General features: G+C 39.9%; 7 protein-coding genes and 2 long non-coding RNA genes across 19 annotated transcripts in view; 2 read left to right on the plus strand and 7 right to left on the minus strand.

Annotated features, from left to right (window-relative positions):
• Positions 1-8,970: 8,970 nt before the first annotated feature.
• Positions 8,971-12,674, minus strand: hoxb2a (homeobox B2a). Of its 3 annotated transcripts, XR_004342306.1 has the most exons (3): positions 11,835-12,674; positions 9,533-10,478; positions 8,971-9,222 (listed from the first exon to the last, which is right to left on the minus strand). XR_004342306.1 is itself a non-coding variant. In XM_032586568.1 (2 exons), the coding sequence occupies exons 1-2, from the start codon at positions 12,310-12,312 to the stop codon at positions 9,673-9,675; spliced, it is 1,284 nt and encodes a 427-aa protein (XP_032442459.1). In that variant the 5' UTR covers positions 12,313-12,674; the 3' UTR covers positions 8,971-9,672. The 3 variants fall into 3 exon arrangements, 2 of the variants coding, with proteins under 2 accessions (XP_032442459.1, XP_032442460.1); XM_032586568.1 differs by having other exon boundaries at positions 8,971-10,478; XM_032586569.1 differs by having other exon boundaries at positions 8,971-10,475; positions 11,835-12,673.
• A 2,945-nt stretch (positions 12,675-15,619) lies between these two features.
• hoxb3a (homeobox B3a) lies at positions 15,620-65,385 on the minus strand. Of its 7 annotated transcripts, none has more exons than XM_032586978.1 (5): positions 64,865-65,385; positions 48,313-48,401; positions 47,283-47,651; positions 21,780-22,477; positions 15,620-18,862 (listed from the first exon to the last, which is right to left on the minus strand). In XM_032586978.1, the coding sequence occupies exons 4-5, from the start codon at positions 22,354-22,356 to the stop codon at positions 18,006-18,008; spliced, it is 1,434 nt and encodes a 477-aa protein (XP_032442869.1). In that variant the 5' UTR covers positions 22,357-22,477; positions 47,283-47,651; positions 48,313-48,401; positions 64,865-65,385; the 3' UTR covers positions 15,620-18,005. The 7 variants fall into 7 exon arrangements, with proteins under 7 accessions (XP_032442869.1, XP_032442870.1, XP_032442868.1 ...); XM_032586979.1 differs by lacking the exon at positions 64,865-65,385 and adding an exon at positions 57,510-59,511; XM_032586977.1 differs by lacking the exon at positions 64,865-65,385 and having other exon boundaries at positions 48,313-48,933.
• Positions 49,048-55,800, minus strand: hoxb4a (homeobox B4a). Its single transcript, XM_032586988.1, has 2 exons — positions 52,336-55,800; positions 49,048-50,963 (listed from the first exon to the last, which is right to left on the minus strand). The coding sequence occupies exons 1-2, from the start codon at positions 52,793-52,795 to the stop codon at positions 50,662-50,664; spliced, it is 762 nt and encodes a 253-aa protein (XP_032442879.1). The 5' UTR covers positions 52,796-55,800; the 3' UTR covers positions 49,048-50,661.
• Positions 65,386-67,094: 1,709 nt separating the features above from the next.
• LOC116735237 (homeobox protein Hox-B5a-like) lies at positions 67,095-84,923 on the minus strand. 2 transcript variants are annotated; one of them, XM_032586986.1, is made up of 3 exons: positions 83,894-84,923; positions 68,669-69,307; positions 67,095-67,459 (listed from the first exon to the last, which is right to left on the minus strand). In XM_032586986.1, the coding sequence occupies exons 2-3, from the start codon at positions 69,246-69,248 to the stop codon at positions 67,212-67,214; spliced, it is 828 nt and encodes a 275-aa protein (XP_032442877.1). In that variant the 5' UTR covers positions 69,249-69,307; positions 83,894-84,923; the 3' UTR covers positions 67,095-67,211. The 2 variants fall into 2 exon arrangements, with proteins under 2 accessions (XP_032442877.1, XP_032442875.1); XM_032586984.1 differs by lacking the exon at positions 83,894-84,923 and having other exon boundaries at positions 68,669-69,558.
• Positions 73,513-76,511, minus strand: LOC116735238 (homeobox protein Hox-B6a-like). Its single transcript, XM_032586987.1, has 2 exons — positions 75,449-76,511; positions 73,513-74,148 (listed from the first exon to the last, which is right to left on the minus strand). Exons 1-2 carry the CDS (start codon positions 75,987-75,989, stop codon positions 73,868-73,870), a joined length of 822 nt encoding a protein of 273 aa, XP_032442878.1. The 5' UTR covers positions 75,990-76,511; the 3' UTR covers positions 73,513-73,867.
• Positions 84,924-107,527: 22,604 nt separating the features above from the next.
• On the minus strand, positions 107,528-114,490 carry LOC116734827 (homeobox protein Hox-B8a). 2 transcript variants are annotated; one of them, XM_032586342.1, is made up of 2 exons: positions 112,413-114,490; positions 107,528-109,496 (listed from the first exon to the last, which is right to left on the minus strand). In XM_032586342.1, exons 1-2 carry the CDS (start codon positions 112,843-112,845, stop codon positions 109,102-109,104), a joined length of 828 nt encoding a protein of 275 aa, XP_032442233.1. In that variant the 5' UTR covers positions 112,846-114,490; the 3' UTR covers positions 107,528-109,101. The 2 variants fall into 2 exon arrangements, with proteins under 2 accessions (XP_032442233.1, XP_032442235.1); XM_032586344.1 differs by having other exon boundaries at positions 107,528-109,493; positions 112,413-114,488.
• A 14,814-nt stretch (positions 114,491-129,304) lies between these two features.
• Positions 129,305-144,179, plus strand: part of LOC116735895 (uncharacterized) — a 15,044-nt gene continuing 169 nt past the window's right edge. The window contains exons 1-4 of the long non-coding RNA XR_004342454.1: positions 129,305-129,315; positions 138,942-139,535; positions 139,849-140,092; positions 143,899-144,003. This is a non-coding gene — a long non-coding RNA (uncharacterized LOC116735895). The remainder of the gene's footprint in view (positions 129,316-138,941; positions 139,536-139,848; positions 140,093-143,898; positions 144,004-144,179) is intronic.
• On the minus strand, positions 129,384-138,927 carry hoxb9a (homeobox B9a). The gene is made up of 2 exons (XM_032588055.1): positions 138,229-138,927; positions 129,384-132,446 (listed from the first exon to the last, which is right to left on the minus strand). Exons 1-2 carry the CDS (start codon positions 138,821-138,823, stop codon positions 132,211-132,213), a joined length of 831 nt encoding a protein of 276 aa, XP_032443946.1. The 5' UTR covers positions 138,824-138,927; the 3' UTR covers positions 129,384-132,210.
• LOC116735897 (uncharacterized) lies at positions 141,860-142,804 on the plus strand. Its single transcript, XR_004342455.1, has 2 exons — positions 141,860-142,637; positions 142,732-142,804. It is a non-coding gene; the product is annotated as an uncharacterized LOC116735897 (long non-coding RNA).

Here is a 144,179-nt window from a genome sequence, read left to right on the forward strand (position 1 = left end):
AATTGTTAAGTAGAAAGAAAAACAATAAAAAATGGTAATATAATATTATTATTATTGTTTTATAAATTAAAAACTTAAAAGTACAGAGTGCGAAAGTATTCAGTCCCTTGAGTCAACACTTTGTGGAACAACCTTTTACTGCATTAACAGCTGCTAGTCTTTAGGGTTCGTCTCTACCAGCTTTGTGCATCTAGTGACTGAGTTTTTATTTCCATTCTTCTTAGTAAAGCAGCTGAAACTGAGTCAGATTAGATAGAGAGATTGTGAACAGCAGTTTTAAGATTTTGCCACCGATTCTGGATTGGGTGTAGGTCTGGACTTTGACTGGGCCATTCTAACACATGACTGGGGTTTGTTTTAAACCATTCTATTGTAGCCTGGTTTATGTTTAGGGTGTTTGTCCTGATGGAAGCTGAAGCTCCGCCCCGATCTCCAGTCTTTTTCAGATTTCTATGACCCTGCTGAAGAGAATCACCCCAGAGCATGATGCTGCCACCTCCATGTTTAACAGTGGGAATGGTATGTTCAGAGTGATAAACACATAATGTTTTGCATTCTGAACAAAAAGTTTAATTTTGCTAAAGGTTGTCTTGTTCTAAGCAATTCTATGGATCTCTGAAGCTCCTCCAGCTACCATGAACCTCTTGGTTGGTTTAATGATTGACGTTCTTCTTGCCTGATCTGTCAGTTTTGTTTGACATCCACTTGTTGGTGGTAAATGGCTATATCATGATGTCTCCATTGAGATTGAACATAGCTCTGTGGGATGTGCAGCGCCTGGGTTGTTGTTTTCTAATATATCTTTGTCTTAAACTTCTTTACGACCTTATCAAAATATGAAATAATTAAGTTTAAAGAATACATCTGTAAGGCATTGTAAAGAAACTTTCTTTCACCTTGTATTGTCAAAATATGAATGTCAAAACCTTTCAAAAGAAAGTACAGCCTGTTGTTACTTCTGGGTTGAGTTGGTGGGATTCTTTTTTTTCAAAACTATTCTGGAAAACTTCCATTTGATGCAAGATGCTGCAGCAAAGTTCTTACCCAACTCAGATTGACAGTATTGCAACACAGTTCATGCCGTGTGCTTCATGCTTCATTTACCTCTGTAAATAATGAAAATAGAGGTTTTCCATGGGGCCAGTCCTAGGTGTGTCTTAAAGATGACACACACTACAGATGTTTTTGTAAGATTGTCTTAGATGACCTAGTTACATACATGTCAGAATTTATGAAAGTTGATGGTAAAAGGGTGAGAATTAATATAAATCTGTTCACTCTGAACAAATTAATTTTAAAAAAGGCCAAAAGTATATATTTGAGACCAAAAAGCTTAGAGAACATGTAACTGTATTTCCTTTTTTCTTTTCCTTTAACAATGATAAAAAGATAAAGAAACACAATCAACAAAAGCCTCTCTACTCTAGCGTGGTTTTATTTGATGGTTTTCATTTGTGTTCTTGATTGCAGGTTGTTACTTGCCAAACCTTTGCCATTATCTGACTAGGTTAAACGTGCAGCCCAAGTGGAATGTACTTATGTTCCAGTATTGATAATAAATGTATGGCTTGCAGTCCAATAAAATATGACTTACTTCCACACAAACCTGAGCCTTGCATGCTGCCAGTTTCAGTCAAAGGCTGATGTCAGACCATCAGAAGAAAAATGTAAAATCATAGTCAGAAAAAGGTTCAAAGATTCCGTTTGGATTTAGTCAAACACATTTGAAGTTGTTTCTGCCTTTCATTCTCAGTACCTATTTGGTTCATGAGAAATTATCAGCAGAGCTTTTAAAAATCATTGTAGGCTACCCTCTGCACTGCTAGTCTAACACAGTGATTGTATTCTTTCTTCTGAATGGTGGCAACACATCACTGAAATAAACTAGTCCTTTCCTAGTTCTGAGTTACTTTAAAATTACTTAATAAGCCTGATAAATCAAACAACTGATTTATGGTTATAAAAATGTTGCATGTATGGATAAAATCCCTGTTTTAACCACAATACTAATATGCATAAACAACTAACTTGATTATCATATTTACTCTTGAAATGTGGTTTCTCTTCCAACCAGTAGAGGTCGCATACTTTTCAAATGTAGGAGAGGGTTTACCATTACAGGACCCAGAGACGGTGGGAGTTGACCTGTCTGCTCAAAATACCAACTGGTGAGGTGTAGTATAATTTTATTGCATGTGACCCGTATTTATTAATGTAAAATCAGTTTCTTTTTTTACATGAATAAATGTATTATCATGTATTCCAGATCCTCCAAAGCAGGGATGTCCAAGTGAATAATGTTGTGTGGCACACAGTTATAGAATGGAGCAAACTCAGATTAGTGCAGACTAGCAACTTTTTTAAGATGTAGGGTGGCATTTTCACAAACAAATAACATCATTGTTAAATTCAAAAATGTTAGGTACTAAAATAAATCATTAATAAATAATTAGGTAATTTATCCTATTTTTGGTGTTTTTCTAAAACATACATGGTGCATTGGAAATGCTTCCCTCTTTTTGAGCTGTTCCTGTCAAACACATGGCATATGCATGTTGACCCCTGGTTGACTGCTGTTTGCACTATGACCCCTGTCTGATCCTCAGCATCCTCTATATAAACCTGATCCCTCTCACACATTAGGAATCTGCAGCGGCTTTGAAAGACAGGTGGGCAGCATATAAAGGACAGTTCATCTGATAGTTCTTCAGGGTGAAAACAATCCTGTTAATATTGAAACAACTGATGGCCAGTGAGTTAGCTGCTTACAAATTAGATACAGCAAAAACATATCAGGTGAACCCCCAGAGTTAATGTGTGCTGGTTATAATGTTTTTTGAGTAAGTTCATGTTGGATTAGGACAACAACAATATTAATAATGTATGAATATGTGTATGACGGTGGAAATTCAGTGTATGGGAAAGTGTCTAATTTGATCTGTTTTTTACTAAAAATTTGGGCACCAGACAAGAAATATGTCAGTGCAGCTGGATTGGTACTGAGATTAGATTGCAGTCAGGTGGACGCTGTTTAGTCGTTAGCTGACATCAGGCAACTTCTGAAGGAAATGGGTTGCACTCAGAGAAAAGGAGGTGGAATACTTTTACACACCACACTTTTCAGTTTTTTATTTGTAAAAAAATGTTTTGAATCATGTATAATAATTTTCTTTTTACTTAATAATTGTAAACTATGTTGTGTTGGTCTTTCACATTAACCTCCAAAGAAATATATTTATGTTTGTGTTCGTTATGTGACAAAATATGGAAAAGTTCAAGGGGTATGAATACTTTTGAAAGTTACTCTGTAAGTACAAAGTCGGAGCATAATAAGATTGCTACATTTCTGACAATGGAAGGAAAAGAAAAGGAAGAGCAGTGACTGAGTTAGAAGGCAAAAGAGAGGAAGAGGCAGAGAACATGCCAGTTTCCACCACTCCAACATCTGCAGGCAATGCTTTGTGAACCACAACAGAATACTAATGGAGTTCCTCTTATCCTGCTCTTCATTCCTGAACACAATTGGGGAATTTTTCTCAGCATGGAGACCAACACTATAGAAAGACTGTACTGTAATTCCTCTATATGTTCCTATTGCTACTTAAAAGTATTGATAGGAAAACAGAAAAAAACACTATTAAAATTGTTTCGTTTTCTTTGTGCTCTGCTTTCTGTATCACAACATCAAATTACAGTAAAGTCATAAATGTGAATCCTGTCCACCATTACAATTTACAATACTTGTCATTAAAAGTTTAACAGCAGTTTACATCAAACGGTCCCTCCAGTATACACCGCTTTATAGATAAAATGACTAAATGGACTATCTTATCCAAACTCAATCAAACAGGAACAAGTCATTCTGTGACACTGACACGCTCATTGACAGTTAGAGATGAACTCAGTATTCTGAGAAAGAAACTGGGTTTTTCAGGTAATCCAAGGTGCTTTGCTGTTGGTACGAATTGTTTTGTAAATGTTGAAAATGATTCAAGAAATGCACCAAAGCAGTTTCCATCGCTCCGACATCAGGATCTAGTTTCCCACCCACAACAGGATGCTAAAGGAGTTCCCTAACAGAGGTGTAGTGCAATAGGTTCACTTGAAGTAATTACTAACAGCAAACTTTAACTACACAACCCTAACATTCTTGCAATCATTTCCTATGTTGAACATTTCCACATTTTGAATACAACTCCCCGAGATAGTATTTACTGAAGATGTGTCCAGTAATTTTTAAACACAAATGATATCAATAGCTAAGTTCAATTTCTCGGTTGAGTCTGCATTTAAAAAGTCATATTAAAAAAAGAAGCACACTTAGTTTCTTCTTACATGGAGAATGTAGTTTTCATATATAAATGATCTGGTCCTCACTAAGCTCCACCAGTAACTTCAAATTAATCTTAATTTGTACAGAACCACACAGCACAGATTACATCATGACATGTTACATAAAACATAATATGATTAATATAAATAATTGATTGATGTTTGTATTCTTTACATTTAAAATTACAAGAAATGAGGATTGAAGGGTAGCAACTGACAGTTGAACAAAATTCAGATAAATGAATCTTTTTGGCTGAAGATTAACAATGTCTTTAACTCAAAGCATAATATATTCATATTTTTAAAGGCACATTTTTCAGAAACGGTGCCATAGCTTTTTTTCACCGCAATTTGGATACACTTCCTTATTGGTAATTGAAGTGCATCACTGTGACTTGCAGCCTGAAATGTGTGTCAGAAGCCAGAGGGCGTAGCATCAGTGAAGCACACCAGTTTGTGTCTAAGGATAGAGTTTCCTCTTGACACCCAGGAAGATAAAATCCACTGCTCACGTATTTCACCACTGCTGCTAAGTGGGTGATCTATCATGCCTGAGTTACTGTATGCAATCTCACACACGCATGCACACGCCCACACACACACAGATACAACACACATACACTGGTAGAAATCAAAACAATGATGGTGATGCAAAAGATAAAGAAACAATCCACATATTATGGCATGGCAGCAAGCCGACAGGTGGTGACAGCGAGGAGAGAGAGATTATTGGATAATGCACACACACCCCCACACGCCTAGACACGCACACACACACACACACACACAATATCAAAACACAGACATAGACACAATCAGAAGGTGATATATGTCTTCTGGCACAGAGATGTTCTCCAATGTAATCTTTTTGTCTACAAGGTGCACCAGGATGACTGCTTACAAGAGTGAAAGGAAGGTTTACTGTTGTTTGCTCTCAAATGCTTATCCTGCTCTTGTTGAGCTGATCACATTAAACTTTAACTGCAGTGATTTGATCCTTTCCTCATAGTGACATACTGTAGCAGGTGAGTGAAACAGTCGCTCAAATCGTGATGCAAGCATGAAACTTGGTACATGTATTCTACACAGATTATATTTTAAAGCACACCACTGGCCACGCCAGAATTCAAGAAGACAATCTTTTTTCATATGACTAAGCACTACTGTCAGATAAGTGGAAGAAAAATACATAAATATTCTACAGTCCAGTTTTTATTTATTTATTTTTGCACTAACATGATAACTGAAGGTAATTTTGTCCTTACCAGTTGCATATTATACTTTAACTAACATGGCATCCAAGATCAATTTGAAAACAAATGTTGTGTTATCTCAGCTATTAATAGAGCCAGACAAATGACTTTTTAATCTAATCAAACAGAGAATTAGATCAGCTTGTCACATTAACCCATCAGTACCAAATGTGACTGGACAAAGTTAAGGAAGAACATATTGTAGGAAATGGCCTAATTCATACCATTTATGTCCATGAGTACAAATACCATTAGTAAAAACCTCCGAGAATCAAAGACCTTGATTTACATCAAAGACTCTGATTTACAGCCACATTTGGTCAGCTGTTTGCAGTACTTGGCTATGGGAAAGTTGGCTCTTCAGAAGACATGCCATTCCTCAACAACCTTATTCCATCGCCAGTCAGCAGAACTCTCTGCGGCCCAGTCAGCCTCTGGGTTGACTGGGCCCACACACAACCAGCCTGGAAGGCAGCAAGTCTAGCATACTGGAGCAGACCTGAGACTGTAGTGTTCTGGCAAACATGTTAATGCCTGGCTTCATCCACATTGGTAGCAGTGATGTAGTATGACAAACCTCTCCAGTATCCCCAGTTCACCATCTTCCAGTGTAAGAATGTGCTGGCTCAGCTTGGAGAAGACATGGGAGGCCTCTGGGCAGACATCCCATGTCTGCCAGGCAGCTTTTTCTCTTGTTGTGTAAGGTTGAAACAGTGCTAAAGCATGTAAAGGCATGAAAGAATAACAGTCCTCTAGCTTCCTCCTGAATGCCCCATATAATGACACAGGCCATACACAGTGATCCAGAGCAGGCTTTAACTTTGACCAAATCCAGAACTGCTCTAGCATCAAACTCTGAAGGGCTGGAAAGCCACTCAGTGTTCCCTGGTTTTGTGCTGACATCACTTGATTGCAAGATCTCATCACTGCCCCAGTCCAGTACCAGCAGATATGAAAATGGCTCCATTGGATTCTCTGACCCAAATAACACAAGTGCACACCAAACAATATTTTACATATGTTCAGTAGTTGCTCAGGCATGAACAACTACAACTAGATATGAAATTTACAGACAAACCTGGTTAGTAAGAAACTGTTTTTTTCTTAAAACGATTTTGTTACTTTTTAAAAATGACGTTAAAAGCTTGTAATCGATCAGGTTTTTGTTGGTATTGTAATATATGGTTTAAAATTTTCCAAAAGTAAAATAGAAATAACCTGCTGAACATGTCAGATATTGTTTTCCCATTTTCGACTGTAAAATTACCTGCATCTAAAAATAAATCCTCTGAGAGTTTTGGATTTTCATCACCTAAATAAAGGGATGATATTTAATGGTCTTTGATAGACTGTCAAACAGGAGAATCAATTGATGTTCTATTTCTGAATCCAATATTTTCTCTCTCACTAAACTGCCCACCTGGTTTCAGCCCTAAGTTCCTGATTAGGTACAAAAAAAAAAAACACTATTTGATTGGGCTTTAAAAAATCACCTGAAAGCCTTGTAAATTTTGTTAGAACAGGCATTTCATATCTTATAACAGATACCCATGTTCAAACAGTCATCGGTCGTCAAACTACAAAAAGTATTCAACAGAAAGGATCAAAAGCATCATAGATCTCTTCGTCACACACAAGCAGCATCAGTATTGATGCAACATCTTTGGCCAAATGTTATAGTTTGTGATGAGAAAATATGTGGGGCTACAAGAGTTATTAAACAAAAGATAAAATAATAAAGTTTTACAGAGCTATGTTATCCAAAAGGCTAACTCTAGAATGACTTGTCTTGCTGACAGGTTCCATTCCTACAGCTTGAGAGACTCATAAGAATATTATTTTTATTTATATTCCTCTTTATAGCATGCATTTATATCACTAATTTAATGCTGTATCCTTTCCATTTTTTGTATCTTCATTATAGTTTCCAAATTCATCAGTCTAGGCAAGTATGTTATCTATATTCATATAAGTACTTTTTTCTGAATGCTATTCTGATCTGCATTTTTTCAGAAATACAATAAAAAACAATTTGCTCTGGAATATTTGATGACATGTTTTGCATCATGAAGCAGCTTACTCTCCACTCTCCATGGGAACTATTTCATGAAAGCACAGTTGCAAAAACCGAGAAACACTTGTAATCTGCTGTTACCGAAAACATTAGAATTGATCTTTGCAGCTTATTGAATTCATTATTGATTTCATGACGATTCACTAAACGTAACTCAGATCTTTGATGCATTTATGAGAAATGCAGTTAGTTTACTAAGATTTTTCTAAAGTTAATGAAGATGCAATGTTTAAGGAAATTTGTCCTACATTATCAGTGCTTATGCAATATAATGGCTTATTATTTACCTATCTGTCTTTAATGCTGTATTATTACTATTATTATTATTATTATTATTATTATTATTATTATTATTATTATTATTATTATTTGTAATAGTAGTAGTGTTATTATCATGTGAAACAGCATTCATGCATTTGGCCTAGAGACAAAAACACAAGCACACTGTGCCTGTCAGTGGGGCCAGTTATCCTGTAATGGCTGCCACTGCTCATTGTTCACAGTCTTCTTTGTTTTCAGCGCCATTTTGACTGTGCGGGAGGAGCAGCAGCTAGTTAACATCATTTCCACACACATACATGGCAGAAAGCTATAGCCATGCTAACCCTTGTTTAGCTTCCTATTCACCACCAGCAGAATACGACACCCAGCAAAGCGGCAGTTTATTAGGCCTAAGATGAAAATAACAGGCAACAGAGGAGCTTTGCTGTGTTTAATCTCTGTGGGTCTGTCAGCTGTTTGTTGGAGTCCATCTGCACACTGATAGTTTCTGCTGGTAGAGAGCTGCTGTGTTGATTATTTTTTTTTTTTTTGGTGGTGGTGGGCGGGGGTTTACCGTGACAGACCATTATTTGATAAAGAAAACTGGAAAGATAAAACTAACGAAACATCCCATTTTCCAGAAATGTTTTGCGATAAAATTACACAATGTCAAGAATTTCATAAGACTAAATGTGTAGTATTTTCAGTGAAAGGAAGGCATCAATTAATTTGTTTGCAAATTTACTATTATAAATGTGCGGTTAAAATTATTTATTTAATGATTAAAATATGACTTAAAAAAACTGGAACTGTTTTTGGATGAATTAAATTTTCCACGTATTTTGTTTTTAATGCCTTAATTATTTGATGTTTGAACTCAAAGTATAAATATATAACATGTAAAACACATAAAATGGTTGCTGAAAAAAATAAAATGAATAATGCTCCTGCAAACATGTAATTAATATAAATTTAGAAACATTTAAAGGTCGATCACAAACACTCGTAGCAAATCCCCGGATATTGAACAAAATCATGAAGCACTTTGTGTACGTTGTTTATATTTTTATTCTTTATTATTATCCCACTATGAAAATATTTGTACAATAAATAATTTAGATTTTCACTATTAAAGAATCTTAATAAATAAACTAACGTCTACATGTCGGCTCCACAGCAGGGCTTCTCGCTCAGAGTGACAACTCTTGTCAATTTAGAGATATTTTCTCCAAAGCAGTCCTGCCGTCCGCATCAAGTCTCTGTGACCAGTTCCTGAGTTTTTTTATCCACGCAGCAGAACCCCTGGCAGACAAGAAAAAAAAAACATCTCATTGATTAGAAGAAGCTCAACTTACAAAAAATAAAAACAATCTAAAAAAAATCCTAAGTTAAATAACACCTGATATTTCACGTCTTAAGGGGAGAAAAAAAATCTAGCCGAAAAAAAAAACAACGCGCAAACAATTTTGCAACTACAAAAAAAGAAGAAAAGATTTAAAAAAAAAAAAGAAATTTGCTGACTGTGTCTCTTAAACCACAATGCCATACGGAAATAATAGCGTAAATGAATTTTAGCTGAAGCAAGAGCAACATTTTCATTCATTAACCTTACAGGAATTTTGCCGAGACGCTTCTAGAACGACAGTCCTGTTGGATGTTTTTCTGCTGATTGTTCATCCACAAAGGTCGCTTCTACCCTGGTGTGTCTGGTGTCTTTATGATATTCCTCTTGTTGAACCGTTGCCACTACCTTCAGAAGTTGAGGTATTGTAAATCTATGGTGCACAGTGTGCTTGTGAACAAGTCGAAGTCCTCCTCGGAAAAATCCACCGGACTATCCAGGGAGCTTTGCAGGCTGGGAGACAAGCAGGCGTCCTCGGTGAAAAGAGTCAGGTCGGATAGCGCGGTGGATGATGATGAGGAGGACGCGTGAGATTCAGATGGAGCGACGGATGAATCCCGGTGGTCAAAAAAAGACGGCTCGGCTCCTGGTGCAGTCCCAGGCCCGCTGTGGGGCCTCAGACCGGTGCTGTCAGTTGAGTTCGTCGGGGATCGCAGAGCCGCAGCAGAGTCCGTTGAGCCAGATGTCCCTGGCTGCTGCTGACTCACACGGCCTGTGTCCTCCTGCGTGGGTTGTGCATTGTTTCCGTTGTCAGTGGTGCTATAGGCGCCGGGAATAGCAGTCAAAAGCGCACCGCTCCCCTGTTCGCTCTCTGTTGTGCTTTCCTCCGACGCTTCCAGCGGCTGACTCGAGTAAGGGGACGAGGCATCGGCCCCTTCCAGCGGCTCAAATCCGCTGGAACACGGACTTCCTCCGCCTCCATCCCGATGGTGTGTGGTCTGCCGCTTGTGTTTCATCCTACGATTCTGAAACCAAACTTTGACCTGTCGCTCTGTAAGATCTAAAAGAGCGGCGATTTCCACTCTCCTCGGCCGACATAAGTACTTGTTAAAGTGGAATTCCTTTTCCAGCTCCAAAAGCTGCGTGTTGGTGTAGGCGGTGCGCAGACGACGGGACCCAGCTCCACCGACATCCAGGCCAACCTGGCTGGAGTCTGCTAGGAACAAAAGAAAAAATAAAATTACATATATATATATATATATATATATATATATATATATATATATTACATATATATATATATATATATATATATATATATATATATATATATATATATATATATATATATATATATATATATATATATATATATATATATATATATATATATATATATATATATGTGTGTGTGTGGGTGTGTGTGTGTGCGTGTGTGTGTGTGTGTGTGTGTGTGCCTGTTTTGTAACTGACTAGAAATGCAGTCCTGCTATATTCATTTGCACAGCATGAGGCAGCACATTTTATTATATTTCATTGCAATAAATTATCTTCTCAATTGATTGCAATGAAATATGAAATACAAAAATGCCTTGACACGTAGTTACTTTTTCAGTGACATGACAAAGGATCGAGGAAAAAAGATAGAAGGAAAGAAAAAGAAGAAAGGAAAACGGAAACACCAGCATGCAATGTTTTCATGTCCTCGTCATATAAATGTACTAAAGAAGGATCTTCAACTCTGAGACAAGAACGAACGGAAATGCTGCGATGTAGATTAGAAGTGAGCGCGACTGTTCCGAAGCCTGGACAACTAGTGCTTTTAGTGAGATCAGGAAAAAGCTCAGACTGGAAGTGGAATGAAGAGAGGAAAACGAGAAGTTCATATTTAAATTAATTGGCTTATTATTTTTTCATATTCAGGGATGCAAACAGACAAACAAACAGAAGTACATGAAATGCGATGATTGTCATTGACAGAAATAGGAATGATTGCCGAGGTGTTCCAGTGTGGCCGCAGCAGTGAGTGTTCCCCAACCCCCCGCTCACCACTCTGTCATTCCCCCGCCTTATTATTTTTCTAACGCCATCCAATATGGCGCCCATTTTAATTCTGGCTTGAATTCTATCACTCCACACTGATCCGAAAGGCAGTATTTATAAAAGAAAAATAATGCAGTCAGCAGCTTTCATATGTGGTGTCATGTAAAGGGAACACATTTCTCGTCTCCAGAGTATCAGACCGCAGTGAGTTGAATCACTGCAGCTGCCTCGCACATTGCAAGAAGTATTTAGACCATGTGGATGAAGCTCTAATATGCAAAGCATTGCAGCATAATGCAGTCGTCTGGATATGGCTTCCCTTTTCATGCACCTTATAGAATTGAGGAACGCGCACGCGCGCTAACATGCACATGCACTGATCGCAAAAAAAAAGAGACAATGGCAGCCATGCACTGGGTAAAAACTGGTCAGTGATATTCGGAAATGAATGTGAGCGCGTGCAAACAGAAAATTTCAGCTCATGATCCACATTTCTGCACCACGGGTCCATGCGCCAGAGCATACCGACCTGTGGGTGACTCGATGCCCGCCGAAGCGTACCCAGAGGCGTTTGGTGAAGGGTAGGATGATGTCGGTGAGATGATGGATCCACCCCCGCTGGAGCTGATTCCTGGCTTGGGGCATTTCTTGGATGACTTCTTCTCTTTCATCCAGGGAAACTCGTGAGCCAGCGGACCAGCCGGGGTAGCCGGTGCAGGGGCCTGGCCAGGCGGGCATGGCTGCTGTACGGCGCGGTGATGGGTCTGGTGGTCATTTGTAGCAGAGCTTCTCCGGCTTTGCGGACTCCCAGAAGCTGGTTTCGGCTGGGTGGCTGTGCAAGGGCTAAAGCTGGGGATGGTGTGCTCGAAGGGAGGCGGAATTACTGTCGACTCCTTGATTGATGAAGTTTGAAATGACTCCAGGACGGCGGGGAAGGACGTCAAGCACTCTGCTAGGGACGGCTGGCTGTTTATAAACCCGATCTCCCTCTCAAATTCAAAATTCATAGCTTCCTCAGACCAGTGCCCTCCCTAAACGACGAGAGCCCAGAATAATCCCTTTCCCGAAATAAAATAATAATAATAATAAAACCCTCATAGGCCTATACGCACGCGTACACATGCACATCACAAAACATGGCTGATTAAGAAAATAAATAATACTTGGTCTAAAAAAAAACGCAGCTCCATAGGCTTCTGACCGTAGTGGCGTAAATGCGGTGGCTATATCATAATTGTGTATATTGGTTATAATAGTAGCGTATGGGGACCTGGGTAGGCTAAACTGAACAACTATGGGACGAAATTGCAGCCAATTCCTGGTCATGTGACCCAAATCAGCCAATCGGTGGTTCGGGCCTGGCGGCTGTGATGTCTGTGTGAAGCATTATTATTATTATTTTTCACGAAACGCTGAGGCAAAGCGAGCCTATCTGCCATTGTTCTGTCCTAACGGGGGTAAAAAAGCAAAGAGGCCGCTTGCCATGTGCGCTGTGTGGGCGGCAGCTCGGCAGATCTTGGCCGGTGGAACCGACTAACAATAGAACTGTGGACATGCGAGCTCCTGGTGATGTAATGGCAATTAACAGTAGGTTAACGTAGGTAGTCCATTTACAATATGATTTCTCAGTGAAAACAAAAACAAAAACAAACAAAAAAGAAAACCAGAGAAAACAACTTCGCTCATTAATCTTAGGAAGTGTGACAAAGACTGAAAACGGACAGTTTAGGCAGCAGAAATCTGAACAGGGTTTTAGATGCTGCAGCAGCGGAGAGGAGAGGGCATGAAGGATCTGCTCACAGATATGATGCTGGATCAGCTAACGCTTCAGAGCAGACAGTTACAGATTTGAAAAGATGCAGAGATGCAGATTGAGGAACAAGTTCCTGTGTAAGTGTCCGATTTATCCCATTTAACACAAATATCTGCGCGTCCATTATAAATAGACGGAGAATCTGCATGTGTGTGTGTGTGTGTGTGTGGGGGTGTGTAGCCGCAGTGAAGATTGATTGTGGGAAAACTGAAATGCAATCTAAATATTGTCTCAAACTAAAATAGCATCTTTTCACAGGCTCCAAAGTCCCTCTTGCGCTTCACCCTCGTTCCTTTCTCTCCCCCGTGTTCGTGTGTGTCTGCTCTAAATGTTCGGGGTGTTCACGCACGGAGAGCGAGTTCAGAGCGAGGTCGCTCCAGTAGCGCGAGAATAAAGAGCAGGTCTCTGTTCCTCCCTCTTATAAAACATAATAAGAGACCCTCAGCTATTAATATTATACTAACTGTAAGTGAGATCGCGCTGAGTTGCCCTCGGACTCGACGGGACGTACATGTAGATATTTATAAAGATTAACTGGAGAGCTGAGCAGAGGATATTTCGGGGAGGGTCAGAAGAGCCCCGGGTGGAGAAAAAAGTGGTGATCAATCTTTCTCTCCTTGAGAGAGGCTGACAGCAGTCTCTCTCCTCCTAAATGAGGAGAAAACTTCCAGCCCAACTGTCTCTGCCTCTGCGCTTCAGGGCCACAGTGTGATTTGGTTTCATGCATTTATTGTTACTAATATTATTTCATCAGCAGCCCGGACAAACGGCACAGAGACCGTTCAGACAAATCACCATTTAGCCGTTTAACTTTCCTTACTTTTTCTCATGTCTTCTCTTTGCCCCCCCCCCCCCCCCCCCCCCCTTTCTCCTAAAAAAAGCGGAGATGCAGCAATGTGTGTGGGAGTGAGGGGCTTTGAGTGGAGCAGAAAGGACAGGCAGTGAGTGGGCAGAACAGGCGGGCAGCAGGGACACACAGAAAGCTGACTCATTTAGAGCTCTGGCTAAGCTGCTAAACACTTCATGCGCACTTCCTTTAGTTACTTCGTCTTTTAACAACAATTAAAAATGTCTAAAGCTCATTTATTTAGGAGACCACTGGAGCTGCAGAGTGGATTTCTGTCCCCAATGACACAGACGGAAAGGGCGCATGGCACCACTGAGGAAAGGCATTTGTAAACTTAGTATTTATTTATTTATTTATTTTTGACGATAGATTTTTTTCCAGGATGATTACAAACATTTTGATTTTAATTCTTCTAGAACTACAAATAATAATAATAATAATAATAATAATAATAATAATAATAATAATAATAATAATAATAATAATAAGTCCTTATTTATTTATATAATTTAATGGCTACAAGCATTAGGGTGGTAGTGCTGTTTTCGAATAACCATTCGAACTATACCAAAAACAAACCTTACATAATCCCGTGACAGCAGGTTTTATTGTTGGGGTTTTTCCTCCTTTAAATCGATAATGAAATCAAACTGGTGATCACACTTTAGTGTTTTGACAAATTGCCCAGTTCAGCATGCTGAAGCTGAGTTTAGAAAATTGCATTTTTAATGTGTGAGTAGCAGACCGGACTCCTTGTTCGCCGCTTTAAGCGCCTTGCCGCTCCAGCCCCGCTGTTCCCAGCAGTGTGTGTGCTGAGGAGAGACTCGGCTCTCCATCTGGTTTTACGAGGCAATAAATTAGAGCCAATCTCTGCTTATTGGTGTTTTTATTGTCTGTTAGTCCAGAGGAGATGTAAAGGGAAGCATAGTCATTATTTATGGGATTTTGATTTACATCCTAAGTTTTTATGCCGGTCTCAGGCTTCTGAACACGTGACAAAGAAAAAAACATGACCAAAGAGGTTGGAGTGAGAAATCACGTGGCCTGAAAGAGGAGTGGGCCTCAAGGCTTTTCTTGTGTGGGTGAGAGAGACAGAAGAGGGGATATAAACAATTCACATGGCCTCAAGTTAGCTGTAGGATGCCTGTCTGAGTTAGCCTGCAAGACCAAGGAACAGCCTCCACTCACTTTCTATAGAATAACAGAGCAGGGAGCAGGAAGGTTGTCAACCACAGATATAATAACAGAAGTCCCATTAAACTGCTGTTTTGCATTGATAAGTCTCTATCGAGGTTTACTTAATACACTTTAAAGAAGTAAATCTGAACTTTTATTTTACTAACTCCTTTGTCCTGCTCCGCAGAGCTCTGAAAAATATGCTAAAAAACGTTTGCAGAAGATTTTACTCGTTTTACGCATATTTTCACTTTGAGGCATATATGGGAATTTCTCAATATATTTCTCAATATGACAGGTACATTTGCAGCTCAGTAAAAAGTGCTTGCATGTTGCCATAGCAGTTGGGGGTTGGCAGTTTCTTAAGAACACACCCCTTGTTTGAACATCATTGGTGCTGATTTGTTAGTGATTATACATCTGCTTAATGAATCAATAGTTTCTTTTTGTTTAACCTAGCTTAAAAAATAATGACCGCTCTGTGTAACATAAAATTTTATTAAAGAATTGTTTGACAGACAACTTTATCAACAGTGAAAAAAAAAAATAGAAACTACAAAGGACAGAAAAATGTTTCCTCCAAAAGGAATTTTTTTGTCTTTCCTGCTAATAGGTTGTTTCTATTTTCAGACTATGGGTGGATATCCAAACCCAACACTCGTCTTTCCCTGTACAAGCCAAGACATTTATGTACAAGGATAATAACATAAAAAGGGTAATAATAACAAAAAACTACCTATTTTCTTCTAAAATACAAGAACTGAAATTGTAACTTCAGTACATGGACAAGAGGAAACACAATGTTGCTTTTTATTACAGGTAAATACTAAAAAAGTACAGGATTTTCTTCCTCAATATAAATACACAAAGGATAAATAATATTATTACAAAACGAAACTCTTTTTAAACTGGCTATAACAAATAAATATTTATATGTGAATGTTCAATTGAACACACATTAGCGACAGACGCTTTGATTGGACGGCCTTCCGTCTTCAAAATAAGATTTTATCTATTTTTTTTTAACCATTAACCATCAAAATGTAAACTCTAAGTGCAACAATGATGCCCAGCTGTAAAACAGCATTTGAGTAAATCTTGAGCTTTTAAAAACAACTTGAGGGATTTATTTCCTGATTATCAGTGAGTGTGGATGGCTCAACCACTCCACAGTGCCCAGTCACTGGAGACACCGAGTTCAACAGTTGGAAGTGTCTGACATGTATTTTTTAAAATCTACTCACTGATAGATGAAAAAATAAATCCAGTTGTTTTAAAAATAAGTTTTACACATATGCTCAGAAATGTGGGACATGCATTTTTTTTTGTTCAAATATATACCCTGTTTCCATGTTAAAAGTCAAGACATGTGGGAACAAAATAAAACAAGAGGAAATGGGGTTTCACACATTGGTATCTACCAAAGTGTGTAATGGGATGGGAGTTTGTGGGTGAGGTGGGTAATGTCAATGACTTTTTTAAACATAAATAAATAGTTCTCTCCACTCTTCGTTTTTACCCTGTCTCAATGATGTGCTAAATAAGGACACTAAAATTGTAGATTCTGTGCCCTCTTGTATTTGTCTAGAGATGTCAGCAGCTGGAAAGCTGCTTCTGGACATGTGTCAGTGAAAGGAAGTTAGCTTAGTGTTGCTGTGTGTGTATGCCGACGTGACTGTCAAAAGGTAGTTTAGAACAAGAGTGTGCCTGTTCGAGCTAGTTCAGCCTTTAAGCTCTCATCTTAAACCCTGTTACAGTGATGGGACGGATGAATATGTATGCGCGCATATGTGGGTGTGTGTGCTAGGAAGGTGGGGCAGAGGGGGAAGCAGGTGAGATTGGGTTAGTAATGATTGGGTCTAGACAGACAGAGATGGGTACTGCAGGGGGAAAAGACAGTGACTGGAAAGCTGTCCAGTGGTTGTGATGTGCTTCATAAAACACCAGGCTCAAAGGAAGCTCTGTGCTGCCAGCTTGAGCCATATATTTTTCTCTGCCTCATGTTCTAAGTGATGGAGAGACAGATCAGTCCACATAGCTCAGCTCTGCTGACAACAACACGTGTTGCCTGCAGGGGAGAGAAGTCAGCATAATAAATCTAACCACCTCATTAACAGCCCATTAAAATCTCAACCATTTCATCTACCAGACAGGAGAGCTGTGTGTATATATGTTTCTTAGGGGGATATTTTGCCATTAAAGGAAAATTTGAAACCATGCTGTACCTCTTAAAGGGTCATTATAGGCTTTTTAAACCCCATGCTCACTATACTATTGTTGCAATTTGCTACAAATATCTACTAGTGCCTATCATAAATCTATGAACATGGATGTTTATTTATACACTCAACATAACTGACTGAAATATTGAAATATTTCTTGCTATGGTAGACGCTCATTCTTAAGAGGTAGGATAATATATTGAAAAAACAAATTCAATACTGAATATGAAGCCAGATGACATAATAAACACTATAGGTTTTGTTTCCCAATTTACTGCAATAAATTATGAGGTTCCAATTGTCACAGTGATGTTCAGCCAAAGCTTAGTTAAATCTCTGATTTTTTTTTTTTACTTTTAGCTTTCTGTTTCTAAAATAAAACAAACAGTTCTTTCAAAAACAATAAGGAATGTTTGTCCTTAATATAACAGATTTGATGCTGTTGTAATGAAGGTAGTGGTATTTAACACTATTTCTTGCATATTACGGCACAGGGGATTTCACAAACCACTGGATGGCACCTTTCTGTCCTGCTTCGCCCCTCCCATTGTCCCACATTTTGGTTTGTCTCTTAGTGAGTCATGTCATGTTACATTTTCTGTTATTTTCTAATTCCTACATTGTCATTTTGTTCCAAACTTGCTACAGGTGGGTGAGCTTGGGTGCTTCTTGGATTCTGCCCTGAGTTGAGGTGTGGTGTGCTGACAGCTCGGTGTAAGTTGGGTGTGTGGGTGGGTCACAGGGACCCTGAGGGCCCCCTCCACCCACATGGTGCTGGTTGGTAGTTGACATGGGCCCTGCGCCATTGTAGTCTATGGTTTGGTGGTGGGGCGGCGTAGGGCCCAGGTGGTTTAGGCCATACATGGAGGGCCCAGAGCCAGCCATGGGCTCCACATAGCTGCCACCCCCAACGTAGACTGGACTGGCCTGCATGTTTGTTGGCGTCCCATAGCCAGCATTGTTGGCCTGTACTAGGCTGTGGTGGGGATCACCATAGTCTGGATCTGGGGCACCGTATTTCTGAGGAGGGCAGCCCTTCATAGGAACATTGGAATAGGCAGTGGACATAGAATAAGACACTCCCTGGTGCAGCTTTCCAAAGGATGGTGGGGAGGGGGTCTCATAAGTAGGGCCCCCTCCTCCCCCTCCCATTGGATGCATTGAGTTCAGGAAGCTGGCAGAGGACTGCATGGTGAGAGGAGGGGAACCTGCCGGAGATGGTCCTCCAGAGCTGGAGCTCAAGCCCTTGGACTTCTGGTCCTTCTTGTACTTCATGCGTCGATTCTGGAACCAGATCTTAATCTGCCGTTCGGACAAATTGAGCAGGTTCGCCATTTCCACACGCCTGGGTCGGCACAGGTACCTGTTGAAGTGGAACTCCTTCTCCAGCTCAACCAGCTGAGCGCTGGTGTATGCTGTTCGAGCGCGCTTGGATGATGCAGACGAACCTCCGGAAGGACTCTTCTCCCCACTGCTGCCGCTCTCAGTGCCCCCTGATGCTACGGAGAGAAAAACATATTAAACTCACCGCGCTGGTCTGAGAAGTGTAAAATCACATTAAAAACAGTTCATTAACAATTTGAAAATAAAGTAGATATATGTATTTTATCAGGGGGATACGAAAAAGGAAGCAAGTTCAATGGATTATAAAATGTAATAGTCAAAAAAAATTAAGAGTGTGTAAATGTAAAGATAATAGAATAAATCCAGGCTGCATGCCAGAGGAAATTGGAAGCATCCAGAGTCTTAATAAAGCAGAGGGGGGTCTGGGCAGGCGGCCTGAATTATCCCTTCATATTAGTTGTCAACACTTCATAACAGTGGCAGTTATTAAAAGATGAAGGCGCCGGTGCTGGCCGAGAACACCTAAATTGCATCTTGGCTAGAGAAACAAACCCCCTCAGCAACAGCAGCTGCAGCAAAGGGAACTAGTACACCTAGGTGGACTCGACAAAAAACAAAAATCTAAACTCTGTTTCAGGTTACTCGTGTAACTCAAACTATTGTTTGTTGTTAGTCTCTGTGTTCCATGTTGTAAAAATTGCTTTCTGTTTGAACTGGAAGAAAATCCTTCTGATGTTATCAATTTGAAGTCCAGTGACTAACTGCTTCACACAGAACTGTAAACACATAGATCTGCTGGAGAGATTTAGTGAGGATTTGTCAGTTGCCCTCATTTATCAGTCCTGTAAACAGCGTTTTCCTAAAAAATAAAGTTTACTTACTTAAAAGAAATATTTATTAAGAACCTTTCTGCACAAGTACTTTGCAATCTAAAATCCAAGATGCTACAACAAAATATGCGTAATTGAGTTCCACAATCAAGCTCTGTTGAGTAAATGTAAAAAGTACAAAGTGGCATTTAATATTACTGGTAAATTTAACTGGACTGTTTAAACTATTCTTACTGGTGTCATTTTAAACAACTTCCTCCTTGAAAATAAGGATTTGGAATTATAATATTGCTAAAACATTAAAGCAAAAGGTAAGATAGTAATTCAAGCAGAAAGAAGCATGTCCTTCAAGTGAGTTCATGTTTTTATGAAGATTTCAGTATTTTGGCTACTTTTATTTTCTAAACCCATCATTTACTGTAGTTCCTTACTGATTTTATCATTCAAGTGGATGTTTCAGTTTGAAAGGTATACTGTGACTATAAACCTAAAGAGAATAAAAAATATACACATATAGAAATAAATACACATATAACAGAAATATCTGCTGATATGCATTTGTATGAATCCACCAAATCACCAAACGACCAACATTAAAAGACGATCAACAAGAATTAAATCATTAGGATCTCGGTTCATGCTTTGAACACTGTTGGTTCTTTACTTCCTATAAAACCTTTTCCTGCCTGTTGACTCTGAATTGACTGCATTGTTTATTAAAACCAATAAACAGAATAGACTGTCTCATGATGCGACAGTATTTTCAACATAAGTGAAATGTTTTTATTTAAGGGAATAAAAACATTTCGATTATGTCATTTAGTTTTCTCGCTGTTCATTAACAATTGAAGTTTTAAACATTTTCAGACATGTTTGCCAAAGTCACTTCATATTATTCCCATTTGGTAAGACCTTACATTTGAAATTCCAAATATATTATACTTCTGTAAAACAAAAAAATGAGTCTTACATTGCCTTCACTAATATATCTTTATTCAGTGGCCATTGTTGGAGGTGAAAAACAAAGACAAGAAAACAAGAACAAACTTAACAATAAAACTTTTCTTTTTAATTGTTCTCTCCAAGTAATCACCAAATAGATGTCTTTTATTATGTAATCTATTCTGCTGCTGACCTGGACTGCAATGTTGCATCAGACATAAAAAAAAATAACGTTTTTCTTGAGCACCATTTTACTTAGCGAACATATATTGACCCCCAGATACTGTAGTGGTATTTCTACTTTTGTAACAGAACTATGTCTACTCTAGAATTTCACACAACTGCCCACAGAAATTATATAAAAACTATTTGAAATGGTTATAGGTTGAGTAAAAATCTGTTTCTTTACATGTTTGTTTTGGTCAAATAAATTAACTTCCTCTGTGATACAAACAAAAGTCTCTAAAATGTTTAAGTCTAATAAAAATAATAAAAACTTTACTACAAGATCTGATTAACCAATGATCCCAACTTTCTGTCATTCACCATCAAAATAAATTAAATAATTACAACTATATGATATTCTTCATTTTTATAAGAAATGCATTTTTTTCATGTTGCTGTTTAAATTATCCTCAAGATCTAATAATATTTATTATTTTGGACGACTGTACATTTGGCATAAACTCTTCTTTAGTCATTTTATGAAGTGGAACATTGTTTGTGCCGGTGTCCTTTGGTTAAAAGAATGACATCAGATTACCTGGAAGGGGATGACTAAGATAAAACTGCTTTAAATGCATTTTTTAGCATTAACAACAACGTGCTTTGACTAGGGCTAACCCTAACCCTAACCCATAAATTCACACAGCACACAATTTGCTACATTATATTGGTATATGTCCCACAGTAACCTTACAGACAACACTCAACAGACAAAACCCTGCCAGACTAGTTTCATAGAGTCTGTCTGAAAGAGGTTTCCACAGAAACTGTCATGTAGAAACTCAATTTAGACAAGAAATTGTCTTAATTCTATAGAGTTTTAGCCTTGGTAAAAAGGTTGATAAGCAAGGTGTTGAAAGAGTGGAGTGGTGAGAGGGAAGATAAGAACAGGATAGAAGCCAAAAGGATTCTAATGAGTGTGGAAAGTTGGAACACAAATAAACAGACGAGTAACAGACATGAAGAAAGAGATGATAAATAGCAGAATACGGCAGACTATGTTGTTTCTGTTACATTTGTTGGATCAGGCAAAGGAAAGAAAGATAAAGACAGTGAAAAGTATAATCTGACACACCGTTGCCGGAGTTGTTGCTGGGTGAACAGTTTTTCTGCTTGGTTGTTTGTCGAGACTCCTTCATCCAGGGAAAGATCTGCTTGGTTAGCGTTGGGTTGGGCGGCAGTGAAGAGGAGCTGGATGATGTAGAAGAAGATGTGGAGGAGGCAGAGTTTGATGACTTATTAGGGCCTGATTTAGAGACTGTAGAAGACCCAGCACTGCCCCCCGGCTGCTGAGTGGTGACATTACCATTGCTGGATTTGGGGGGCAGTGGAGGGGACACCTGGGAGGCTGGGTGGTGCTCAGGCGGCAAACTGGGCCGCATGCAGCTGCCATTCAGCTCCTTGGTCTTGGCTAGCTGCTGCTGCTGGTGGCCACTATTATTGCCTAGTGACTGCAAAGAGCAGGCGGAGCGTTGGTACGAATCCACATCCAGATGGGTTGGGGACTGGAAGGGAGGTTGGTGGTGGGTCACTGGGACCGGGGCATCGTAGCCCCCAAAGCCATTGGCAGCTGCTGCTGCTCCTTGCACCTGGTAGGTAGAGTAGCCACCAAAGAGCGTTGGGGAGTTGTCGTAGTATGTTGTCTTCTGCATTTCTGAGAGAGATGGCAGCGTCTTCTTTTGCTCCGGTCCTTAATGAAAACCACTGCCGGAAGACCATTTGGTACCGGGGGTCACGTGACGGTGTCTCTCCAACGGTCCCCTGCAACCTGACCTGAAAGGTTAGCAAAGACAGAATAAAGAAATGACAGAGTTAAATCCATCTTCCTCCAATAAAAGGCAGCATGACATGAATAGAAACCACTGCTTTTCTCTCCTCATCACCTGACCCTCCCCCACCCTTTCTGAGCCCAGTTCACAGCCAGCAGATGCTCTCGAGGAGGGGGCACGAAGAGGGCAAACTGTGTGTACGCTCTCTCTGTACACACACACGCCCACACCCCCCCTACACACACACACACACACACACACACCCACACACATGCTAATGTTTACTTTGAACAGAAATTTTACTCACTGGATTCATTATAATTTCAGCTTTAACTTATTATTCACAAATTGTAATATGGTTTTCTAGCATGGGTACAGAAAAAAAAGCGTTGTTACTATTTCTATATTTCATTACTCACTTTCATATTTTATCATTTAATTATGTAATTCAGAAACATTGGCGATGCATCCAAATTTAAAAATCAAATCCAAATCCTCACTGGAATGTGTGAAAATTGCCATATTAATTGTTATTTCTGTCTACATTATTTCTATTAAAAACAACAGCACACTGAATCCAGAAGGTTTCATTGAATGTAGATCGTGTGTCCTGTATGTACATTCTGTTTTATGACTGATGAAGGCAGCAGCCCCGCCTGCCCCAGCCTGTCTGTGTTGGCCTTCCATGTGTGATTTACTGAATTCTGCTCGCGCCTCTCATTCAACTCATCGTCACTCGCCGCGTTTGTTTCTGCACAAGCGAACGTTGCAGCCCAACAACAAGCTAGACGTTTTTTTTTCGTCCATAGTTTTGTTTTTTATACCAGAGCAGGGGAATTGTGTAGAGTAAATAAAACCTTTATTATTCACAGATTATTTATTTTTTTAGGATTTTTATAATTGTATTTTATTTTCTTGTGTAGATACTGAAAATACGGAAAGGTACAAAATTTTAAAATTGCATACATGTTTATTCACGCCCGGAAATGTTTTCGTTTTTTTTTTTTTTCTTTTTTTGATAGATAGATAGATAGATAGATAGATAGATAGATAGATAGATAGATAGATAGATAGATAGATAGATAGATAGATAGATAGATAGATAGATAGATAGATAGATAGATAGATAGATAGATAGATAGATAGATAGTCTCAAATAACGTTTGAGGTGAAACAACAGCAAGATAAACTCTCTGCTCTCATGGATGAAAAGGCCGCAATATACAGAAGTTGCTCGTCAAGCTGTACAGAGCAGCTGGTATTCATTACTTCCCATGAGATGAAACGTCTTCAGGGGAAACGTTAAAGCAGAGGCACCATCTCAGTCAGAGTATTTCCGTGATATTCCTTTTTTGTCTTTAAGATTTCATGTTTTTTTAAAATGATTTAATTGTATAATAATAATAATAATAATAATAATAATAATAATAATAATAATAATAATAATAATAATAACTATTATTACACGTCTGTACTGTAACATTATTACATATATATATATATATATATATATATATATATATAGATATAGATAGATATATATATAGATAGATATATCTATATACGTATATATATATATAATCTGTACTATTTATTTATCAAAGAAAAATTCAAACCCTGAGAATTGTCGATATGAATACGCATTTGACAAACTATCTCCTCATAATTCCACATCGTGCAAAATGTCTCAAAAGTCAAACCGGAGAAAGCCTGACTAAATCTAACATCGGTAAGTTTTTGTAAACCTATCAGCGGTCGTACCTAAAACAACTACTATAATTCATGTTTTAATATTTTCTTGAAATTAGGTTCATCTTTGTTTTCTTTCTTTTCCAGCCGTCCTCCAGTTCTCAGTACGTCACACATGTCAGCCATTTATCTTTCAAGCAGACAAGCTGGAATCCTAATTATTTACTCTGAGGAATAGTCCCTGGGAGAGAGAGGCAGAGAGAGGCCGTGGCAAACAGTGTGGGAGGAATATGTTATTAAATCATAACGGTGTTTCGCCATTAAACGCGACACGTAATGCCTCTGCCCTTGGCATGTAGGACTACAGCTTAATACAATCACTAACTTTGCCAGACGTCTCACTGAATAATCGACCTACAGGCTCCTGACAGCCTCCGAAACAACTACTGAAGAAAGAGAGGGAGGCAGAGAGAGGTGGAAGTCGGCCTTGGTGTCCAGTGTCTGTGTTTTATCCCGGGATATAAAATTACAAATGGCGCCTGCCACGAAGAGCCACGCAGGGTGGGAGACAGAAAGAGAATCCATTAACTTGGACAGTCCACGAAGCTTTTTCTTTACTCCATTAACAGAGACACAGAGGGACAGAGGGAGAACAGGAACACGAAGCAACTGGCCTCATAAGAGTCATTATTGTTCAGAATTTAGATATATCCCCAAAGCATTTATGAACGACTAAAATGATATTGTTGGTAAAAAATAGAATTAAACAACATAGGCCTATTTGCATGGAGATTATCACATTAACGCTGACGGACAAAGCATGAAGTGATAACAGAAAAATGGTCGGCATTGCTTTGCATAAATATATGGGTTAGCTCCAGAAAAAAAAAGGAGGAGAAGCAGAAGCAGGGAAAAGGCAGAAGAGAGGAGGACAGAGATGGACGACCGAGTGAAGAAGGGGATTGCTAGGTCCAGCAGCTAAAAGCATTGTGAACTCTTCTTGAACCAGCATTCAAGTCATACGGCCCATAAATCACTGAGCCAGCCACCCGCCGCTCACAAAGCCAACAGCCGGGAAAGATAGCCTGAATTCAACTGCTAGATTTTCAGTTTGGGTTCACTTTGTGTGTGACGGACTGCCAGTGATGTTTCTTACCTTCCTTAGCACCGGCAGTCCCGGTCCAGTCCGGAACGGACACAGCTGCGCCGCATCATACGTCCTCACAAAGATTCCATTTGATCAGTATCAATAAGAAATAATCGAATGAACTATATATCCGGCAGCTCTGCTGTCCTCATGCCTGTCTCCTCTCCCCAACCCGCGGCTTCTCCGGTGCGGGCTGCAAACTAGCGCAGCCTCTCGCCACAACAACACAGTCTCTCCTGGAGCAGCGGCAGCGGCACAACGCGTCCGGCGGATCGGGCAGCCCGAGCGGCTGACAGGTGGGAGCGCCAACGGGCTTCGAGTCGTCAACGGGCGGTGAAGAGGATTTATAAACGCTCGCAATTTGCAGGCTAGATTCGGGTTAGCTAGCCCAGGAGCTGGTCGAGCTTACCGGGAGCCTGCTGCTGCCTGCTCGCGCCCCCCGCCCCCTCCACCGCCACCCTCCGCCCCGGCACCAGCGCTGCCTTCACCGCTTCGAGCTGATAACAATGGCCTCAAATTTCTCTCTTCTTAGCCTCTGTACAAGCAGCCAGCCAGCGAACCAGTCAGTCAGTCAGTCAGTTAGCAATATAACCTCTGAGAAACAGATTGTTACCCCATGGCATTTTGGGTGTTTATCCTCGTTCTTTATATTTTGTTCCACTCGTTTATCTCTTTGATCTTGAAGTCTCTCCTTCTTTAAACGACCTTTTCTGGGTTTTACGGCTTCGGTCTCCGGTAGGCAGCCGGGATGTCTGGTGCACACGGCTAAGAGCATGAGCCAACACAGCCTTCAAACAGAGCTATTGCTCCTGGTTCTTCATGCATTCTGATGTTTTATTTTTGTGCTAACAAAACGCGCGAATAGGCACCAACAACACTCCAGACACAGAAACAAAATAAAAGCACTTGGACTCATGGGCGCAATGACTCCCTCATCAAACGTCATTCACAAATTATGCTAATGAGCTGCATGGAAGGAATCCACGCAGTTAGATGCTGGCTCCACAGCCACACTTCCTTGCTCGGAAGTTATGGTGTCAACTTTCTTGTTGACACCATAACTTCTGATGACGTTTTACAATTTACACACGTTACAGCAGACAGTTACACAGCTGTGACTCTGGCACACGACTCGGAAATGAATCGTTTTACTTTCCCGTAGCATCTTTTAACAGCTGGTTTAAAACGAACTTTTCCCTGCCGCCACTCAGTCATGTTTCAAACTGTTTCCTGTGGGTCACCAGGATTCCCCGAGAACAATAACATAAAAATAATATGATTTCATTCATTTTTATTACTGCAGTAGGCCCTATAGAACCCTACTGTCAGAATGTCTTAGATCGCTTGGTGAGTTTAGTTTCAGTGCGCAATGACCTGGAAATATGTGGCACATGATGGTCTACTTTGTAACTTTTTAGTGTTATGATGACGAGACACAAAGTTGTACTGAAAATAAAAATAGTCCTACCGTACCATAACTTATACATTAGCAATACAAGTAGAATGAGAAAAGGAAAGTTAACACAATAATTGTGAAAAGTAAAGAAAAAAATTCTAAATGTTCTAAAATCACCAAAACATTTATGAATCCTTGGTCATTTATAAATTCCTAAACCATTTTTCACGTCACAACATCCAATTTCTATTCAGATAATCTTCCTTCAAATTCGACTCAACAAACCATCAAACTGAAATTGTTCGTTCGAAGCATATGCGACAGATAGATGTATTTTAAATATCACCCTGAAATTGTGTTTTTAGAAGATAAAAACACAATTTCTGTATGGAGGTGAAGACGTTCAAACCGAACGAAAACAATAAAGTATTTTGCAATCTTTTTTTTCCCCTCCAGCCCAGCAGCAGCTCCATCCCTCTCCCTCAACTTGCCTCCTCTCTATTTGTATTATTCAGGACGCTACCGCTGTCGTTTATAGCTGCGTAAGATTTATGAGTTCCCTCGCACCCAGCAGAGTGTGTGCGTGTTTGCTTGTGTGTAAACTGCCCGACTTTAAAACAGATAGCAGCGGCTGCTGGCTGCTTAAATGAGAGGACGGGCTCGGTGTGGGTAGAAGGTAGGAGCCTGGAATGTGTCCGTTTGCAACTTTTCTTTTAAAGCAGCATTTCCATGGACTCAAGGACCTGCTCACAACGACTGGGGGAAGAAACGAGTTATTCATTTACCAAGTCCTTAATAAGCTCCTTTTTTGTTTCAGTGTCTGAGTGGTGTGGGAAGACTCCAACATATGGAGAAATTAGCGTATCGGATTACAAGTTGACTGCATTGACTTGTAAAATCACGTCAGTATTCGCAAACGATGGCCGTGATTATTATTTTTTTTGTTTTGTTTTGTTTTCTGTCGATGGCAGACATGTGTCAACGGGTTGTGTTTAGGACTGAGTCCTGGATCTTTGCTTCCAGAACTGCGAGTCAGTTCGTTGTGGAAATCCACATTTTTCATCCGACTGCATGGGATCCCATTGATGTGGGTCACAGGAAATGACACAAAGGAAATTACTCTGACTCTTCTGGACACGAACACTCATACTTTTATTGTGACTGTCGGTCTGTTTTTATGCAGCTCTGTGCAGAGTTTCTAAACAAACATTTTGACTTCTTCGCTTGTTCTATTTTCATTTGCTTTTGGAAAGAAAAAGAAAAGAACAAGCTGCGCGTGGAGAACAAGCGTTTTACGCATCGTTACAGTGTGTTCAGCATTTATGGTAGACATATTTATAACCGTCCGTCACATGAGGAGCTGATTGTTTCCTGCTGCCTGGACCCGCGGTTCTATTAGCTGGATCATGTTTGCACTATTACAATTCGTTCACATGCTATCAGCTGTGCCCCCAAGGTACCCCTTTTAATAATAATAATAATAATAATAATAATAATAATAATAATAATAATAATAATAATTTTTAAAACCCCATCTTTTTCGAAATAACTACGTTAATAATATTTGTGGTCACCCTCAGGTCAAAGAAAAAAATATATAAATAGTCGAAAACATCTGCACTCACCGGACGATTCCTTTATTTTGATATTTCAATCGAGAAAATCACTTCCAGAAAGCTTCGAGGAACAAAAGTTGAGGAGACGGAGGAGACAGAGGATGGAGCGGTAATAGAAGAGGGAAAGGGAAAAGATGAAGTTAAAAAGTCTGTAAAATCCGATCGTCAGCCCTGACCTCATGTAGTCGATCGAATGTTTGGAACAGAAACATCGCAGACAGGTAGGCTACTGACCTTTAAATTACTCCCGGAATAAAAGCAAAGCGCGGCAGAGGGGAGGATGAAGCTTGGCTGGGAGTTATATGAGCTGCTATTGATCCTGGTAATCATTTTACACATCCTATTATATTCAAGGCGCTTCCCTCTCGCTTTAAACCGGCCTAATAGAATATAGCTGAATTTCAAATCCCAAATACAAAAAACGAAAGTACAGCCAAGTTACCTTAATTTAGTTAGAAATGAAAAGAAAGAAAGAACGAAAGAGAAGAAATGTAATGAAAACCTTAAGATTCATGGTATAAAATATATATTTTGCCCTTTTTACTTAGAGCACAAGCTGCCTGGAAAAGCAACAGTACAAATATTAAGCAACTGTTTCTTCTCTGCAGCCCATAAATAACCGCAGCTTCAGTCAAAGACAACTACGACAGAACTTAGTGTTGTATTAGCTGTTGAAGGTAAGTCCTGTATGTTTCATAAGCACTCTAAACACACACACACACACGCACACACACCCACACACGTCCACACACACACACACAAAACAAATAAAAACATCCATAACCACATGGAAGAGCTCCATACAGCTCATGTTATTATTCATTTTTTTGTTTTTGTTTCTACTCCTGTCAACTTTTACCAAACACATAAATCAAAAGCAAAAAAATCCCCCAACCTCTGTACCAGTCTACTCCAGCAACACTACCAGCTCTGCCGTCTCTGCTGCATTCAAATAGTTTCCATGCAGGCACTCACACACAGCACTGGCTGAGGTCCATCCCCATCTCAGCACCAGCAGTCGGTGTTCCCCCTCCTCTCAGCCTTTCTGGAACTACTGAGCAAGAGTGAACTAGTCTAAAGTTGCCCAGTAACTGATGCAGGGACTGACAAGCTTAGCCAGCTAGCTTGCAGGCTGAGACAATGAGGCCTCCTCCAGGGCCCCCCAGAACTGCTGAGGAGTGAAAATTTGATCTCAAGAAGAAGCTCCTGGGGAGAGTGTGTTAGATTTTCAGATAGGCTGAAGCAACATGCAGTTCCCAGGTCAAAGGAGTTAAAGGTTTAACAGGGAGATTCTGCAGGTGCAGCACAAGGTTTGTTGATTAAATGAGAGCACAGCAGGATTAGACTGCAGTGAAATTTATGGGAAATCTCAAACTAAAATGAATTAGTTTTCTGTAGTAACTGTGAGAAACCCATATTTCACCATATTTAGCCTGTAACAATGTCAGTTTAGCTGCTGGCTTTACTGATCACTGGACCCTGCTGAAGTGACAGCTTAAATACTAAACCAGTGTTTATGCATTATGGCACAGCATCAAACTATTAAAAACAAAAAAAAAAAAAACATTTTCAATCATATTAGACTCTGCTGTTTTATCTTCTGTATCTTGTGTCAGTTTCATTAGAGAGGTGGACACGTTTTCCTCCCTTAAGCAAACTATATTCCAATTACTTCAGTCCAAATGTCTCATCAAAACAAACACATATAAAACTTATCCTCAAACAATGTTTCCATGGCAAAGGCTGAATTGTTTCACTATTTAAAAGTCTAATGCTAATTCTAAACTTTTCGTTTTTTAGAAAGTGAAAACTGTTTTGACTGATAAATAAATATTTCATAATCTGCAGACTCTGCCTGTTACTGAATCTGTATTTGAATTTGAATAGCTCTTATTTTCATTTTATTCAAATTAACTGTATCCAAATCTGAATTGTGTAGAAGTGGATATGAATTGGACCTCAGACGTGTGATGTGATATTTGTCCTGGATCGGTGCTTTAGATAAAATTGAATTGAACTGAAAATTGAACCTGTTCATAGTGAAAACATGCTTGGTGTGAACTGTTTTTATATACATAAAATAAAATGAACTAAACCTACAGTCAACGACTCACAGCATTAGTGTCATGTAGCAAACATGTTACTCAACATAGAAAGTTATCATTGCCATGCTGAAGTATTTATTTAGCCACCAGCTAATTGATAAATAGCACCTTGAGTAAATCTAATGAACACATGTATTTTCAGAAAGAAAAAAAAATCAGAATAAAAACAGTGCTTACAATTTTCTTCATTTTTGTTGTTATTGTTTATTCAGTAATAGAAAGGAAAATACTTCATATGTCTTGACTAACTGAGTTGATGTAGCAAAATAGAAAAGAAAGCTGAGGCAGCCCTGTTGACATCCTCTAGCCATTCGCTTCTGTTCAATTTTTGTACGTGACGTTTTGAAAATAAAATGTTGCCATTTTAAAGTAGACCTCCGTTCCTTGAAGATTTGTGATGAAATGCAAGTGCAAAGTATTTTACTGTTGTCTGTCCGTCCTCTTCATAATGCTCACTCTGTTCTTGTGAAGCTGTTGAAAGCATGTTTTATGGACACCAACAGTTGGCCCTTTTTTGCAAATAGCACAACATAACTCTCTGTGCTGAAGTCATGGGATAGTAGCAAATAGCTCTTAAATTTCCTCATAGTCTTCGTGTGGCACAAATCAGGTAATCATCCTGACTGTGAACACAGAGGGACTATAAAGCTAACACACAAACTGGGTTTTATAAGTTTCCCAGGACGAATCTATTTTATTTCTGACACCATATTAAAAGTTGTTTTTTCTGAAGCATTTGGAGAATTGACTCATCTGACTGTAAAACATGTGCTCTGCTATCTGCTGTCCATCTGAGATAAGTGCAGATTATTCAGCAGCTGTCCTGTTTCTGTGGCTTTCTTCATATAGTTTTCACTTGACAGTTCATCTTTAAAATGTATATTCTTCCACAATCATGCTGAATTCATATTTTGTCATCTTGTATTTTTGTTACTTTTCAGACTTTTTTGGGTCATAGCATTTATGCATATCAGAAAAGGTTTATGGAAATTGAATTTTTATCAGGTGTATCTGAATCTTCTTTCACTGACTTAAATTATAACCTTTTATTACCTTACAGTTCTGCTACTGTTCTACCATGACTTTATATTTACTAAATATTTTATCTTTAAACAGATATAACATAGATCTATCAAAGTTTGCAGTTCTCAGTTTAAAAAGCAGAATAGTGCAAAAAGCTAAGTACTTACATCTCATGGCCTTGACTCTTAGTTATATATATATATATATATATATATATAACTTTTAGTTTTCAGTTAATAGAGTGACCTTCAAATGAATCATTAAGCTCATACAGCCTAAGCAGACCAAATCTGTCATTCTTAAAACTGTCATTGAATTTGTTCTGTTGAGCAGCAGAGTACTATTATATTATAAAAGTGTAAACTATGTTAATCTAATAATAAGACAGTAAATACAGCATACATCATACAGTTCAGATATCTGTGGCCAGATGAAAACAAACATCAGAATGTCAGCACAGTTCTCTACTCTTTTTTTAAACCTCTGAGAAACAGAATTGTAGATGAAGTTAAACTTTATGTAGCTACGAATGAGGAGCCATTTCTTTAGCATCTGTTTCAAAGTTAAACAGTATTCAACAATAATAATTATTATTATATAGGGATTATCAGTCGACGTCACGCTGCGTCAGCAGCCACTCTACTGCGCATGTCGCCTTGAAAATGTAGGCAAGAATACATTATTCTAATTTCCTCTAAGCTGTTTACATTTAGGTTCATAAAATCATTTAGAGCTGGCAGACAGTAGACTGACTGTCTTCGCCGCCCAACTTCCGCAAAACAGCTTTGCGGCGTCCACAGCTATCAGAGGTTTTAAGTTCAATCCGCTGCATTTTTCATTTTTAAAGGCTTAGTTCATCACCTGCCTTGATGGATGCAGCTACATCTTCATTGTAGTTCAATTGTGACCAAACTAGCAATAAATTATTTTATTTATACTTTGTATACTAAATATGAATTCTGTCTCCATCTTTCCTTCTTTTTTTAAAATAAAACTTTACATTTTAGGGAAGCCCTTTTCTGCTGCCCTTGTTGTTCACCATGTATATGTTTGTCTGATTTACAAATAAATAATCCCTCTTGTAGAAGAGTTTTTCTGGAAAGTTTACAAACTCCCTGTGTCCAAGTGTGCATAATCTGATATTACAGCACAGTTTAATGAAGGTGGACCTGATCTTTGAAGCTATCACTCACCAGGAGACATAGTAAAAAACTTCTACATTTTACAAACACTTCAAACAGCATGATTTGTGTTGTTTAAAGTGGAATGAAGTCTGTTTGTTATGCAGCCTCATCATCATCAACACCACAGTCTCACCAAATGGGCAAGCTTCGACATGCTTAACACTGCAGTGTTTTCTGCCCCCCAACCAGCTTCAGGTGGATGACATTTCAACATCAGCTCTACTTTTCAATGGCAGGATGTGCCCTGCATTCAGATTCATCTACATTGACTCCTTCTTATGTTTTCAGCCTTTTTTAAACTTGTAGAACAAAAAAACAACCTAATTTTAGAAGTTAATAAAAAGGGGGGTGGGAGGGACGTTATGTATTTACATTATGCCAAAACGATTCATCTTCTGTTTTATTGTGGCCATCAGTTGTCACGGAACTACATTTATTGTGGGTAAAAATCTTACTTTTAAATATTTTTTAAGCTAAAGTTGTCTGCTGATTTTTTATTTTTTTACTACATTTAAACTTTTAAAATGTTTTGAAAAACTGCATTTATTTGGTGGTGAGAAATGTAATGAATATCTGTGATGGACTGCTGACCTGTCAGGGTGACCCAACCTCTTGCCTGGTAACCGCTGGAGATGGTCACCAGCAGGCCTCCCCACCCCACTAGGGATAAGCGTATTGGATAATGGATGGATGATGGATGGATGGATATGTTACACATGCCAATTATTTATTCACATTTAAAAAAACACCTATTCTGGGATTTTGTTTGTATTCTTCAGATGTTTTTGTTTTATTTCTTTGTCATACATCTGACAAAACCTTTTTCCTTTTCAAATTTTCTGTTTGTTCATAGTTTAAAAGCCACTCTGCTCTTTAAAGCCTCATTCTCCAAGAAGTATTTGAGCCATTTTGTTTCATTATCTTACATCTTATTTCTGATTATCCACCCATGTGGAACCCTTCTGTGTTCCTAGTTTCCTCTGGTCACTGAGAGCTTGGCCTTAGGTAAAAACAGTCCTGAACCAAAAACTCATGCCGTCAGCATGACAGAGAGTTAATCTTTATAAGAGATGCTAATCTTTAACCACAATCTCAAAGGAAGCCTGGACATCATCAGAGGGGGAAGGGGGTTTGTCCAGGGGTCAAATTGCACTTTTTGCTCCGGGGCCAAAAAAGTGCAAAGCCAAACAATTCTGTTAAACACAGAATCGGCAGCGATAAATGTGACTGCTTGCTTATGCATGTGTTTAGGGTTGGAGAGAAGAGTTCTTATTATTTTCCAATTTTCTAATATTACTGTAAAAAAAAAATATTAATAGAATATTTGAAAGGAGATTTTGCTAACTTTGGTCATCCAGTTAAATAGTCTAACCTTATAAGGGAAGAATGAAGTGACAGAGTGAGTTCGGCAGCCTAACTGTGTCTCCTGATCCTGTTAATAACAAAAGTCTCACTGTGTTGGACACATCTAGTTGTCTCTAAAGCTTTGACATCTTTCCAGCATAATAGTTATAAAACTTGATGAATTTAGCACATGAATGAATATGTGCTAAATGACCGTTTTGGACATGTGGCTTTTTAGAAGCATTAGGCTACTGGAAATACTGTTTTGCCTTAATGTATCATTTCACTTGCAGAACAGAGCTAAGTGACCTAAACCTGGATTTTCTTGGCTTGTTACTGAAGAGCTTGGATCCTGTCCGTTTCTCCTCTTTGAAGCTTCTGAAACATAATCAGGGTTCTTGTCCCAGAATCAAACCGGTCTGCTACTCAGTTTGTTACGGCAGAAGACAGAAGCTGTATGGATCCCAGGCAGACCTGTCAACCATCACACAGCGCAACAGCGTCAGGCGTCCTTGTCTCAATTTTACCCTGATTATGTTTTGCCCATAGTTTGTCAGTGATGTATGAAAAATCAATTAAATCACAAAATTCAAGGAGTTGCTGTGGCTTTTTTAAGCTTTTAAAATCTCTATGTGACAGCGAGCAGAACCCACCATGGTCAAGCAGGTTGGTAGATCAGACGTCCAAAAGCTACTTAAGATGATGGAAGCCATAATTCCATCATCTTACGTAACTATTCTTTGTTTTTGACCAGTTTGATCAGAAATAATTACAGAGTCACAGCTAGCTATAGTGGTAAAGGGCATATGTTTTATTTGCTTTAATTGTCTAGTCCTTCTGAAAGTCAAGTAAAACTTTAAAAGAAAGCGTAATCCTTCTCTTTAAATATTTTTCGCCCTCTTTGTAGAAAAGCATGTTCTGCAGATCATATTAGTTAAATAAATCAAATAGCCTAATAAATTCATGGTGATCAGTGATTGACTAATTGTTTTCCATACTGTTTAACATTTCAACATTTACAATTTCAGACAAAAATTCTCTTCTTTTTCAAATTGCTCTCCCTGTCATAAAACACATTTGCTTCAATTACAAACATCAGCCACTTGAGATACACTCAGAATATATTGACGATTGTAAAATTCAAAAGCATCATAATTGGTTTTCTATATGATATTTGTATTTGTAGAAGATGCACAATTACTGCTTGAGGGTATTTAACTTCAACCTACTTATTTCAATAAAACAAAAATTCAACATTGAAATTTCCAGCTTTCACAGAACATTATGAACTAATCATAACCTGGCAGTGAGTTGGTTGAACAATATGAACAACCCTGAGGATTGATGGGTCTTACCACAAGTACATCAAGGGGCAAGTTGTTACTCAATAACCTTAAAGTATTTTACAAAAATCTTATTTTACATGGGTTTATATTTATCTACTAGTATTTTAATATACAATTTGTTCATTCACTGGGAATTTAGTGGAGTTTTTTTCTTGAATTTGCTGTTTGTTGGGGCCAGGAAAGGACATGACAACATGTGAGCAAGAAAAGCAGGAAAGAATGAGTGGGGGAGGCTTGTTGAGTGAGCAATCCATTCACACCATCATAAATCACAACTGGCCAAACATGCATCTTCTTTCATTGCTTTGAGCCATCAGGTCCCTATCCTTTTCATCTCAGTCACTCTCTTTCACAAGCTCCCACACATACCACAGCACCTCCCTGTCCAAAGCTTTCTGCTGCAGGTAACCTCCTTTTAAAATGAGGAAGGAAGCAAAGGGAGCACTTTGCAGCGCCCTTTTTAGACTCCCTGCATGTTAGTCTTCTCATTCTGAAGCACATGTGCTCCCCCCCCCACACACACCCCTACATACGCGCGCGAACACCCCCCCCCCCCCCCCACCCCCCCCACACACACACACATTTTTCCGTCCTGGTCTACAAGCAAGTGCAGCCCATGAATATCTCGAAGAGGGAGAAACACTATTCACGTTTACACAACAGATAATCCATGATGTGACGGGCTATGGAGCGTGGGATGAGGACACAGGACGGGAACAGAGGAAGAAAAGACCCAGCAGATCTTACCTGCTTTATGTCTGTTTGTCTCCTACCGGATCTCCTGCTGATAGCTTACCCCTCTGGAAAACAGCCGCTTTGGACACCAGTGGACAACATCCACGATGAACAATCAATCTTTTTTTTTTTTTACTTGGACCTAGCATATATTTTTTTCCAAACCGCTGGTGCGTATTTACGCAAACTTTGCTTTTTGCTCGCTGCTTATCACAATCAGACAATTAGCAGTCAAACCTGATTTCCAGCCGTACCATCGTCCGTTACAGACACTAACGCACCTCTCTCTCTCTCAAGTCTCAAGAAGTTATTTTTTGCCTGAAGTGTTTGGGAGGAGACATTAATTCGCAAGGCTTCCGATAAATTTGCACCATCGGAGCCTACCAGCGGCACACAAGCTCATGAGAACTGTTCGATATGTGGCTCTTGTACTTCCTTACCTAAGAAAAAAAAGAAAGAAAGAAAAATACAGACACATGGCGCGCGGTCTCTCCCCACCCCCACTTATCAGTCTGCTGCAGAATGCTCCACACATTCGGCTCGGTGCCTGACCAGAACAGCGACCAGTGATGAACCCTTTCATTTTCTTTAGTCCTTTTCTTTGATTACAGTATTGTCGGTCCAACGGCAAAGGTTCGGGGTGCAGAGCGACCCTAGAAGGACCCACACTAAATGACAGCGAGTGATATTGTAGCGTGACGCAAGAGGAGCCTCCGGTGATCAGTGATCAGTCTGTATTGTTTCCCAGATGAGTGACGCACAATCGCGCTATCCTTTCTGGTGCTGTTCCCCTGTCTTCTGTCCAGCTATCTGAAGAATCCACAAAACATGTTTGTTGCTCCCCTGCTAACGCAAATTACTGCCATCGATCCGATTTATGAACCGAGACACTGTGGATTCCTCAGTATGATGCGTCACTGTTTCCATCGCGAGTATTTGAAGATTTTTATTTTTCCCGTCATGTTGGATTGTTACCTCTTCGTTTTTCCCGTTGTGTGATTCGCTACTGGAGGCTCGGCTGCGTGAAGTGATCCTGACCCGAGCGGATGACTCCCAGAGCACGCGAGAGAGAAGGAAGATTCCGGATTGGTGGTGGAGGTTCTCCTCCTAGTCAGGACGGTTCACGGCAAGGCGCGCGCGCGTCCACCTGCACAAAGACCCCCGGAAAAGCTATATGGCTGCAAAGTGAGGGCGATCAGAGGAAAAGACGGTTAAGACAAGACCCCAGACGGAAAACACCATTCTCCTTTTAAGGCAGAAGTTTGTTTGAATGGGTTCAGGTTTTGTACTTCCTGTGAACATGTCTTCCAGGCGGATTGGGAGCCGAAAATTTACAGTTAAAAACGCAAATTGTATTAAATGTGTAAAAAGAGCTTTAGTTTAAATTTCATTACAATTTTCTTTTTTTACTTTTTAATTTTGTTTAAATAAAAGGTTATCTCTACGTGGGTTTGCTTTGCGCCGACGGTGTCAAGCTGCTGATAATGACAAATATTTGTAGATCAACTGAATCTTTACGACGTGCACTTGGCTTTGAATTCCCAATGACTCCCTTTGCTTGTGTTAATATCTGCCCACGCGTACTGGCAGGCCTTCTGCCATGCAGTCTGACACGCGCGCACAGCGACACACACTTACACAGAAAATCTAGAGAGGATGGCAGAAGTAGGAGAAAGCGAAAGGACAAAAGCGCTTGTGTGAAAGGAAGCGAATTCGTCCATTTCAGTTGGATGAAGTTTGGTAAAAGAAAGAAAGAAGAACAGAGAATTCAGTCCTGCATGCTCCCCTCCTCTTGGAAACATTTCCGGCTCAAATGGTTCCAGTTCGAGCTTCCCAGGCTTTCTCAGACTGGGACCGATAAAAGGGGCTTTCTGTACGGCTCTTCATTCAGCCCCGACGCTCCGGTTTTACGAGCTTTGAGTCAGTGCCGTCGCAAAGAAGATTATAAATTACCAGAGAAGCTTCACATTGATTTATTTCGGACGGGAGAGTCTTTTCCGCGCGAAGGAGAATTAGGGGAGGTAGCCGACTGGCGCGTGGAGCAAAGGACTTTATATCGGCAAAATCGTAAGATGTGATATAATAATAATAATAATAATAATAATAATAATAATAATAATAATAATAATAATAATAATAATAATAATAATAAAGGCATGCTGGACCATGATAGCTTGTGCTCCATCTTAAATATCCGTTTTTTGAAATTCAGAGGGTTGCAGATTTAGACCCGAAGTGCATTGTGATTTTATGTTTTAAGACTTTCAATAATTTCTATTAATTTAATTATTTTATATTGTTGTTGTTGATTTTACTACTCAGTTAAACTAGTTTTGTCTGCAGCAGAAGGCTTGGCAGACATTTAACACCGTTCCGATTACTTTTATGGGACTTTTGTGATTTAGATTCATTTTGTTACGCTACAGTTTAAACGCTCTACTTCATCTGACTGTGTTTTTGTTGTTTTGCGAATGAAATATTTTCTATTTTATAGGTATTTTTTTGAGTTGGCCATAATATGCAGACAGGCGCAGTCGGAAACCTTAACGTCCCACATTACTGTCAAACAATTTTTGCATAAACCCTTCGACTCGTTTAATTGTCCGAAGCAAACCTGCTTTGTTCGTCGGCAGTTATTCCAAAAACTTGACATTTGCTCTATTCTTTTGTGTAAATATTGGTTATTTACCTGGACATAATTTAAATTTTCCAAATACTTAAACGGCATCCTATGTTTAGCAAATAAACACTTTATCTGATTTAAGATAAGTTACAACGTTCATGTTTATATCAAGTATTTTCCGCCTGCTGCAAAGAAGCAGAGAAACCACCAATATGTGATATAATATGTGCAGACAGAAGGTGTGGAACAGAACAGCGCCACAGCGCATTAGAAGCACACGACTCTCCGCAAGTTGCCTGAGGAGAATTTGGACCCTGGATATTTTCTCAGAGTAATTTCTCACAGAGTGTAACATGAATACAGCGAGGCCTCTCACAACCTGCTCTCACCGATCAGCCTCTGCTGCAGAAACACAGTACCTGCAGCCCAGCGGCTTGCAATTATTCGAGGTTTTTACACCAACTCCTTGACAAACAACTACCATGTAACAATATACTATTTAGAAACTGACAGGCAATGAGGCAAGAAAACAAAGACAAAAAAAACAAAAGCCAATTGTCTTCGCTGCTCATTTACGTGCTGCAGTTTTATGAATCAATGCTCCGTTTCCACAATCCTATCCTCAAAACCAGTCCAGAAGAGCAGATATCAAAATCCACAACAAAGTTCGACTTCTCTTTTTGTTTCGCACTTTCAGTGTTTGATAGCGATTGGTCAATATTATTTTTGAGAAGATGTGTTTCTTCTAGCAAGCATAAATATTACAACAGTCATTTCACAGGGAGGGGTAAAAAAAGATTTTAATGGAATGTTATGGACCACAGTGTGGGGAATACTGCCGTAGAGTAATATGTAGGATTAAAACACCAGCGCCACCTAGTCCTACTCCGTCCACAGAAATGAGCTAAAATATTGTTTCTGACACCACAGTGAAGAGCAAGAACACGAAGCTCTGCCCTCTTTTCTGCTGCTGTCATTATTATGGGATGGGTCCATCTAATACTTCACTTTACACTGATGCTGTGGGCGAGGAGACATACGGGGATGTCTGCCTCCCAAATATCACCATCCATCCATCCATCCATCCATCCATCCATCCATCCATCCATCCATCCATCCATCCATCCATCCATCACAAACATTAACAGTTACAGTACTACTACTACTACTACTATTACTACTACTACTACTACTACTACTACTACTACTACTACTACTAATAATAATAATAATAATAATAAATAAATAAATATTCTAACCTTTCTGCCTGTGAATTTTTTTTTTCCACCATAAACCCATGTGACCTGCTGTTCAGCATCATGTGCTATTCTCTTCGCACCAGCTGTTTTTAAACCCAAACATTACACACCACGGTGCGTTATGGTGAGTAAATTATGTTTACTTCCGCCCCCACCTCACTCTGCTGGCAGGCTAAAAATGGAACCTCACACATGTCTTCAATTTCAAAGCAAAGGGGGGAAAAAAGTTCTGATTAAAGGATGAATCAGAGATACTGGACGCTGAAACGAATAATGACGACAAGCTCCACTGCAGCAAACATCCTAGGAAAAATGCATGGTGAGAAAAAAGAGGAATGAAACTATAGTAGTAGTTAGTTGGGATGGCACAAATACGAAGCAAACGCAATTTAATGAAATGAAATCACCAGTGCGTAGAAATTAAGCAAAATGTCTGAAAAATCAAAATCGCGGTAATTGTTCCGGAAAAGGCCAAAAAGCTGACATTTCATCTGAAGTTCAGGGGCCTTCCTGCGCTCGTGAAGCTGTGACGCAAAGCGCTATTATCGGTAAAGTCATCCTGGTCCAGCTTGATAGGTTTCATCAGTCTGAGCTAAATACAGAGTTTTTCTTTTGCCAACTGATCCTTTGCGTGAGGTGCGCTAAATTTCAACAAATCTTACTTTAATAGGTCACCACAGTAATTCACGAACAAGAGCTGAATAAGTAAGCCGGAGCAAGGCGGAAATAGGAAAGACCGCGAGTATTAATCAGGAGTAAGAAAAAAAGAAGAAAAAAAACTGTGTGAATAATAGCGGGGGGTGAAGGGGAATGTCAGTAACACAGGAGAAACTGTGGTGGAACAGAGGGAAGGTAAAAGAGGTGTCGGTGGAAGCAGCGGCACTTCATCCTGTCTTCTTCCGCCTCCGTCTGCTGTATCATCGGTCCATCGGCCGTCATTTTCCCTCACCTTCTTCCCTCAGCATTGAGACACATGATTTATCGAGGCTGGTGCCATAAACAACAGAACTCCTTCACAAAATCACAATGGCAGCCGCGGCCGCACGCTGACACCCTGCCTCACTATAAATCAGGAGAAGTAGCTGGCTGGGAGGAAAAAATGAGAGAGAGGAGAGAGAGAGGGAGTGGACAAACTGAAGCGGATAAAGAGATGTAGAGGCAAACAGGAGTTGATGGGAGAAAGATGGAGAAGAACATTCAAGTGCTTCTGAAGATAGAAACAGCCATCGGCTAACATCGCAGTGCTCCCACTTCCCTCCCTCATTGTACGCTGCACGGCTGTATCTCTCCAACCTATAAACAATGGCTGATGATGATGGGTGGGGGGGCGTGATGTGTAAACAACACGACAGCCACATGCACCATGAGAAAACACGGCGAAAGATGAGGATTTGGGGGCATATTTACCACGGTGTTACAACAGCCTGTGATTCACTGAGTGGGAAGCGGGCGAAGGCGGCGCGGCGTAAAGGAGGAAGAAGTGGGCTTTCCCCCCATGCAGTCCCCTTCCTTCCGCAATACTCACGGCGTCCACAGCGACCCGCAAGACACACACCCGTCCAAATTAGTTTTATTGCAGCCTCCTTCTCTCTTTTCTCCTGTTCTCTCTCTCTCTTTCTCTCTCTCTTACTCTGTTGGCGTTTCCCGGTGTCTTCTCTTCTCCCGTCTCTCTCTCTCTCTCTCTCCCTCTCTCTCTCTCTTCTTCCCTTTCTCTCCACTCTCTGCTGATACCAGGGTCTTGTATTTTTTAAAGGACAGTTGACTTTTTCCACGTCAGACACACACGCACACTTGGAGCAGAGCGACGTTCTGTCCGTTATATTCCTGACGAATCCATATCGGTTCTGCAACCCCTGCATTAATTATTTAATGAAGCACGTGACGTCTTGGCCGTGGCGGGGGTCTGGGTGGGGGTGCTTGTTGGAGGGGGGCAACCATGAGTCTCTCAGGTTCTGGGACCCACGCGGGCCCGTTTAGCTTGGAACAAAAATGAGCAGAAAACAAAAGCAGGGCGCTGATCTGACTTTTTGGTTCCTTATTTTAGGAGTCAGTTCAGTACAGAGTGAGGTAAAGCAGGACCGGGCCCATGCACGCAGCGAGTGACAAGAAATGAAAAAGGAAATTCTCAATGCTGTGTTCGTTTGTAGAGTGCAAAGAAGAGTGCAGGCATCACAATCTTCACTGTCATCTTTTTCAGCTCGTCGTCTCGCAGCCCAGCAGGAGAGTCCAGAGCTCGTCCCGTCAGATCCCACATTCACAACAACAAGCTGCTGGGCTTCTCAGCAGGAGATTGGTACTTTTTTTTCTGAAAACAAATATTTTTTTTTTACTGCTAAAATGTTCAAGAAAACGAAAAATCTTTCAGAACATAAAATCAAACAAATCAAATCAAAGTGTATGATAACTTCAGCCATCAGGACCTGACAAGAGCTGCGGGAAGAAAATAACCGTCTAAATTTCCAAAACAAAAATAACATTGCCTTTAATTATTATTAGGAAATTCGGCATGTTCATAATTTGATGTAATAGGTTGAAATAAATCACACTTCTTTGTCTGAAAGAAAATATCCCACAAGATCGAGTTTCCATTAACTAGAATAATTCCTACTAGAGGTGAATGTTTTGGGCGAGAACAGAAGACATTTGGTCGGACAGGTTTAAAACGCAGCAGTTCAGCCGAGGAGAAAGTGAAACAAAGACATATTGTCAGATTAACACAGAGAGAGGGACACCGAGGAGGCAGGGGGACCCAGAGGCCGTGCGGGGCGCCAACAATAGAACCTTAGATTCCTTCTGGCGCTGAAGCCACCGGGAGCGGAACAATAGAGCGCAAAGAAAAAATGTCGGCACTGAGAGGTTCAACATGTGAGCCGATGCTGGTTGTAGAGGAACAAACCGTTCAAGGTCAAAGCAAAGGAAAATTATAAGAAGTGAAAAACTAACAGCGTCATACGATGCTGCTTCGGTCATCCTAAGTTAGCTCTGAGTTTAGTGAGCCAAATATGAGCCGCATGAACAATGAAGGCTAACACTGATGAAGAAACAAAATATATTATTTTAGATTTAGTCTTCTGTCTTGTCTAAATATTTTAAAGAAAATTGTGGAAAATGAAAAAGAATGAAAACAGAAAGAGTGATTCTAGACTAACAGGCTCATATGATTTTTAGAGTTATATTATATTTTATATAAAGAGCCGCTATGATGTCATTTTAATGGTGGACATAAATGATCACAATCACATTGGTAAACTATCTATCTATCTATCTATCTATCTATCTATCTATCTATCTATCTATCTATCTATCTATCTATCTATCTATCTATCTATCTATCTATCTATCTATCTATCTATCTATCTATCTATCTATCTATCTATCTATCTATCTATCTATCTATCTATCTATCTATCTATCTATCATTATTAGATTTTATACATTGCGTACGACTGACATTTCCTAACGATTATACTGCCTTTCTTTCTTTCTTTCTTTCTTTCTTTCTTTCTTTCTTTCTTTCTTTCTTTCTTTCTTTCTTTCTTTCTTTCTTTCTTTCTTTCTTTCTTTCTTTCTTTCTTTCTTTCTTTCTTTCTTATTTCTTTCGGGGTTTATTATCGAGATAAATTGCTATGTAACATAGATTCTTTTTAAATTTATCCCAGGAGGAAAAACGGGAGAAGCGGTTGAATCTCATCAGGTCGGTAGTTTAACCGCTTTTAGGTCCGTGTTTTTCATGGTCCTGGTCTAAATGCTGATGTGCGGGTCAATAACTGAGGAGGAATTTTAAAATTTAGTGATTTTTAACTTTTTGAAACTTGACAGACAGCGTTCAGTATTTCACTGCAAATTTACATTTCCTGGATTACATGAAGGTCGTTTTTTTGTTGCCTTTAGTTAAGTCAGTGTTTCACATTGCTGATTAAAAAAGAGCTCTTAAATGGAATTTCTTTTGCAATATTTTTATTTTATGTTTTGAAGAATTTCTTAACAGCTGTAAATAAGGTACATCTTTATGAGGTACCCATGCTCAAACTTATTCATTATAATTAAAAAGTCATGGTGTGCTGCAAAACCTGAGTGAAGAGACGGTTTATCCTGTAACAGCAGGGCTAGAGGCCTAATGCTCCACTATTAGTCAGAAAGGCCTCAGAACAACAGAGAACAACTGAACTCACTTCCAACCGGTATGAGTTGGAAACTGTAGAGCCCGTCGTCAAATTACAATTCCACGTCCATCATCAGTATGAGTATTCTCGTGGATTGCGTGAAGAATATTATTACGAGAAAGTAATGAGGTGAAATGTAAATACTAACCCGCTAACGGGCCACGACAAAATCACAAAAATTACCTGAAAATGAGACCTAAGTGAAATGAGCTGCTGTGATTTAATTAGGGTTTATTTTTCAGGTGTTTTGGGTGGCAGGTTCCTGATTTTGCCCCATAATTCTCTAAAATACCGCATTCATGACTCTGATCTAGAAATCGCGCTGTAGTGCAATGAACACACCTGAAATAAATACACGGCTCAGGTTCTGGAAGGTAAGAGCAGGTCAGCAGGATTAAAAGGTGCTTCGTGCTGAAACACAGGAAAGTTATAAAGTTATAAAGTTATAAAGTTATAAAGTATACAGTCTTCAGTTATATACGGGGATCTGGTGAGGAATTACTTAGTTATATCAGCTGACTTTTTAAACTCCTTAATCACTTAGAAATATTGACAAATAAAGAAAGCACAACAGCGCGTTCACTTCAAAGAAACTGTGCGCGCGCATGCTGCACTTGGCAGCCATTATCTGGCTCTGGCTTTTAAATACTTAATGAATGGTACACACAGATGCACACACACACACACACCCACACCCACACACACACACACACTACACTGTTGTTGCCATATATCTCCAGTGTAGACCTCCTCCTGCAGCTCGCGTGCCTGTACTGTGACCTCCACAGCTCTCTGCTCTCTCCAGAATAATAAATTTCTCTGACACCGCGGATGCAACGAGCCAAAGTGGAAAAAAAAAAATGTGCTGGCGATTTGTCTGATAATTAGCAAACCACTACGAGACTCTCTGGGCCAAAGATCAGTGTTCGTCCCAGCCTTGAATTCATAATGCCTACCTAGACCCCCATGTATTCCCTGTAGCTGTGTTCTCATTACTCTTAGGACAATTGGTGTGCGTCCTGTGAGTTCCTGCGGTCTGCAGCTTATTTCGAAAAGCTGCTGTTGAAACATCAGTCTCATCATTTGGACCAGATCAGACAGAGCGCGCACTCCCATCACCTGGCAGCTCACGTTCTGCCTCGTTCCTTCACGTAACAGTTAACTGAGATTTCTCTTGAAGTTTTTGGAGCTGATTGACTCCATTGCATGGATCCAATCATGCAATGTTTCTCTATTATTTTGATTTAGGTAAATTAACCTAAATCAAAATACGGATGAATCCATCCATCCATCCATCCATCCATCCATCCATCCATCCATCCATCCATCCGCTATCCTTATGAGTTCGCTAGGGGAGCTGGTGCCCATGTCTCCAGCGGCCAAAGGATGAGAGGTGGACTCAGTCTGGACAGATCTGGACAGTCCATCTCAGGGCTAACCTATGCTAATAAATCAATGTTATTTAAAATAAATCTGCTGCTGGTCTGGTGCCTTGCCTTAGTTGTTAACTGGCTGGGGACTGGTGTAGTTCTGTAAAACAAAGTACAGCATAAATAAAACTTTTTAAACCTCTCTTATAAAACCATGTTTTATAAGAGACTTTAACGGAGTGGAATAAGTGACTCTCCATTAAACTATCGTCCTTTAGAGTGTAACAAGGCGTATTAGAGGGTCAGGAAGACTGTTCCTCCTGCGAATCTGTTATCCTCAGTCATCTAAGTGATCATCTGAAACTTATAGCATGCATTTACAGTGTCTCATCCATGTGAATATATTATGTCTGTCTGTCTGTCTGTCTGTCTGTCTGTCTGTCTGTCTGTCTGTCTGTCTGTCTGTCTGTCTGTCTGTCTGTCTGTCTGTCTGTCTGTCTGTCTGTCTGTCTTCTTGCGTGTGGGCGGAAAGATGCCACGGTCAGCCTGGGTTCCAGTGCTCTGAACTTTGCCTGTTATGACAAACTGGCCTGAGGGCTCCAGAGGTCTGGGAATGTCCGAGGTTGCGGATGGTCCAACAGTCTGGTGAGGTCAAGGGGGACCAGGAGAGGCGGGGGTAGGTAGGCTGTGCGTGCGGGGGAGGTAAGGTAGGAATGGGACAGGGGGGTAACCGCGGGTCAGCCACTGGCTTCAGAGCTCGTGGACCTCATCGGTCAGGAAAACGTGTCCCCTGGTTGAACCTTTACCGGCCGCTGTTACTGTCACTGCACGATCATTGATGTTTTTCTTCCCATACCTCACGTTTTCACGATCTTCTTCTGTTTTGCGTTCACCGCTGATATTTCTACAGTTCGTTTCTCTTTTCTTTGTGTAGCACAGCCTGCGAGCTCCGCAGAGAACCGTTTTGCTTTGTTTTTTCCCCTAAGATTGATTTGTGAAGAGGTCAGGCAGCAGTGAGTGTGCTGATAAACAGAAAGTCTGAAAGCTCACAGCAGTCAAATCATTTGGGAAGGCTTATAGATCCTTTGTTTTCCAGCTAAATTGGTTTTAACGTGCAGCCGTACGAGTTTCCATTAACAGAGCCGCTGCATTACTTTAATTGTCGCGCTTCCCATTTTAGCCTTTATCCAACTGAACTTAGATATATTCTCAGCAAATCGGGGACCAGTTTGCACCTTTTGGGGGAAAACACAAACTAAAAATGCACAACTATGAATTAAGATTATCAGCATCAGGGTCATGTGGGTTCAAGACAAACCCAAACAACCACACAAGGCTCAGACTGTCTCTGTGACTGATTCTGGCAGCAGTTTTAAGTGACTTGTTTCTGCATTCAACAACCTACATGAACCAAATCACGGCTCTTGGTTCAAATGAATATGAACAATTCCTAACAATGGAGTATTCATGTGAACAAACGTGAAGAAACAAATGACAGAGCTTCACATAGTATGTGGTACAAACAAACCAGAAAGACGAAACACATCAACAGGCTCATGGGTAAAACTACATAACGCACCACAGATACCGCTAGCTCTCATTGGCACACACAAAACCTCCAATCCATCTACCCCCGACTCATATATACATAAACATTGCGCTACAAATCAAAGGCCCTCCAGGGCAGAGAGGCATTCTGATTTCACCAAACGCTCACAGGACAAGTGAAACTGGAAAACGCCTCAGACTTGGAGAAGCGGGATGCCCAGAGACAGAAAAGCCTCTATGAACTCCCCCCATGTCTCTTACCTTTGTCACAACTTCCAATAAACTCAAGGCCATCTTCCGCTCGCTGTGAGGACTCCTGACTGTTTCCTTTCGGGGCTTCAGTTCTTAGCACTAAGAAACAAAACAGTTTATATCATTTTATAGGAAGACAGGCCATTTGTGGGTTGTAAAAATAGTTTGCTGATGATTGGCAAGAGGAGGTGTTGTGTGCGTGTGTGTGTGGGTGTGTGTGTGCGTGCGCACGCTTGTGTGTGTGCAGGGGAAGGAGCTGTGAAGAGGGTGGGGGTGTCAATCCTCCATGTGTCTTGCAAGACGTCTCCTTTTTTTTCCTGTGTCTATGTGCTCTTTGCCCTCCCTCACTCCTGGAGTAAGGGGTCTTGTGTAGAACTGCTGAATGACAATAGAAGAAGAAGAAGAAGCGTTTAAAGAAGAGCAAATGATTAATGATTGGTTCTTGAATAATTCTTGCATTTTTCTTGCGGAGCTGTCCCTTCTGCCTTGGCCAGTACATAATGGCGAGAGACGATCTTACAGATGGTGTGTGTGAGCATCCATTCAGAGAAATAGCAAACGGCAAAGTCCCTCATAATGGTTTAATAATAATAATAATAATAATAATAATAATAATAATAATAATAATTATTATTATTATTATTATTATTATTAGATATATAATATATCTGTTATATTTGTATATAACACCCACACACACCCACACCCACACACACACACACACACACACACACATATATATATATATATATATATATATATATATATATATATATATATATATATATATATATATATATATATACAACAACCGGACAGATTTGCAGGAGGAATTTATATGGCAAGTTGTTCAGGGAGAAATCAGCCAACAGAGTATCTTGGAGTCTTCTTTGTGCACGAATGGACCAATTTGTGGGGCACAGTTTTTAGTTTAAAGTTCATCGAGAGGAATGCTATTTTCTCGTTCCCCTCTTCTTGTTCCCTATTTTTCGATACCTGCTCAAAGAAAAGAAAATGAAAATTAATACGAGAGCCGCACCTCCCAAAAGAAGCCATTCGTCTTGTTGATTATCTATTTGGTTGTCAAGGCTTGAGCTATTGCGCCGGCCCACTCCCTTTCCGTAATATCTAAAAGAAAGAAGGAAAGAAAGAAAGAAAACACATGTGCACATAATGCTGGTCAAAATATAGATTGGTGAGAAAAATGTATGAAATTTAAACTTGTTTTAGGGTTAAAGTATCAGATTTTTTATCTTTAAAGCTGGGGGTCTTTGGGAGATGGGGTGAGTGGGGGAGGGAGCTGCACAATCTTTATAGGACCGATGCAAGCAGCGCATCTGAGCTGCCGTTAAATTAAGGAGAGAAACGGAAGGACGGCTTGTGATTTAAAACGAGATTACAGGACGTAATGTACCAGGATCACTCCTGGCCGGGACAGATTAATCATCGCAGCCTCGTGATTTCTGAAGACAGCTTTCCGTGGCTTTGTAGGCAAAACCAACACCGAGATAATATGTTATTATTTATTGTGTGTCAAGTTCTTCTTCCAGCTGTAAATCCTGATGGAGGGACAAATCCACAGACACCACAAAGGAAAATGAAAAAATAAATTATAATTTTCCAAAAGAGTTAGATCAGTTAGAGAAAGAATATTTTAAATCCTATTTGACAATGAGGAGAAAACCTTTAAAATACATTAGTTGTTCATATCGTTTTGTAAAAACAGGTGGAACAGTATTTAATTAAAAATAAAAATAGAAAAACACTAGAAATATTACACGTTCAGTCATTTATTTATATTTTTGGGCTATTTACAAAAAAACTTGACACTAAGGAAAGTGAGAAAGGAACATATAGATTTCCGGGAGGCAACACAGGTTCAACAAATACTATCATTGCGGCTGTGGCACTTGGATTATAACGAAAACAATATCATTAAAAAAATGTTGCAAATTCAGAACGGATAAATAAAACAAACAAAAAAAAAACAATCAGACACTTTAGAAAAAGGAATAGGATTCAATTAACAGAAAAACACGAAATGACGAACAAAAAGAAAGAGAAATCACTTTTTCTTGCCCAATTATCGCCGTGTATCTTAAAACCTCCATCATTTGCAAACAGTTTCATTCCAACATAGAACAAAAGAATAGAGCTTTTGTTGGAAGAAAAAATATACCTCTTCATGTCAGTAAAAGCTTGAAAACCTGTCACTTCATCAACGAGCAAGCGACAACATGATATCATAAAACATATTTATATTCATATATATTTACACGTGAGGTAATAAGTAATACATTATTTAGTGCTGTGTTTTGTACTATTTGTACGATTTTGGTGTGATCATTAATGTCCAGTGGGAAAGGTTTGACCGCATCCATGTTTCATAAGTGCTGGAAAATAATTCTATATCTCTGCAGCCTTAGTAACATACGAACATGAGCCACTTAAACCTTCCGCATCACTCGCAGCAATGTCAACGCAGAGAACCGCTTTACAATCAATACTGACTTCAAAAATAGCTCTAATAACATGTTCAAAAGCTATATTCTGCCCTCAAGAACTAAAGGAAAGCCGAGTTCAAACTGTAGCAGCTAACAATCAGACCGGCGGGTCCAGGTTCTGTTTGAGTGCTGCTGGTACGAGCGTGGCTACATGATGCTTTCTACTGCTTTTTATGCATATTTGTGTGTGTGTGGGTGTGTGTGTGTGGGTGTGTGGGTGTGTGTGTGTGTGGAGGTGGAGTGGGGGCTATGGAAGAAACGACAGTTCCATTTTTTACAAGTGTGTGAGGGGGTAGTGGTCTGAGAGGGCGGGGTTATGGGCAGAGCCGCGCGGTTCACCCCTTCGCTTTGTACCCCACACAGAAAACATAAAGAATGGCTCTCAGGTTTGGTGTGATTAAACATAGAAGCTAGGATGTTCTCAAAAGAAAAAAAAGCTAAAGGAAAGCGTGTTAAAAGCACACACACACACACCGCTCTAAGCAAAATATGGTAGGTGGGTGGCTCTGTCTAGACGGCAGAAGTACATTTAAAGAGGAGAAAAAGTACAGAGGAGCTGTTAGGATTCACGGAAATCTATTCGACGAACTGTGTAGCTCTGTGTTTTTAATTCTAACACATGCATCCCTTTTGGATTCTTTAAGTCAGATTTCACAACCAGACCTCCCATAAAACCCCCACACACAAAGTCACAGGTTTGTTACGGAGCAGTCCGGGCCCTGTGGTCTGCCACGAGTGGAGTTGGTCCTCATTTCAAACGTTAAGTTTCTACTCTGGTCCAAAGTGCACATTCCGGAGGGTTTGTTTCACCACATCTTCAGCCTCCAGTATGAAAACGGGAGAATACGGACGGGCACCACATTGCCACAGCTCAAAGAGCCGTGCTATAGAGGTCCGGAAGAGCGGTTCTGAGACGCGGACACAGTCTGAGAGCTTGTGATGCTGTTAGTCCCGGAGCGGACTTTCGTGTTGGGCAGCTTGTGGTCCTTCTTCCATTTCATCCTCCGGTTCTGGAACCAGATCTTTATCTGCCGCTCTGACAGACACAAAGTGTGCGCAATCTCCACTCTACGCCTGCGTGTCAGATAGCGGTTGTAGTGGAACTCCTTCTCTAGCTCCAGAACCTGTTGGCGCGTATAGGCCGTCCGAGAGCGTTTAGGTTCTCCACCAGAGTAGCTGGAATTTACTGTGGAAGAACAAAGGGACGAGGCATTAAAAAGCCAAAAATAAATAAATAAATAAATAAATAAATAAATAAATAAATAAATAAATAAATAAATAAAGTTAGAAGATAGTAAACAAATCAGGCACACGTAAATTGTTGAGAAACGAACAAGATATTTGCAGCAATATTTAACTGGAGTATTGTTGTTAAAAATAAATGAAGTGGTCTAAGAGACAGAAAGAAAACAACAGTGACACGTTCATGTAATGCTTGAAGAAGCGATTTTTTTTTTTGTGGTTTGTGTTGTTTCGCATGATCTGGTTGCCCACATGTTGAGGGACATGCAGATGTTGCCAGGAGACGCGCCGGGCCCGAGGCAGTGACACTCCACATCCAGATGGCGTTGTGTGAGCGCCTGTCTTGCGCGCAGACGCAGTGGACGTTTAATGGTATTTTGTGTCGACTTGTTTAAAAATAAAATAACTTTGTCTGCAACATAAATCAGTCACCCGGAGCTAATACACATTATTTTAGGTGATTTCGTGAGCAAGTGGCACAAACAGGAAGTGTGGATGCTGTTCTTCTCTTTGTTTTCTAGCTAGTGAAAAACAAAGGCGGTGGTTTTGGTGGAGGCGGGGAGAGGAGTGGTGGAGCAGCAGGCATGATGACACAGAATCACTGACTAAGTAATGATTCGACAAATCTGAAAAATTACAGACATCTGTATGCAATGTGATGCGGTGGATTTCTGTCGTTCTGACTGTAAAAAACGGAATCGATTATTTGTAGGACAACAAAAAATAAAAAAACGAATCAAAGGTCTCGTTCGTTCTTCGCAAATATAAGGAATGAACTCATTCTTGTGACTTTGCAAAGCTGATGATACGGATGATGAAGGCTTCGCTTGCAACGCAATAGGCTGCAGCCTGCAGAGAGAATCCACACCAGACTGGAGCTATTCGCTTTCACATTAGTGTTTTACGACCGACTCTATAAACATGAATATTTCATCTGTCATAAAACTTTCCTTTCCTTGGAACAACGAGAGGAACGGAAGGTTGGAGTCCACCGTTTATAAAGCCGCACCACTTAAAGTCGAATTACCAGCGCATAAAAGCTAACTTATGGGCTCGCTCTGGGTTGTCATAAGGCAGAGCAGCCTGAGATCAGACTTCACAAGACACCACAGCTGAGAGGTGTAATAAAAATTTATGGCGGGTGTAATTATATTGACCCTGCAAACAGAGGACCGTAAATCTCAACCCTGCAGCGAGCCCTCTCTGCTGCTAACGGAACATGGGTTCCGACCGTGGACACCAAGCTTTACGCATAGCCAGATCTCCGCTGCAGACAGTGGAAGAGAGAGGGGATAAAGTTCCCGTGCAGCTCTTACCGATGTTTACATGCACCTTCTTCATCCACGGATACACCACCGGGTCCTTCCGGCTGCTGGCGGGGGAAGAAGCGCTTTGGCTGCGAGGCGTTTGACCGCAGGGTGGAGGTGGAGGCGGGCTCGGTGTTACCGAGTCACAGCGGTGGCTCTGCTCCGACACAGGGGTGGTGTGCAGCCCGGTGGGGAGAACAGTGGGACCCTGGGGGGACGTCACTTCTGAAGCGGGTTGTGGTGCACGCTGGCACGGCGTGTACGGCGGCTCGAGTCGGTGTTGGTGATGAGCCGGGTTGTGCTCATTGTGGTAGACAGAGTCTGGCCGGAAAGCGGCAGGGTCCTGCCTCTGGGAGCCGTAATAGTCCGGGGAGTGACTGGGCAAATAGTCGCTTTGTGAGTATTCCTCGCAGGGTGGGAACTTCGGATCCACATAGTTGGAGTTGATCAAATAGGAGCTCATGGCCATTAATTTCAGTCTTTTTCTGAAATTGCACCGGCTTGAAATGAAATATAACTAAAATTTATATGTCATCCCTTTAGTCTTCGGTTATTCCTGTTCACTTAAACCCTCCTTCTTTTCTGTCAAGTGAACAAAGTTGGGATTCCACGTGACGGAAAGCAGCCAATTGCACGCCTCTTGGACGGACCCCCGGATAAGGAAATGGAATTAAACATACACTCCGCTCTCGCACGCGCAAGATCATATGACCTCAGTTTTTGATTAGACGCTCTCCCTTTAAGCCTCAATCATTTCCCCTGCTGGCTCCGCGAACCGGTCTGCTCATATTACCAGACCCGGAGCTTGTGAAAGAGGAAGAATCTCAGACCAAAAGCCCAAACAAAAACAAACAAACAAACAAACAAACAAAAAACGCCGATGTTCTTACAACGATTAAAAAAGAGCGACATCTTATTCCTCACAGTGATCTTCTGTCGCTTTTTCTTCTTTTAAGTGCCTAACTAACCAATTCAAGCAGAAAATAAAATACAATAAAACAAGTAGCGGGGGAAATGACTCTGGGGAGTTAATGGCGCCTGCACCTCCCTCTGTGTACATACAGGGTGTGTGCAGAGGCTGTTTGCCAACTTTCTTCCCCCTTCTTCTTCTCATACTCCGCTAATACCGGGGAGTGGGAGAGTGGCCTGGCCGGCTCCTGCACCGCCACCCAGTAGCAGCGTCAGAGATTAATCTGGCGTGTTTAGGATCGATAGAAAATTCATCAAGTAATTCAGGTTCAGCGGCCTCCTAAATCACCAGAAAACCTTTGCATGAGGAACGAGAGTTCAGCATCGGTGTCATTCTTTTAAAACGCGGTTCCACCAGGCACCCAGCCAACAATCAGCCAAACCTCACTTACTGATTCAGTCAGTTATATATATATATATATACCTTGCATGAAAAATATTGGAATTAGCTCCGATGACTCCAAACCTCCACGTGTTTTTCTGAGCTTTATACAATCCAGAGACCGTCAAGGTTTAGTTTTCTCCCCTCCGGTGTCAACAGCCTCCCATCTCAGCCAAGTACAACACCCCACCAAACACACACAATAAATAGAAATTAAGCATAGCTCATGTTTAATCACAATGTCTATTTATTAAAGTAAAATATGTGTACACAACATACTGCCGATTAAAAGTGAGGACGCTGAGTGGACACACATAAACACCCTCAGCCCATATAAAATCATTTGCTTCTAAAATAGAAATAAAAAAACAAATATCCATCCATTTTCTGTTCACCCTTGTCCCTAATGGGGTCGGGAGGGTTGCTGGTGCCTAAAATAAATAAATAAATGACAGAATAGCAAACTATCCCTTCGTCATACTTTTAAACAAGAAGTAAACAGAACCAAATCAGCTGCTGTATATTTTAGTTATCTAAAATTCCAAATTATTCCAAATTCTCCGTTAAAAGCAAAGTATATTTAGCCCCAAAATATTCTTACTCTATTGTCAAAGCTAACAATGGAAAGAGGCCTAATGATTTTTAGAGTTTCACTTTGATTTTGCAAGCATATTCGAACAGGAAGCAGCAGCTTGCAGGTCGTCCAGGGTCACGGTAGCAATGGTGAATCCGTCGTGTGTAAATCCACTATATACTCCCCTAGAAGCGAATTTGTGATGCTGTTAGACATTTGGACACAAATCCGGATCTACAGGGTAGATATAGAAGACATCGACTCTGTAAAGGTGAAACTTGTATTGTTTTTATAATTTCTGATTTCTCTTCTCTACGTCTGTCATTGACACCAGAGCACGGGACAGCTCTGGTGGAATTTTAACGCTGTTCTAACTTCCTGCAGCTTGAGGCCGTACAATAAGAGCGAGCAGCTATTTGAACATGTTCCTTTTTTTGTATTTTTTGCTCTGGTGAGAAGAGGAGGAGAGCAGGCTGCACAGAATGCTTCAGAACTACTTTGTAAAAATTTTCCAAAGCTATAAATATAACTGATATGAATACATTTAATTTGGTGGGAAGAAGGTATTATTGGATTTTTTTTACTGGTTATTTAACTGGAATTATCTATGATTTATTTAATAATATATAGGATGTTATTAATTGTTCAAACGAATGAATTTTGAGAAGCATGACGAAATGTTTCATTGTTTAAATTACATGTACTAATGTAAAATATTTTTAGCAGATGACACGACAGGCTTATTAAATACGTATTTCATATATGCTACGAGACGTTGCTATTTAAAAATAATATTATTGATAATTTGAGTCTGGAAGGAAATTTAGGCCTTTATCAGTCTGGTTTTGTTTTTTGTTTTTTTTCCTTTTGAAAATCTATAACTTCCTTACTAATACGTAGGATGTAGTCTTTCCATTAAAAATGTAATGTGATACAAATATAATGTACATTTATTCAGGCTATTCCTAATCATATTATGCAGTAATTTGGTTAAGGTTACATATGTAACGAATCAAAAATTGCTGAGTCAGAAAAGAATAACTTGGCTCCTGCCATAGCGGCCGCTCTTAAAGAATGAACGCATTTTCTTGAAAGAAAAGACAAATCACTTGGCACGAAGATAAACTGTAATATCAAAATTGTCCTGAAAGATCGGCCTGGAGAATGGATGGAGCAGAGAGTAAATGGATAAATACCGCTCCGGCGCAGTAAATGCTGTCTGTCTTGCGAACTCTGATGTAACTGAATTAAAAAGCGATTTTAGGATTTGTTCTTTAAAAAGGCATGTAATGCATAATTGGTTAGTTTATTCTATCTTTCTTTCTTTCTTTCTTTCTTTCTTTCTTTCTTTCTTTCTTTCTTTCTTTCTTTCTTTCTTTTACTCCAAGTGTTATTTATTTAATATAAGAGGAACGTGGTGAATTTCATACATTAGTCGTTTCGTCCTGTGCTTTCCATATAATTAATATCTTGTGTTTTTCTACTCTGTACATCGATTTGGTGACACGAACAGTTGCTCCAAGCTGCGTGCGATGCTGCTAGATGTTTCCTCAAAAGTTGTTGATAAATCACCAGAGCAAACAACATGTGGATTGTTGAAATGGGAAGGAGTAAAATCTACTGCTTTCTATTCTATTCTATTCTATTCTATTCTATTCTATTCTATTCTATTCTATTCTATTCTATTCTATTCTATTCTATTCTATGTGCTCATATTTCTTTCACCTTGACCCTCAGTCGAGGGTCATTCCAGGTATCGATCAAGTTATGTTATTATAATATGAACGGTAATAGTGATTTGTCATTGTGCACGGGAGCATTTATTTTCATAGCTAGTACTCTGTCCATCATGAGTGAAAAAATAAAATAATCTATACTCTAGTTAAATTGTGTAATTCAAGAAGAACGTCGATATTTCTTCGGGACAAAGCAAAAGGCAACATTTTCAAAATGGCCAGAGGCCTATGCATATGTCTTTTAATAAGAAAAAAAGAAAAAACAAGATAAAAAACTGACAATGATAGCAATGCAAAGAAAAACCCATTTAATAATGTGTTTGTTTGAAAAACGTAAATATCTATATGAACGAAGGAATTTTTAAGACATTATTGAGGGCCGCAACGAGGAAATGAATCAGAGCATATTGAAGGGTTAAAGGAGCCATTATCTGCAGCCCGTGGTCTTGTCAATGTTTTGAAATATTACGAATGTGAAAAAGCTGCAGAAACAATGAAGAAGTGGAGAAATGTTACTCTCTCCCATTGTGCAGTTTGAAAAATAAACCCTGCTCAGCTCGGTGGTTATTGTTATGTAAAATAAGGAAAAGGGGAAAAAAATGAAGAGCCGCAAACGCCTGACGCGACTTCAGAGTCCGAAGCTGAAAGCTGTGGAGCTGAAACCAGCAGCACTCCCACCATCACCACTGCGCCAACAGGAGAAAGAAAGAACAACCCGCGATTCAATGATCGAAATGTCGTTTTCACAAGACAAGCTGTCACTAAATTACAAGTCATGTTAACAACCACTGATGGATATATGAAAAAAAAAAATCATGTAAGCTATTTTACAAGAAGTTGTACTCTCACAAACATTTTCAGCGAACTGAGAAAAAATGAACAAAACCTTGTTAAAACTATCTATCTATCTATCTATCTATCTATCTATCTATCTATCTATCTATCTATCTATCTATCTATCTATCTATCTATCTATCTATCTATCTATCTATCTATCTATCTATCTATCTATCTATCTATCTATCTATCTATCTATCTATCTATCTATCTATCTATCTATCTATCTATCTATCTATCTATCTATCTATCTATCTATCTACAGCACAGTCTCCTCCTGGCTGAGCTGAAGTAAATAATTAACGCAGACATGGCACTAAAACGGAAATGGTTCTGGAAAACAGAAAGCAAATCCCCCTCAGCCTATAAGACAGAGACTCTGATCAATGAAAAGATGAATCAATAAAAAGGGAACTGGACTGAAAACAGACAGACCGAGGAGGAAGGGAGGTGGGTCTACACGTGATCTTCCTCTTCCTCTCAGCATGAGCAACGCACCTGCTGGACACACGCGCGCGCACGCCCACACACCACACACACACACACACACACACACACACACACACACACACCCACACACACACACACACAAAGCGAAATGTAACGAAGCAGCTCCTTCTTTCATGCAGCGTATTTTTGCTCCTTCCAGGCTACTCACTCACTCACTCACTCCGGGGAAGCTCACCTGCTTTCCTCCGTCGCTGCCACCGAATTGATCCATGTTTCTGGTCCTGGTTCTGCCCTGTCATGCAGGTTCTTTTTTGTTTTAATTTATGCTACCAACACAATCCTGGACGCCGTCATGTATTTCTGCGTAACAAGACGCGTTTTCCTTCAGTTGTCTCGACTTAAATCCGCGCTTCCACGCTCTGATCTTCCAGCATTGGGCTCTTCGGTGTGTTTTGTCTTAGACCATCTTCTAAATCAGTGATAGGTAATAACTAGGAGGCTGCCGTTTCAGAAGATTAGCTCCTTCACGCACGCTTCAGTACTCTTGGAAAACGAAAATATGACTCTTCGGCAGCATGCTTCACACGGTCCTCTAAGAGCGATTCTTAGATTTAACTGATTTAACGAAAATCTCCTAGGGGGAGGAAGGAACCCGCACAGCCGGACACATTCGCTACCGTCCCACGCCGTCGGTGCGGGAGGATCCGCAGAGATCAGCGCCTGGTGGAAAGTGGAGGCTTTGGGACAGAGGTAGACAGAGCAGAGCGGGGCTGCTGTGAAGACTGTGGTCTCTTTAAGGCTTTAAGTGTGCGGACTCAAGTTTTCAAATTAATCTGCCAGTTTGGCACACTCTTTGTTTAACGCGCGAGGCGTGACGCCCTGCGTCCCTGATCCACATTTTAATGTCGGTGAGACGAGATGACCTCCCGTTCACCCCGAGCAGAGCCAACCTCTCCCCTTTCCTTGTGCCTCACTCACCTCCTCTCTTTTCCACACCCTTTCTTTGACACGTCCACCTCTCTGCACTCCCTTCTGTCCCTCATCCTGTCTTTCTGTCATTTGCTTCCAGACCTTCCCTCTCCCGCTTTCTCTCTCATACCTAATTGAGTTGGAGTCATTACTCCAAGAAAAATGACCCATGGAAGTGAAGGTCTTTTCTTTTTTTCACAGGTTTTATTCTTTTCTTCCACAATCATTTGTCCTTTTTACTTTTGTCGTATAAATATAAATCACTCACCCATGAGCGGTAATACGTGAACGAATCGAAAGACTCGGGAGAAGGCTATTACAAATCAATCTGTTGTACGACTTCATTTTATCATCAGTAGTGAACTGCATGCCGACAATGCACAGAGCCAGGATTTGCTATATTGTCTTTAATGGAAGAATTATTGTCGGCGTAACTGGAACCATGTGTCCACACTTTATTCACGTAATTATATCAGTATTGCTTTAAATGTCACATTTCACCATTATTTTAGCCAAAAACAAACTAATGAAACACCCAGTGCTGTCTTTTTACTAACAGGACTACTCGGCCCAGCTTCCATTTTTTAACAAAAATGATGTAAAAGGGATATAATTTTTAATATTCCAACTTCACACATTTCACAAATATTTTAACAAAACATTGCCTTTAAAAAATATTCATACCATTTTAAACAGTCAATTGAAATGCATTGATTGCAACAGTTTTCACATTACAGTAATTAAATAATCTTATTCGTGACCAACGGGCTTTATGCACGTTTCGTCTGAATTTCGGATTCATCTTTTGCAGTGACTGGTTAAAGTGCAACATGCAGCAACACTGATCCGATTTCATCCAAGCAGTCACGTGGTCAGGGGTCAAGAGTATTTGTGAAGACCTGAACTACAGTCTTGGAATTCAGTTCTAAATTGTAACATTTAGTTCCAGGACGATCAGATTGAAATTTGGACTTTGGCTGGACTTCTCAATAAAATAATAATAATAAAATAATAAAAATAATGAGGGCAACAAATATGAAACTGGACGTGCATATTCACTGTCGTGCTATTCCACTGCAGTGCACCAGTGAAATAGCTGCTTTTGTTGGCAAGAGATTGCACCATACCATTTTGCCTAATGTTACCAGGCAACCTCTTTATTCTATAAAGGCTGTTAAGTAGTGGAACTTGTTTCTGATGATGTGAGAACCTGTAGCTCTCTGATCATTTAAAAAATGCAATACAAAAAAAAATACACACATATATATATATATACAGTATATATACTGTATATACATATATGTATATATATAATAACTGCTCAAATATGAAATAACTAAATGTATGAGTGAGAGAGAGCAAAAGAGTGTGTGCATACGTGTGTCAGTGATTAAATGTGTGTGTGTGTGTGTGTGTGTGTGTGTGTGTGGGTGTATTTTTGTATGTCTGTTTGCATGTGGTATGAAATGAAAGTTACCTGTGGTGATCAATTTTGTCCTGTTTTATTGTATTAAATATCTATTTTGTAACCAGTTCTTAACTAACTACATATGGAATAAGCTTATGCTATAATCAGGCACAACACATTTAATGATGACATTTATGTTTGAGCTGTCCCTTTTTAAAAGAGCCTTATTATTATATTTGTACACAATTAAGTCAAGTCAAGCTTATTTCCATAGCTACTTTCAGCAATAAGGTAGTCCAAAGTCTTTTTTCCATATAAAAATATCATTGAGTCATCAATTATGTATGAAACAAAGAATAAATGTTATATTTTGTCCAATGTCATCATCAAAATCATCAAGCAAATGCATCAAATACAGTATGTTGATCAATGTTCAACTTACTGCTAATCAAAGGCAACTCTGGATTTTTATTTTAGATCTAAAGGAACTCAGTGTTTCAGCTGTTTTGCAATTTTCTGGAAGTTTGTTCCAAATTTGTGGTGCATAGAAGCTGAATGCTGCTTCTCCATGTTTGGTTCTGGTTCTGGATGCAGAGCAGAACCAGAACCAGAAGACCTGAGAGGCAAAAATTACGGTAAGGCATAGTGTAAAACACCTCGCGTCACATATTGACGCGAAAGGGGTACCCTGCGCTTCAACATGTGACGAGGACGGACCGTCCCATGCGTCAATATATGACGAGTTGGGAGTGAGAATGGGTTGGGTCTGGAAGGTTGATGCACCAGCAGCAGAATTTGAATATATTGTGGTGCTAAAGTGTTCAGTGATTTTTAACCTAACAGTATCTTAAAGTCTGTTCTCTCAGTGAAGGACTGTAGCAAGGTGATGTTCTCTATCTTCCTGGTTTTAGTCAGAACTCCAGCAGCAGCGTTCTGGACCAGCTGCAGATGGATGATTGATTTGTTAGTCAGACCTGTGAATACACTACTGCAGTAATAAATGCAACTAAAGATAAACACCTTGATGAGTTTCTCAAGCTCTTGCTCATACATTAGTCCTCTATGCCTGAAGAGGTGATACAAGGTGAGTAACTTTGGGGTGGAGAAAAAGGAAAAATGCTGGGATTCTTTAGAATACAAATATGCATCAGAGCAGGGGCTTGATCATGCATAATAAATAAAAACACCAGTATATCTATACATGTTTCTAAGGACCATTTCTTGAAAATTAAGAATCACCCCATTCTAGTTTGAGTGGATCTAAAACAAATGTTGGCCAGTGTGAACAGGACATGCAGCCTAACACCTGTACCTGCCTGCATGTCACTGAACTCCCTCCCTCCGCCAGCCTCTCTCTCTGTCTCTCCTGTCTCGAACTGCATCAAGAGGAGCGGTTCTGCTTTTGTCACTAGGTTGGGAAGGAATGAAAGGTCAGGCCTTCACCTCTACTTCGCCTCCCTCTATTATTTCTGTCATGAGTAACGTAACCTCTCACTACCTCCGCTCCCCTGACTTCCCCTCCTCCTGTTTTTGCCTTTGACATAGTGCGAGTGGTGGAGAGTGGAGCGAGTTAGAGTGGTGAGGGTAGAACTACCACATGAGGGCGAACTTTTGACCCTTCAACTCTGAACTTTTTGCTGGTAGCCCCAGCAGCGAGTCATGCAGCCCTGCTGATAACAGCTCCCCCTTTTTCTTCACCAGGGGCAGGAAGACGGGAGTAGAGAGGAAACAATGATAGTAAAGGACAGACATTCACATGCTTTTCTAAACATCTACTTTTAAAAATTCTCAGCAAACTAAGATTGATCAACATGAAACACACTATTCACGAGCTTATGCGACTTTTTCCCTTCTAATTGGTGGCATTAGAGAAACACTGCCGTCGGACTTTGCAATTAATCGGTAAGCAGTACAAAAAAATAACAAAAGGTGCAGAAAGACAGCACGGGGCTTAAAGTTATTGCCAGCTGGCGGCTTAAAGGTATGAAGGGGGTGGCGGAGGGACTGGAGGGGTGGGGGCGGGGTATCATCCCACGCGGGTTGTGCTGTTTCCAGTTGTCCTCGTGGTCTGAAGCGAGCTCTGGTGGCGGTGAAGAAGAGCTGCATCTTGTAAGCAGTTTTTATATATATAATCATGTAGGAGACAAGGCACTACAGATCGTTGTCAAAACAAGCTGCTTCTCTCTCTGATAAAAAGTTTCCTATTAACACTATAAAGTCGACAACTGTGTGAAGCAGTAACCCATCCTCTGAGAACACGAGAACATGTTTTTTTCTGAAGCTTATGCAAAAATTAAATGCATCGACTTATATAAATATGTCTCATTAAATGGTCACATAAATAGATCAAAAGCCTTTTTATTTATTGTCAGACCTGATTGAATTGTTGTTGATAATGTTTACTCAGCCAGACAAGAGGAAGTTTGCTGTTTGTCTCACACCCTCCTGACATCTGATTCGGAAATAGAGGGCACTTCTGAAAGCAGCCAACTGTTAATACCTTTCCCCCATGTTAGTAGAAGCTTTCTCTCGACTTTGCGCCTGCGCAGGAGTCTTCGTTGTCTTGCTCGGCTCGAGCCCGTCTGCTGACCTCGCGGTGACTCCGTCTCGTTCATTATTCATGAGTCCTGACCGAACTTTTCACCCCTATCAGTGTCCAAAGGCCATCACGCCTGACGTATGGGTCTCTGAGCACGCGAACTGTGACGTTTCGGAATCAACAGAATATTGTCAAATGCCAGATGAAACGCAGGACAACACTGACAAGAGATTCTGGCCCAGGAGACAAACAGCAGCAAATAGAATAGGAGGGTGAGGTAAAAGGAGGACGGCTAACCAATCTCTAATCGTTGAGCTTCCTTTGTCTGCGGTGAACAGACCTCTGTATCCAAAATGAACGAAAATTTTTAAAAGATTTCTTGAAGAGAGTACGCTTTTTGTAAAACACAAAGTGAAATACAAACCCTGGTCATTTACCTGTTTCACTTCCTCTGAAGCCCGTAAGCAGTTAAACACAACAAGATGCATCCCACAGGAAGCCCACAACTCTCCCTAACACATAAAACACACGCCTTCTGCAAAATCTGGCAATGAAAGGTCAGTTCCCAACTCCACTCTTCATCACCATCACAAAATAGGCCCGTCTGACAGCTTCACACAAGCAGCAAGCCCATACACATAATGTACATAATGCACAACAGCTAAAAACGGCTCTTTTGAGTGGAGCTGCCCTATGTACATAAACGACAAACCGATCACACACAGAGCAAAAAAAAAAAAAAAGGAGCTCAGTTCATTCTTGTCCATTTCAAGTTTTCCTAAATCTCCCAGAATGGAGAGACATGTATGTTTCTACCAGCCTGAGCGCCGCGGGGAGCTGAAAGAGCTGAAAGAGCTGTAAGTGTGAGGAGAGCTGTGTGGGAGTAGAGCGGCAGGGGCCGGAGGCCGCGGATCACGGTCCTGTATCATCATTAAAGGGAGGAAGCTGATGAAAAATGGAATAGGGAGTTTTTTTTGGCTTCCTGTTTACTGCACTGAAACTTCCTCAAGGACCCGGGCCAGTCCCAAAACGCGCTCCGTACTTATGGGCCATTTCACCGAGCCTCAAACATTTTCACATAGAAATCAAAAATCCCCTTTTAGATTGCATACATGCAAAACTAAATATTGTTTCATGAATTTATTTCATAACCCATTAGTTTATATTAACATTGACAACACTTCTCAATAATTATAGTTGCTAATAATTGCAGTTGTATTGCAAAAACTGTATGTCGAGAATCTGCAACTTAATTTTGTCATTGTAAACAAAGAACCTTTTGTTTTATATTCAAAGGTCAACGGAAGCAGAGTAATGAGCAAAAAGTAACAACAGAAAAAAAAATCTGTAATTTTATATAAATCTGTAATATATATATATATATATATATATATATATATATATATATATATATATATATATATATATGGAGTGTATATAGAGTGTGTGTTATTTTAAGCGACAGTAACACACACACACACACACACACACACACACGGTTATATTATGTGTAATCATCTTTAATTAATGATCAACAATTCATTTAAATAGTTTAACTGCTGCTAAAACAGGAGCTTTGCTGAAATTCTGGAGGTTGTTCACCAAGGCAGGATCCGTTTCAATCGTAAACATGTGTTTAAATATGAGTAAACATTTTATCAATATTTGTGAAGTTTTGATACCTGCAATTGATGTCATGGAAACATATTTTGCTGGTAAATACATGAAATTAACTCAGTCCATATTTACTGCGGTTCTTTAAGTTTGCACTGTTCCTTTAAGTTTGATATTAAATGCGGTTGGATTCCCGGCTGTACAAGTCAAGAAGAATCTAGCACCGTTAATTTTTTTTTTTTTACTTTTTGTTTTTTTGTAATAGAGACAAAAATAATGTCAGGTCTAGAGTTGTATTTGCGGATGTGTGTTAAGGTTTGTGTTACTGTGGTTTAGAATGTGTTTATGCGTTCAGAATGAAAGGAATCACATCCCAGCAGGTTTCAGATGGAGAACCTTGAAATGTTTGCGTCAAGTTCTCATTTTTTACATTTCACACCCAGACTGGCTGGGTGTGAAATCGCTTCTTTCCATTGACGCAGGTCACTAAATAGTGCGATCTTTATGAATGCAGAGATGTGAATTTTTTTTACAATTCTCAATTGTTATCTTAAACAGCTTAGCGCACAAGGTGATTGTGCATAAAAACTATTGATCAGGTTGGCCGAGAAGAAGCTAGGGATCAGATTTTCGGTTTGTTTTGTGCCACCAAAAATGTGATCATCTTCTTACACTTTTGTTCTAATTAACTTTATTTCCTTTAAACGAATTCTTTGAAGTAGATCTCCGAATATTTCATTACAAATTGAATAAAGAAAAAAAAAAAAAACATGTCTAAAACCTCAACCAGGTGCTTGCATCTACAGGCCAGATTTATAGATTACAAGTTAAAGGGACACGTGTCTACAGATAGCAGCGCTCCAACCATTTCAGTTTTTCTCCATCTGGTACCTCAGGACCTTCGCAGCCTCATCAGCAGGTGTCACATGTACCTGAAGTCCACCGGAGCTGGTGGCCGCTCCAAACAGGAGTACTGCTCACAGTGAGTGACACGTTAATTACACAGCCCCATCTCCCACTTTACCAAACACACCCCTCTCTCTACTTAGCTCCCACTTACCGGGAGGCGTTATTCCACTCACTGTGCGTCCTGACTCTCCTTCCCAATGCTCTTCCCAGAGTCCACAGCAGACCACAGCAGAGATCTCCGGACTCCAAGTCTGAACTAGAGCAAGAACAGCTGCGGCTAATAGAGGCTTGTTCTCTCTCTATCCCCCTTTCTTTCTCTCTTTTTCACTGTCACACACTCACAGACACACACGTACACCCACACACACACACACACACGCAAGCGCACACACTGCTTCTTTGCCTGTGTCTCTACTTTACTGACCCCTTTAGGATCCACACAAAGCCGTTAAACCGTCACTTGCTTTCTAGAATGTGAAATACATAGTACATTGTCAACTCCCCTAAACCATAAAACTAACTTTATGGACCCCACGTGACCAGAGGAGAGCCAGTGAGAGGAATCAGAACAGATTTTTACGATCCAACTTGGAGATAAAAACCCTCATCTGTTTGACACGTAAATGTCAATCCTGCCTCCATTTTATAGTGTGGCCCAAACCAGGAAGGGGTTAGTTAAAAAATCTATGCATGTCTTCATACACCAACGCATACAGACACGAAAAAGAGCCAGGAGATTGTGTCCTGATGAGCCTCGAAGAAGGACCCATTTGACTACCGAGTAGTTCAGAATGAAAAGCAGGGGAACTGCACCAGCAGTCGGTGAGTTTAAAAGTTCATTCGGTTGTTTACAAGTGGAAACCAGGAGAAGGTAACTTAATTTCTTTGGGAGCAGCATCCGTTCAAGGCGGAAAAGGCTGAAACGTGACGCATTTGTCCACCGCCGATCATTTGTTATTGTATCCGCTTTAGGGCAACAGAGAGGAAAACTGCCCCGTTTTGACCAGCTGGTTGTGTGTTTTGCTGTGTACTTTCTGCAGCTTTGTGCTAGAATACCACCTTGATCCATGAAGATGCTTCCATGGACTTTCTAGGCACCAAGACAGGCCTGCAAAATAGAGAAGACTGTTAGGAGAATTCGATGTAAAGATATAATATTCTGGCAGAACGCAAAATATCAGACATTGATTATGTAATAATTATATAACTACCGTGACGTTTTGGTGTAAAAATGACGTAGGTGTGTAAACGTTTTGGAGAGAGCTTGGCACCACAGCATACTGCATCACGTTTCCTTTCCTTGATAGTAAACCGAGGCCTTATGCTGTCCGGTCTGGATTGCAGTGAGAAACTTTATTCATAATTATGTTCTACTCAATGTTACAAATAACTACAAAAAGCTCACTGACAGAGTTTACAGGGACACATTATCACACAGATTTAACACATCCACGCACTCACGTAAAGTAACCGCAAACAGTAAAACAGCCAAAATGTCGCTATATCTGTGTACATCAAATATGACATATCCAACAAATCAACAAATTACAATAACAACAATATGGCACAGTTGTACTTATTTCAATTATATATACAGCAATAAGAACGGATAGAGACGTGAATGCCAATTTGTTAACAAACAAATACACATATTCGCACACATCGACATACTCTCATTCACAAACACGCTCGCGCAAACATTTCTCCTTCTTCCACAGTAAATATGAGTGCAGATGTCAGTGATGTAGTAACAACACTGTGGCAAGGTGAGTGGACGGGAGGAGGATGCAGATTTAAACAAGTAGGGGTTGAGTTTCAGTGGCTGGAAATAACTTAGAGGACCTGTTCAAGAGTTGAGGTTGCAATAGAAAGAACATTATTACCAACAGTAACATAATCCACTGGACAAGTGAAATAATGTCAGACACACATCAGACACACCATACAGATAGTAAGGCTGGGAAGGAAGACCTAAAGTCGGTCAATCGGTATTTTGTATAACTATACACGCAATCACACACACACGCACACCATACACGCACACGCATAAATATATATATATATATATATATATATATATATATATATATATATATATATATATATATATATATATATATATATATATATATGTAGTGCTTGTGTGTTGGCTGTCAGTTCATTAGAGTACCAGTCATTTTTCCTCTGTGGCCCTGAAACACCGCTATAGTCATCGAATGAAAAGTGCTGCGCTGCTGTACTGTATACAGCTTCTAATCTGAGAACATACATTGTTTTATAAATCAAAAGTTGACGTCTCGGTTTATCCTGGACTATTTTCTTCATTGCTCTGGTTTTTCTCCAGTCCCGTAGGCCTTCTTCTTTAGTTTTCTATGTTGATGTTCTTTTTGGTTTTTATTATTTCTTTGCGCTGTCTGTCCTGTTTGCCTCCCTCCCTCCAGTCTTAGATAACAAGTCATCGAGCTGAACGACCAGGTTCTTTGAATGGGATTTTAGTCCTACGGTTGGAAGGCGCTGCCAGCCGCGGCCAAAGTCATGCTTTTCAGCTTGTTATCCTTCTTCCACTTCATCCTCCGGTTCTGAAACCAGATCTTGATCTGTCGTTCCGTGAGACAGAGTGCGTGAGCAATCTCAATGCGCCGCCGCCGCGTTAGGTACCGGTTGAAGTGGAATTCCTTCTCCAGTTCCAGAGTCTGATAGCGGGTGTACGCTGTCCGCGCCCGTTTCCCGTCCGGGCCCGTCATATCTGAGGGGTTTGGAAGGAACACAAGGCTGTTAGGACAGAGGGCCCCATGTGTGACAAAAAGAAAAATGAAAAAGAAAACGAGCATCTTCAGACAACATGTTTGGGGCAATAGGCAACATTTAGAGCCTATTGGATGCTCATTTTTTCAGGTTCACTCTGGTTTTACACAGCGGCTTTGTAAAGACAAGGTGTGGCCCTAAATCATCAAACTTCTGTTTAACTGCATCTGCCATTGTAGCTACAGGTGTTTGCATCACTGTGCATAAACTAAACAGTAAGAGCACAGCAGGCAAAAACAAAAGTGCAGGCAAAAGTGCTATTAACAGGAACAAAAAAAAGATCTTCCCTTCATATAAATTCTATATATTACATTTAAATTATATTTCTTCAATACTTTAATTTTTCCTTTAAATCTGTCTACTTTTTTAAAGATTACCCTCACCTAACACGTCCCTCCGTTCAAGATCCCTTAAGTTTTTTATTGCCTCGTCCTCTGCCTCACCTTTTAAAAAAAAGTTTCCGCACCTAATAAAGGCCGACTTTTTAAAAGGGCAGCCACCTTTAAAGCCTGGACATATTCTCATTCTTTGTTTCCCTGCTGCTTTTTTCCTCACCCGGTCCTGTGTGTACTCCCCGGCATGTTGGGCTTTGCAGTCCAACTCGCCTTACCTTTGACAGATTTATGACGTTTTCGTGAGACTTAAAAAAGGCGAAGCGACAGAAGGGGACAATAATCCCAGCAGAGCTTCCAAGGTGCAATAATAAAAGGGAGTTGGGTCATCATGCAAGAATTTTGCGTCTGATAAAGCAACCTGTCCTCTTTAGTTGGGCTGCAGTTTTCAATTAGAATTCAGTTAGCGGGAAAATGAAATCTTGCAAAAATGAAGACACCAATAACCGTGGCCCGTTTTGTCATTTCTCTTTACAAATGACAAAACGGCGCAGGCCCAAGATACCTAAAGGACGCAGACAAATGGGAAAAATGTTGCTGTTTGTCAAACAATTTATAATTTTCATTGTACTCAAATTACATGAAAGCTTTCTGTCGCTAAATATTTTGTGTAGATGGAAAGAAACAGAGACTCCCTAAATAAGCTCCACAAGCTGGAATCTAACTTCACGTCTATTACAGGCTCTCAGCAAAGCTTTCAGTGTCAACTTCTAACATACAAATAAGTGTAAACTGTAAAGCCAAGAGTCAGAATGTACCATGGCTAATGTGCAGTTTTCTCATCCAAGGGAAAATCTGGGGTGTCTGCGCGTCGCTGCCCATACTGCCAGCAGCTGATCCCGCCGGGCTGCCTTCCTGTTTCTGAACAGATTGCGAGTGCCCGGTTTTGGGCCGTGGATTACTCCCGTGACTGGCTTCCCGAGGAAGGAGCAGGTCCTCGCTGTCTGGTGAAGCGTCTTCAATCTCTGTGAAGCGCCGCGCCGCGCCGCCGGCCATCGTGGGTGAACACAGGTTTGGAGAGCTGAGGTTGCTGCTTCCTGGTTGCTCTGAGGGGGGAGACGATCTCTGTGTGCCCAGTTTGCTGTTCTCACGACCGCCTGCCAAGAGAGAATTTCCCGGGGGAGCAAGCGAGCAACTGACCGGCTGTCTGAAGCCGAAGCCCCTGGAGTCCTCGACCGCCGAGCCTCCACCGAAGTGTCCTCCGGTGTTTGCGGCTCTGCTGCCCCCCCCTCCTCGGCTGGTTACGGTCAGATCCATGCCATTGTAGCTGTAGCCATAAGAGCCAGTCGCATGGTGCATTGTGGCAGAGGAGGAGTCCCTGTACGTCCCGCTGTTCATTGCGCCGTTGCTGGCTCCATAATTTAGCAGCTGATAGTCGGGGCCATTCGGGTAGCGCCCTGAGAACGAGTTTACAAAGTAAGAACTCATTTAGTTGTTTTACAGAGTACAGGCTAACAACTGAGTAGTCGGGAGGAGGGGGGCTTGATTTGTTAGATTTCTCTAGGTCGTTATAACGCGGGTACTTTCAACGATTTATGATGTATTAGTGAATTATGGCGTTGCACTGTACTTCGTTTTTAGCTATGCGCCGTCCAAATATGGGGGTGGGGTGGCGATTGTGTGTGCCTCTTGGATCTAAATGTGTGTATGCGTGTGTGTGTGTGTGTGTCATGGGGGAGGTGAGGGGTGAGGTGAGGGAGGAGACAGAGAAAGAAACAGGGAAGGAGGGGGTGTGGTCACGTGATTTTGCAGACCACTCGTAAATTCTAGCAGATGACTTTGCAGAGGTAATTCATGCTCTGAGGTTTCTAATGATAAAGGCTTGGGCGGGGGAAAGCTGCCGCTCCTCTTCTCCCTCTTCGCGCATCCTTTTTTTCGGCTAAAAGAGGTGCTGGGGTGAATTAAGAGCGCCACCTACTGCAAATATAATTTATTGCACTTATTGGGAGGACTGGGAGAAGAGCAGAGTGAAAAACTAATGGTACTTTCAAACGGGTCATATTGGGTCATTATAAAACTACAAATTCCTTCCACACGTGTCCTCATCTTCCCACACTGACACACCGTGGAATGAGCTCCACCAGTCTGACCTGTTAACTGACCTTTAGAGAGGCAAGACGAAACAAAAATACTCAACAATACTTTATATACACGCAGACTAAAGACCACACGCTGCAGTCTACCTCCCTTTGCATTATTATTATTATTATTATTATTATTATTATTATTATTATTATTATTATTATTATTATTATTATTATGCTTCTAACCGGAATAATCACAATAATCAAGAAGAGATTACGTCATCGAAATACGACTAGAACTGTAGCTTTATTATAACGTGCACCTAATAATAATAATAATAATAATAATAATAATAGTAATAATAATAAAGGAATATTTCGAAAACTATTGAAGTAACATAAATGTGTAAGTCAGCAAGTGCAGGACGTTCCTTTTTGTTCCCTTTTTATGAATTATTACAACATTCTCCTCATCAGCTGCACACGGTATTCATAACTTTTTCATGATGTATCTTTCTTAGTAAAAATAAATAAATAAATAAATAAAAAACACCCTAAAGTGTTTTAGCGTACCAGAGAATTAGTTCGTGCATGAGCAATAAACCAATCTCTTCCATGACTTGTACAGGAAAACATATTTACTATAGTAATATTTCACACAACTTTATAAAAGATTTTTTTAATCATCTTTTTTTCCGTCCTTCTTTACAGTACTATGCACATGGCGCCCTCCTTTCTAAGCTTTTCTCTGCTTTGTCCTCAGCTGCAGTCGTGGAATGTTAAACCTGATCTCTGTTAGCCACACCGGGTAGAAATCTACTGATTTATGATTTGTTGATTCCTGGGTTAGGATGTATTACAGGCCACAGTGCCTGTGTGCGTCTGAGTTGGCCTCAGCATGCAGTGTTCATGCTTTCTTGCAACTCTGACACACTGGTTAGAGCAGGGAATAGAGCAGAGATTCCACTTTTTCTTTTGTTTGAATGGAAATCAAAAATGTATCCTGCTTTATAGGCAGTTATAGGCCACAGTCCAGACACCCAGCTGCTGTGAGACAATGTTAAAATGTAGGTACGGATGAATAATTACCATTATCTAAGCTTAATAATAATAATAATAATAATAATAATAATAATAATAATAATAATAATAATCAATTATTTTTAGTTGGTCTATATTTTTTCTGGACAACAGAGTGAAGGAATTCAAAGTTGAGAAGTTTCAGGTCAGGCAGTAAGAAAACAGCTGAAAACAAATTTCACACAATTTCGCCGTTACACGTTATCTATTCCCACTTTTAATTTCTTAATCTTTCTCAAATTGTGAAGGAAGTCCAACACTGCTACTGAATCTTCATGCATAGAGCAACATATCTAAATATCTTGGCACATTCTTTGAAGACAAACTCCTCATCTGTAACGTTCTCATATGTTAAGACACTATTCCCTTTTAGAATTGTTTTAGCTGCAACTGTAATTTTGAATCTTAATGAACATTTTGTGATACAAGCTTACTCCTACAAACTCTTTTTTAATTTGGCAAGGGAGAAATGTATAACAAGCCGATGCTAAACCCTGTTTCCAACATCCAACTGGTGATGTACTTTGCATGTCTTAGTTTGACTCACAGGAAAACTGTTTCTGCTCTTCACCGTCTTTCGCTGTCTTATTGTTTTTGAGCACCTCTTAAGATGGTTCACTTTCAAAGTCAAAGATGGAATGAGTAAAACTAAAAAGGCTTGTTGAATTTAAACAGCAATGAATCCCAGTTCTCATCCTACTGGGGGTAGGAGGAGAGCGTGAGGGGGACACAGCTGCTACCTGTGGCTATTCATGTTCACATTCTTCTCACCGACAGTGAAACATCTTTTATTTAGCTGTGATATTTATTATATGATATTGCTATTATAATATGTCTCGTAGTAAACATGACAATATTTGTTAAAAAAAATATAAAAACTGAACCATAACAAATACATTTTTCCCTGTTAAAACATGTTAATGCAATAGGCGAAACACGTTTTAACTCCTTATTTGTTTTCAACTAAGTATGGGATTATTGCAATAAAAAACAATATCCATAATCCTACTGTTATTATATAATTCCATGACAAAGTTTTATATCAAAGAAGATGAGAAGTGGAATTGGGAACTGAACGCATGCTGATTGTCTGTGATCCTGTTTAGGTGCTGAAGCGTCACATGAGATGAAGACAGAAACTATTTGCTTTATTTTTGACTATGTGCTGCAGCAGCGAAACTCAAATGGAGGTCAGTTTGTCGGTCACTCTGGGGACAGGCACAGTTCAAAAGGTCACCAGGACATTGTCCACTTTGTTTGGGTGCCGTGTGTGTGTGTGTGGGGGTGTGTGTGGGTGTGTGTATGTGTGTGTGTGTGTGCAATGTGTCTGGCTGGCCTGCTTGAGGACAGGTCAGCTTTCTCTGCCTGGCTCTGCTCATTAATTAGTTCACGCCGCCGTCACTTCCCCTGCAGAGCATCCCACCTAACTGGCCCCGCAGCCTCGGACCTCCAGCCCCGGCAATAGAACCTCCACTCCCAGCGTTAGCCCCGCGCCTTAAATGTGTTGCATGTTTCTCACTTAGCCTACATGAAAAAGGCTAAAAGGTTTATTAGTCATCCACGTGAACGGACAAAAAGCACTAAATCTTGAAATAAACCTGTTTTCAACCTTACAGTATGGAAGTACTTTGTTAGAGTTGGTTAATAAATCTGCCAACATGCATCCCTATGCTCAAAAAAAAAAAAAAAAAAAACACACGAAAAAGAAAAAAAAAACATTGCATACACTTCTTTAAAGTTTATTGTACATTTCTCATAGGTAGTATACTTACTTGACAAAAACACGAACAGAAAGCAACAAATTTAATCAAATTTACAATTCCCTGAAGGTGTTTAGGTAGTTTGGAGAAAAAAATCAGTAGGTCAACACCTCCGCGCACTTTTTGTACAACCAAGTGGAAAATAGCTGAAAACGACCGTTAAGACCTTCCAAGTTGAATAATTGTCACAATACGAAAAGAACACCTCCTTGACTAAATCTGTATACTTTAGCTACAATATGTACACCATATGACATAAATCCACTCCTCTCCCTTCCCGTGTTTTTAGTACGTGTGGAACACGATCCCAGGTTGAGCCGAAGACACCGCACAACATACAGCCAACAGAACAAAGGACCAAACCGGAAAGCGTCCCGGGCAGATATAAAAACAAAACAAAACAAAAAAAAGGAAAAAAGTCATAAACGATATAACTTAGGTAGGTTTTGGAATGCTACAAATCACGTTTTTTTGTTGAGACACCATAAACGTCATAACCCACCATTTATCAGCAATGCGGCAACAAACGATCTGAGCCAGAAGCGACAATATTACCTGAAGCTTCATTGTTATCCTGAACTTACATGGAAAACAACCCGATATGCAGAGAGAGAGAAAAAATATATATATGTATTTTTGGGTGTATGTATATATATATATATATATATATATATATATATATATATATATATAGTTCATGTCCGTTCATGTCCCTGGTAATTTCTATTTCTTTATTGCTTTATCTACTTTCCATGGCTGCCACTCTGCCTATAGCCTCCTAAAGTTTCAGCATTTAGTAAGTATGTAGGATTTAGGAGAGTGCATTTTTTTTCTGTTTTTAAAGTATAGAAGAAGAAGCAGCTCCAGATCTAAAGTGGGTCAGAACGTTGTTTTCACTGAGACAGCGCTTAGAGACTCTTTTTAGAGAAAATAAAGCATCTCGTTCCTTTTTGTGATCCACACGGCTGAGCTGTCAGACGGAAACGACCGGAGCGGTGGGCTCACAAAATGTCCACACCTAAAAAACACATTGGAGCATGAATTTTCTTCCATCCTTCTCTTGCTTTTAATGTCTCACGTCATTTTTTTTCTTTCACTCCGTCCGTTTCTCTTCTTCATCTGTACCGTTTAGAGTGAAAGAGGAGGAAGAGGAGGAAGAAGATGAGTTAATGAGCTTGTTCTCCTTCTTCCACTTCATTCTCCGGTTCTGGAACCAGATCTTAATCTGGCGCTCCGTGAGGCAGAGCGCGTGCGCAATTTCGATGCGCCGTCGCCGCGTGAGGTACCGGTTGAAGTGGAATTCCTTCTCCAGCTCCAGGGTTTGGTAGCGGGTGTATGTCTGCCGGCCGCGTCTTCCGGGGCTGCCGAAGGTGCCTAGCAGATAGAAAGAGACAAAATCACGAGAGGAGTTAGATTCCTCTAAGTATTTAAACCAAAGATTAAACACATGGCGCATTTCGCTGAGAAGAACACTTGATTTCGGTTAAATATAAACCTTTCTCTCTTTTTTATCATTTAAGGATCAGTTCAACGTTTCTTCTGTTAATGATACAATTTATAAGAGCAGAAGGCATCAGTAAATATAGTTATTTTTATTAAGAATACCACTGAAAAATGTTCAAGCCACCACACTCTAAATCTCCAGATGACTTGCCTAAAAAGTTGTCAACACTTTGATTTTGAATATATCAGAGAGAGAACATGTGGAAAATCACACCGTTGTAACAGAAACATGTAAAATAGAATTGAAATCACAGACAACCTGTTTCTATTTTTGTGGATTTCGTTTTAGATGTAACTTTACATCAGATCTCTAGATTTCCTCTTCTTACAGTTTTCCATTTACTTGCTGTTTTTTCTACGTCTTTTCCAGTTAAGAATCTCTTGAACGGACCGTGTGCAACAGCAGCCATGAACCAGTGACTTTTCCTTAATCAGTACCCAATATTCCATTTTCCTTCTTGTTAATATGAATCTGTAGATTGCAATACAGCATCAGCACACGTGTAAATCTTGCTTTGATGTACTTCCTGCAACACTGACATTAAAAAGTCACCCCGTCCTCGCTGTCGCTGCCAGTCCTGCATTTTCCCAGTGAAACGATCGTCGCACCTGTTTTGAATAATCTGTACGCGATGCGCAGGGATTTATTATATTTAGTGCAAAACTGCATGATTGAATTTCAGAAAATCAAATGAATTTTTTTTTTCATCAAAAACAGGAATTGTTTCAATCAACCGGATGAAAAACTGTTCTCTTAACGAATGATTTTTGTTTTTTACCGTAAAGAAATGTTTTGCAATTTACTCATTAAAATACTATAAATAATACCATTCAGGAAGAAGCAAACAAAATGAGCAAATGACAACAATATTGGTGTTCCTCCTGTCCCTCATTGAAATCAATGCCTGCCAGACTTTGCTTTAACAGCTTTAACTTAGCTGTCCCTGCCCGGTAGCTGCGTCAGTCAATAGGTCACAAAGTAACTGCGACGTTGAGCCAAACAAACCAGTTTTATGATGGACAATAAAACATCAATGCCTTGACTGACTGGTAAGCCAACAAACGAGCTTTATAAAGCAGCTCCAGTAAGAGGAGGAGGAAGAGGACGGAATAAGGCTGGCTGACAGAGGAAACAAAACGTCAGTTTAACAGGGAAGAAGAGAACACTCACCGTTGCATGCGTTCATCCGCTGCATCCAGGGATAAATCGGAGTTGGTGCTGTTTGCTTGTCATCCATGGATTCTCCAAATAGCCCCTTCGCTCCGAGCCCAGCGCACTCCATTTTGCGATGCATGCCGTCTTGGCTCAGAGCAAGTTGGTGTTCATCCAGACTGCAGGGATGATCCTTGTCTCGGTAGAAGTTCGTGGCCGCCGCGGCAGCCGCCGCCGCTGCTGTGGCGTAGTCGCACGCACCAGGTCCGGTCGAGCCCCCAACTGCCACCCCCGTCACTCGGTGCCCACTGTACGCTCCGTTCGCAGCCTGCTGGTAGTAGGTAGAGGCTGGATAAGATTTCTCCTGGTGAGCGCTGTAAGCCACGGCCGCGGCCGCAGTGACAGCCGCTGCCCCTGGGTAATGTCTGAGCGGATGGTCCGCGTATCCCGATGAGTAAAGTGAGATCTGACCAAGGAATGGTTCTGCCGACGCCGTCTGGCCGCCTCCACCCGTTCCCGGTATCACCGGAAAAGAGGAGTTCACAAAATATGAACTCATTGGTAAAAGTGGGAAAGGAGAAGAAGGAGGAAAAGAAGAGAAGAGGGGAGCACAGGAGGGCACGTAACAAACACAACAACAATGATAACGCGATGAAGAAGAAGAAGAAGGAGGAGTAGACCGAGACTAACGGTTCTTCCTCCCGTCCTCCTTCCTCTGCCTTCCCTGCCTGCACTTTATGATTTGTTGTGTTTTATAGCCCACAGTCCGACGGGCTGCTGCTGCTATCACTGAGTTTATCGCAGATTGGGAGGAGGGGTGAGGAGGGTGAAGCTGGGTGGCTGGGTGCCAGTGCTTTGGTAGTGTGTGGTGGGGGGCTCGGTAGCAAGAAAGAGTCTATGTGTGTGTATGGGACAGGAATTGGGTGAGGAGCATAGGGGGAGTCAGAGACCAGCTGACCAAACACTGACCAATGGGAAGCTCCTCTGCATGGCATTAGTTCACCTCATTTTTCCTTTCGTTTGGGAGAGAAGAGGAGGAGGAAGAGGAGGGGGTCTGGGAACTCCCGCGACCCCCCCCCCCCCCCCCTCTCCACCCCTTTTTTCTTATTTCCCTACTTCAATCTCCCACTCCCGTTCTCCCTTTCTAATTGTCATTTCATTTCTCTTTCTAATCTTCCTGCAGCTCCCGGTGAGATTGCGCAATCACAGCGGAATTGTCCGCGCGTTAAATTGATTGTATCTCCTCTTGTGTGTCGTCCTTCATCTGATGTTGGACCCATAAAAACCGCAGCCAGCGCCTGCCAGCCCGACCGTGCGTGTGCACGTTTGGGCTGAAGCTTCACCGCCAGAGGAAACTGAGCACATATCCTTTGCACTTTGTGGATAATAGCCAACACATCGCGTCAGAATGAATTTGTTGTATGAATACAACATGCTGGACCGCACACGACTCGTGTATCATCCTGTATGTTTGCGTGTTGTTTGTAGGGATCTAAGTTAGCTTAGAATGGAGGCTCTTCTCCCTTCCTGTCATTTAGACGTTTGAATCTTTGGAATTGGTGGGCTGTGATTGTTCGCTGGGTTGATTTACATCCCGCTACTCTACGTGTGTGTCCTCTTCCACAAGCTTTCGTTTTTCTTAATCAGAACAAATGCCGATCTAATGGCAATCTTCTGTAGAACTGAATGTCTCGCTGTCTGTTCCATGTTCTGCTGTCTGAAGGCGACTTTGATTCAAAAACTTCCGCTTCAGTTTTTAGAATTGGTCATATGTGATCTATGTGAGCTGTGAATGATTATGTTCCTGAGCTGTGACACTGATTAGTCTGAAAGGTAAGAGGAGAAGAAGAAAAGAAACAGAAAAATCAATTTTTTATTCGTTTCAATGACACTGATTACACCAGCACTCTTTAAAATGGCAAAGGAATCAAGCAATTTACCCCAAAGTATATATTAGAATCTAACGAGAGACGTGAACAAATGACTGAATTCAAGTCCTCTAGATAACATGTAAATGAAATGTGAATATAGAAGAGGAACTTTTTGGATTCTATTCATCTATAGTTGACTTTGAGGTCTGACAAATAATAATTATTTTAACAGTGAGAATTATTGTTTTTTTATGATTTCAGGAGTTCTGCGTGGAGGAGCATTCACAGCTAAAGACTAGACTGCCATCTTTTACACTTCATCGTGCCTCATTTTTGTTTTGTCCGAACTCAGCATAGCGAAATGAAAACTTAAGTAAAATCAAAAGAACTATGTGTCGTACATGTACACTGCACATTAACACCACCAAGTCACCTCACACACTCAGCACACACACTCAGCACACACACCACACCAGCAGACACCGATAATTTTCTTTGTTAAAATAAATAAAGACGGAAAGAAAGGAAGGAAGGAAAAAAGAAAGGAAGAAAAAAAGGAAGGAAGGAGGAAAGAAAGAAAGAACAAAGGACAGAAGGAAAAATAGAAAGAAACTTTCAAGCCGAATGTGTGTCAGTGAGGTTGTAAAATAACCGCAACCATAAATAAGTCTTCTTCTCTGTGTCTCTCTTTGTTTCCTCCACAGGCTGCGGCTTGTCCCCGTGGCCAAACTACAGACAGTCCGACTGATAAATCGACACAAAGACTCTATTTTTTGCTTTTACTTTACTCTCCCACCCAGTGCATTCCCAAGAAGCCAAGTTCTTATTAAAGACGCCATTCAGAGATGTCTGGGAAGCTCAATAACTTCAGCCTAATTTTCGCGTTTCTTGCTGGACCACCTGAATTTGAAATTTGCAACCTTTCTTTTTAACTTACTTTTTACTTTTTGACCTCCACCTCCCCTCTCCTGGCCTCTTTCTCGACCGTACTCCCTCTCTCCCCGGCAGGACGCTCTGTTTCCTCCCCGCTTTGTGGGAACGGGAAGCAGCCAAATTGTTTTGGAGCTGACTGGGGTCTAATCATTGATAAGCAGCGACTCTTGGAAAAGGACAGGGATGGCCTGCAGCCGGGGGACAGACAGGACGGTAACACTGTTATTGTATTAGCTATAATCCTTTTGCGTTAGTGATGGGTCATTTTAAAACCCGGAACAGGTTCCACATAGTTCCATATTCCGACATCTAATTTAGTATTTACGGTTATGACGACAATAAGCAGTGATGTTAATTTTAAAACGTTAACATGTGGTGTGAAGTGAAATAAATCATCGGACATGCAGAATCAAAACAGGTCAACAGGTCAAAATTTTTTTCCAACAAACGAGTCATCATTTAAAAAGTGAAAAGATGATGGATGACTCATTTGTTGGAAAACTAACATAAAGATTAATTTTAATTTATTTAGAAATGACTAATTCTTTACCTCTTCCTGTCAGTGTTTTCCAAACGTAGCGAAAATAAAAATCCAATCAGAACTTTTTCAACTTAACGAGCAACTTTGCCGATGCTGCTTGCTTGGCTTTTCTCGTGTTACAAACAGGCTGCAGAATGTAAAAATGAACCAAAGTTACTCCAAAACAAAACTAATCAAAAAACCTAACAGGTCTGCCGCATGAAGCTATAATTGCAAGTCGGCATGGAGGGTCATCATGCGTCACTAATCTGTAATAAACTGCAAAAACACGGCAACAATAGTAAAACATTGAGTTCATTTAAATTAACCTTAAAAATCCAGGTATCTATACTTGACTTTTATTAATAATGACTGGAACATTCATTAATTCTAGTCTTCATTCCAATATTGTATGATGAGGATTTTGATTATTTTTATGACATTTGAGAAAATGTAATGTTTGTTGCTTAAATGTTGTTTTATGTTTTTTTTTGTTTTGTTTTTACCTGTAAAGCACATTTAACTGCCTGTTGATGAAATGTGTTATGTAAATAAACCTATATTGCATGAGGTTTATTTCAAATATAATAATGTATAAAATTTGTTTATAAACCAATTTTATAAATTGTTAAGAAAGTTTTTGACCCAGTTATACAGATCATATAAAGAAATCCTCAGTCGATGAATGATTTCTGGTTTGTTGTTGCTGCTGACTTTAAATGTTTAAATGTTTAAATGTTCAGACCGTCTCAGGTTAACCGATAACCTCATTAAACTGGATTTCAAAACACGATTCTTTCATTTCAAGCCTTACAATCGGTGCGGCTTCCTAGTTAGTGCTGAAGAGACGCGTGTTGCAGTACAGACTGCTGTGTGTCGTTGCAGGTGTGTCGGACAGTCGGGAGGCAAAAAGCATCAAACGGCAGAGAAATGGAGAGTTCTGCAAGCAGCTTGGAGCTTTTGGACCCAAAACAGCACCGTGTTTTCAGTAGTGCCAGCGGAAGGGGAACATACAGAACCACTCTTTAGAAATACTTTCACTGTGCTGCCGTGTTCAACTCAGACTTGTCCTTCAGATCGACGCAGAGCCGCTTAACTGTTAGCCCAGCAGCTTTTTATTTACAATAAATGAATATATAAGTGAAGCACACTAAATATTATGGCTTTCATATTTTGCTGTGTCACTTCTATTATCTTACGTTAACAGCATGTATCAATTATTATTATTATTATTATTATTATTATTATTATTATTATTATTATTATTATTATTATTATTATTATATCATCATCATCATCATCATCATCATCATCATCATCATCATCATCATCATCATCATTATTATTATTATTATTATTATTGGTTTGTTGTTGTTGTGTTGTTGTTGTTTTGTTGTGGATGGGGCTCAAACTGTATTTTCCTTGGCTTACGATTTACTTATACGCACATCCTGTTAAAATGCATCTTGAGAAACGTTCAGCCATGACATGTTTTTTATATCAGGCCTTTTTCCTTGGTTTAGACTGGAACATTATGAGAATAAAAACGCTTACGTGTTTACAGTCTTGTCAATGTACTAGACGCTTCTGGGTTTGTTGTACATGCGTGGAATTTCCACGTAATATATAACTCTGTCATGCTTGTACTTTCTGAAATGTATCACAGTATTCGAGGGGGTTACGCACATGTGAAAGCTTTGGAGGCTGTCAGTGTGGGAAGCCGTCAATATTTAGCCTGTAACGTGAAGCTGCTGCTCTTTGTGGATCTACATTTAGAGACAGTCTCCTCTGGACTCCCACGACTTCCAACGATGATAATAAGCCCGAACGTTTCAACTTTTCCAACGGATATACTTGTTAAGCTGGCTGTATTTCTGCGCAGTAAATCAGACGTGTGTGTCTGTGTTAACTTCAGTGTAAACATCTGAGGGCCGCTGAAGGAAGCCCAGGAATGTGAGAAACTTCAGAGATCAGTGACAATTAAAGCTAAAAGAGTCGGACCTCTATTTTATGGCTTTATGGCTCTTCTTTTCTCCCGTCTGTGTGCGTGGGTGTGTTTAGTGTGCGCGCGCAAGACATCGGAGATTTTATGGCTTTATTGCTCTTTATGACTCCTTGTAAAGTCGAGAGATGGCGGCGAAGTGAAAACAGAGCCGCTGGAAGCAGCAGATGGATAAATGTTCTGTTCAGAGGAATGCATGCATGCACCGAACAGATTGCTTCATATCAGCTGCAGCACTTTTCTCCGTATAGAGATGTTTTCCACTATATATCTTCCACAATATCTCACATTGCTCCGTCCAATTATGCGTCTATTTATACATTTAAAAATAAATTACTCGTTTCCTTAAACCTTAAGATTAATGGGGAAAAAACGAACCGAAACCGACCTGTGTGAGAATAAAGAATAAAGGAAAGATACCAAGATTGTCTTATTTTTATATCGTGGCCAACACACAACAAGATTCCATAGTGCTGAAAGAAGGATCAATACACTTTAATGAACAGGGGTGTGTGTGTTGTGTGCGTGTGTGTGGGTGTGTGTGTGTGTGTGTGTGTGTGTGTGTGTGCTAGAGCCCCCTCTAACTGACCTCGCCTACGTGAGTTAATGACAAACTCACAGAAACGGCCTTACTTGCGCGTTTTTTGTCTTAATGTATAAATTGTTTCCAGGCAGCGACAAGCGGCTGAGCCTCATCTGCATCACCCTGAACTCCTGCTCCGGATCACTTCACCGGACGATCAGCAACTGGAGCAGCCCTCCAGCTTCTCAAGCGAACCGGAGGTTAAATGTTAACTTGGAATGAATGCTGCTCTGCAAGCTTGTATTTTTTTTTCTAAAAATAAATAAATAAAATATAAAAACGTGTAATAATAATAATAATAATAATAATAATAATAATAATAATAATAGTGGACATTGGCGCAGGATAAATAAATAACCTCCATCCCCTGCAGATCAAAATTCAGCTTCAAAGTTTGAATTTCAATTGAAATTTGGAATTCTACATAAAAAGAAGATTCATCAGCCGCTGCGCTTGTGATTTAAAAATCGATGTGGGTTCTCCATAAATGATTCGTTATACACACGCATGCACACACACAGAGGAGCTCACACGCGCGCATCTTTGAACGCTTTATAGAACATTGTTCTTATTCGTGTTCATTAACAAACAATTAAACAGTACGTGGGACTATTCTGTGTCAGTATCGACGGAAAGAGCAGATTCTGAGAACTTACCCTGGATTCAAAGATGTAGAATCGATTAACTCGCTGCTGCTATGTCCAAAGTCTCAGTATATTTCTCATTTCGACCGAATGGATCTAAGCAATCAACACAACACATGCTTTATAGTAAGACGTGGGAGCATGTTTATTTCCACCACAACTGCAAACAGTGAAGGAAGCAAGTAAGAGTCTGTCTGTCTGTCCAGCAAGTCGGTTTTGTTGTCATTGAAGTCAAACACAACAGCAATCAACAGTAAAAAAAAAAAAAAAAAAGACATAGAAACCACAAACTAATATATCCTCGCGAGGCAGATATTTCACCTCTCAATGTGAACAAAGAGTCTAGATGTGACCACATATGATATTTCCAATGAGACGCTAGATGGCGCCAGAGCATTTTGTTAGAACAGCTTCACTTATAAAGGCAGACAGTCAGTCAGTCAGTCAGTCAGGTAGTCTGTCTGTCTGTCTGTCTGTCTGTCTGTCTGTCTGTCTGTCTGTCTGTCTGTCTGTCTGTCTGTCTGTCTAAAGCAGCGTCACGTTTCTTGTTCGTTGTTTGTCAGGTAAAACAAATTCTGCAGCGTTATATTTAGAAATTGTAAGACTAAATTGCAAAAAGAACATTTTCCCCACCACACGCACAAACCAATATTGAAATAGAGAAAGAAAAAAGGAAGAAAGAAAAGAAAAGAAGGAAAACGAAAAGGAAGAAAAGAGGAAAGAGAAAGAAAGCTGTAGTCTGCCATCGCACCTATAATGTAATCATGTTTAAGATGCCTCATTTTTTTATTCATCATATTTGTAAAGGACAGAGGTAACTGTTGTGTTTTAGAAAGAAGGGAAATGATTTCTCCCAAACCAAAACACAAAAACCTTCCGCTCACCTTAACGATGCTGATTGTTTTGAGCCTCCCATTTGTAAAACGTTATAAAATAAGTTTAGAATTAATAATAGAAACAATTCGTTTTGCTCACCGTGTATTTAGAAAATGAAAGCGCACGTGCTCTGTTTTGTTGCCGTTATGTGTTGGAGATCATTCTAAACACCGAGTTGTTTTGTCTGGTTTAATATGTGAATATTTGTTTCTGTGGAGATTTACAGACTCGGCTCAGGGAAGGTGTTGGGATCTGAGATGGCAGCACAGCGGAAAGCAGAGAGACAGAGCAGCAGGTCTGTTCGTGACTGAGGGTGGGAAGGTGACACGGGATGATGGGTGGTATTCTGACCACAGAAGCTACAGAAAACACACCGGCCACCCACAGGAGGAAATGAGTGGGGAAACAGTCATAAAAGTGCTAGAACGGACAGAGCAGCGTTCCTGTACACACACACTCACACATACACCCACACATACACCCCCACTCCCCCACACACACAGGATGTGAAACGCCTGAAAGAACCTGGAAGTTCTTTTCTGTTCTCTGGACGTGAAAAAGTTTCAAAGTGCAGATAAAGAGATATTAGCTAAAGCAGAGAGACAGTCCCGATCAGGTCCGGCCACATTCTGACACATACAGATGCAAATGAACAGTCTAACCGTCTCCTTTCGTCTGATTTAACAGTTCTGAAGTGTCAAATCCGCAGCACCTGTTCCAACATCAAAGCCAGCATTAGTTTCTCACGAACACGCCCGGAATCCAAGCCGTCGCGTTTCCATCAGTATATGGCCTCTCCACACCTAATCCCATCATTTAGAAGAGGCCATTTCATCTGGGAAAACAACCCCAGAGTCTAATCCAACACGGAAGCGATTCACTTGCGGCTCATCCGAACTTTTACCCATCACCCGGAATTAGGAAGGTTTCCACAAAGCTCAGTCTCACAGTTTTCTTGTTATTTCACGTTGTTTCTTTAAGAACTGCATGCGGGAACAATGCGCGTTCCCTCTGCGCCGAGAATTCGAACTCACCTGCAGCTCCCCGCGGCGGCTTGCTGGAAGGACAGGAGGCAGCATCTTACCCGGTCTGTGAGGAAGCGGAGGTGAAGGCGAGGGAGAGGTGGATTAGCAGATCCTCTGATGTCACCGAGGAGACGTCGAGACATGAAAACACTCCTGTCATCTACTGTCATCGCCCCTATTCTACTGCTAATCATCAAGCGTAATGTCAAATTCAAACAAACAAACAAATAAGCAAAAAAAACACAAAAACAGATTCAGTCTCCGGTATTGTGTCTCCAGGGATGGACTCTGCTGTCCTCTCTTCTGACCGTCAGTCCAGAGTCGCCGGAAAGCGGAGCCATGGAGGAAGAGGAGCGGGTGGAGAAGGAGGAGGAAGGCGGATTGTTGTCAGTCTCTGCTCCTCTCTTCTCTGCAGTCACGATCACTGTTGTTAATAAGCACTTCGGTTCGATATAAGCTTAGTTTTATTTGTCCGCTGGACGAGGTTCGGCTCGGTTGCTTGCGAGGTTCGGCCGAAGCAGGGGAGGAGAGGGCGGCTGTTCGGGCCGGAGAGCAGCGCTGCAGCATTATAGCCACTTGGGAAATCATAAAAAGTTCATGTTCACGTTAAGCGCGTCCACATGACCAGCTCGCCGTCCAATCCCCATGCACGACCACTCATAAACTTGTATCACAAAGTTGTAAATTTTCATAAAACAACAAGGAATTTATTGCATTTCTTCATGGACTCCTGCTGGAGGGGAGCTGCTTTTCGTCTTTCACTCCTTCTCTCAGCGGCCATTTTCTTCTTCTGCCTCTGCAAAGACGAGTTCACAGCAGACAAACAAAGGGAAGGAGCTCGCGTTTCTATTTTGCTCTTCGGATTCTCTTTTAATAGCTCCAGACGTGTTCTTACACAGTGAGGCCAGCTATATTTGCCTTTTTCAGTTTGCACCAAACATAGTCAAAAGGTTCGAAACTCAGTTAGAATGAAGTGAAAGAGCCATGAAGGTTATATGTCAACACATCCTATGTCTACGGCCCGCTGTTGAATGTAAACACTGCAGTAAACATCGATCATTTTTGGTGTTAGATTGTTTGACTGTTCTTTGTTGATAACGCGCACACAGCACCTCCTTTTAAAATGCAAGGGAAACATTTTGAATTGTTTGCATAACCATCATTACTTCTGCGCCAGAACAGATTTGTGCGGTAACCTCGGTGGTGATGAACTGCGGGACTTTTTGGTTACATCTGTAATTCTTTGAGCAACAAGCTAAGTTATTGATACTAAAATCCATGGAATTCGTTTATAAAGAAGAGAGACGGTGTCGTCGTTTGACAACAGACTGAAGGAAAAGGCTGTTGGCTCCATTCGCAATGCGGCAAACGTCGACGTCTTAACGGCCTGCACACCTGCAGCTGGGTGACGCCACGCTGTGCTGCATTTACAAAAATAGGTGATTTTCTGTCTGATTTTCAAAACTAACACATAACCTTCCACATTTGGGGTGTGAAAAGATAGCCAATTATTGAGGGATTGTTTTTTTCATAAATAAAGCTAAAAACCCACAAATTTTATCATTCAGGTATGTTGCACAAATTCAAACCATATGCAGTCTGCAGGGACTAAAAGTCAAACCCAGGACTTTCTTTCTTTAAGGCAACAGTGATACCAACTGCGTCACTGTGCAGCCCTAAAATGATAAATATATAAACAATTAATTTCCAACGATAAAACAAATACATTCAATTTAAAGAAATCCGATTCAGACAACTTAATTCCAAAACAGTCCAGTTCAACGCTGCCAGATTAAGTTTTCATTACTAATCTGCTTCATCCTTATTTATTATTTACATAATAAAAGTAGTTCTTCTTCAGTCTGATCTCCTTGATAACATTCTGTAAAAATTGAACAACCTCTGATAACTGACTTCGCTGCGATGTGAAACGAACAAGCTGTTTTTTCACAACGGAGATTCGGCTGTCTGTTCATTCAACATTCTGTCTGATCCACAGTGCGCAATGAGGAATGCGCAAATCATTTATCTGTTTATTTGCAGATTTCATTGTATTCACTGAAATCATTCCAACAACCCCGACCTAAGAAGCCCGAGAAGATGTTTGTTGCATGAGTTGGACATCTGGACCCTTAGCACTCAGCAAAATATAAATAAAGCAAATAAATCAAAAAAGAAGGAGGTAAAAGTTACACATCCAAATGCCTTTTATCTATCTATCTATCTATCTATCTATCTATCTATCTATCTATCTATCTATCTATCTATCTATCTATCTATCTATCTATCTATCTATCTATCTATCTATCTATCTATCTATCTATCTATCTATCTATCTATCTATCTATCTATCTATCTATCTATCTATCTATCTATCTATCTATCTATCTATCTATCTATCTATCTATCTATCTATCGAAAGCTTTCCTAATTGATTTCTAAGGTTACAGATACGTAAGCAGTTTTATTTCTCCACTGACCTACATTTGACCCTTTCCAGTCCAGGACGTGTTCAAGGAACTCGGATCCAACACTTCCGTCTTGGAAAAAACAAGTTAAAATTTAACCAAAGAGGAGTTGAATCACAGAAACGGGGTAAAACCGTCTATTGATCTCTTTGTTTCGTTTATTGTCGTTTCCGTCCCTCTCACTGGCCAAAGGGCCCACCATAATATCCTCTGGTCCAGTTCACACCTCGACACCGGACACGGTCTCACACCGCAGGCTCAGACCTCCCGTCATCTTTCTGTCATCATTCAGCATGTTCCCCAACAAGTCAGGTAAAAATTGGTCTGCGTTTGAGTTTGACGATCATAGAGACTGGACGACGTAGAGCGAAATGTCAAATGAAACATAGACAAAAATACTTTGTGTTTATTCATTGCTCATGTTTGTGCTCAGATTAAATTTTTTATCGATTTTGTGTTTGACATTACATATTTCCGTCTTTATGGCCCGTTTATTTTGCTTTGAAATAAAACATATTTAACGTCCTTCACCGTCAAATATGGAAGTCTTTACTTTTGTCGCAATATCTTACAAGCAGTTTTATTAGAGCTACAAACTAATTTTAAAATTCCCCGTCTTGGAATATTTTATTTAATGACGAATCTTTAGATGGCGTAGATTTACTGCCCTTTGTAGTGTTTCTTTGTTTTTAATTTTAAAACAAATAAACAAATAGAAACAATTGTAAAAATGTTTCTATTTTATATTATTATTATTATTATTATTATTATTATTATTATTATTATTATTATTATTATTATTATTATTATTTGTAGCAGTAGTGTATCTCGGTGTATCGCCAACACAGAGTCGTATTCTTTTAATCACAGATTATCATTGTAATGAAATTATTATTGCAGTTTATTTGTTTTAATTAGAGAAAGTAGTTGTTACCTCGATTCAAAACGAAGACCTGCCATGTCCGTTGAAATTCCTATTGAATATTAAAAATGATCTGCATTGTTTTCGTTAGACGTTATTTACTTTCACACAACCTTTTAATAAAGTCATTGTAAAAATTGCTCAAATTGCTGGATACAATAAAATTCTAAATGAAAAGATACATAACATTTCATCAAGTGGGAGTGAAAATCGTTAACAAGCAGGTCAGCAGATTAATGCATTAAAACTTCCGTGTCAGTCTGTCTGCTGTCTTACATGACGTATATAAGTAAAACAAAAAAGAAAAAGAAAAGCTCAACATATATGTCAGTAGAACTGTCATTCTATTTTTGGTGGTTGAATCAACAGGATTTTACAACAGGATGTAAAGAAAACCGTCTGTTTTTGTCTAAAATACTTACTTGCTTTTTGCCCTTGCAGCTCCTGGGCTCCCAGTGAGCTGTGATTGGTCAGAAGGCAGTTGTTTTGTCTTTGTTTGAGCTACGCCAAAAAAAAAACCCTTTTATTTATTTATTTATTTATTTATTTATGTTGATGAGTCATAATGAAACAGCCTGAACCAAAACTATGGCATTTCGGAGTCTGTACTAAATTCCCAAACATTGTATGTTCCTAAATTATTTTTATTTCAATTAATTACCTAGAGCAGTTATTTTATTTTAACCAAGGCTAACAGAGAAATGAAGATTAAATAAAGTTTAATCTAACTATGAAAGACATGCTTTTGAGGAGGCTGATGCAGGGCATCGCTAACTCTTTTTACCTATTGCTACATCTAATAAAATCCAAGAGGTTAAAGATCTGGAAGTTTGGTTTGAATGCAAAGCAGTATCAGTTGTCCTCCCCATGGCTTTATAATTCAGGAATCAGACCTTTACGGACCTCTTTCACCAGTCTTATTATTGTGACACACATGTTTCAAACTCAAGGCCCAGGGGCCAAATCCAGGGTTAGAGGGCCACAACTTTTTATGTGTCCCTCTATCATCTAGAGGGTCGCATAAATAGAATTGTCACGATATCAGTTGTGTGAATAAATATTATTTTATTAATCAAATCAAAACAGTTTGTCTCTGCATACTGCCAAATTATATCAATGTGAAGAATAGGTTTATCTAAATTTAAGAAGTACTCATCGAATGCAGAGACAGAATTTAGCTGTTTGTAGTTTCATCAATACATTCTGTCACAACTGGCCTTTTGAAGACATTCACAATCTTCATGTGGCCCAAAATGAAAAAGAGTTTGACACTCCTTCAGTAAGGGACTTTTTAACTCAGATGTCCTTCCAGAGCAGATATTCAAAGATGAAATCAGGAGATGATATGTGGTGTATTAATGCTTTGATGGTCACTGCAGCAGCAATGCAGAATAAGAAACACATAGAACATTATCTGCAAAAAATGTATTAGCAAATATTTGTGTCCTCCACATGTTGATATTTTAACTACAACAGCAGAAAGATCTTTAATAAGCATCAATGGAGTTTCCAAACTCCATCCACAAATATACAAAAACATAGCTAAATGTTAGTCAGTAAACGGCACTTTATTTTCGAATTAGTTCATCATTAAAATTCACTACATTTTTAAGACATTTCTGCCCAGTCAGAGTTTTATTTCACATCCACTTTCAGTTTCCGACTTTCCAAGTTGAAATGACATTTGTTGTGAAGATAATTGGATTAGCTGAATTCACTGATTTGTGTCTAAACTATGAAAACATGGAGGACAGTGTGTGCTTTAAAATTTTGTTAGGCAGAACATGGAGAACAAAAGAGTCAACAAAACCTGAATGCATCAGTCACTTGTTCTTTTGACCTACAGTGTGTATTTTGAGTGTCTGCATAATTGTTAGGTCAGATAAATTTGACTAAGTAAACTAAGGAACAAAAAAAGAAACAAGTGAATGGTTGAATTATTAGAGCACAACATAACATATATAAATACATATAGCATATACAAATATAACAAAAGAAGACATTTTTATAATAGTAAAACACAAAACTCTGAGCACTTGACAAAAGAAGTTTAGGACAAAAATTAGATAACATTGATCAGTGAGAGCACATATTTGTGTTTACTGCTTTGGTGAGGTCTAAAGAAATTATCTGACCAAGAATTGAGATAAATAAAATAAAAAATGCACTACTTGTTAATTGTATCCTTTTTATAATCCAGGTACAGGAAGCATAAAAACCGATGATCCGTAAGAGCTAAACCAGGAACTTGGATCAGTTGATAATCGTGACAAACTGAGTTCACAACAAAACCTTGTCAGACGGAAAGAGCACAAACCCATTTTACAGCTATTCTGTGATCAAAAACACAAAATATGAAATGCTTTAATTTAGAAAACCACTTTAATAGAGAAACTTCAAAAGGGTTTAAATCTTTTAACCTGCTAAGAACAGAAAAAGAACCAAATCAAATGATTTTAGAGATCCCTGGACAGGTCCAGGACAAGTACAATTGTTCTAGTGATTTGGTAAGTGTTACATAGGCACATCTGTTGCCATCTCCACAACGTTTGGTTGTAAAATCTAACATTCTTGATCCTTTCCAGCTTTCCCCAGTTTACAGCCAGTGTTTTCACAATCTGAAATAAATTGCAAGTCATACTTACATTGAAAATTTTAGGGAGAAGGAAAATAGCTTTTTATACATGTGTGCATTCAATGATTTTAAAAGCTGTGTTTTTTTTTGATGTGAAGAAAAATTACTTTGAAGATCAGGTTGAGAACATTGAGAAAGTTGTTGTAATGGCTGATGATTTAAAACTTACTCATCATGGCAGTGAGTGGTGGGAACAAATTCATTAGATATTTAGAGTAGGATGGGAGCTGAAACGCTTTCCCAAAACTATCCACAGTTTACTAAACTGATGTAGAGGCATCAGTTAAGTACAGTTGTCTCTACATCTGTGCTCAACTGATACTTGTAATTCCATAATGTTACTCTTCAGTGAGAAAATCCTCAAAATTCACTAGTGTTTATCTCCTACCCCTCGATCTCTGTCAACTCCTGTAACGTTTTCCTTTGGTCAGCTAGTTTCCATTTCTAAACTCCCAAATGTTTCAGACATTTCAGACCTCATTAGCGAATCTAAACTCTCCATGTTTGCTTGATCCAAGCCCCGCAACTTGACAATGCTCTTGTAGTCTTTTAGTGTGAGTCTGCATTCTCTCACATGATGATCGTCAAACCAAATTTCAGATTTACCAAAGCTTATTGACACTGGCAGAAGGTTTATAACCAGCTCCTACTGCCCTGACTATGAGAAACTAGCAATCTAATCCCACTGTCAAAAGTCACACTAAGAAAAAAAAACTAGATTCGGTTTTCTATCACTTTAAAATTAATTTAAAATGTTAAAAGAACCAAACATGAAGAAGTAGCATTCAGCTTCTAGGCACCACAAATCTGGAACAAGCTTCCAGAAAACTGCAAAACAGTTGAAACACTGAATTCCTTTAAAATAAGACTTAAAATCCAGCTGTTTAGAGTTGTCTTTGATTAGTAAGTGCAACATAGATCAACATATTTGGTGTGTATTTGCTTGATGATTTTGATGATGGCATTTGACAAAATGTAATGTATATTGCTTGTTTCATAATTGGTAGACTGTGTGATGTCAAGCTACAAATAAATTTGACTTGTGTTGTGTTTAACTCTGATGTTTTTTTTGGAGGAGGACATTGGCTGAGATAATGCTGCCAACAACTAAACATTGTCCTTCTCCTACTAGTAATCTTTTACTTTTCTTTACAATAGTTCTCTTACATCAGTTTCGCTGTTTCTTTTTATGTCTATGCTCTGTTCTCTCAAACCTCCAGTCGGTCGCAGCAGATGAACAAATCCTGCTGAAGGTCTCCTCCTGTTGATGAGAAGTTTTTCTTTTCACCTTTTCTACATGCATGTTCAGTTTGAGAGATTGTTGCAATTCATTGAATTGACTAGAATGTACATATGATTGGATTGAAATGACATACACTGCTCAAAAAAATAAAGGGAACACTTAAACAGGTGTTTAACACTTAAAGTGTTCCCTTTATTTTTTTGAGCAGTATATTTGTAAATATTTGAACTGAGTCTTCCTTTCCAAATTAACTAGAATTCTAACTCCATCTTACTTTACTCTGTGTTACTTTTCTTCAACACATATTCTGTTCGAAGCAGCACAGGTCACAGTGGGGTAATTTTCCTTCTCTGCCCTTTTATCTTCTCCTTCTCTTCATTCTCTACTTTCTTGTTTTGCTTTCTTCAAAACACCAAAATAGGTTTCATAAAAAACACAAAAAGTTTATTGGGAGCCTGACTGCTTCACTTTGTTCTGAAAGTAACCCCGCGCAACACTTCCTGGGTCTGCCTACTCTCTGCACACTATCTGTAAAGGGTCCTATAAACTTGATTATAGGAACCTCAAACAAAGATTACTTTTTTATTTATAAAAATGAAATACTGAACTAAGGAGAATGGAAAAGTGGCCCAAGGGAAATGAACAATTGAAAGAACAAAGACTATATATCTGTCGATGAAAGTCAACGGACATTGTGTGTTTGCACACGCAGGAGAGAAGGGAGAAGGAGAGGAGTTTCATGTAAAGAGTGAACTGTTAAATTGTTGACTCTGTTGCGGAGTGGCCGCAGCTGGGAGCTGAGCTATGCCTGACTGTGATTGTTACTTTTTAAGACCTCAGTCTTGCTTTGTTTTTTTCTTCATGTCCGCATTTTTTTTCTTGGTGTGTAAACCTTTAATGGCTTTGTGACAACAATCAAGCCATAATTTAAACCTTAGTGAATATTAAGCAGATGCAGGGTGTTGTAACAAATTCACAAAAGAATTGTGGGGTTGGATAGATTGTCTGGAGGGTTTGTTTAAAACTAAAAAGTTAAGGTGGCTACATTCATCTTACATATGTGATCTCATTTCAGTCTAATCTTGCTATTTTGTCTGTGGTAGCCTGCAAATATTAGTAAATCCAATGGAGGAACATGATATTTTGTCATTGCAAGGCCGCCATGACATATTGCATTTTGTAAAAAAAACAACAACATAATTTTAATGTAGGTTTCTGCTTACTTGGATAAAAATGTCATGGTGATTGATGAGAATTCAGGTAAATTTATGGTGTAATTTTACTAGAGCAAGATAAAGTAAAAGAAGAAGAGACATTTTTTTCATAATTCTGTTCAAGTCAAAAATAGAAAGATGGGGGTTGCTGTGGTGGCAAAGCACAACCCACGTATTGAGGCCTTAGTCCTCGTGCCGATGGTCTCAGGTTCGACTCCTGGCCTGGCGATATTTGCCGCATGTCTTCCCCCCATGTCTCATTACTCTCTTTCCTGTCAAACTACTTTCAAAAAAAGGCCACTAGAGCCAACAAATCTAAAAAAAAAATAGAAAGATGATGCTGCACAAATTAGAGGCACATGACTGGGTTGGTACAGCGAAGAAAAGTGATTATCTTTAAATGGTTCTGTTAGGATCTAGGTTGTTTTGGTGTTCATGTCCCAATGAAGGCCATCACGGAATATAGAGGTTGACAGACAAAATACTCAATCAACAATAGTGATGGATGCTCTTTAGGATCCCTATCTTCCCTGTAAAATGGTGTAAATGGTTTACTCTACACCTTCACATGTTATTCATCTGTATTACGTAAAGAGATCCCACCTGAGCAGAAGAGGAGAAGGAGGCAAAAAAGTTACGTCTTTTCCCAATAGGCTGGAAAAGAACCCACAAAATAACTAAGGTTTTAGCATTGAGTTATTGATTTGCAACTTTCACTCCTGGTTCAATGTGAACAACCATTACTTGCTGAGCTACAAGGAGCCATTGAAGGACTGTAGAGCTGGGGTTATGTCCTCTGCTTACCCAGCTTTAGTGAGAACATGAGCAACAGCCTTCTGGATCTGCTGCAACAGTCTGACTGACTTTTTAGGTAGACCTGTGAAGACACTAAAGACAGACATAGACAGAGTTTATTGTTATTCAATTGTACATTTAAAAATGTACAAACTAAAAGATATTTTGTTGCAAGGCTCCAATAATAATGAATAAATAAGTAATAATAATAATAAATGTATCAATATACATATTTACAGTATAATAAAAGAGTCAACCAATGGGAGTTTTGTAATCTTATGGCATGAGGGATGAAGCTGTTGTAGGATCGGGCTGTTCTGCATTTGAAGCTGCTGAATCTTTTCCCAGAGGGCAGCTGGGAGAACAGACCATGTTGAGGGCGGAAGGGATCTTTGTGATTGGTCAAACCCTGGACAGGCAGTGACTGGGAGCGGTGTCAAGGATGGAAGGAAGCTCAGTCCTGATGATTCTCTCAGCTGTCCTCGCTGCTTTCTCCACACAATGCCAGTCCAAGGAGTTGCATGCTCCAAACCATGCAGAGATGCTGCTGCTGGTCAGTATGCTCTCTATTGTCTATCTGTAGAAAGTGGTAAGGATGGGAGGGGGAAGGTTTGCAAAAAGTGCAGACGTTGCTGAGCTTTCTTCACCAGACCAAAGATTTGGAGGGACCAGGTCAAAGTGTCAGTGATTTGCATATCCAGGAATTTAATGGTGGCAGCCCCTCCTCCTTGGGCTGCCACCTTATCGTGGTGGAGGGGTTTGAGTGTCCCAATGATCCTAGGAGCTATGCTGTCTGGGGCTTCATGCCCCTGGTAGGGTCACCCAAGGCAGACAGGTCCTAGGTGAGGGACCAGACAAAGCACAGCCCGAAGACCCCAATGATGAAGGAAAACCTTGGACTTGGTGTTGCCTCGCCCGGACGCGGGTCACCGGGGCCCCACTCTGGAGCTAGGCCTGGAGGGGGGGCACGATGGCGAGCGCCTGGTGGCCGGGTTTTTACCCATGGAGCCCGGCCGGGCTCAGCCCGAAGAGGAAACATGGGCCCCCCCTCCCATAGGCCCACCACCCGTGGGAGGGGCCAAAGAGGTCGGGTGCACTGTGTGATGGGTGGCGGCCAAGGGAGGGGACCCTGGCGGTCCGATCCTCGGTTGCAGAAGCTGGCTCTTGGGACGTGGAATGTCACCTCTCTGGTGGGGAAGGAGCCGGAGCTAGTGCGTGAGGTCGAGAGGTTCCGGCTAGAAATAGTCGGTCTCACCTCGACGCATGGCTCTGGTTCTGGAACCAGTCTCCTTGAGAGGGGCTGGACATACTTCCACTCTGGAGTTGCCCAAGGTGAGAGACGTCGGGCAGGAGTGGGCATACTTGTTGCTCCCCATCTCGGCGCCTGTACGTTGGGGTTTACCCCGGTGAACGAGAGGGTAGCCTCCCTCCGCCTACAGGTGGGGGGACGGGTTATGACTGTCGTTTGTGCTTACGGGCCGAACGACAGTTCAGATTACCCACCCTTTTTGGAGTCCTTAAAGGGGGTACTGGAGAGTGCTCCTCCTGGGGACTCCCTTGTTCTGCTGGGGGACTTCAATGCTCACGTGGGCAATGACAGTGAGACCTGGAGGGGCGTGGTTGGGAGGAACGGCCCGCCCGATCTGAACTCGAGCGGTGTTCTGTTGCTGGACTTCTGTGCTTGTCATGGATTGTCCATAACGAACACCATGTTCAAGCATAAGGGTGTCCATATGTGCACTTGGCACCAGGACACCCTAGGCCGCAGTTCGATGATCGACTTTGTCATCGTTTCATCGGATCTGCGGCCGTATGTCTTGGACACTCGAGTGAAGAGAGGTGCGGAGCTGTCCACTGACCACTACCTGGTGGCGAGTTGGCTCCGGTGGTGGGGGAGAAAGCCGGTCAGACCTGGCAGGCCCAAACGTGTTGTGAGGGTCTGCTGGGAACGTCTGGCGGAATCCCCTGTGAGACGGAGCTTTAACTCCCATCTCCGGCAAAACTTCGAACACGTCCCGGGGGAGGTGGGGGACATGGAGTCTGAGTGGACCATGTTCCGTGCCTCCATTGTCGAGGCGGCCGATCGGAGCTGTGGCCGCAAGGTTGTCGGTGCCTGTCGCGGCGGCCACTCTCGAACCCGTTGGTGGACACCTTCGGTGAGGGATGCCGTCAGGCTGAAGAAGGAGTCCTATCGGGCCTTTTTGGCCTGTGGGACTCCGGAAGCAGCTGATGGGTACCGGCGGGCGAAGCGGCATGCGGCTCGGGTGGTTGCTGAGGCAAAAACTCGGGCGTGGGAGGAGTTCGGAGAGGCCATGGAGAAAGACTTCGGTACGGCTTCGAGGCGATTCTGGTCCACCATCCGGCGTCTCGGGGGGGGGGGAAGCGGTGCAGCACCAACACTGTTTATAATGGGGATGGTGTGCTGCTGACCTCTACTCGGGACGTTGTGGGCCGGTGGGCAGAGTACTTCGAAGACCTCCTCAATCCCACCAACATGCCTTCCATTGAGGAAGTGGAGCCTGGGGACTCTGGGCTGGGCTCTCCAATCTCTGGGGACGAGGTCGCCGAGGTGGTTAAAAAGCTCCTCGGTGGCAAGGCCCCGGGGGTGGATGAGATCCGCCCGGAGTTCCTTAAGGCTCTGGATGTTGTAGGGTTGTGTTGGTTGACGCGACTCTGCAATATCGCATGGACATCGGGGGCAGTTCCCCTGGATTGGCAGACTGGGGTGGTGGTCCCCCTGTTCAAAAAGGGGGACCGGAGGGTGTGCTCCAATTATAGAGGGGTCACACTCTTAAGCCTCCCTGGCAAGGTCTATTCGGGGGTCCTGGAGAGGAGGGTCAATTGGATAGTCGAACCTTGGATTCAGGAAGAGCAGTGTGGTTTTCGTCCTGGTCGTGGAACACTGGACCAGCTCTACACCCTCAGCAGGGTCCTGGAGGGTGCATGGGAGTTCGCCCAACCAGTCTACATGTGTTTTGTGGACTTGGAGAAGGCGTTCGACCGTGTCCCTCGGGGAGCCCTGTGGGGGGTTCTCCGGGAGTATGGGGTACCGGGCCCTTTGATACGGGCTGTCAGGTCCCTGTATGACCGGTGTCAGAGTCTGGTCCGCATTGCCGGCAGTAAGTCGGGCTCGTTTCCAGTGAGAGTTGGACTCCGCCAGGGTTGCCCTTTGTCACCGATTCTGTTCATCACTTTCATGGACAGAATTTCTAGGCGCAGCCAAGGTGTTGAGGGGATCCGATTTGGTGGCCTTAGGATCTCATCTCTGCTTTTTGCAGACGATGTGGTCCTTCTGGCTACATCAGGTCGTGATCTGCAGCTCTCGCTGGAGCGGTTCGCAGCCGAGTGTGAAGCGGCCAGGATGGGGATCAGTGCCTCCAAATCCAAGGCCATGGTCTTGAGCCGGAAAAGGGTAGAGTGCCTTCTCCGGGTCGGGGGGGTGTCCTGCCCCAAGTGGAGGAGTTCAAATATCTCAGGATCTTGTTCACGAATGGGGGAAGAAGGGAGCGGGAGGTCGACAGGCGGATTGGCGCAGCGTCTGCCGTTAAGCGAGCGCTGTACCGGTCCGTCGTGGTGAAAAGAGAGCTGAGCCAAAAAGCGAAGCTCTCGATTTACCGGTCGATCTACGTTCCCACCCTCATCTATGGTCATGAGCTTTGGGTCATGACCGAAAGAAAGAGATTGTGGATACAAGCGGCCGAAATGGGTTTTCTCCGTAGGGTGGCTGGGCTCTCCCTTAGAGATAGGGTGAGAAGCTCAGTCATCTGGGAGGGACTCAGAGTAGAGCCGCTGCTCCTTCACATTGAGAGGAGCCAGTTGAGGTGGCTCGGGCATCTGGTCAGGATGCCTCCTGGACGCCTCCCTGGTGAGGTGTTCCGGGCACGTCCCACCGGGAGGAGGCCCCGGGGAAGACCCAGGACACGCTGGAGGGACTATGTCTCTCAGCTGGCCTGGGAATGCCTCGGGATTCCCCCGGAAGAGCTGGAAGAAGTGGCCGGGGAGAGGGAAGTCTGGGCCTCCCTTCTGAAGCTGCTACCCCCGCAACCCGACTCCGGATAAGCGGAAGAAGATGGATGGATGGATGGATGGATGGATGGATGGATGGATGGATGGATGGATGGATGGATGGATGGATTGATTGATTGATGGATGGAATTTAATGTTCCTGACCTGTTCCACTGCAGTATCAATGATTAGGAGCAGTGTGTGACTTGGCTGATTTTTCCTGACAACAATTTCTTTTGTTTTGTTGACATTCAGGATGAGATGGTTTGCATCACACCAGATGTTTCACCTCCTCTTTGTAGGCCAGTTCGTTGTTGTCCCTGATGAGACCTACCACTGTCGTATCGTCTGCATACTTAATGACGTGATTCGTACTGAACCTGGCTTGGTAGACATGGGTCATCAGGGTGAAGAGTAGTGAGCTCAGTACACAGCTCTGGGGGAGCCAGTGCTGAGGGAGATGACCCTTGAAGCATTTTCACCAACCTTCACAGACTGGGGTCTGTCTGTGAGGAAATCCAGCAGCCAGTTACACAGGGGGTGTTGAGACCTAGATAAAGGTATGGATGAGTTTTTTCTAGATCTTACTGGGACATTAGTCCTTTCATCCTAGAAATGTCCTTTATGTAATAGAAGACCAAATATTTTAGTTGATAATAACTGTTTATAATTATAATTATTTATAATTAATGGGTTCCCATAGGGGTGGGCACAGAGGCAGTGGCTTTGAGCTCCTCTCATCTTCAGGGTGTTTTTGTTGTTTTATTGTTTTATTAGTATGTCTAGAATAAAATAGAATAGAATTCAACTTTATTGTCATTGCACTGTCACAAGTACAAGCAACGAGATGTAGTTTGCATCTATCCAGAAGTGCTCTACGAGATATAAATATTTATTTACAGATGTACAAGACTATGTATGTATGGACTATAAGGGGTTATAGCAAGAGATATAGATATTGTGTATAAATATAAATATGGGAGCTATATGCACAGATTATACAGATTATACAGAATATACAAGAATGTTAGGGAATGGATTATAGATAAATAATGGCAGATAAAATTTACAGGTTGTATGTGTGTGTGAAGAAAACAGTCCGTGATGTGTGTGTGTGTGAGGATAGTCCATGTGTTATTGTTGTATGAGAGGATAGGGGAGTACAGTCCTTATAGTTTATGTTTTATGTCAGGAGGCGTTCAAAAGCATGACAGCTGTGGGAAAGAAGCTGTTCCGGTGCCTGGTGGTTCTGGTCCGTAGGCTTCTGTAACGCCTCCCAGAGGGCAGGAGGGAAAAGAGTGTGTGTGCTGGGTGAGTGGAGTCCTTTGTGATTTTCCCGGCCCTTTTTTAGGATCACCTGCAGCTGACAGAATCTGTTTCACATTGGATTACAGAATGACTAGTGCATAATCGAGGGCTTTACACAGACGCACAACATACTGTTGGACTTAGCCCTGACAACTTCTCGATGCTAACGGGCGGAAGAGGCAACATGAGGAGAAACAAAGGTAGGGATGCCGACCGGGCTGACACAGCTACGGACAGAGGGCCACATAAACTGCCACTGCCCATCATTTTTCTCTCAAATTCCAGATCCCCTGCAATAAGACGAATGAGTTGAAGCATCAGTTGGCAACTGGTGCGTTTTGCTGATCACGGAGATCTGGCTTCATTCAACCATTCCGGACATGGCTATAGAGTTGGCAAGATGCACAGCACATAGATGTGACAGGAGCCATGACTCTGGGAAGAACACGAAAGGGGGCTCTGTGTCTATGTGAACAACAATTGGTGCACAAACGCCACGGTTATTGACAGACACTGCTCAGCCGACCTCAAATTTATCACCATTAGATGCTGGCCCTTGTACCTTCCTTGTGAGTTTACCGTTACCCTGGTGACTTCTGTACACATCCCAACCGGTGCTAACACCAGTTATTTCTTTAATTGCTGATGACTTGTTGCTTTACATCTCAGATACGACTCTCTCCATATGAATTTTATTTGGTTTTCAGAGATTTGGCTCATTCTCAGGCTACAGAGTAAACATTGCCAAAAGTGAAAGCTATTCTAAAAATGCTGCAGGAGTAAAGCTCTTCCCTGTTAAATTGAGTCCGTCTGGATTTAAGTCTATGGATCAATGTAGCCAGATGCTTAAGCTGTCTTTTCTCATATAATTTCTTGCTTTAATGTCTAAAATGGAAATGGAACCCCAAAGATGTAGAAGCTTACCACTCTCAATTATTGGTAGAAGTTTAATGCAATTAAAATTTATATTTTACCCAAATTCCACTGTCTCCCATTTTTCTGCCAAAGCATTTTTTAAAATAGTTGATCAAACTATTTCCTACTTCCAATACCATGGAAAACTACACAGGAGTCACAAATCCAAGTTCCACATATGCAAATTCAAGAGATGAATGTCACTTCCGAAATGCCCTTTGTAGTACTGGGCAGTACATACCCACAAAATTTAAATTGGACCTCCCGTGGTGCAAGTTAGAGGCACAGTCCTGCTCTACCCACTACCCCCATTCCATCTACCAGTCTATCCCAGAACAGGCTTACTTGCTGATTTTCTTGAATAAAATAGCACATAACATTAATACATGAAAAATTACTTTCAACAATTTTCTTGCTATATCTACAGTGATTTTAGGTTTGTGCCAACTAATATGGATTAATCTGTATTGTAAAGCTTTTTGCAGTAAGTTGTAAATTTTTATTAGTGTCAACTCTTCCACTATGAAATCAGCTTATAATTGCATAGAATATTTTTGTACTGCACAGGGGTATATAAAACCATATTTCATCCTGTCAAAGTATCTTGCTTCAAAACTACATAGAATTCAAAGAAATATTTGTAGAGTGAGACTGACAGAGCAAGTCCCACCAGCTGCTTTACAGCAGAGAGCTTTAACTAAAATGCAGAACAAAACTTGAACTTCAGTGCAAAACCAGTAAGTTTAAACCATTTATTCTGTGTCAGACATTATTTTAAGTTGCGTTACGTTACGCGTGACATTTTTCTATTGTATTTTCCAGAGGTGAAGGTTTAAGGGAGTAATACCAAGCATAACCTATTGGCATGTCAATCAATTTTATTTTATTTTATTTTTTTGTTATAATACATGCAAAATAAATAAATAAATAAATAAATAAATAAATAAATAAATAAATAAATTTTTCACCTTGGCCAGTATTGCCAAAAATTCTCAATACGTAAGCTGCAGCAGGGACTGACTGATGAAAATTTACAAAATATGTCATATAGACACACTTTCGGCTTCCTAGGCTCCCTTATTAATCCAGAAAAAATATGAAAATTCAATATTAAAATAATAGCTCACATATCAGAAATCTGTTTGTTCCACATGTTCCCAACCAGAGGTGGGGACTCGTGTCACATGACTCGGACTCGAGTGAGACTCGATTTATTAAAATCAAGACTTGAGACTTGACTTGAAAAAATGCTCAAAGACTCGGACTTGACTTTGACTTTCACACCATTGACTTGGGACTTGACTTGACTTGATATTTTACTCAAAGTTTTAAAATTTAAAACACATTATTTATAAAATGGCCCCATTAATTCATTTCACTCATTCTGTATTAACAAGCGCAGACCGTCCCTCTGTTTTTCCACACTCCGTATGTAGAGGTCCATCTCAAAATATTAGCATATTGTGATAAAGTTCATTATTTTCCATAATGTAATGATAAAAATTGACCTGTATAATGCGTAAGCTGCAGCACAACCAATCAAATTAACAGGATTTAAAAATAACAACGGGGGAATAACGAGAGACAAAAAAACGCTCAAAGCAGATATGCTCCTGTGAGTAATTTCTTTTGGGTACATCAATCATGAAATATCCAACTAGAAACGGAATGAAACATGCAAAACCTGCAAGACCAGGATCTCAGAAGGAGATACAACAACTTCCAACTGTTTGGCATTTGAAGTTGCACAAAAAAGTAAGCGTTACTTTTCTTTTACTGAGACAACTAACTAGCTAACATCGTGTTAGCAAGTCTGGGTTACGTTGGTGATACCGCTTACCTTTCACTTGTCTGCTATGTTTAGTCATGCTGTATAAACCCGGTGCTTCAAACGTATCCACATTAATGTGCACCGTGTTGGCTCAGGAAGCTGGTGGATCATGAGCGGGGTCCGGATCAGAAAGCAGGTTCTGGACCTGAACTCAGGGAAGAGAGTTTCTCTCTGTCCCATCATAATGATGAACCGGGTCCAGTTCCATCACAGGATGGATGGTGTATTCATAAAGGAAACTATGGTTTCTTACACCCCTTTCCCATCCTGCTCCCATTAGTATTTTCCCATAAATATCCCCTCCTCCCCCCACGGCTCTTACGTTAGTTTTACATCCCCCTCCTCTGATAGTAGCAGAGACATTTCCCATATTCTCAAATCCAAAATTTGACAGGTATGGGTGTATTTGAAGACATCTGTGTTGGGAAATTATATTGACAATCGTTTACTGCAGTCAGTGCATTAAGTCTACTGTTTTTTCAGTTATAACTCTTCAAATGGCAGTGTGATGGTCGTTGCACAGAACCCATTTCCAAGTTGTATATTTTGCTAGAAAAACAAATCAAAATCCAGTAACTTTGCTGTTCTTCAGAAATTGCTGTAAAAGTAAAAAATTGTACAAACGTAAGGATCCTGAACGTAACGTAGTGGGGTAGTTCTGAGTGTTCCTGGATGGTAATGCAACACGTTATTTTGTGTCTTGGTTAGTGATTATGGCAAGTTTGATTCACACAACACATGATTCACAAAACATGATTCACAAAACATGTTTTTAGCAATACTGAGATGTGAATTTGGCTGTAGATTTAACCCCACTTGGACTGAGATATTTATTTTACCATCACATCCAAATTCAAAACCACTGGGCTTTACTGTATTTGCAATGAGTGCATTGCATGTTTGATTTTAAAAAGAACACATGGTCTATTATTTACATTTAGCATAATTGTAACATTGTTTAAAAAAAAAAACGACCCAAAAGGACTTTAAATTCCAAGCTCCCTACTTGAGACTTAACTCAACTTTTGCCTGTCTTTACTTGAGACTTGACTCAGACTTGAGGACAAAGACTTGAGACTTGCAAAACAGTGACTTTGGTCCCACCTCTGTTCCCAACAGAGCACTTCATTCAGGCTGCAGGTTTGCTAAGGGTTCATAGAGTTTCAAAGACTAAGATGTGAGGCAGATCGTTTAGCTGCTGAAGTCCTCTTTTGTTGAACCAACTCCCAGTTGTAGCCCAGGTGGCAGGACACCCTGCTGACGTTTAAGACCAGGCTTAAAACCTTCCTTCAAGCTTAGGTTTTCCTGACCTATCTTTGTAGACAGACTGATGTAGGCCCAGGCTGCTGGGGGACAAAATATTCCTTCACTGAGGTAGTTTCTCTTACTACTTTCTAAATATGCATTAAGAGATCATAGAGAGGGTTTAGCATTAGACTAGGCTAATCCCTACAAACTAGCTGTCCCCAGCCTTTTCCTCAACATAACCTGGTCACTCAGCAATAAGATTAATGAATTACAACTGCAGATTACTTCACACGTCTTGGATTACTGTGTCATCTATGGGGGAATTTTTCTGCCATAATCCAAAAGCACACATGGTCAGTCTAAATGAAGAATTTTAGGTGATTTGCTCTGAAAACTTTTAACAATTTTGATTACATTTTTATTTTAATGCTATCTATCTATCTGTCTGTCTGTCTGTCTGTCTGTCTATCTATCTATATCGTGTCGTGAATATGTTGTTTTTAGTTGGGTGAACAAAATCCTGCCTAAGATCAGTAGCTTTTAGCGATTAGTAGCACACTAGTGGCAAATGTTTAGTGTATCACAGAGCAGAAAGCTGACAGCAGAAAGCTAAACCTAAATTTAGGGAGATTTAGGTTTCTCCCTAAATCCAATGGGTGGCACATGTTGCTACAATCGATAGTAGCCACACAGGCACACCCTCTAGAAGGAAACAAACGCACCCAGTACAACACTACTGGCTGAGAGGTTGCCAGGCAACTGTGCCAAAAGACAGTTCCATGTTTCATAAGGGAGCAGAGAGTAAGTCTGAGTGTGAAGAGAAGTTTTGAGTACAAGCATTACAAGTTTTGAGAAGAAAGACATTAAGTCCTACTTTTAAAATGAAAATGTAAGCAAAAGTATTATACGTTTTGAGAACAAAAGACATGAAATCCTGTTTTCAAACTAAAAATGTGTGCTCTTGGATTTTTGCAGGAAGATTCCACCAAACGAGCAAAGAGTTTTACAAGTGAAGATTTGCTCCAAGCAGAGACTATGTCTGAGCGCAAGGAGAAGTTTTGAGTGCAATTATTGCAAGGTTTGAGAAGAGAGACATGAAGTTCTGCTTTCAAAATAAAAATGCAAAGTATTATAAGTTTTGAGAACAAAAGACATGAAATCCTGCATTCAGACTGAAAATGTGTGCTCTTGGATTATGGCAGAAAAATTCCCCCACAGTCATCATGATATCAGACTCCTCAATCAACTTTACACGACCAGACAAGTGAGACATGCTTCCTTCAAAACAAGTAGGACAACAGTCAAGTAAGAAATGTGGAGGAGGCTTTTGTGTACGTAAATAACAACTTGTAAACTAATGCCACATCAAAAGGCATGTACTGCTGTCCAGACACTGAATATCTCATGATACAGTGTGGACATTTCTACTTGCCAAGAGACTTTTGTCAGTTACTCTACAGCTCTGCTGCTGGCTTACACTAAGGTATGCGAGTCTACCCTCTGCCCCATCTTGGGCTTTTAGATTATCTTTCTCTGTCCTCAATCCCTCATATGTATGAACTCTCATCTGTAAGACCAACACTTAAAACAGTTTGGTTGTTAATTGAGGAAGCCACTTCAGCACTACAGAAATGCATTGACACTAATAACTGGATAATATTTGCAGAGAAGAAAAACCTGAAAAGATACACATCCACTATACTCTGCTAGATTGCATTTTTGTTACCACAATAAAGACTGTTAACATGTTCCCAGCCAACTCTGGTTTAACAATAAGGCGCCTGCCCTGCTTAGAGCACCCTGTGCTGCTTTCTGTTCGGGAGATTGAGCTTATATTGATGCATGTCAGTCCCTGCAGAGAGGCATCAAAATCTGCTAATGAATTAAAACATTCACTAGCTACTCACACATTGTCACAGACAACACTTTGCCTGATACTTTGAGCCAGTTTTTGGCCTACTATGACTAACTCACCATAGAGGCCTACACATATCATGCTGCTCCAGAGAATTCCTAAGACTCCACATCTCCACCAACCTCATCTGGTCCACAAACATCTCTCAACTGGTGAGGAAGGCACAGCAAACATTGTACATTCTAGTATATTCTATTGAAATCTACAGTAGGCCAACGTCCCCCGTAATCTGTTGGTCAACTCCACCATCGGAAGCCTCTTGACCTACTACAGCACTGTGTGGTTCAGTTCTTGTAATGTGAAGGACAGGAAGAACCTCCAACGAGTGGTGAGGACAGTAGAGCAAGTGACTGGGATCATACTACCTGCCTCCAAAGAAATCTCCACGAACATACCTAAGCAAAAGGCCAGTAGGATCATAAATGACCTCTTGCACTCTAGACACTCCTCCTTTTTCCTTCCAAAAGATGCTTCAGATCACTCAAGACAAAATCTACAAGATCAAGTAAAAGTCTTTATCCACAAGCAGTAAGGAGCAAAGATAAGCTCTGGTTCTGAACGTAGCAGTCGGCTTTAAATTTACTGTTGCAATCTGACTTTTAAATTAAATATTGTATACATGGTTTTTTTTTGTTGTTTTTTTTAATCTCTGGTGTTTATTCCTTATTGTAATTTTTCATGTTGCTACTGACAAGTGCCAAACTGTTTCTTTTGTTGTTCTCATAACATTGGCAATAAAAATAGTTGATTGGATTGCATGGCAGTAGAATACAGCCAGAGGAAGCTACTTGTCTGGGGCGAACGTTGAGCTTAAGCTGAATCCTATAGTGATTAAATTGCACCTAGATTAATTTAACAACCACTGCAAATTAGGACAGATTTAAACATCTTCAAATAATTCCAATAAGCCAATTACTGAAACTGTTTGGGAAAGTCTTTGTAATACTGTATTGCTTGTATTGATTTTTTTTAACGTCAACACTAAAATCCTCTTGCAATGACAACTTCAGTCTCCAAATCATTCAACTATCTAAGTCTACATGAGAGCACACATTTGTAAACATTTGGTTACATCAGCTGTGCTTGCGACAGAACACCTCTAATGCACTGAAAAAAGAAAATAGTTAAACCAACTTAATTAAATTGCTTCAGTTGGTAAGTTTATCTGACTTAATTTATTAAATTAGTTTAACTTGACACATTTAAGTCAGTCTTACCCAAGACTGACTTATAGGATCATTTTAAAGTATTTTTTGGGCTCAGGCAGTCTTTATTTGAGACTATTTAGACAGGAAAGTGGGTAATGTAAAAAGGGGGAAGACATTCGGCAAAGGCCAGCAGGCCTGGAATCGAACCTGCAACAGCCAAATCGAAGACCAAGGCCTCCTTGTGAGGGTGGTGCTCTACCCCTGTGCCACCACAGCACCCCGGTTCGGTACAGAATGTCCCTTTTGTCATGACGTCAGATGTAGGATACGAACGCGGCATTGAACTTAATTGTTTCAACTAAAGTCAAAGTAAAAAGTTTTTTTAAAGTTAAAAATGTTAAACTTTTAAGTTAATTCAACACAAAAAGTAAGTTATCATCACTAAACCAAAAGAATTAAGTGAGATTAATGTAATCAAGCTCATAATATGAACTACAACCCAAATACCCAGAGTGTACAAACCTGAAAAGATACACGTACTTCTACTGCATGTTTGAAATATGACTAAGTTCAGGGAATAGTCCTGAAAGTGAAGGGAAGAGCTTATTGTCTTCAACAAACATGGAAAGTGACACAAATGATAGCAAGTATTCTCAATAATTCCTAGATGGTTAAAAGCATAATTTGCAAGTTTAAAGGAGCAGCTGCAATACGCTACTTAGAAAACAGAAATCTCAAATGTTTTCAGCAGTTTTCACCAGATCTTTAAGGATGCAGCTGGCCAACTACCCTTAGACTGTGAAAAGATATAGAGCCAGACTTAGTAACTGAGCTTTCTGGTTTCACTGTGAGGCACATACCAACACTGAAGAGTTTTATGTGGTGTGTTGAACTCCAGGAACCACATCACTGTTGACCCAGTAGCACAGGAAATGTCAGCTCCAATTTACTCAAGGCTATAAAAATAATCCTAAAGTAGAGGTACTATCTGAGGAGCATTGTGGATTAATTCTTTAAAGTCCATATATGCATGAAGTGAAAGAATGAAACATATGGTGAAAAGAAATCTCTGTTCATAGAGTGAGGCTTAGCAGTGACTAGGTGATGCTCTGGGTCTGCTTTCTGGCACAGGACACATACAGGGTTTGGGGGCAAAGAAGGGTTCAACTGAGCATCAGGAAATTCTAGAAGAAAAAGTCACAACATCTGCCAGGAAGCTTTTTCTTTGGCCTTATTGGACCTTCGAACAGGATAACGATCCCAAGTTTAACTCAAAGTCCTACAGAACTTGGTTTCAGAGGATGTACAGGGAGATACCAGAGTGGGCAGTATAGTCTCTATTGGAAATGTTTGATGGGATCGGAAAACAGCACACACACTCAAGACATAAATTAACTGCAAGTCATTGTCCACTCTACCAACAGCAGGGGTTTGGCTATAAATCATATTTACAGATTGTTACAGCAGCATTAGAATGTTCTACCAAATACTAACAATCACAGCTTTGTCATAAAGCATAAAGCTAGATGATTTATCTAGATGAATCATCTAGATAATAATAGTCATTAAAATTGGTATTTTGCTTATAAATTTGAGTACAGAGTTGTAATTTATGTTGTTGTTCTATTTGGTTTCCTGCAAATAGTATCTAGGTTGAATATTTTTGAATAATTTTAGATGCAAATAGAGAACTAATTTTTGAATATTACTTTGCAATGGAGGGATTTTTAAATTGGTGATTTACAATTTCTTTTCATACAGTTGGTATGGAGTGAGCAGTCACTCACTCACTACCATGACCCAGCGATGACCCACTGAACATAGTTTTCTATTTTAGTTGAAATGTTTGTTTGAAACGTTTTATTGGTTAGATTTCTCACTGCTGATAAATGAATTTGGCATTCAGTCTTGTAGGTCAGTGTTGGGTCTGTGATTGGCTGCGAGTTCACCTCAAAACAACCCAGAACAACCAGGAATCATAAAATGGATGGATGGATGATTTTTACCCTTTTTATATGAATTTTACATGCAGCATAAATATTTCAAACACTGAACAATATTGAACATGATAGAAATCTTTTCTGTGTAAATTTGTGGGGACAATATAAATCAATGAAATTATGCAAAACAAATTACTTTCTCTCTATGCTCTATAAAATAAAACAGTATTGCTACCATAAATAAATAACAAAACCTGATTGGATAAGACAAATATCTGGTGCTTGGTGAAATGAGTGAAAAGTATCAGTCCAAAATTGTACAAAATTATTCTCCATCAACGGATAAATATTTGTATTCCATGTGTTTGATCTTTGCATATGGAAACCATCTGACCTCAAGTTGTCATAGCAATGAGGATGGGAGGCATTTTAATGATAGAGGTCTGATAGAGGCCTATAATAGTGTAAGAGGGGGTGGGGACCAGACCATTAATTAAATGATGCCTCGATGAATTGTGATTTTGTGTGTGTTGAGTGGGAATGGGCTCCGATAAAGGTGGAGATAGTTAGAGTAGATTTAGGTTCAGTGTTAACTTTTTGCCATTTAACAAAATGTGTTTAGATTATTGGGACTGAAATAACAAATAAGGACAGGGAAATGAGACTGGGATTTAAAGATTAGATACAGAATCATTATACAGGCTGAATAATGGAGAAAAAAAAGCAGTGAGAATTCTAGTTGACATCAAAATGAGACATTTAAAGATTTGACCAAGTTATTTAAACTATCATCCTCACTGGCTCAGAGAACAATCCAGAAAACAATCATTTTTATAGCCAGTTTTTCAACAAATTTTATTGTTATTTTTATTTACTATATTTTTATCTTTTTTTTCATCTGCACTGTGCGCATGCTCTTTTTCCTAAACGATATAGGAATACAACATAAAACAAATATCCTTGACATAGGCTACGTCAAAAAACGAACTAAAATGACAGTGTGTAAAAAATGAGAGACCCAACCTACTAAATCGGCATAAATAGGCAGTTTCATGTTGTTGGAAATTTCATTAATTGCTACGTCATCATCATCATAATTATCATAAATCATAGTCATAACAAGAACATTGACGTGAGAATTACAGTAAAAAGTGCACCATCATATTTAACTTAAAAACTATACAGCTGCCAAAGATGAAACTGTTAATGATAAAGTTCTAACAATATAGAAATGTTTCACGATACTTGTTCCACAAAAAAAGGAAGCTACCCTTTAATCTTCTTTCTTTTACCTTGTTCGTGAGGGCTGGGGGTGGGAGTTACATATTTGATAAGTTCGAATGATAAGTGCCATCCAATTAAGTCGATTTACAGCTTTATAGCTTTTTTTTTTTTTTTTTTTTTTTGCTTTATAGCTCTTTCCTGTGGTTTTGACAGTCATCAGACCTTCAGTCCTTCCAACTCGTCGCTCTTACAATACTGGAGCCTCATCTGACGAATCACGGAGAGCGCAGGTAGTTTATTGGCCTTGTTAAAGTTAAAATAGTCCACTGATCCAACTTCAACCATCACCTTTGTTGGCCATTTAGATTAACCACCCCCGATCCCTCAAAATTCTCTGCCTCTCTCTTTACATTTGTTTGTGTGTTTTCTCACAGCAGTCCTCACTGACGGAGCCCTGAGACCCCGCCGTACCCGACCCCGTGCCTGTTCCTCCATCCCCTTCTCCACTGCCTCCACCGCTACCACCACCGGCCTCTCGCAGTTCCTTCTCCCTCCTCTCCCGTTCCACCGCCTCCTGTTCACTCTTGCTACTGGGGAACTTGTCCTTGTTGTTCTCCTTTTTCCACTTCATCCTGCGGTTCTGGAACCAGATCTTAACCTGCCGCTCTGTCAACGCTAATGCGTGCGACACCTCGATTCGGCGTTTCCTGGTTAGGTAGGGGTTGAACAGGAACTCTTTCTCCAGCTCCAGAGTCTGGTAGCGACTGTAGGTCTGCCGACCTCTTCTTCTGCCAGCAGCTACTGGGGAAAGGTGAGAGAGAAAGATGAAGGAAGACATGTAGAGAAGAATTAATAAAAAATAATAATAATAGGAAACCTGCATTCGTCTCACTTTTTAATTTGATATAATAAACAGCATTTTTAAGGAATAGTCGTTTTCTTATATCGACTATAACAGGTCTGTTATGTGCTCAATAGAATATGTCTCCAACGTTCTAGGAGGAGAAAGAACATTTTGGACAAGTTTGTGATGGTTTTGTTGTGCAGCTTCACTTAGAGACAGTGGACTTTAGTCCAACTGAAAGTCCTAAAACAAATAAATAAAAACAATTCTAATGCACTGAAGCAATCCGTCACACTTGTATAAATGACTGATTCCGACAAAGAATCAAATGAATATAGCCTTATCTGTCAAAAGGGTTTAAAAACAGGTGCATGCGCTCACACACACATACACACACGCACTTGGGCATGGAGACAAAATGACATCCAAAAAAAACGAAAATGAAAATTAGGGAATCTTTTAACGACCTACGTGTAATTAAAATTGCGGTAAAGAATAAGATTAAATCAAAACTTTGTTTTTACATTTTCCAAAACCACTAGGAGCATAACTAACTGCTAAGAGACAATATATAACATTTATTTTCCTTCATCACCACAGACTAGAAGATATGACAAGTCATTTCTGAAGCTGACAGTGAGATAATATATTTATGACACTATCTTACAAAAAAAAGCGATGGAATATTAAAAGAATGCACATATTTTACTAGAAAAGGTTTAAAGTAAAAAAAGTCTTTTTAACCGTCACTATTTCATATTTTGACAAATACGGCGCATATAAAATGGCAACATTCAAATGTTTGAGGACAAATAAGGATTGCATTTATCTTTGCGAATCTTTAAAGTTTAATATCAGTGGAGTTCCATGTTATTTGGGGTATTTCTATGAACCTGTGCAGACAAAACGTAACAACGTAACAACGTTTCAAAACGGAACTCTGACTTTGAATCTAGAAACAGCGTTCTATAAAGTAGACTCTATTTAGTCTAAGCGATCATATCAAGTTTGCAGTTAAATAGCAAAATAAGGTTTATAGTACACCCGCAATTAATCGACTCCTCCTTTGAAACTTAAGAATCTTAAATGTTTCGGGACGTTTCTACAGTGTCTCCATCTGGAATAACAGAACTGCTTTTCGCAGAAAAGCCACGAGTTTAAATAAAGATGCCTTTGTCAACGTGCGCGGACTTGTATGTGATGTAAATGTTGTGTTTTTGCTCTGACGGCGCTGCTCGGTTTCAATGGGTACAAAAGAAAAGGAAAAGCTTTTTACAACCACAAAATAAAGGGAATGGAAAACCATATGCGTTTCTAACACCGACAGGTATGAATGCTTCTTTGAGATGAGCATTAATGGGAAAATGTGTCCACATATCAAACATCAGGTTCTCTTACAAATCTTTTCTTTTGTCACATTAAAATACGTCGAAACTTTCTTTCAAAGTTTACAAACATTTAATCTGTGGTTAAATATTTTGATAATGAAAACGGCCTGATGAGTTAGAGCTAAAATGAATAACTCAACCAACTTTATTTACGAAGTTACGAACTTTACCTTGTACCACTTAAAAACAAACACACACAAGCACGCGATAATATAAATATAATTTGGGGCCAAACGACTATCTCCCTAGTTGTAAGCCAAATAAAGCCCGGGCTTGGGCGTGCTCGGACACATTTCCTTCCAATGGAGGCGGATGGAGGTGTAGAAGAGGCCCAATGCCATTTTATAACATCGATCGTGGAATGCGCACCGTTTGGCAAAGACAGAAATGCAGTGAATCTGTGGAGTTTCAATTCATTCTCCCATATGTTCCACACAAGTGAATTGTTACTGATTGTTATGTGACAAACGTTATATCCCCCGACACCATGCCAGAAATGAAACTGTTGTTCTGTAGAATATTGATGTGACTTTTTATTATCATGAAAAGCAGAAACTCTGGAAGACGGCACGCATTTAATACCTACGATCCCTACAACCATTAGATTAATATTAATATTTCGTAATTATGGCTCAGACATGGAGGAAGACGTCACAACCAGAGAAGCAAAGAAAGACAATTTGCATCAGAGCAAAAATATATAATTTATGAGACTTGGAGGTAAAGAAGCACCACCCACAATGACGGGAGGCCAAAATAGAAAGTCCAAATGCAAAATAAATGAGTGAGAATCCAGGACAAGCAGAAAATGTAACTTTTGATCCTCACAGATGATGAAGACAAGAAAGCAAGTAGAAAAACTAGAAAGACTTTTCGCGCCTGGAGGACACGCTTCAAACCACAGCCAAGGCACGAATAACAAAGTACCGGACAATCTTACACTCTCACACATACACACACAAACACACACACAAGCGGCGAAGCCTAAGAAATATGTGTTCAAACAAAACAGACTCCTGTAGATGAAACTATTCAATTTCTCATTCCCCTTTTGGCGGTCGCCCCAAAACCCCAAAACAAACATATATATATATATATATATATATATATATATATATATATATATATATATATATATATATATATAATCTGGTGTCCATCGCACCATCGCTAAGTCAGGCTAACCCGGGGATTGTAAAGCGGCTCTGCTGCTCTACAATCTTGTGTATCTATTCTCTTATTTTCTATCTGATTTAGAGCTTATGTCTAGTCTTAGTGTTTGTGTAGCCAAAGTCAATTGCACGTGAAAATTTTACCTTTTCTTTCGACACAGATGTATTTACATGCTGTCTAGCCCCATTTGTCCTGGAATATTAAATCCCAGTTTCAGAAAATAAACTCTTCTGCTTATTTATTTGATTAAAGTAAAAAGAAAGCCATAAATATGAAGACATGGGCATTGTAGCGGAACTGCCGTTTTCTCACCTTGTGGCCTCATCCAGGGAAACAGTTGTGTCGGCGAAGGGCTCTGCTCGGTTCCCTCCGCGTCCTCGTTGCCCAGTCCGGTCGCGCCCCCGAGCTTGCAGTCGCTGTACTGGACCAAGTCGGCGTCTTGGGTTCCAAAAATCGTCTGTCGTTGCAGTGCGTCATATCCATAAAAGTTCCCCGGCTCGCCGTGACATGTGACCGCGCACGGACTCTGCTGGTAGGGGTTGCTTGGGAGCGAGGAGGCGCTGTGGTGGTAGAAGTCCTGGATCTGCGGAGTATGCTGGAAGGTAGCGCCGGATCCCGGTCCATAGACCACCGTGGGCCGGCTGCCGGCCAGGTCCTGTGCGAAACCACACTCATAGTAGTTTGGCCGTAACGAATCTCCACTTTTATATTTCGAGAAGAGCGAGTTTACAAAATATGAACTCATCTTTCGTGTAATGGATATTCTTAAACGTGCGTTTGGCTCAGCACAGTCAAAGTGGACTATCTGGTGTGTGTTTTTCTTTCTCTTTTTATTGTTTCCCCCTGCTTCTGTGCGGTGCTGAGAGGCAGTAACACGCCGACAACACACTCATACACACACATACACACACATACACACACAGACCAAGATGGGGGAAAGAGAATCGGGTCCGCCGCCGGGGCTCTTCAGCTTTCCCTCACAGCCACAACACACAAGCTGGTTGCAGTGTGAGCAACGGCGACAAGAAGCAGCCAGAGCAGGGATAGCGAGGAAAAAGGCAAAGCAACTGCAATAACAGTACAACAATCAGAACGGTTCCATTGGATATCCGGCGGAGAAAGAGAAAAAGAAGAACAAAGACAAGAAGAAGCAGCAGAGAAGAAAGACTCCTGCGCATCACAATCACAATTCCAGTGGAAACGCTGGAACCGGGAGCCTGTCGCGCTCTCACCCAGCTTTCCGTGATTTACTCCTTTGCAAATGACTTGTTTCATATTTTCTCTCTCTCTCTCTGTTTCTCTCTCTCTCTCTGTTTCTCTCTCTCTCTCTCTAGCTCCCTCTTCTGCACGTTCTTTCCTCAGCCATGGCATCCGTCTGTGTGCTTGTGTGTGTGGGGACGTGTGTGTGTGTGTGTATGTGTGTCATTTCTAATTTTCGTCTATTAACAATTCTCCATCTTTTAGGCAAATGTAGAGAAGCCCCAAACTTGACATTGAACCCTTTTACTCTTCTGTCCTTCGCCGAATCAGCGCCTTTTTGAATCATTAGACTGGAGGAACTTGACTCTTAATACAGAGGTTGGCAGAGAAAGACAATTAGTCAGAAGAAGAACTGCCGGCGTCGAGCAGGGAGCGAACGGTAAAATAAAGGAGAATTCTCCCCCTCTGCGTATCATCAAGTGTACACTTCACACCAACTAACCCAGAGAAGAATAGTTTTGAGTGTGAATGGGTGGATAGAGGTGGAGGTTTATGTACTGGTCACATACAGTCGCTCTTTCTTCTGTATCTCGCTGAATTGTGAAACGGGAGCGCGATGTTACTGGGAGGCCGAACATGTCGGCACGGCCTACCGACAGAGGGGAGCTGAGCCAGAGCAGAGAGGGAAAGAGTCGCGCTTCCTAATTGGTTGCAGCTTTTACAAGATCTTGCCTATAAATGTAATGGACGTTTTAGAGTCAGCTGTGGGAGCTTTCTTTGCTTTCCTTTTTCATGACCGCTGCTACTGGTGAGAAAATAAACGAGCTTCTGAAGATCGGAGAAACTACTTTTAGAAATATGATCTCCATAAACATGTGAGAAGGGCCGGGGAGGATAATAGTCTTGGACAAAGTGGCTGTAAACGCTTTAACAAACTATAAAATAGTGTAAAGCGGGGTGACACTGTGTTTACCTCGCTCCAATAGAGAAACTAAATTGGGAGGGAAGGGGATTAAGACGCGCCCTTTAGACACCCGGAGCCTGTAAACGCCTTGTGGCGTTTTCTTCTCGCACCAGCTCATCCACCTCCACCTCCGCCCCCAGTTCTAAATATGATTAGAGCTACAAATAGAGACGGAATATCTTATGAAAATGTAAATGTAAAACAAAACAAAAAAACAGCCCTCTTTCACCTGAACACCCCCGCACACACACACACACACAGCCAAGCCCACGACGTGAAATAACTTTATTATTAATAAAGATGTTTTTAATACTCTTTTATGACGTCATAAACAATGTTTCTGTATCGTGGCTGTTTTTTTTTTCATTCTTTGAATATGAATTTGGTTCCAAGATGCGATTTTATCTCCAACCTGTTTTTTGTTTTGTTTTGTTGTTTTTGCTCGTTTCATCAAAAGCAAATGTCATTACACCATGTTTCAATTATTTACTTCTTACAACACTTAGACTCGAGAACACAAATGATGCCAGCACCTGCGTGAAATACAGACTTTGTTGCATTTCATCAGCTGAAGTAATTTTCGCAGTAAGTTTTCAATTTATTGCCGAGAATATGATCTTATTGGAACTCCTCCGCGCCGTGTTTTACTAGTGCAATAAAGGGTTGGCTTGAAAGATCTGTTGTCTGTATAATGAGATGGGGGCTTGGTGCACAACATAGTTACTTTACCTCATACAGAGATTACCTGACTGTTGTACTTACCAATTTCCCTTATCTTCGTAAGACCATTAACACAGAATATCCGGGTTTTTTTTCCCGATACCCAACAAACAGCTACACTTTAGAAAGTCAGTCAATTTACGCGTCTGCATTTGAATCAACAAAGCGACATTTCGCTATTCACGTTGCTAATCTCTCCACTGGGTGAAGCCTAAACAAAAATCTCGATGCATTTGACTGAATATAAAAAAGCTTCTGTGCTGCCTGTCTTCCAATTGTTTTTTTTTGTTTGTTTGTTTGTTTTACAAACTAGTATATAGTAGGAATATGCAAAGGTGCATTAAGTCTTTGTATGGTTATTTTCTAACTTAAAGGTCCACATAGTCTGAAGATCCTGGTTACATGTGGATTATTATCCGAGGCCCCAATGTTTTTAAACTCTCCACAGGGTGAAACGACATGGGACTGCTTCCGGTTGCTGAGAAGCAAAAATTGTAATATAAACGCTGACGAGCTCACAACGTCTGCTGAAGTAGCATTAAATAAACTTTATCGCAATGAAAACAAAATCAGGCTGAGTTCTTCCCGTTTGTAAGAGAGATCCTACAAGCATAACTCAGGGAGGAAGTTAACGTTGAAATCAAGAACTACTTTATCAGTGGAGCAAGATCCCCACCAAGCGGCCGAATGTAGCAATGACATAAAGAGGATAAACCACCATGTGGCTCAGTGCTGCTCCTACGTCCTAATATTGGTTTCACATCAACTGGTTTCTACCCGGGACAGACTCAGGCAACCGGACAGTATAAAAATAAAAATGCTAAATTAAAGTAAGAAAGAATAGATGTGATAGGCCTACATTTAATTCTGTGACCAATAGAAGACGTTGTGAAATTTAATTGTTTAATGCCATGTCATCAGAAGCCCTACATTTGCTGCTGGTCATCTAAAAAGCAGAGGATAGAAAAACATAACGACGGCAGATTTGTCTTTTAACAATATAAGATTTACAAATGTAAATAAATGACAAAAACAAGGTATAGATGAAATAGTAAAAACAGATTTCACATCACCCCAAAAGACTAAATTATAAATCTTTATAAAATATATGTGTAAAACAGGCATCAGCCTCTCAGAATGTCAGTTATATCAGAAAAACAATACTAGATGTGTGTGTTTGGGGCCGGTGTGTGTGTGTGTGTGAGGGGGGTGACAAATGTTAAATTAAAGGCAGTAATTCTGAAGAGAATACAGCACGTACCTTTGCTTTAACTCCAATGAAAACACCCAGCTACACAATCTCTACAACGACAAATACAAGAACACACTCACTCACACGCACACATGCATTATAATCACAGCATAATAGGTAAGATGGTGCACTGACAGCCGGATTCTCTATTTATTTTTGTCAGTATATTCAGTGAATGAGAGCAGCCCGGTCAGACTGTCCATTAAAAGCCGGATAAGAAGCTCCGGACCAGGCCCGGCCTGAACGAGCAGCGCTTCCTTTGGCTGCAGAAATCATGTGTTTGGATGTGGAAGTTAATGGCGCCTGCTGTTAGCATGCAAGAGAGGGAGACAAAAGGCGGTCGAGAGAGGAGAAAAAACACACACACACACACGCGCACACGCACCCCCCACACACACATGTTTGCGCAGCTATCTTTGCGGGGACTTTCCATTGACTTCCATTGATTTCTACAGCCTAAACATTACTCTTACCCTAACCCTAACCAAAACTCGATGCACACCTTAGTCCTAAATCTGACCCCTGACCCCAAAACAGCGTTTCCCCTTGTGGGTACCAGGCTTCAGTCCCAAAAAGGAGCAGTGTGTCCCCACAACGTAGCATATGTCAGGAAAATGGTCCCCACAAGGTATTAGAAACAAACACGCGCGCACACACACGCACACACAAGCAGAGAGCACCCCGTACCCTGGTGGACAACTAAAACCACCAAAAGAGGAGGAAGTGAAGGAAGGATGCTTCTCCTGCTCTCCCGCTGCTGCAGCAGGGCTCATTTTTTCCTCTCTCATCACACATAAATTTGTGGCTTACTTCCCTGAATGTCCAGGGTTTTCCATTCCGGCAGCATTATGTCCTATTCTTCTCATTTTGTCATTGACTCTGTCCTGTGCCGCTCTGTCAACCGGTGGGAGCTTGAGAGAACAAGGGGCTTCAGAAACTTTTCTGTTTCTTTTATCTACGGAGGTTTTCTCGTCTCGCTCCTTTATTCCTCACGGCGTGTTTGTTTTACAGCCGTTTAGTTCTTAACCTTCAGAAATTTATACGCTATAAACTTTTATTGCCGTCATATTCTTTTATTGCGCCTCTCTGCGAGCGGAATCCCCTCTCTCCCTCTCTCCCCTTGCCTTCTTTTCCTTCTTCCTCTTTGCTGTTTTTTACGACACCCGGCAGTGCCTTCTACTCCAAAGCATCCGCACCGGAATTCTGCTTCCCTCTGCACAACATAGCCTCCGTGTTTTTTAACCGTGGGCCGTGGGACGCGTGGCAGAGGCAGCACTTCCTGCGTCTGTCACTCTGCTTCTCTTTGTGGAATAGTGAAAGGAAGTGTGCACGACAGCTGACGCGTAAAGAAGCAGAGGAGGTGAAGGAGAAGGGAAAGCTGCCAAGCCTTAAGTGTCCCGAAGGGGAAAATCCTATCAATTTTTTAATCATATCCAACTGAAATATAAGAAATGAAACAAATATCGCCGTCCTAATTAAGGCGCCGGCTTTTATTTGCAGGAATATTTTACTGTGACGCCTATAGATCAGTCTGGATTTCCACTGCAGCAGATCGCAAATGGTATTTTTTATTTTTTGTTAGGACAGCATTATTTATTTATGTTCTTATTATTCATATTTTCAGCAATTGACCATCAAGAGATCTATTAAAACCAACGGCTCCATGTTTAAAAATAAAAACAATTGGAAATATAGAGCAAAACATAATTTGGTCTCATGTTTGGCTCCATGTTAGTGTGAGATTTTCAAATATGGTTCACAACTACCGTGATTAATTCACGAAATATGTTTTGTGTTATGAGGCAAGCTGCGAAGTTACCTGCTGCATTGGGTAAACATTCAGCCCCAAATGTAAATGTAACGTTATATTATTATTATTATTATTATTATTATTATTATTATTATTATTATTATTATTATTATTATTATTATTGTGACAGCTGTCATATTAAAGCTACGCTTCTAATAATTTGACCCAACAAATATGTGCTTCGGTTATTCCCTTCAGTCTGATTAATCGGACTCTTCCGACCCGGTCAGAAGCAGCAGTAACTTGTACACAAGCTGGAATCATATCTGCATCGCATTCCTTTAACAGGATTCCTCTGCGCGGGTTGAACATGTGCGGCGCAGCCACTGCAGTTGGAGCCGGGCACACTGATTAAGTATGTACAAAAACGAATAAAACATGGACAACCTTTGCTTTCAACTCAGTTTATGCATATAGAGAACTCCTTCAGATCCACGGGGAAGAGGCACATGTCGTAGCTGTGGATCTAAACGTTACAATGGAAATTCATTTGCAGACAGAATAAATATAAGGACGTCGAACTGAGAAACATCTCGTTGCTGTATCTGGCACGAAATTATAGAGAATATCTTTACACATTTACTTAAACCCCATTGTCAGTTGAAACCCCATTGCTGATTTAACTTACTCTAAATCACAGGAGAGAAAGTTTCCTCTTGGTTAATGACGACATGTTACAAAAGAACGGGACTGGAGGCAGAGATCCGCAGATGGTGTTCATGTGAGGAGTGTTTGGTGACGAATAAGACCGTAACATCACTACATCAACAGCAAACTAACATCAGATTAATGAGTTGGATCATTGACATTTCCTTCAGAGTCACGTTTGAAATCAGGTGTAATTTTTTTAGGAAAACAAGCTTGAATTCGTTTACATGGTGTGAAGTATTTAATTTGATGGAGTTTAATTCAAGGCATTTCAGCGAACACCATGTTGTTTTCCTTGGTTAAAGTCCATCACTGATTTGAAACTTAGGCCAGATCACAAGGTGTCGAGAGATTTTCACAATACATCAAGAATATCTGAAGAAAAAAAAACAAACATCTTGTTCTGCATGTGGCAACCGCTGATTTCTGTCTCACAGGCTGATTGTGAAACGGATTCCACTTCTTCCTGAAAGTCATTCTGAAAACAAAGGCGTGATCTCATTAATGAAAGCATGAAACACAAAGAGTTACACTTTCCTAAAACCCATTACATACTCAACACGGAGTGCTGACTAACTCTCTACCAGGACAGATAATTGAACTGCTTTTCATATTGTACTTGCTAGAAGATTTTGTAATTATTATTAAATACATAACACCTTATTATCATCTTTAAATCAATAGAGCTATTCTTGATCCTTTTGAATTACCCATTCACCATTTTACAACATTACATTGACACTTTATTCAGGGTTCATTTCACCATATTTAGAAAATAACAATAAATGCATATTTATTAGAATCCATATGCTACCATTATTCTGTTTTTCTTTCTTTTATTTCTAAATAGTGATATCAAATATACAAAGAAAAATATTATACAGATGAACAATTTCTTACATTGAACAAGAAGTTTTTATTATTATTATTGGACCACAAAAATCAAATACCCTTTATCTTAAATGGGGTATTCCATTGAAAACATTTTATGCATTGGTAAATTATAGGAAGAAAATTCAGTTTGAGAATTTAATTCAGTCAAATTCAGTACTTTCCATTTAAACACAGGGATAATATGACCATTCCTTTAGCAATTGGAACATTCTTAGGAAGAAAACTTTTTTCTGGCTTTGAAATCGGGTACATTTGGGTGACTCTAGACTCGAGCATCAATTTCTTTGGACAGAAGATCTCCAGCAGAACTAACCTCATTAAAGGTGGCCACTAGGAAGGGGATTAGAGAACATATGAGACAGACTCATAAAAGTACCAGGCTAGGGCTGCATTCAGTCAGACTACTTTTTGTGACTGTGCAGATTATTTAATAATACTTAGCTCACTTGTCCATGAAGCCTGATGACACCAGTCAAGCTGCAAACACAGAAATATGGAAGCCAGGTAGCAATTAATTTAAACTTTCTAATTTTAGAAAAGACATCAGGTTTGAATAACTTTCATTTGTTTTTTCTTATTTCATTCACTGGGGAAATTTCAAGATATTGTTGACCAGAGCAAGCCCTTGAAGTACACTAAAAAAGAGACCAATGTGGTCTCTGAGTAAAACTGAAAAACACAGGTGATATTTTTATTCTCTATTCTGTTTCCAGTTAGAATCTAAAACAGACTAAAAAGTCTTCCTCAAACTTTGCTGCAATCTATCTATCTATCTATCTATCTATCTATCTATCTATCTATCTATCTATCTATCTATCTATCTATCTATCTATCTGTCTGTCTGTCTGTCTGTCTGTCTGTCTGTCTGTCTGTCTGTCTGTCTGTCTGTCTGTCTGTCTGTCTGTCTGTCTGTGTCTGTCTGTCTGTCTGTCTGTCTGTCTGTCTGTCTGTCTGTCTAGATAGATAGATAGATAGATAGATAGATAGATAGATAGATAGATAGATAGATAGATAGATAGATAGATAGATAGATAGATAGATAGATAGATAGATAGATAGATAGATAGATAGATTTGTTTCTTTGTTACATCAGAATAAAAGAACCTGAGCAGGAATAAAAGCAGTTTTCCAATCAGCCATCCAAACCAACCTGGCGCTTTGTGTTTAATTAGTTGCCCAATAACTGATTGTGGAAACCTTTTCATCCTCCTATCAAGGATTTTTGTTAACTGACGATGTGTCTTTTACATCAACGGTGAGGAATCTACAGTAGGTTCAGTCTTCTTGGCAGAAGCAGTTTCATGAGTGAACTGCCAAGGTTATGTCATGGTGGCATCTCAATCAGATTTAAATCTGGACTTTGACTAAGCCACTCCATACCCCCCCCCCCCCCCCACCTCCACCCCCCAGGAATTCAGATGTAAAATTTTTAGTATAAATCTGCTCACAACCAAAGTGAGGTTGAGCTTAAATTCTTGAATTATTGTCGTTTTATGCCAGAGCCTAGAATTTCTGGTTTTATCAATTGCATTCAGTAGTGTCAGGTTGCCTAGTCTGGAAGTAACAAAGCAAGTTCAGTCCATCAGATTGCCATTACCAGGTTTAGCTTTTAGTATAATATTTAGTGTGTCAGATGCTCTGTTAATTTTATGCCATATAACACTTTTTAAAAATGGCAAATTTTCTTTGGTCAGTAACCAGAATATTTTCCCAAAATTCTCATTAAAAAAATTCTGGTTAGTGCTAAACCGGCTTGTGTTCTTTCTTATCTAGTTCTCATTATCAAACCATGAAGTCTGATCTCTACTGCTGCAAGTGACATACTTTAGATGTACGTGAGCATGCACTGTTATCCTTTGCTGTATTTTCTACAGTTAAATACCACAAAATGCCCAGTAAAACTACCATAAGACATCTTTACAGGTAGTTACTGTAATTTGCATTGCATTATGGGTATAGTACATAGTATTACAGTAACTTACTGTATGTTTTGAATTTGCAGTAATTTACTGTTTACACATTACAGTAGTGGTACTGTACTTATAATATACAGTAAGAATTATATTTGATTCCCAACGGTCATCATACACTGTTAGCCTTTGCTGTATTTATTACAGTTAAATACCACAAAATGCCCAGTAAAACTACCATAAATAGGGTGACCATATTTTCAGTTGGGAAAACCAGGACACGTTGTAGCGAGGGGGGTGGGGGGGTCTGAAAGCGGGGAAACTCTTTTGTAAATAGTAGGTAAACATACATTTGCGCTTTCGTATGTTGTTTTCGTACTGACAGCCACGCTATCTATCTTCTGATTAGGAACAGGGCTGCCCGCACTGACGCGGCTCAGGGATTACGTCACACGCAGGGCCGTGCGCAGTGCCCTAGTGCCTGTAAATATAATGGTCCAATGAAGGTAATTTAAAAAACAGGACATTTCCTCACTTTCTAAAAAAACCCCGGGACGCCCGGGACAGGACGTGAAATACGGACATGTCCCGGGAAATACGGACGTTTGGTCACCCTACCATAAGACATCTTTACAAGTAGTTACTGTAGTTTGCATTGCATTATGGGTATAGTACATAGTATTACAGTAATTTACTGTATGTTTTGAATTTGCAGTAATTTACTGTTTACACATTACAGTAGTGGTACTGTACTTATCATATACAGTAAGAATTATATTTGATTTCCAACGGTCATCATAGCTGCTTCATCGTGGTTCCCTGTTTCTGTATTTTTACTCCTTTAGTGGTTAACATATTTTTAAGGCAGAAAGAGAGCATGTACTTTTGTTTTTTTCACATCCTAGCTAACATTAATATGCAGTTTATCTAGCTACGTCATCAAGCGTGGCTTCGCTTCCAACTGTTTTCTGATGACGTTTGTTTTAAACTCCGAAGCTTTTTCTCTCCAAGTGCAAGTGCAGCTCTGTCTCCGTGCTGTGGGCTCACACTGCTTCAGCTCTTCAAGACAGGTAAAAAACCACTTCTTAGAAAACTGTTTGAAGCCAAAGCCTAGTCTGGAAATGTACATTTTAGATGGAGTTAACGTAACTTATAGCATCATGCTATAATGCTATAACTTAGCATTATAGCATGAGCTCGTTTGTGCTGGTTAGCCTGGTAAAATAACGTTACCTTTACTAACTCTGGTGTTTTATATAACTGGCATATTGCAACCTTATAAGTTACGTGTCTGTAAATGAGGTGAAAGATAGGAAAATATGATGGTGTTACTTTTTGAGCTGGTTCGGAATTAACGTTAGCAAAGGTGCTAATTTTACCGCTGAAGGTTTTAGCTTGACTTTTACCGCTTAATCTTCCTCGGGCGGCTTTGGGTTGAGATTAGCTCAGTGCTGATTGTCTGTTAGCATTGTTGTTACATCCTTTGTCGAACAATATAACCTTAACTGATAATTGATCCCCCCCCCTTCTCTCTTTTTTTTTTTTTACATCTAATGACTGTTCATTTGTTTAAACCATGATCTTGCAGATGTTAAAAGTGCAGATTAGCTATGTAGGTCAGCAAGGATGAATTTCTAACTTTGTTCTTTTTTTTCTTTTCTTCAGATGACCTTTTTTTTTAACTCCTAAGCTTTTTCCCTCCAAGTGGCTGTGCAGTTCTGTCCTGCTGACTGCTAACATAGCTTCAACTCTTCAAAAGACAAGACAACAGGTAAAAAGACAGCTCTTCAAACATATTTGAAGCCACAAAATAGTCTGGAAATGTAGAGGAGCAGCTAAGCTAATCTATAACTTTGAGCTTGCTACAGCTGGTTAGCCTGCTAAAGTACCATTACATCTCCAACATAGTGTATAAGAGTCTGTAAATGAGGACAAAGGTGAAAAACATTAAAGTAGTTTCTGTTATTTTTTGAGTTGGTTCAGCCACAGTGGCAGGTGGACAAAAAAGTTAATTTCCAACCCTGGTTACACCTAAGGACTGTTCACATGTTTAAACCATGCTCCTGTAAATTTAAAGTTAAGTCAGTACTAACAGGTGCAACTATGTACAGGTGTAAATTCTGCAGCATTTGTACTTCAGAATTTACAGAATTTTGTAGTCATGTGAAGAAACATCAACACACAGCTAATTATCGGTTTGCATGTGGAATAGAGCAATGTCCTGCTTCCTTCAGAACATTTTCTGCATTCAGGTCCCACATGCACAGGAGTCACCGCCATTGTAGAAGTCAGACTGAACACTTGTGGAATGTAATGCTTTAAAAAATGCATTTAGCCCCACAAACTGTCATTCACATCCGCTGTTTCAGAGTGGTAGCAGGATGTAGGAGTAAAATCTAGTCTAGTCTCCGGGATGAGGTTCTCAAAAACCTGTTGTAATCTGAGTGAACTGGCCCTTTAAATATAAATTACTACCAGTAATTCATATTTAAGAGAGTTTTCCTTTTATGTTTTAAAGGTATCTTCCACCAAGATGTCTGTTGAAATGGAAATGACCTTACCCACTACACCAAGGGTAATCATGCTTGGTAAGAGGAATATTTTCTATCACTATAATTTTTTCGTAGCAATGTATGTAATTGTTATGGTAGTCTGTACTTTTACTCACTAGCGTTAGCCTGACAAGGGTTTGTCTATTTTAGGAAATAGCTTGATGTCTGCAACCCGGTGGATGGTCAGTATGGAGGAGAAGGTATTTTTCCAGCCTGAGCAACTACATGACTTTGCCAGCGTCCTTGCTGTCTTTTTTGGGTCATATTCTGTCTTCAATCTGGAGTATCAGGAGTCAGCATCCACCACGCTGGAGATGATACAATGGCAAGTACTCTACACCAAGCCATTTATGAATTAAATTTAATGACAGTTTGACTGATGATGAAGAACCATAGCTGATTGCTGTATTGTACGTCTTCATTAAAAATTACAATTAATATATTTTATTTCTGTTAAAAGATTCTTTGTGAGGATCAATCCAGATGTTGGTACCAAATGCACAGCCAAAGTCGGTACAAGCCGCAAGACGGGAAGTCTTGTCAAGAAGAAAGTAGTCAGTGTCAACTCCCAGATCACCACCTTCTTCCAACAACTTGCTGAATTTGAATGGAGGACTTCCAACTAGGTAAGTATTTTACCAAATGTAAATGTTTATTATTTTGTTGTCTTTTCCTCCTATCTTGCATGCTCTGACTTTACTTTAGCCTTTTTAATATGATTTTAATGATTATTTATAAATGCCATGTGATTCCTACACAATAGCCCTTTAGAGTAGCCTACATCTTTTCTGTGTCCGTGGTAAAAAGTGGATGTCGCTGCATCTCTTAATAAATCACAGAAATGTATAAGTGTGTAGTCGTTTAAGTGTGGTGTATTTTTATACTATGCAGTTTTCAGTTTATTAGGCACACCTTTGCAGTAATCCGTCAGCACCAACAAAATGACTAAAAAGATTGTTGTACTTCATCGTCCCCTTGGGGACATTTGTAGTACGCAATCTTTTGAATTACTGAAGACTGACTGACTGACTGCTTTTGCCATAAACAATCCAAAAACCTGAAGTGAAGCCAGTCCTGCTCATTCTTTATGCAGCTTCTATTATCACTTCAGTCCAATTGATTTTTTTTTAAAACAAATTATCAACTTAATGCTGCTTTATGACAAAGATTTTATGCATGTGAACATTGTCACTTCAGCTTAATTTGTCAACTTCCTGTCGATTTGAAAATGTAGATAACTTCCTGACCATCTCATGACCTCCCACATTGTCTGTCTTATTCTTTACAGTTCAGCTTCCACAAGATGGATCCCACTGATTTTGTTTGACGAATGGAATAAAAGTTCTTCTGATGTAGGAAATGTGTTCTATGGTTTTGTTGTTTTACAGCACATTATATTGTATTGTGACATTGTTTTTTATGACATTGCGAATATGTAAATGGATTTTATTTCTACAAATCTGCTGAAAATAAATACCTGTTATTCACAGTACTTGGACTAAAATTTCTTTTATGAAATTTTTCGGTTTATGGTAAAATATTCTTATCTTAAAGAAATGTAAACTTTAATTTACAGTAAAACTCTGACATTATGTTGTGAAACAAGTTTACAGTAGACCAGCTTTACTATAAAATACAATTACTGTATTATACTAGAAACTACATTTACAGTAATGCAGTTATAACTGTAAAGTACACTCACAGTAAAAATTAACTGTGAAATATCATAACAGTAAAGGTACTGTAGAATGGTAATTACAGTAACTTACTGGCAACACTGTTGCCAGTAAGGGTACTGTTGCCTTACTGGCAACAGTGTTGCCAGTAAGAGTACTGTAGAATGGTAATTACAGTAACTTACTGGCAACAGTGTTGCCAGTAAGGGTACTGTTGCCTTACTGGCAACAGTGTTGCCAGTAAGAGTACTGTAGAATGGTAATTACAGTAACTTACTGGCAACACTGTTGCCAGTAAAGGTACTGTAGAATGGTAATTACAGTAACTTGCTGGCAACAGTGTTGCCAGTAAGTTACTGTAAAATTACAATAAAAGGTCTAACAGTGTGTTTTTTTGTCTTTTTTGTGATAGGGAACTCTTGAAATAACTTTGCTGGGTTTAGCAAGAAAAGTTTCCTTTTTTTTTTTCAGATAATGGCTCTGCCGCTGGTCCCAAAATATTTGGAAAGGTTTTCATCAAGATGTCGATTATTTCTTTTCTCATCTGTTCTAAAATCTGTTTGCACTAAACTAACCTGTACCATCTTGACATATTTTAGCATACATTATGTTTTCAGATAGGTCCTCCTTAATTTATCCTTTCATTGTAAAAAAAAGATTAGTGACAGTTAATTCGTAATTTAACATTGGGCAATTATATCTCATTGTCTCATATGTTACATTGGTCCACTTTGGTTACAAAAGGTTTATTATTTGTTTCCTTTTTTAGACTGAATTTGGTTTGAAAAGGACATTTTGAGGACAAAATCAAACATAGATCTATAAACTATGTGAACTTTCTTTGACCTATAATGAAAGGGAAGTAAGAAGGAGACTTGGATGAGCCAGCATGTGTTTAAAATATGTGTCTCTTTAGTTGTACACTGAAGCCTAAATGAAGAGGGTGTCTGTTGGCTGCAACACCAAAAGACCATCATAAACCAATAAACACCCCCTCACACACAGAGAGAGTGGGGGGGGGAGGAGGCATGCAGCTTTTGTCTCTCCATGGGAGAGCAGGCCTTGGATGGAGGCTGGAGGAAGGTTTACAGCTGGGGAACAGGGCTTGTAAATTTCATGAATCTCTAACCCTGCTAGCTACTTTAGAGTGCTATATCATATTTCATACTGTAGACTGCAGTCATGGAACTTGTAATCTAAAGTAAAGTTGATCAAACATAGGTGTTTGCCCGTGATAATTCTGTATGTTAAAATAATTACAGATATTTCAGAAAAATGCTAAGAAAACTGCATCCAAATATTTAACCAATCTAAAAACAGCTTATTGTATTGATGCTGCAAATTATCAGCAACACAGAAAGAAGCGTTCAGGTATGCTGGTGACGTTCTGAGAAAACACTGGCCTACATATATTTATACATATGACCGAATCCGACTTACCAAGAGCAGAGTAGAATTACTAACAAAGCAGATCGGTTCATAAGACCAGACAGAACACATAAATAAGGTGCTGAAGTTTAACGTTTTGTCAAACTTAAATAAATGGTAAATGCTTTTGGACTTTTATCAAGACTTTATGGATTTCTGTAGCCAGTACAGTTTAAGAGTTAAAAATACCAGGTAAACTTAAATATCTAGTTGGCTAACATATTAATAATATGCCTTCTTCCAACATTTCTGACATTACAACACAGGAGAATTTCTTCTTTGGCTCAGTTTCTCACCTAACTGGTTGTCTGTAACTCCTGTCCTTCTTCCATGCGTCCAAGCAGCAGCTGGTAAAGCTACAATATGGGTAAAGTTTAGGCCATAGCCTTAGTGGCAGTGCAATACAGTCATGTAAGTTTTCAAATTAAGAATTTCTGTGTGTATGTGGTTATTAAAACACCTCCCAGCTTTTCTAAGATAGGAGAAATGTCAGAGTAAAAATTACAAATAAAATTGAAGAACTATATTTTTCAATTTTGGGTAGCACCACTGCATGTCCTCAGTAAATCCAGTTATCATATTTAATACAACCAAATGAGATTAACTGTTCATACACATCAATGCAAAATTGTGCTTTTTTATGCCTTCATATTAAACATGAGAGGCACCACATGTTGATTTGTTGAAAATGTCCGAGAACTTCAACGTGGTGCAGTTGTTAACACGTTTGTCTTTCAGCAAGAAGGTTCCAGTGAATGAGTTCAGATCATAAAAGTCTTTCTTCATGGAACTTTCAAGTTATTTCAATTCCTGCAGGTGTTTTCTCCAGGTACTCTGGCCTCTTATCTACATCCAAACTGTTTCAGCTATTAGGTCATTCTGAATTACTCCTAGGGTTGACTGTATTGTTTGTCTCAGTGTTGCCCTGTGATGGATTGGTGACTCATCCAAGGTGTACCCTGTCCATTGACCACTGTGGTTGGGAACGAACAGCCCCCCTTGGTATGGATATATAGAATAAACAGATAGTTGTGTTTACGTATATTATCTCCAAGGGAATTTACATACACTTTGCAGACACTATTGTTTATGTAACCTGCTAATTTATAAGTGCTAAACTATTAAACTGTTTGGGCAAGACAAGCAGAAAAAATAACCAAAACTGCAGGTTTGAGTTTACATCCTGCCAGCACCCACAGTTACTGCTTGAACTCAGAAAAATGACATTTGACCAGAACATCTTTAGCAACAACTACAACTGATTATGATATTCAAAGCACTTTTGAGTAGTTTCTGTTTGCTATGCTGTCACTTTAGAGATCATCTAAGTAGTAAAAGAAGTTTTTGTTATTGCTAACATTTGTTCTGTATATTGTTGAAAAAACTGGGTGCTGTGTTTTCAAAGTTGTGCTTAAGCAATAATAATAATAATAAAAAACATCTGTAAGATAAGCAAAGACATGTCTTACTGAGTCAAACAATGAGACCACATGATGGATGTACAGGATGTTTTGACAACAAAATAGGGCTTTTATCAGAAATTATAAGTTTTCACTGAATTGTTGCAAATTGGAAACATTCTGAAGTGTTGTGGTAATTGTTTGAAGTGTGATGAAGAACTAGCCGATGTTTTCTAAATTATGCTTAAACAATAAAAAAAACTGCAAATGCAAAAGCCTTCTTAACTACACCTATAAAACAACTGGAAACATATATGTAAGGAGAAGTAATAACAGCCTGGAAATGCTAATCATACTGTGGATCAGCGTCGTTCTGTATAAAGACAAACAGGAACCACAATGGCATTGCAAACTCCTAATGGATGCATGATGAGGCCCCCAGTGAATGCATTTGTCATCTATTTGTGTGTGTGTGTGTGTGTGTGTAGAGGGAATTATGATTTCTTTTGGTGTTGCAGCCAGACTGACGCCCTTTAAGCTCCAGTGTACAGCAGCAGAGACCCGACTGAGGAGACATATTTGAACCACATGCTTTACTCATCCGAGTCTTTCTCAATGTCTCATTCTGTTCTGTATCCATCTTTTGAGTTTTTTCAAAGGGTGAAAAAATAAGAGAGGTTCCCATTCCTGTCTCATCCAAGTTTCACACTGAAAAGAACGTTCTAATTTATACAAATTAATTGCTGTTAATCTCTTTCTCTGTAAAAAAATTAAAATAAAATAAAAAAAATTACAAAAGGAAGCAGAAACCAAAACAGTCAGACTGGCATAGGGTCTTAAATTTAATATGAATCTATGATGAGCAGCGCCAGTGCACAAAGCATGAAATACAATGCAGAGAGAAGAGGGGAGGTAAACATACAAGAAGAAAAGAAAACTAAAATAGGAGTTTGTGTGCTCATTAAGAAAGATTCTTACTGTGACCACATGACTTAGATTATATGGATTAATTTCAAGATCACTGGCCAGATTAACCCACAGCAAATCTCAACATACTCATTTTGTCAGGAGAGCAAAAACTAAGACAGTATCCAACACAAAGACTTTAGAAGTTAAGAAACCACAGTAAAAGAAATGAGTGTTTAAATTAATTCTGTTAGCATTACTTTATCTTTATCATATCTTTTCCTCTCCTCTTTTCCAAAACACAAACAGTCTAACTCATTACTGATCACTATCAAATAAATTCACAATAAAATACACAAAAAACTCATCAGACTGACATCAAACTATATAATTCAGACAGCACAACATGGACAACAAAAAATAATCCATAGTACAGCAAGATAATGTGTTTCAAAAAAAAATTATATTCAACATATTTGACTTATTTCATCATGAAACACAAGGTTACTTGCTTTGTGTACAATAAATTAGAAATGTTTCATGTTAAGACATTTTAATTATTTTTCTAGCAATATTTCCAGCAAGCAATGCCTTTAGATAGATTTACCACACAACAAAATAACCTGTTCAAAATGACTGGAGGCATGCACAAACCATGTAAACATTTTCTCTCATAAATGGAGGGTGTGATGCTGCTTATTTTAAAATTTGTAGCTCTTGTCTGGATAGGACCGTTCTAGTTGACCAGGTTACACTCCTCCACACTCACACACACCCAAACTCACGCCTTCATGCCCCAGCCCCGTGTACACCTGTGCTCACACACACACTCACCTACATTCACTTGCTGACACTCAGCTCACCACTCTGTAAGATAAGCATGGGTATATCTTACAGGGTACCCCCCACCACAAACACACACGCTCATAAACTCACTCACACTTATTTGCTCTTACCAGCATCTGCACTCACACAATGACACTCCACTCACACAAGACCTTCCCAAATACAAACAAGATCCCATTCATGTCCACATTTCACACAACAGCACAGAGACAGAAAGGTTGGCCAACATAGCCACCACCAGTTTTTGATTGAAACATAATAATCATAAATGTTTAGAAGATATTCTCAAATGATAATGGTCAGAACTATCACGTTAAAACAGCAGCAGAAACAAACAGGAAATCAATCCTAAGTATCACGGTAGTTATAAAAACATGTTCAGGAGTTAAGCATCGGTGAATGATACCAAATCATTCAAGCAGTCCTTACTTACAGGAGTTGAAAGCCCTTTTTGCAGTAAACTTCCTGAAATAACAAAAACCTTGCATAGCAGACACTAAATATTTTGTATGTAGAAAAATAGAGAGAATTTCTTCTAAAATGCAACTTGACAGCACAGTGAATAAAATCTGGACTATGGCAATGCGTTGTTATTTTCCTTTTGCCGACTGATGATCTGTGTATACCTCTTGTTGTTTGAGGGCATGTGCAGCTCTTGTTGTTTAGAAAGCCACCAAATCTATAAATGTCCTTGTTTTAGGAATGTCAGAAACTGGTGAGAAACTGGTTTTCCAAAGCTGGCGCCCTTCTCCAGTGGTTACAGGCCAAGAAGCAGGTCACTCCCTGGACAGGTCAGTTCAGGATGAATGTTTTCACAAAGACAATATCTTTTGTTCGAAAAATAATTGAATAGTCTTTGCTTGAATTTGTGGGTTTGTACAGTTTAAATTAAACAAAATTTAAAACAATTGTACAACTTTAGAAGGCCATTATTATTCATACGTTAGCAATACATCTCAGGAATAAAGGTCTGTGGGTGGTCTTTCATTTTCGGATACAGTTTCTCCACTTCTATGTGCTTCTGTTAGCGTCATGTATCAAAAATAAGGAATAGCACGGTTTGAAAGCAAGAAAGATTCTGTTTTTCTGTTATCAATCTACTTCTGTGTTTTACTTAGTTATTAAAATGTTTACCAGCTTCCTTCCCTTTCATATGTACTTATGGTGTCAAGTACTTATGTTTTTTACCACGAGACTAGTGATGCCTGCATTCTGTATGGAATCCAGTTAATTGAAAGTAGAAAATGCCCATAAGGAACTGCTGCTTGTGTGTACGATCAACCTCATTTATTAACATAAGCTTAAACGATTTCAAAGTTCCAGCCTTCTTACAAAACATCTGAATATTTTAAAACTTTACTTCTACTATAGTTTGTCCAACACTTTTTAGGGATGAAGTCGCTTTCTGAGGGTGGATGGATTACAGGAAGTGAACACTGATCTTCTTTCAGATGTTGGTGGTTCTATAAACTCTGGTCCAAGCCAATGGACTTCCCACATCCCTTAACTATAGCTATGTGTTCATGTATTTAAGAAATAGATTCAAACTCAGTTCACTGATTTCATTAAAAGCTTTGTATGAATCTGACTTTTTCTTGCATATTTTGAATACTGTGTCAAAGCCTTCTGGTTTATCATTTGAAGAGTGTTACTGGCCTCCTGACTGATGGAAATGAAGGTTGGTGTACATGTCTGTTCAGAAAGTCCATTGTATTCTGGTTATACAAAAAAGGTGCTTCATGATGGATTAACTATCTGGTAGGCAATGAATCTGTATGTGTGGGCGTGTGTGTGTGTGTGTGTGTGTGTGTGTGGGGGGGGTGTAAGAGAGACCGAGAGTGAGAGAGAGAGGGATAAAGAGAGAAAGTGGTGAGTGATCATTTGTAATGTACTCTTTAGTCCCACTACTCCTTGGTCTGGTCTTTGCTCTGTTTCTTCATTTTCATTCTCCGGTTCTGGAACCAAATCTTAACCTGCCTCTCTGTCAGGTTCAGTGCGCGGGCCACCTCATGCCTCCGGTCTCTCGTGAGATACATGTTGAACAAAAATTCTTTTTCAAGCTCTAGGGTCTGGTATTTCGTATATGGACACCTCTTCTTCCTGGAGGAGCGTGCATGAAGCCAGTTGGCTGATGGGTCATCTGTAGGAACACAGTGAGAAGAAACAAAGGAATGTGACAATGTATGTGAAAAGGGAGTGGGGGAGGAAGGGATATGTCTGCCACATCTAGTGTCAGAGAAACACAAAACCAAAGTGTTAACATGTTGGATAAGTGAGAGATTACAGTCTGGCTTCATCAATCATGATTTCATCATTGCAAGCAATAGCTGAAGCTGAAAAAATGAGCTGGGAAGCTAACCAATTACAGAACTATAGTCATGACCATAAAAAACTCTCCCATCAAGAGTTTTTTAATGCTCTTGATGGAAGTCAGGTGTTTGCTTCATCATTCAAAACACACAATTCTGATATTCAACACATAAAAATGTCACAGAGTAAAAGGAAAAGATTGTAGTTCAACAAATAAATAGATGTTATGACTAAAAATATTTCAGAATCAAGAAGATTATTTCCCTCGATGATTACAAGCACACAAAAACACACCCCCACAAACACACAGAGGCACACACACACACCTACATGCACACACACACCCCCATGCACACACACAAGGAAGATGAATTACAGCTCTGTAAAGCTTTCATTATCATTCTTTCTCTTCTGGGACTATGAAGATCATGTTACGGAAGTCACTGCATTACCTCTGATCGTTCCTTTAGGAAGCAGAAAAATATCTATGATGTTAATGTTTGGTTTTTATTAAATGGTACATTTTTCACATGTTTGCGTTGATAAAACCTAACAGAAAACAGCAGTTAAATCCTAACTATCAGAAAAAAAATAGCTTTATTTCTGTTATTTTAGTTATGAGAAAATAAAGGTTACATTTGCCTTTTAAATTAAATGAAACAACGTGAGACTTATATAGCGCTTTTCAACCCTCAAAAAAGTATAGCATCTTTGAGAACCTTCAAAGGATTCTCATAGATGCTATACAATAAAATAAAAATGCATTTTATGTAATTTATTTCTCTTGCGTCTTCTTGGAACCTCTAAAGCGCCGAGACATAAAAAAACAAAAGTGAATGTAGATCATGTGTTGCTTTGTGGTAACATGGATGTGAAATACTAAATCACATTGTGTGGTATATAATTAGGGCCTTTGAATTGAATATTCCTATTTTTGAAAGGGGAGAAAACCAACACTTACTTTCTTTCTCAACATTATTTTCCCTCACAATGTGGCCAGCCTTGTTTTTCACAACAAACTATGAAATCCTCATCCTCGGTGTTTTTATTGCTTTCAGATCGATGCAATTAGTTAAGACTTGTTTTTCAGATATTGGCCTTTTTTAGGACTTGGAAATGTCTGTTCTCCAGTAAAGAAATGTTTACTATGAAACGTCTCACCTAGGCTGAATTCTGAAAGAAAATGCTTCTACATTATTTTAAACCTTAAGATTATCCCTGAATTTACAGATGGTGAAAAGTATTAATATATTTGTAAATGTAGTTTACTATACATACTGATCTAACCTGATGTTTAAAGAGAAAAAAAAATCTTTTCAGTATGGGACGGGAAAATTCTTATGGATTTTGGGGGAAATGCAAAAGTCTTGACTGTAATTGTTGCAGTCTAAAAGCACAAAAACTTAAGAACGTAAGAAGAAAGTTATTTTTTTTCTGAATACCAACTATAGCTTAATATCGGTTTTGGCTTGATGGGTCATCAATTTTTACCCAATCTCCATGAGATTCTGCAATCAACCAGGTATTGAGTCAGTAAAGCTTGAAGCTAAATTATTTCTCTGTGCGGAAGACTTTTTAATCTTCAGTGTTCAAGTAATACTACTATTACTATTACTAATACTACTACTATTACTACTACTACTACTACTACTACTACTACTACTAATACTACTGCTGCTAATACTACTACTAATAATAATACTACTGCTGCTGCTGCTACTACTACTACTACTACTGCTACTGCTGCTACTAATACTACTACTACTAATAATAATACTGCTACTACTACTACAACTACTACTGTAATAGTACTGCTGCTGCTACAGCTACTACTACTACTACTACTACTACTACTACTACTACTACTACTACTAATAATAATAATAATAATAATAATAATAGATGATTTTATTCATGTGCATTTCATCTTAAGCAATGTTTTAATTTTAATAAGCTAATGTGCCAAATAAGGAGGAGAGCCATGTTTTATATTTTAAATGTTAAAATTAGATACACAGTGGAACTTGATATATATAATGCAGTGTTGAAACAGGACTAATAGACCAACATAGTGCTGCAGCATCAGACCCATTTGGATCTGAATGATAGGTGCCCTATTCTCTATTCTTCCTGTAACCAACAGTTTCTATCATTGAACATGTCCTCAATACCCTCTGGAATCCATTTTCTCCAGCATGTTCAGAGTGTCCAACGTGGCCAGCGAGCAAAAGATCGATTACATTTCAGAGCAAAATATAATTTTTGCAAAAGAGACAAGTATGTATATGTGTATTGGTGGAGATTGGGTGGGGGTTGTGCAGTACTTCTAGCAAACTGTAAAGTGGGTCCTTTGCATGCCTTGGGTGTATTATCACCTTGAGACTCATTCATTACTATTGGAGCAAGGCCACGACCATGGTTGTCACCAAAGATGACAAATGGGGGTGGAGGAGAGTGAAAGGTGTGCTTGTGAGTGTAAGAATGTGTGTCTATGTGTTTGAGTTGTATCTATGCCATTCAACCCATGCATCAGCCAGGTAATGTGTGGTTTGTCCACAAGAAGAGAAGATGGACACTCATGTACAGTGATGAATAATGCTGCTGTGTAATAGTTACCTACCACTGACTAGGTAACCATATGATGTGTGGCCTCATTGATATTTATATGGAAACAAAAAAAATAATGTCAACAGCTCGGGCCAATTTCTTCTGCTTTTGCAATTTTCTTTTAATAGTTCCAGAAATTGACCCCTCTTTTATCCCAAAGGCACAGTGTTACATCTCGAAGTCGTATTTTATTTTCCTGTCCCTGTGTCCCATCTCTCCCCTTCACCAACAGTAACATGCCAATTAATGGGGTTGTTCATCCAGTGTTAACATAATTCACTTTGGGGTAATAACTGTGTGAGTTTACCCAGCAGCAGCACAAGGACTGAAGTGTGATTTGGTAGTTTATTCTGGGTGGCTGCCCAGCTCCCATAACGCAAAGAAAATTCTGTAGCTGGAAAGAGACTTTATTTAACATTTTGTGACAACCATCCTGTTGTCAACATATATTATGCATATAATATTTCACCCTTTTTACTTACTGGAAAGTGAATAAGACATGCATTCAAAGAGTCCAAGTTAAAGGTTTACTGTATCTGTCACGCTGTCTTCTTCAGACTCTTGTCTTCAAATTAGAGATTGTGACCCTGGAATCTTTCCTCTGCTGAAACCAAATATTTTAGAAGCAGGAAGTTTTGCGGTGTTGCTGTTGAGTCTAAGTTGAGTTGATATCCTGAAATAAAGACTTTGCATATCTACAACTTTCCAAATACTTGACATAAATAAAATCCATTTTTCATTCCTATTTTGGGTTTTTTAATTATCTTTGGTTTTTCTATGTAACATGATCAGTTAAAACTTTGAATTTTTGTTAGCCCATTGATTTTGACCACATAAGCTTACACAATGTTGGACTGAAATTAAATTAAATGTTATATGTCTGTTATTTTTTTTTATATTCATTACTATTTAGAAATCGTTCTTATTGCAACAATGTGATGTTATTGTTTTCTCAGCATGTCAGACATCAGACATCTATTTCAGTCAGCCTTCTGCACTTTTCTGCGAAATTATCAGAAAGTAGATTATAATATTTTCCTAAATTTTCAACATGAGCAAAGCAACTACCAACCATGATCCCAACAAGTCACTATGTATTCAGCATTCTCTGTCAATGTCTCAGTACTTGTTTTGTCAGACCGATTACACCAGCTTTTAATGCCAGAATAGCAAGAGCTCCACAATTATAGCAATGTCCTGATATTCGTATCATTCTGGTCACATTTTTAAAGTTTATTGTTTTATTTACCGTAATAAATTCTAATGAAATCGTCTACATATTAATATGTTCTTTTTTATTTCAACTGAAATAAATAGACTTCTGTATCTTTACAATGAGGTTCTCGGTGCTTACTGAAAAACAAATCTACTGCAGAACACAAGATTAAATAAAAGAAAGGAAAAAAAAACGCTTACGCTTTAAAATAGCAGACAGATAGTTTCCTCTTTTACCAGTGTAGACAGATAAACTTCCCAATCAGCAGTTCGGTCTGGATCGGGGCTAAAGTCTAATAATTCATCCTGGAGCCTGCTGGGCTCCATCCAGCCCTGAACGGGCTCACTGCTTTGATGTATCGCTCGCTAACGTGCTGTAATAGTGGCTGCATTTGGTTGTAGGTGTGTGTGTGTGTGGGGGGGGGGTGTGTACGTGCGTTAGGAGTGCTTTGATAAATTGTGCCCAGTTTTTATGTCTGCTTCTGAAAAAGCCTCTGTTGAGACGGAGTTCCGTTCTAGTCGAAAGCGCAGCATGTTCTGCCCCGATGGAGAGAACAAGACCGAGATGTACATGTCCAAAGAATACGCTTAAAATAAATGATGAAATATTGGAAAGGATTTTTAACTGAAATAACATCAATATTCGACGATAATTGCAGGATGGTGTCTCCATAGTGTTTGTGAAAACGCAGACACGAACTATACAGGCCAGCCAGCAGAGAACTGTGTCGCTTAATTCAACTCAAGCTAATTATCACCTTCCTTTAACTTTAGTCAAAATTTGCGGCGAAAAATAATCACAATCATCACCCTAACTATTTTCCAGTTGACTTCGGTGTATTATCGGGACAAATACAGCTATTCTGCCAGGATCCTTCACGGTCCGTTAAGGTCCGTTCTTAAACATTAAAAAAACTAAACAGTGTCACATCTGAAAAAAAAAAAAATCAGACATCAGACAGGAATCTTAAGAATGACGATATGAAGGTGCTCGGTCAAACTGGTTGTAAACCGAGTCAACGAAATGTAAAAGCTAAAGCAGATTCTGACTGGAGAACAAATCTTAACATAAAAACAAACAAACAAACAAACATTCCTACTTTAAAAACGCCACAAAATTCTGGATCCCAGTAATGTTAAAATCAGTCTAACAAAGTGTCTGTGCTTGGCTTGTATTTTTGCTAGCTGGGTATTAATATCTGTTTCTGTCTCTGTTTTCTCTTTTGGCTTGTTTGTCTCTGGGAGGTGCAGTGAGTAAGAGACCGCTTTACTGTAGCTCTGTTAGTAGATGGAGCAAAACAGAATGGCTGTAACACGGACAAATACTCACAATTATATATAATTGTGAGTATTTTATAAGAACTCACTCTGTCTTTATTCCCAGCAGTCTGTCGGTGTTCGCAATACTTTAAATGCTGTCTGCTGTCTAACCTTAACGCTCCCTGTATACTCTGATGATGGTAGAGGATCAGTCTGCTCTTCTTTTGAGGGAAAACGGTGATAAAATGAATGCAAAAGGTGTTTTAGTATTTTTGAAAGAGGAATCAATTGTTACGCAAATATACTTAGGTTTTCATAGACTCTTAGATGGATTAATAAATACATCTAAGATTGAACGCATTAAAACTAAATGCAATTATATAAATACTCACATGTATATATATATATATATATATATATATATATGAGGGTGGAGGGTGGGAACACTTTCCGGCCCTTTGTTCTTGTTTTATGGCGGCATTAAAGTATTTACTGTCTCCCTCGCATCATTTCCTGCTTTCGTTACTTACTTTGATCCGCGCTGTCCTTGTCTTTACTCCCTTCACAGACATCCTTACTTTCTTCAAATCCTGATCCCTGAATGGAAGTCGGATGGAGGTTCAGCTCGCGTCCCGCCGTGGAAATCGATTCTAGAATGTATGTGGTAGTCTCGTGTTGTCCGCTGATTTTGATGGGAAGCTCCCCGCCTTGATGGCTAAGCTGGGGTTCCAGTTTGACCTGCCCCGCTTGGCTCTGGCCCGGGAAAGACTCGGAGTCTCGCGGAGCGCAGTCCAGCCATGAGCGGATGTATCTTGTGTCTGCGGCGCCTGGGGCGACATGCTGGCCCGGGATGTAGGGATGGTAGACTGCAGGGAGACCACTAGTTCCGTGGTGCGGGCTGAAGGGGCCCCAGGGTGATGAAAAGACCGGACCTTTGGGCTGGAAGCTGCAGGATGGATATGGCTCGGAGTGAGCGTGCTCGGGGTGCGCGGCTCCATCGGTCACAGCGGAGGTGGAAACGGGAAACTGGACGCTGGAGAAGCGAGGCGCGCCTGAGAGTTCGTCGCTATCATGACTTATGATGGAGTCCACGTAATAGTTGCTCAAAGTCCCAGAAATGGACATTCTTGGACATTATCTAGAATACGCGGCAAGTTTACTTCATGCAGAACAAAAGCAGAGACATTAAGATAATTTTGCCACTCTCTTATTTCCCACTCCCTTCTGCAGATTACTTTCAGAGCTCTCTCTCTCTCTCTCTCTCTCTCTCTCAGCCCTTCCCCCTCCCCCATCACCAACTTGCTCAGTATAGGGAAACAAAGTGCTACAGCCTACCCATCGTAAATGTTGGCGGGTTAGTCGGGTCTGTGCAGCTGATTGGCCGGACCTTTACCCTGAGCCTGAAAAAGCGCCGCTGCAGCAAAAAAAAAAAAAAGTATCCCCGCCCGACACCCACCCCCCAAAAAAGAAAGAAGAAAAGACGAGATGTAGCTCCTTCCTCTCTCTCTTTGTCCTCCATCCTTTCACTTCATTGTATTGCAGTGTTTACAGGCAAAAAAACAATAATAAAAAAGATGCCTGTAAAAACTGCGCTATCATTTCTACCGAATAACTATAAATTGTATTCCAGCCGATAGTATGTCTGTGCAAACTACATTCAAACTATGACGGTCAACTAAATGCACTTTTTTTTTTTTTTTATTTGATTTGATGACTCAAACGCAACGTTTGGGTCACGCAGCACGCGCATTCCAGAATGTAAAATAATGACCAAGAGAGCTGTCAGTGCTGCCGTACTGCGGTCAAGCATTTACCTCTTAAATCAGCTCTGTGTTTGGTGGGTATGCACTTAAATCACTATTACACTAACTCACTAGTCCTAATTCATGTTGCGAGAAAAGACAAGTTCACTGAAAAAAATCCAACTGGAGCTTCTGGCATTATTTACTCTCCTCCTGAACTTAGCTTGTAGTTTTTCCTTGTAGCTCTACAGCTGCATGACACTATTTTTATTGGCAAATGAACGTTTGTTAATTATCTTTATTATACCAGGCCCCTCTTGACTTTAAAGGGCAAACTATTTCAGCTACTTTTTGAGGCTCATTTAAAGCCACAATAAAACCTCCAAGGTGATCGTTTCTGTTTTATAGGCCACGGCTCGTGACAGCGCGCACTGAAAGACGCAGTGGGTTCAATGCGCCTTGGCTGGGAAAGAGGAGCTGGAAGGAGGAAAGAGACGAAGCTGCTGGCTGCGAGAAAGAGGAACATTGGGCTCTGATGATCTGCGATACGATCCATGTTTGAGGGCAAACAAAATGACGAAATGTGAGAGCGGACTGGGGGGGGGCTGGAGGGTCCGGGAGAAAAACAAAAACAATTGACGTCATCGGTATGGTAAGTCAAAGCTTTTGATTGTGATTTAACAGAAATTTAGTTCTGGACTCCAGTTGATAATAACTATTAAATCCCATTTGTATGGTACACAATCTAACGTTGTTATTTAAGTTGCATCAAGATAAACTAAGGCGGTACTGCAGCGATGCAGTTATGTCAAAGAAATAATAACGAACTGAACATTGTGGCTTCAGTTATATTATCTTTTGTAATTTAATTTGAATCTGACTTTTTCATTATATTGGAATAAATTGGACTAATCTGAATGTGTTTAGACAGAGAATCGTTTCTGTTCAACTGGATGTAAATTGTTTTGTGCATCACCTTGAGAACAGCTTCATTCGGAAATGATTAAATCTGCATTGAACTAAGCTGTACTAAATTAAGTTAAACTTAATTCAATTAAATTTATTTTCCTATATTCGTTCTGAAATTTTTATGACTGGAACAGATTCGAAAAAAAAAATAAAAAACAACAACAAAAAACCCAAACAACCTTTTTTCCCTCAAGCGACATGTTTTTGTGACCAAATCAGAAGCCTTAATTCCAGAAAGATTTGAAGATATTCGCGATTTCAAATGACGTCCTACTCAAGGTTACACTGATGAAATAAATGCATAAACAGACTAAACTCAGTGTACTTCCTTTTATTTTCGATTGTTCGTTTAATCTGGTACACAACTTTGTCCCGTTAAAGAGCATCTTAAACATGCTTTCTGTATGATTTGTGTCATTATTGCTGAAGCCTGCTTTGCCTTGCAGTCACAGTTAGTATCTTTCCAGTCAAAATGTCCTCTCAGACCGCAGGCTGAGGGAATTTCCAATTTTCACAGGGCCTCCACCCTGTGGGTTTACAGTCATCCAGACAGCGCGTTAATTGAGAACAGCGGAGTGCAAAAAACTTTAAAATGTTATCTGTAGAGTTTCAGTACAGAGTTTCAGTGAGGTTAGAGTGGAGATTTGGGAGAAGCAGACCCCCTCCGCGCATATTTTCCCAATTACTTAATCTGCTATTACATGATAATGTGAGTTTCATTAAAAAGCCAACGTGGTGAGACTTATTCCGTTATTACATCTGGATTTGATGACACATTCAGAAAGCAATGTTTTCAACAGGAAGGTAACGCATTTTCTCGTCAGTTCTTGCACCGCTTGACGCTAATTAATCGGCTCTTCTAGCGAACTTTCCCGAAGACACGAATCAAGTTTGCAGTGGTTCAACACACTCGCTGCCATCACTTCAAGGCGCCTGAAAATTGAAAAAAAATTTCTTATTAAAAGAAAAGGGTTTTCCATCTGCGCCCGAAGACATTAATAGATTATTTTGCAAGCTTCATTAAAGTATTTACAGAAAAATAAATTACCATGAAATCCTTTGTCTTTTAAATCTGCCACTCCACAGAGTTTATATTATCTTCCATATTCTTAGCAATTAACTTAATGATAATTGTTAAGATATTCGGACTAATATGTTTGGTTCCTTGCAGAACCTTTTTTCGGTGTTATTGATATAGCGCAGACTTTCTAGCTTGTGCTTAATTTGGCCTACAGTGGGCATCTTTATTTTCGAAATAAATCTAAAAGCACCGCAGTCATGTTAATTTAAAACAAGAAGTGATCTCCTTTTATAAAACTGGGCTCAGCCAATTTCAAGTATACAAATAAATGAAAATAATAATGTTTAATAATAATAACAATAATAATAATGATGATAACAACAACGACAACATTATTATTATTATTATTATTATACAATAATAATCAATTCTATATTTGAGGAAATTTAACTTTGTTCTCACATTCATTTACAAATAAATGTTAATCTGGAAAAAATAATAATTTTTATAAAAACTCCTCGGAAACTTTGGTAAGAAACAATATTTATCCAAAAATGGGAATTTAGAACAAACAGAAATTTGTTTTACAGATAAGTGATGATAACACCATGGTAATTCAATACACAAAAAAATTGACACAGACCATTTTAATTGTTCCAAAGTAGTTTGTTAGAATTGAGGTTTATCTTCCTGATCACCATCACTACAATCTGGACTAACATCAGGACTGTTAGGATGTCCCTAAACGGCTGGATTAAGTAGGAGTCTTGAGGCAGAGAAACGGTGCAGATCCACTGGGTGTTTATTCACCAACAGTTAACACCTAGGCCTGCTTGCAATGGCCAAGGGTTTCAGCAGCAACAACTCACAATGTGGCCAACATGCAGCCTTTTATAGTCCCTGGCTGCTCCAATTAACAAACCCACAAAAAACAGGGTAAAAAAAATACATACATACACACAAACAAACTTCACAAAAACAACCAAATCTTCAGAATAATATTAGCAAATACTATTCATTTTTAAGTAGTCATTTCGTTTCCAAAAAGACATTTTTATAAATATAAATCCAACATTAAATTTCTAAAGTGCATCGTTCTATTTCTCCCCCTCTTCCATCTGCAATGGTCTCTTCCGGAACCTTTAAAAGGTGTTCAGGCCCCTGGGGAATCTTTTAGCCTGAACACCCTGCAGAGGAAGAGACAGAAGTAAGACACATCTACACAAAGCCTTCAAACATTTCAGTGCATTTCAAACAGTCACAATAATTATATTATCCATTTGTTTGTTTTATTTTTACAGGACACCATCAGTTCCAGCTGAGATGCCACTGCATAAAAACACACAATCAATAAAATACTTCAATTTGTTTGTACCTGTTTCTTTTATCATTCAACACACATTTTAAGTGTTTCCAGCTAAATAATGAAGACCTTCATTACAAGGACATTGCAAAAATATATTCTTACGTTTTGTTTTTTATAAAATCTTTTTATTTTTTATTTTCCCCTTTCAACCATAATAATTCACTAGATAAAATGCCCAACTCACAATAGACTGTAGAAAATATCAGTGATCAAAACACAGTAATGGAAAGTGTTTCAAAACATTACTGGAAAGAAAATGATCCTATCCAAAATTACATTTTTCCATCCATCCATCCATTTATCAACCTAGAGAACAGGTCTGTTTAAATACAGCTGCTACATGTTAAGGGCCATGTCCCATATCACTCGCTTTCTCTGTTTCTTGTGGGGACAATATCTACATGTTCTTATTGTCTAAAAACCTGAGTATTCCCATCTGACTGGAGTTCATTTTAACCAACTATAAAAAAGGTTATGATGAAACAAATGACAGTAGATGGACGCTTTGCTGTTATAACCACTTGGTCTGTTCTCATAATAGATAAAGACATGCGGGTGTATCGGTACTGGGAAAAGCTTCTCTTATATCAAACATCAGACAAGAGAGTAAAAAACCATATGTTTGTTATTGGTACTTTTTTGTCATGCTATGTGAAGGCAGCATGGAGGAGGTGGTGCCATTCCCCCAGGCTTCTCAGCTTGCATTATAAGTTTTATGCCTCTGGAAAGTTTTTTTTTTCTTCTGTTGTTTTTTATTAATGATTCCCAGTGGTACACTGAGACCATAGCTGCTTCTAACACGGTGGCGACTGCAGAACTGATCCCATTCAGGGCAAGGAAAAGAGGGTAGTCAGGTGAAAAACTTGCTGACTGAGAAGTTAGATTTCAAATAAAACATGTACCTATCTGTTGAAAACTCTTAGAAATTCTGGACATCTTTCTAAGCATGCAAGAATCTTGCTGAAAGCATACAGTATTTCACCTATGCTTCAAAAATAATAAACATCATTGTTAGTTCATATTATTTATATAACAGTGTCGGAATGTTTGCTTTTGTAGGGTGATTAAAGTAATGCCTATTTTGTCTTATATGTACTTTCAGATGACTACTGCATAGCAAGACAGAAATATTGCGTGGCTGCAGAAGTGTCACATCTCTAAACAGAGACAGAAGCAGAGGTCATGGAGGGTAGGGCTAAAAGAAAAAGTAAGTTTATGCATGGCAGTAATTATATTGTTAGCTGCAAAGAAAGGGAGTTCTTCATGGTTTTCTTAAATTTGATGTTTTTGTGTTACTTCAGTGTGCTATCTGGCTTTATGACAGTATTACGAAACACTTTGAAAAACATGACAATCAAGTCTTAAGGCACAAAACTTCCCTTA

Source organism: Xiphophorus hellerii, chromosome 16 (genome assembly GCF_003331165.1).
Source record: "Xiphophorus hellerii strain 12219 chromosome 16, Xiphophorus_hellerii-4.1, whole genome shotgun sequence".
In the NCBI taxonomy this organism is placed as follows: Eukaryota; Metazoa; Chordata; class Actinopteri; order Cyprinodontiformes; family Poeciliidae; genus Xiphophorus; species Xiphophorus hellerii.

Excerpts from the sequence above, each read along its gene's own strand:
- LOC116735238 (XM_032586987.1), bottom strand. The coding sequence starts at position 75,989 with ATGAGTTCATATTTTGTGAACTCCTCTTTTCCGGTGATACCGGGAACG. Across the intron at positions 74,149-75,448 it reads GCGGATGAACGCATGCAACG|GCACCTTCGGCAGCCCCGGA; the intron begins GTGAGTGTTCTC and ends TCTATCTGCTAG.
- hoxb3a (XM_032586978.1), bottom strand. The coding sequence starts at position 22,356 with ATGCAGAAGACAACATACTACGACAACTCCCCAACGCTCTTTGGTGGC. Across the intron at positions 18,863-21,779 it reads CAGCAACAACTCCGGCAACG|CATCAGGGGGCACTGAGAGC; the intron begins GTGTGTCAGATT and ends TTCTCTCCGTAG.
- hoxb9a (XM_032588055.1), bottom strand. The coding sequence starts at position 138,823 with ATGTCCATTTCTGGGACTTTGAGCAACTATTACGTGGACTCCATCATA. Across the intron at positions 132,447-138,228 it reads CAAGGACAGCGCGGATCAAA|ATGACCCATCAGCCAACTGG; the intron begins GTAAGTAACGAA and ends GTGTTCCTACAG.
- LOC116735237 (XM_032586984.1), bottom strand. The coding sequence starts at position 69,338 with ATGAGTTCTTACTTTGTAAACTCGTTCTCAGGGCGCTACCCGAATGGC. Across the intron at positions 67,460-68,668 it reads AAAACTGCACATTAGCCATG|ATATGACGGGCCCGGACGGG; the intron begins GTACATTCTGAC and ends CAAACCCCTCAG.
- hoxb4a (XM_032586988.1), bottom strand. The coding sequence starts at position 52,795 with ATGGCCATGAGCTCCTATTTGATCAACTCCAACTATGTGGATCCGAAG. Across the intron at positions 50,964-52,335 it reads GAAGGTGCATGTAAACATCG|TAAATTCCAGCTACTCTGGT; the intron begins GTAAGAGCTGCA and ends GTTCTTCCACAG.
- LOC116734827 (XM_032586342.1), bottom strand. The coding sequence starts at position 112,845 with ATGAGTTCATATTTTGTAAACTCGCTCTTCTCGAAATATAAAAGTGGA. Across the intron at positions 109,497-112,412 it reads TCCCTGGATGAGGCCACAAG|TAGCTGCTGGCAGAAGAAGA; the intron begins GTGAGAAAACGG and ends ACCTTTCCCCAG.
- hoxb2a (XM_032586568.1), bottom strand. The coding sequence starts at position 12,312 with ATGAATTTTGAATTTGAGAGGGAGATCGGGTTTATAAACAGCCAGCCG. Across the intron at positions 10,479-11,834 it reads GGGCATCGAGTCACCCACAG|CAGACTCCAGCCAGGTTGGC; the intron begins GTCGGTATGCTC and ends TTTTGTTCCTAG.